This window comes from Plectropomus leopardus, chromosome 18 (assembly GCF_026936395.1).
Source record: "Plectropomus leopardus strain MGB_pleo_1.0 chromosome 18, ASM2693639v1, whole genome shotgun sequence".
In the NCBI taxonomy this organism is placed as follows: domain Eukaryota; kingdom Metazoa; phylum Chordata; class Actinopteri; order Perciformes; family Serranidae; genus Plectropomus; species Plectropomus leopardus.
This window is the reverse complement of record NC_142193.1, coordinates 29,942,042-30,086,220: the sequence shown is the minus strand read 5'-3', so window position 1 is coordinate 30,086,220 and position 144,179 is coordinate 29,942,042. Positions and strand designations below refer to the sequence as shown.

Genomic DNA, 144,179 nt, shown 5'->3' with positions numbered 1-144,179 from the left:
AATCTGAGCGTGCGGCAGGTCAGACAGATAGACGAGCTAAAGCTTCATCAGAACCTCGGAGGCCAAAGCCTGTTGGGTCTGCAGCCGATTTTAATGAAACCGATAGAGACCCTCCTGCCGCCTGTTTGCACACCAGACGGCAGCCATGACAACATCAAACACTGTTTGGTTATCTAATCAAACCGCAGACATTTATCAGCTGCAACAGTGTACCTGGGAATATGCAAAGTCAAATCCAAAGAGTGGATGTGCTGCAGGAATAGGACTCTGAGGCTGGTATTTAGACGCGCTGGCAGCAGGGTGACCCCTGTGGTGGCACCAGATCGTACACAGGGGACGAGCTGAATCACTCCCTGAACACGACAGTTTCTAAAACGGCGTGCAGGGACTGTGAGATCGAGTCTGTGCAAAAAAATGTAGGTTATGTTTTAGTTTTAAGTCCTACAGATGAACTGTAACAGAAAGTGCTTTAGCCAAGAAAACCAAAACTTACCCGCCCCACCCCCCAATACACACACACACACACACACACACACACACACACAAACAGGAACTGAAGAAACACTACTACAAGTGCGGAAACACCAGAGGCACGATAAAACCAATCGATAAAAAATAAAAATTAATAAATATAATATTAATTAATAAAATATTAAATATTAATATCAAAATTAATGAATAAATGAGTAAAATACTCTTAATAGTCAATAACATTTAAATTTAAAATTAATGTGTAAAAATAAAAGGATGACATAACAGATAATAGATACAAATGTTAAAAATATTTACAAAAAAAAGGAATCTCGTAGAACAGACTAAAATGTATAAATAAGCAGTCAATAAATAAACAATTAAAAGCCAAATTAAAAAGGCGTTTGTTATTTTCATCTTCACTGTAAATGCAAATAGGTTCTAAAAATCGGTTATCAGTCTCATAAAGTACTAATAATTGGTATCAACCCTACAAACAATATCCGTCGACCCCTAATTTTGGTACCGAAGAATCTTTCTCCTGACATCCACGCTGGACTGATGAATTCGGAGCGGCAGATTTAAAATCCCAGCGTCTTTGGGGCGAGAGGTGAGGAGTCACACTCGTCCACTTTTTGCTTTGTTTAACAAAACAGCTTTAGAAAAAAAAAAACAAAAAACAAAAGCCGTCAAAATGAGTTTGACCTCTTTTGCTCCCAGCGGGGAGGCGATGAACGCCACCGCCACGCAGAAAGACACAGAGAAAAGAGATTATACTGGATTCCAGTAAATTAAAGCTTGTGACACTCGTGTAATTAAAATAATGCCTGAGGACATCACCACACGGGGAGCCTCCCTCATGAGCGGTAACTGTAGGTTTAAAGCACAACACACCTCTGGGGAACTCAGTGTTCGTGGATGCCAGGCAGAGGACATGGCTTTGCTTATATATTATATATATATATATATACACATTAAACCTCTCACACAGAAGTTGTTCTCAAACTTGAGGCAATAAAAGTAACAACACCCCCACTGCTGTAGGTGTAAACACACTTATCAAAATAGCTACAGGACATCAACAAAACAGGTAAAGCTGGAAAGAGTGGACTGCAATAATAAATAAAAAAAAAATAAAAGCGCTGTATAAAGTCACCATCTTTTAGACTATTGCGTCCATTTTTTCAGTCCAAATCAAAAATATCATATATTCATTAATTTTCAGAATTTTAACCATTGAAATGCCAGCTCTTTTTTATGATGCCACTATGTTTTTAAATGAAAAAACAACAACAAAAAACAAAAAATGAATTATTTTCAATATATTATATTATTATCATGTATACATTACATATATAACGTAGATTTTTTTTGCTGATGATCTCATTTGCCTGAGATATGTCAGCGATTAGCAGCAACATTGACTGTGACAGTGCAGCTCGTGGAAATAGCATGTATTTTCTCCATATGATAAATATAGTAAAAAAAAAAAGATCTAATTGGTGGAAAATAGTAAAAATGACAAATTCCAAATCAAAAGTCCAGAATGACACCCAGAAATAATACAAGTCCTGTTTTTCTGCTCTGATGGCTGTGGGATCAAAAATGTCAGTTTGAATGGGTTTCAATGGAGCATTTTTTGACCTGAACAGTCTGAATGTAACTATTTAGTTTCCACAGTGTATTTTAGACTTATTGTAGGAGCTGAGCTGCAAATTCCAAAATTTAACAAAAATACACACACAAAATATATGCCATATGCATGAACACAGCCAAAATTATCAAAACATGATCACTTAAACTTAATACTTAAAATTCAGTCTTACGCTGTGGATGAAGCTTTATTTTGGCACTCTGCCTTTGTGTAAAAAGGTTTTTTTTCTGGAGTCTACACATTAAAATACATCATCAACATACACTGATTAATGTGGTACAATTAATGTTTTCAAAGCCATATCTTAGTTTCTCGTTTTTAAAATCTATATTGTCCCACTGCATCATGTAGCAAACTATAGATCCAGCATTGAACTAAAATACACAACATTGCCACAGTTTATGCCATATGCATGAACACGGCCAAAAGAAGAATGAAAAGCACGTAAAATGCACCACACAGTCCATAACGTTTACAAAAAAAAAGTCATAACGCCTGAAAAAATGAAGCCACCAGCCACAGCAGATGGGTGGTAAACTCCAATTAACGGCCTCAGTGTGATAACTGAAACAGAATGATAATTTTGGCCACACACTCCACTTCTCCTTTCTCCTCTTGACATCAATTTGACTCGGGCAGCTCGAGGGGGGGAGGAGGATCCTCACTAACATCATGTTGTTTGCCACAGCTTGAGCCCTCAGTGCAGTTTATTTTGGCAATGCCCTCTAATGACTTCAGCTTTTAATAAAAAAAAAAAAGCGAGAAAATCTGTAGTGCAGTTAACAGATGTGACAGCTTAGACAAGAGTGTGCATTTAAGGACAACTGTTGCAGTTATAGAGCGTTTAGATTGTTGCTGTCTGATGCTAATGCACGGCTTTACCAGCTGTTGTTGAAGAGATTAACCAAACACACACGCGTGGCACACAACAACACGGCAGCGTTAGCCAAAAGTTGACGACCCGTCACCTTCTCGGTTAAACATAATGTTGGTTTGGTTTCTTTGGTAAACATGAAGGAAAAAAGCAAGAGATGTCACAAAAAATGTATGAAATTACATTTTTTAAATTAAATTAAAAAGTGACAAGATAATACTTACACATGACAGCACTGAACTCTTTTTTAAACTCTTATTTATATGTCCTGCTTGTTTTGCAATGTCATTCTATACGTACGTATGCCGCTACCACTTATAATGCTTTTAAAATTTTTATATTCCTTTCTTTTAAAAACAAAATTGCATGTCATCTTAATTTTTTGTCTGATTATTTGTTTTTTTCGGCATCTTGCTGTTGTGTTTAGATAAATATTTCAAACTTTGAAAACCTATTTCTTTGTTCTTTTGATTTGTTGTATTTTCGGGAGCAATCTGTAAAATTCTGGCCAAGGGACTACAGATGAAAAATATCTTCGTCTTTTTACCTTGTGTATTTATTAATTTGCACTGTCCCTTCTTAAATAAACTAAACCTTAATGACCTGAATTTTTTTTTTTTTAAATTATGGAAAATATCCAGAAAATTATATGTATAACTATTAATACCACATATTTAAAATTAGATGAAAAAATTTTTTATCTTTTTTTTTGGTTTGTTTTTTGGGGGGTTTATTTTGTTTCGTTTTCACTTTTTTTCACCCTCTATTTTCAGGTAATTCACTTGTTACTTTTTTTAAAAAATAATTTCCTGTGCTTCCCATGTTTTCCAAAAGAAGTCAAACCAATCCCCTTAGATTTTAAAGAGTTAAACATTCAGTTTCTGGGCAATTTTTTTCACTCATATCCAGTTCAGATTGCAAACTAGAGCTGAGCAAAAAGTTAAAAAGAGAGAGAGAGAGGGAGAATGATAACTTTTGGTTTAAATACAGCCGTCGGTGACTTGATGGCACATCAGGAGGGAGTGATGTGGAGATGAGAAGCAGTGAGATCTAATTACAGCTCTCTGACTCAACACTGCTGCAGAGAGGAAGAGCAGCGAGAGACGAAGAGCGAAACACGAGGCACAAACAAGCCAAAGAGGACTGATCGAGAAAGAGATGGATGGTGCGAGAGAGCGACAGAAGCTGTGAGAAAAAGAGAGAAAGAGGAAGACAGAGGAGCACTTTGAAGAATCACACTCCTTGTGATCAGCTTAGGAAAACTCCTCAGGGGCAAATCACAAAAAAATGAGGGCATGTCTTTTTCAGAGCAGCCAAGCTAGCTATGTTTTATTCTGTGCACTGAGCTCCATCTGCGGTCGCTGGCTAGCTAAACGCCTTTTAGTGATGCCCCGTCGATGCACTGACAGAGAGCGTTGGCTTTTCATTCCCACGCTGCACTGCAGGTTTGATTTTTTTTAGATGCAACATCTAACCTGCATGTAGTGCAGATATTCTCTCTCCCTCCTCTTTTTAGTGGTAAATGCTAAGCAGACTTGCAGTGGCGCCTTTTTAGTCTTCCCAAACCACTCAAATCGCTTTCGCAGCCGCGGCTACCTAACAAGGTGCCACCTGCTACTCGGTTAACCCTTTTAAACCCGACGCAACATCACTTCTTGTGGTACTTTCAGATGCATTTCACAAGAATTTAAACCTGTAAGCAAGTTGTTGGCCAAATTGGTAAGAACTGTTCCACAAATTGCAAGAAAATAGTAGATTTTAAAATTATTTTAACAATATTTATAATGTTTTAGAATTATTATAATTCATAAGCACTTTTTCCAGGTAATTTCTTTGTTGTTTTTTGTAGGTTTTGTTTCATTTTTTCTTTCCAATTAAAAAAAATTCTTTTGAGATGTCAGAAATAATGCGAAAGTTGTTTAAGAAAGTTTAGTGGTAACACTGACATCTGCTGAGATGTTGATGTCCAGCCACTGTGTTTAAAAACATCGGAGTCGTCCTAATTCCTGCTTTTGAGGGTTTGGTTTAGGTTTTAAAAAGATAAAGAAGTTCAAAAACCCACCTGGGTAATATAAAAAATGACAAAACCACTACCAATACCAGTACAGTTAGAGGACCACATATTTTAGTGCCCTGTTTAGCTGTTATAAAGAGAGTATGCAAACAGGAAGTGGGCTCCTTATCACTTCCTGCTCAGTGAAAACAGACAAGTCGAAATCACAGAGATCGAACAGTAAAACTATGCAGCTCTGATCAAATATAAACCCTATTCTGTTACTGTGTTGCATATTTTTCACCTAAAATGTTTCCGAGACATGTTTTATCTTACATTTAGCACCAGTCGGCCACTTTTTTTGTGTCAAACAGACACTTTTGCATTACGTCACCCACCAGGAGGAGCATTTTTTGGTCCGGTTCGGCACAATGCACTGTGAAAGTTATAGGTTTTTAACCTCTTGAGCTAAAAGCGTCCATTATCTTGGTTTTCTTTGGTCATGTATCACCAAATTTTAAAAGTATTTGCATCTTTCTACTGCAGAGATGGTGCAGTTTTATGAAAATACCATCTTATCTGAAGTGAAATACTTCTTTAAAGTCAATTTTTTTCTTTCTTTATTTGATATCCATCATGTGAATGTGAGCTATCGGTAACATGCCACAAGACAACACATGCAGGTAGCAGAACAACACTTTCAATGTTTTGGTGACATCTCAGCAAATGCACCGTGTTCGGCTTCTCTTCACCGCAGACTGTAAAGTTTCGAGCTGCTGCAGCCGTGGGCCGACCACATCGCATCAAAACCCTCATTAGTAGTTTTTTTTTCAGATGTCGGTAAAAAAACAAGTTTTGATTTTACTTGATACTGGATATTATCGATACTCTGCCCCAGTTTTCCCCCAGTAAAATGAAACAACTGCATGCATCACCTCTTTGATCAATGAGTCAACAGGAAGTGTCTGACTTTCAACCTGGTTACGAAAACGTCATCCTAGCGCCACCTTTTCGCAGATTATGTACAGTATGCTTTACCGCGCCATACGAAAACTTCCCCGCCCTCCTCAGCTCGTCTTTGCTTTGTAATAAGCTATAAGGTTGCTTTTGGGCTTAATACCAAGAGGTTCTTTGAGTCCAGATGGGAAAGATTTATATAATCATGTGCCTTAACCACAGAGACGTACAAACACTGAAATCTCTGTATGTTTACTGTCTGTGACCAACACTGAGTATACAATTAATGCACTTTTAGTGCTCTCCTAAACTTAAACGACAAAACAAAAAAGTCATAGTGTATCTATGTGTGCAACTGCTTGCTAACAACTCCACACTGCAGTTAACCGTATTTTATAAACATGAAAATTACGGTCATAAAACCTGGCACCAAATCATTATTAGTTTCTGCAAATGCCAACTCGCTGCTCATAATACAGCAACTTTCTATTATAAAGGGAGTCATGAGAGAGTGAAAGACAAAGTGATTTCTGACACAGCTCGGTCAAGTGCCTTAACCCTTTAAAACCTGGAGCGACATAACTTTTCTCTTCTCTTTTGTACGACTTTTACAAGTATTTAAACATTATAAAACCTGAGCAAACTGGTGCAATTTCATTGGGAAAAAAGGATGTAGGCGACAAATTATCTACAAATTACAAGAAATTTATAGATTTTGAAAATCTTTTTTAAAAAGCTAGGGAAAAATGTCTTTGAAAAAACAACAAAGCAAGGGAAAACTATATTTATCATTATCATAATTAATTTTTTTAAATTATGTTATAAAATTATTCTCTATTTTTTTGTTTTTATTTTTGTGTGATTTGTTTAGGTTTTTAAAAATAATAATTTTAGTTATTTAAATTGTATGGCTATTTTAAATATGAAACAAAAATAACATATAGATCACTTTTTTCAATACATGGAAAAAAATAGGCAATGAGCAACTTAATTATAAATATTTATAGTAAATCTAGAGAATTACAATATTAAATAGAATACTAAAATACTAAATAGGGAAAAACTATATGTATCATAATCATATTTACAATTTTACAATTATGTTACAAAATTATTATAGATTTTTCAAACACTTTTCTGGTAATTTGTTTGTTTTTTAACTGTTTTTTAAGCTAATTTCAGGTAACTGTCTTGTACTTTTCTCTAATTTTTTGCTTTTTTTAGTTTATTATTTCTTCTTTTGTTGTTCATCGCTTTATTTCCATGTTTCAAAGGGTTAATATCACCTGTACTGAAGGAGAGAGAATCAATTTAAGAGAGCCGGTTTCGACTTCAGCATCAGCAGCAGCGTGCTGACATGTTAAACCTCGCCCAGTTGGGCAGCTATAAGGTCAAAGCGGGAAGTCGCTGGGACAAATAAAAATAGTAAACTGCTGGACCTGCTGCTGTATGTTGACTTGGAGCTGATGCCTCAAACACACTGAACATGCAGAAAGGCAGGAAAAGGTTCATGCAAACACACTTTCCTCCATTACTAAGATAAGGCAGTATTTGTTTTCACATCTCCTTCCATCGGGCTCGTGAACAGCAGCATGCTGGCAGTGGTGTCACCAGCAGAGAGCTGTTGCTGTTTGTGCTATTTTGAGGCCCAGACACGCCAAACTGACGTCAGAGAAGAAGTGGTGATGAAGGAGGACCGTTGCATCCCTTTATCTTGTCTATCTCGGCCAAAAGACTACAGCCAATGACCAGCTGCTTAAAAAACAAAATATCTCTCCGTGGCATCAGGTGGTGTGAGTCTGTACTTCACAGGCGGAAACCAAAAGCCCAACACCCAAAGTCAAGACATTAGTCAGCCAGTTTGCACGTTAATAACACAACCAGATGTTGAAAAAGCAATATTTACAAGCAAACAAAAGCACGTGCAATTACAAACTGTTTCTGCTAAAAAGCTCAATGGCTACAAATATAATTAGGGACGCACATTAGTGTTTGTTTTTACTCCTTTGGCCAATAACTGATAGACATATCCACTTTTCTCCCTAACTAATTTCCGTGCAGAAGTCTCTTGTTTAGTTAAATTAACATCATATTCTTATTGTGATGGTTCACCGGCAGATGGAGACATAAAATACCACATATATAGTGCATATATACTTATTTTGGCAGTCTGCAACAAATTAAAACATCTACCGCCATGTATACATTTTCTATCTTTTAAGATGGATCGTTTATTAGGAGAGGTGTGGAAATATATACAATACGGTTACTGATTTAACACTCTCACTCTCGGAGAGTGAGCGTAGCAGAGTGCACTCTGGGCACAGATGGAGCTGCAGCTTTCTGTCCAATGAACTGCCAATCTGAGGGATTTCTCCCATTTCGACATGCGCCGCTCCCAGTTTAACGGGCAGGTCCTTCTGTGTTCTTTTTCATGTTTTTCAAATAGAAACACTCAACAGTTATCAATAACTGGTGACATCGGTTTCAGTGCTGTTTCCTTCAAAGGAGTCTGGTAGCTGTGGACAAAGCATATTCTAGCCCCCAAAAAAGGAAGCATCTTAAAAAAAAAAAAAATCAACATTAATTTAAGTGTACACTATATTAAGAATAGTTTTCCTATTTTACATTGCTGTTGCTACAAATGATATAAAAACTTAAAAAATAAAGAAATAAACTGAAACTGCAACTGATGGCTTCTCGTTGACCGACAGCCGACCTTTGGCGTGGCGTTTCAGGGCCCTGAAAATACACTCCTATGTTTTCTCTCCTGGCTCTCATCTTTTTGGCTACGACTGCTTTACTAATGAAAATCCTAATCCAATCCTAATCCAGGTTACGAACACGACAAAAGCAACCCCAGCGGCAGTGTGTTGCAGCATTGGTTGACTAAAACGCTGTATCACTACTGATAATATCTTTGTCTTTTGTGTGTTTTTGTGCTAAATACTTCCTTTAATACCTGCATTCCTTATGGGCCAAATGTCCTGCAGCTATACGTCGCAGAGCCTTTAAAAATGTTCTTACATTAACAAGGTCACGCTGTGTGAATTAATCAGAGAAATAACTGAGTCAGAGAAATGTACTTATCTAAGCTTTCTCTCCAGAGATCCAGCACTTAATTAGAAAATAGTCTGCTCCTATATGCAAATGTGAAGTGAGCACACAGAGTCTTGGACTCCGGAGGGATCCTGCAGGGCCTCTGGCAGAGTAAGTAGGGTGAATCTCTGCTGTAACAAAAACTGCACAATGAGCAACATAGCAGCGATTTATTGACCCTTCAGATCTGAGACTCGCTGCTGCTTTAGACGGCCAAGGAATCTGCACAAAACCACTGCTGACTTTAACCCTTTGAAATATCAGCAAATTGGCTGGGTTTCTTTTCAAAAACATGGAAACCAAAAAAAAGCCAAAAAAAAAAAAATTACAAGAAAATGACCTGAATTTAACAGAAAAAAAGAAAGAAAAGAAAATCTAATCTAAACAAAATAAAATTAATAAATATATAGAAATATTAATATATAATTCATCTGTAACCTATCTTTTAATACATCATTTTAATAATTATAAATACATTCTTCTCAAAAAAGTGCTAAAATAAATAAATATATATAAATATTCTTATCTATATTTTCCTGTCACCTATCTTTTAATACATAATTGTAATAATTATAAATATTGTTTTCTTGATACAATATTGTTTGTGAAAAAAATCCCAACAATTTTCTCACATTTAAATGCTTGTTAAAGGCGTCTGAACATAGTAGCAGAAAACCAACGTGGATCCAGGTTTTTAAAGGGTTAACTCAGAGAGGAAAGGAAAAATCTAACAGTGGGATTTGGATCTGGGGTCGCAGCTTTAATGATGTCTCTTTCAAGTGAGGTTTGGATTTTTTTTTTTAGACATTCAGGCATCGCAAAGCAGCGCTGATACAACTCTTCCTCTGTTCAGCGGTCAAGTGGACGAGGAGGGGAAATCAATACCGAAGCACTAATAGGCGATGAGGGAGCCATTAATCAGGGGAGGGGTGGATGGCATTAAGACAAAGTGTCGAAGCAAGCGGCTAAAAGCACCATTTTCCTCCACGTTTTAACCCCTGAAGAGGGACGACAAAATGTCTGTCACAGGGCGAGGGCGAATCGTTTTAATGCGATTTTATTGCGATTCAGTTCTGACTGTGAGAGTAAAAGAGGGCCGGGTTCCTGTGTGAGCTCAGTGCTGCAGCGTGCACGCTGTCGAGCTGCTGGAGTTCGCTGTGGAGACACAGGAAGTTGCTGGGGGTGGGAAGACACATCAAACAGGATGTGAAAACAGCTAAGCTGTGGCATTAACGTAAGCACATGCAGATACAGAGGACACACTGATGTTGGGACAGACTAGACAACTTTACCACAGAGTCAACTTTGACTCTGGGCTGCAAATAAAAAGTTTGGGGAAGCAGGATGAGTGGGTGGAGGTGGTTACAATCCTGTCTTTCTGTGGGAAAACACTTTTTTTTTTAACCCTTAAAGCCCACTTTGATACTACACACACTCATATCGATATGTGCACAAAATGCATTTTTTTTTAAAAGTGTTAAAAATATTATGCATTAATATGATTTTCTACTTTCATTGAGCTTATTTTTTTTAACCATAATGACTCCTAATAATAAATATCAAATATTGACTATTTTTCAGATTTTTAACCCTTTAAATGTCATGATGTTACTATATCTTTGGATGAAATAAAACTCAAAAATTAAATTATTTTCAGCATACGACATGCAAAGTAGATTTTTTAAAAATTATTATCACAGCCTGTGATGTGCCAGTGATTAGGAGCAACATTCATGTTAATACCACTTTGTACACAAATGCACTTTTCAAACTTGGGCTACAAAAACATTATACATTGATATATTTTTTTGACTTTCATTGAGTTTAATTTTTTAACCCACATCAAGGCCTAATCATTAAAATCAAATATTCATTAATTTTTGGAATTTTTACCTTTTAAATGCCAGGTTTTTGTCATGATGTCACTATGTTTTTAGAGTTTAAAAAAATCACAAAAAAATAAATCATTTTTAACATACTACATACAAGCTTTATGTTTCTTTTTGCAATTTCTGTGACTGATTATTTAATTTCTTAATACTGTCATAAATTAAATATTTCATCTCTTGTGAGCTGACATTTACCTCTTGTACTGACCGAGTGTCTTAATATTCTACCTCGGCTCTATTGGTAATCCATTGGCAAGCTCTCATTGAGTTCCTGGAGTGACTTTAAATTGGAGTTTTATGGCGCAGTATTTCATTAATGGCTGGTATAAAATATTGCCAGAGCCGTGTGTCTCAAACTGAGCTCAAATAACAAATGATCTTTAACTGTCAACAGCAGTTTGAAGAAGAAAAAGAAGAAGAAGAAACGAGGTGGAAAGGCAGATCTGTGGCTATATGGGCACAGTTCAAAGATCTGTTGATGGGAGCTAATTCTGTCAGCGCGCAGGGCTGTTAATCTTTATTTATTTAAGGAGGAAATGAGAACAAGTGTACAGTGCTTTAGGGCAATGGCCAGACTCTGTGTCCTCCTCATGTCTGCTGCTTCGCCTCCAGACACAGAAAAAGAGCAGAAAAGACTCAGATAAGCATTAAAAACAGCTGATTTGATTATGAAGGTGGTCAAACATATCAATGCAGATCATGATAAGACCAGGTACTATGCACTGATCTGTTTAAATTATGCTTATGCGACATGTGCATCCATATAGAGCTCTTTTCACACTGCACTTAGCTCAAAGCTAGGGGAGCTGTTAAGGGACGTCCTCACCAAAAAAAAAAAAAAAACTATACTACTATTAACTCACGTAGATGTCAGAGTCCAGGCCACAGCTGTAACGACAGTGGCAAACTGTACTGCTGGGATCGCTTTTCAATATAGATTTGCGCATAACTTGAGGGATATTTTCAAAATATCAATAAAGCACAATTGCGAGATCACTGCATTCCCATCGAGTGATGCTATACGGCCTCTCCGCTCACAGTAACATTTCAAGAAGCATGGTGATGGATGTTCAAAACATCAGCAGCTTTATTTCTATTGCAGCCACCAAACTAGCCGTCATTATTTACAATCCAAGGCCACGCAGGCCCGTTATGGAGCCATAATGGAAAGGCGAGCCCCTTATACGTGGGAGTGGCCACGTATGAGAGATTACTGGAAGCTGATAGTCCACGATTTCAGAGAGGAAGTGTGGATTCAAAACTTTCTCAGAGTTATGTGATGCAATAACAGCTCTTGTAGCTCCTGCTGCATCATGAGGGAGCCAGTTCCTACTGAAGAGCTCATAGACACAGCATCATGTGACCTAGAAAAGACTAAAAAAGTGTTTCCAATGCAGTTTTGTGAAATATGGCTTTTTTTGAATCGCCTGATGTACCACCTAATGCAGGTATAAAAACATTTTTGCAATAAATGGTAGTTTTTTGGGAAATTGACAGCCCTGCACCAGAGCAGAGATTTGTTGGGTTATCCCTGAAAATACACTAAACACACGGATAAAAGCTGCAACAACATATCATCAGCGCACGTTTCTTTTGTCTACGTAACAACAGTAACTAGTATTAACCAAAAAGGGCTAACTTTTTAAACTAAAAAAACATATAGTTTTCAGAAAATATTTACACAACAACCATTAACATTTAGCACAAAACAAAACAGCAAAACAGCAAAGTCTCCACTGTTTACAACAGGTGAAAAAGGTAAAATAAGGCGACATCTCAGCACCGTTCACACATTAAATCCTGCTCATGGCGACATGTAACCATTGCTGCTTGCAGTCTGAAAGCAGTTACACATGTTCTAACAGACATTTAACCCGGGGCTATAGGAAGGACAGAGTGAATCACACAGCCCTGGGATCAGGTAAAGCCCGGGTTTAAAGTGTGTGTGTGTGTGTGTGTGTGTGTGTGTGTGTGTGTGTGTGTGTGTGTGTGTGTGTGTGTGTGTGAGAGAGAAAAGGGGCTAAATTGGCCTAAGAATACCCTGGGCCCTGGGCTAAGAATAAACAGTGTGATTATGATTTTAAAGTGTCCTACCGCTCTTTTTTTAAATGCTTTGGTAAAAGTCACATGACCTTTCGAAACCTGAGCATATTGGTTTGATTTCTTTCAAAAACATAAGGAGAAGGCAATGAGGAACTGAACAAGGCGTGGCCCAAAAATGTGCAAAATATTAGTAAAATTTTTTTGAAGGAAATTACCTGAAAATAAGCAAAAAAACCCCAACAAAAAAAACAAAAACAAGAAAATGAACTAAAAACAGCTAAAATAAAATACTATATATATACACATATATACGTACATATACACATACACACACACTCACGTATGTATATGTAAGTATATTTTAATTTTAGTACCTTTTTTTTAGTTCATTTTCTTGTGGGTTTTTTTCTTACACACACACATACATATATCTATCCATATTTATTTATTTATTTATTTATTTAACCCCCCCCCCCCGAAACATAACTTTAAATCTAAAAGTATTATAATTATAAATATAGTTTCTGCACAGTCATATTTTTCTAATAATCCTTTTTTCTTTTTAGAACAAATTTTTGGATGTTTTTCTCGTCACACATCTAAAACTATTCCACTAACAACTAATTTTCCCTGAAATAAATCGTGTTAGTACAATATTAGTAGTGAGGGGGAAAACGTGATTTTCCCCTGCTGTTGCACCTCTAAAACACTCTCTAACTCTCAGTACATAAGGCTGTAATGTTAAAAAGTGTGTGTAGTCCTCATCGTCGCACAAACCAACCGAGACCAAGCCCACGAGTAAAAAAAGAAAAAGTCACAAAAAGTCCAAATCTTACAGTGTACAGTTAAATTTACTGACAGATCTTCCACACGCCAGCAACAATTTCCCCTTTTTTGTCCACGCATGATGGAAGATCACGTTGTGAAACGGAACCAGTCTGCATTATGCAAATATGTAATGTAAGACACTTTAGACAGAAGCCCACGCTTCAATGCTTTCTTTCTTTTTCTTTTTTTAACAATCTTGTATCCAAAACTTAAGACTGCAAATCCAGCTCTGCGTTCAGATTAAGTGAAAACAGTTAAACAACTTGAAACTGTCTGTAAAGATAAAACAGGAAGGTAGTTGCAACAGCTCGGTATGACATTTACTGATAAAAACGAGCAAAAGAAATATGTAAAGTGGAAGGAGACACACTTAACTATAAGAGAGGGGACTTTTTATGAAACATTTCATGCGTCTGACTTGGTGAAAAGGGTTGGAGTCGCTGTTAAATTGTGACAGTTTGCTTCATGAGCTGGCAGATGACAGAAGTTGATGCTGGTGTGTGACTCAAGGAGGCAGGTTCGAGGGGAGCCTGGTCTGGTGAAGCAGCTGTGAGTCACAGTGACACAGAGCAGTCGTGGAACCTGATTACTACATATCTTAAAACTACTGGACGATATGGGCCGCCTTTCTTCTATTTAATGCTCTCTGCTGAGCTGTTTTTACAATATCACTGAGCAAAGGACTTAATAATATTGTTGTTGAAAACAGGAGTAGCTAAAGAAGAAAAATATACAACATATAAAGGAAGAACTGTCTTGGACATTTGAGAAAAGATAACTCTAACTGTTCATAGATTTGTTTTTTTTTTAAATTATTTCTACTACTACTACTACTACTACTACTACTACTACTACTACTATTTATATATTTTTTAAATTTAATCTAATTTATTTATTTAATTTAATTGTATTTAATTTGATTTAATGTATTTTAATTGTTTTTTTCTAATCTGTGTGTGTGCCGCTAAAAATACTACAGGATCTGTGACAAACATGCATATCTCCCGTATGCATACAATGCATGTTTAAATTACAAAAAAAATAAACCCCAAAAAAACAGGAGGCACTGAACGCTAGAAAAGGTGTTTGAAAAAATATAATAATTTGATTAAAAAATACTGGAAAATAGTAAGATAAATAAGTAAAAAAAAAACAAAACAGGTAACTGAAAACTTAAAAAAAAAACAAAACAAAAAAAAAAAAACAAACATGCACAAAGGCATTAACAAAAATGACCTGAAAAATGCTTCAAAATTCTAATAATTCTGCAAGAAAATACATACGTAATTTTGATATATAGTTCTGTGGACAAGGTTACTTGCAAAAGGCATCTGAATGCAACGCAAGAAAAAATGTGTCAGTCTAGGTTTCAAAGGGTTAATTGGATTTCTGGTTTTAAGGGAAATTCTCATAAAGAATTTGCTATTTTTCCTATCGTGTGTATTTTGACATGTGATAACAGTCAGCATTCGGGATGATTAAATAGTTTGACACGACAGGATTTCATGTCCCCAAAACCACCTCTTGATCCCCTCGGTGGCAGACCGTTAGATAAATGCTTACGTAAAAGGTCTTTTCTAAAAGCTACTGAAACGAGGAGGAAAACCTCTGTGTGGCTGGGTGGCATTGAGCCAGAGCTGGAGCTGCCTAATATTTTGGGCTTCAGCTTTGGTGAGTCACTCAGACTGGACCCAACTGTGGTGGTGGAGATCAGACTTGATAGCCGAAAATAGCGATGGGCGATATGACCAATATCTTCTGTGACAGTGTGTGTACTTATATATCATGGCAACAGTAAAAATATCATGACACTGCAGCTGTGCTGTAAAGTTATAAAGAAATGGTTTAAAATAGCCGTACTGCACTTCATCACATTGTATTATTTCCATCTTTTAACTGGAACAAACAAACAAACTTGCCTCAGATGAGACAAAACTGCAGAACAATAATTTCATGCAATACAGGTTTCTGTATTTACGGCTTGACTCTGTATTGTACATTTTTGGATACATTGCATTTGTGCATGAAATGCACAAAATATCATTTTTAAAGTGACGTAGAATATAAGGTGACTGTCATCGGGAGGTGGAGAGGATGGTGTGACACCTGCTGAGCTGCAGACCACTGTGTGAGATCAAAAACAGCAGAACTGGTTTTTTTTTTTTGTTTTCTTTTAAGAGAAATCACTGTGTTTCCTATTGGGATAGTGCCACAAAAATTGGGACTTTTATTTTTATTTTTTATGATTGTTTGTTGTAACTGATTGTTATTGAGACATCACTGTGTTTCCTGCTGTGATAGTGTTTTTTTTTTTTTTTTTTTACAAAGACATCGCTGTGCTTTCTGTATTGATGATGCCACAAAAAGTTTTGATTTTTTTTGTTTTGTTTTTTGTATTTGTTTGTTTACCGAGACGCCACTGTGTTTCCTGCTGGTATAATGTCGTTCTTAACCATAGCTGTGTGTCATCGTAACTCCACATCAACACCTTAACCACAGCATTTTGTAAACATAGAGAAATACAGTTTAAATGTATCTGCTACATAACAACGTTTAAATGTAACTTAAGTTGTTTGCTGCAACATAAAATGCAAACAATTATTCTGGTGATTGGGTTACAGTGTCTGCACAAATGACGTTACTTTGTGAGGTAGCAGCATTCACAAAACCACATTAAAAATAACAAACTCACACAAGAATCCAGCTTTGCATAGCCTGCCACTAACAGCTCTGGCAGTTTAAGCACTAGTGCAAATCTGTGGACACATTTCGACTGTCACGTGGTACATAACCGTCATATCGCCCGACCAGAGCCTGCATCTACAATATCAAACCGCACGGACTTCCTTTCATCTTTTTAAACTGAATGTAATGTTGATAACGACACACTATAGTGCCTATTTTTACAACAATTTATCACAGCACAAAACGTGTGGTGAGAGGTAGTGATACTGTGAATGAAAGCAGGACAGAAAGTGAAAACACATCTTCCGCTGTGCCAACGTGACCTCCGGAGACAGCCGCCACCTCCCAGTGATACTGAAAACGGTTTACTGACAGTTTAGACTCGAGCGAAGCCTTAACGCGGGCTCGTTCGCTCATGAGAGGGACCCTTTGTCCCGAGAGCGGAGCTGCTTAGTATTAGTATCAGCAGACAGATAGCGCTGCTGATGGAAGCAAAGGAGCCACTATGAACACAGACAACCTCAGAGGACTTTTCTTTTAGATCCACGACTCAAAATGCGTCTGCGAGCAACACGCAGGTCTGAAGCGAACTGTAATAAAGAGCTGTTACTCTGTATGTGACTGCCGATCTGTTTCTCCAGTGTGTTCTTTAATTATGTTGTCGATTGAGAGAGGAATTTAGTGCTATTGATGTTTAAACAGCTGTTGCATAACCAAAAGGTCCAACTGGCCGACAAAGCAGGATGCAAAGAGCAAAGTGAGATAGTGAGCGAGGCAGACAAACTTGTGTGGTTTTATTAACCCCTTTGAAACCTGGATCGACACGGTTTTCTTGTTCAGTGTTCAGACGCTTTTTACGAGCATTTAAATCTTTGAAACACCTGCAAACTGGTTTGACTTATTTTGAAAAACAGGAGAAAAAACAACTTGAAATGTCCTACAATTGCTAGAAATTAGTAAAAGGTGATAAAAACATTACCTAAAAAAGGTAAAAATGTCCAACAAAACATTATAACATTATATATAATAATAATTTTTTTATGAAAAAATATGTAACAGAAAAAAATATAACGAAAAATATAAAATTTCTTTTTTTTGGGTTTATTTTTAGGTAATTTTCTTGTAACTTGAGAGAGAGAGAAATATGAGAAAACTGTCAAAAAACTAGGGTAAAATATCCAGAAATATTTTTTTTCTTCTTTTTTCGTTAATTGTCTCATAACTTGCACTAATTCATTGCTAATCTCAGGGTCATCTGCTGCTAAGCTGCATATGTTTTATAAAAAAATTGGGCCACTTGGCTCCGGTTGTGTAGGTTTATATGTTTATGTCATTGAAGTAACTAACTAATGCAACAAAAAAAAAGGTGCAGCCACAAAGATAGCAAACACACCACAAACACCTATGCAATGACTAATCTTTGGAGCACTTTGGAGACCTGCCAATTAAAATTTTAGAATAATTTATCACAAAACAGTAAAAATTACTACTTTGTGCCACAATATGTACAAAAAAACTAATGGGATATGAAAACTACTTTAAAAATCAAAAATGAGTCACAATAGATTGCCAAAATGGCTTTCACCTGCAACCTGAAAGTTAAATAAAATATGTTAAAATATGCAAAATAAGGCGTAGCTTGGGTCAGCCTGCATATGAGTGTGTTTCGGTGAACGACAGGAGCTTGTCCCATCCTGTCTCTCACGAGTTACCTGAGGGGAAACATTCAGACTTGAGACTAATGTATGAGCACTGCGAGGAGGAACAAAAACAGGATAAAAGAAGATGAAAGAAACGGAGAGGGGGATGGAATCTGACAAACATCGCGCCAATTCATTCGGTCTCTCTAAAAAAAAAAAAAAAAAAGCACAGGTCCTGTGGGCAAAGCAGCCCGACAATTGCTTCAGATGAAATGTGGCCGGTGCTGGAGGCAACATTCGTGCAGGCTCTCCTTCCCCATTTCAGATTCAGTCTCAGTCCAGAAATAACCTGTGAGGCTTTTTCTGTAGCTCCTCTGGCTGAGCACTTACAGTATGTTAGCTGCTCGCTGGGTCAAATATGTGAGGCCAGGATGTATGAATATATTTTTATTTTGCAGCCACTCTGTGCAGCACTGCTGGGCACCAAAGTCTGTTTCTATATGTTAACCCTTGTTTGTCTTCTACATCCCTAAATAAATCTATTAATCATAGTCATTTTTTTTCTTGACTTCACATGTATGAATAGTATGTCTGGTGTGGTTGGCTACATGATACAGTGTGACAATGTAGATTTTAAACATCAAAAACTAAGATGTGGCTTTGTCTATTATGGAGAAAATAATGGTATCACATCTGTCGGTGTGTGCTGTTTATGTGTTTTAGGCTCCAGAAAAAAAACTCCTTTTTCACCAAGGCAGAGTGCCAAAATAAAGCTTCCTCCACTGAATCTTAAGTATTAAGTTATAGTGATAATTTTGTCTGTGTTCATGCATGTGTCCTAAATGTAGTCCAGATTGTGTATTTGAGTGTAATCAGTGAATTTGCAGCTCAGCTCCTACAATAAGTCTAAAATACACTGTGGAAACTAAATAGTTACATTCAGACTGTTCAGGTCAAAAAATGCCCCATTGAAACCAATTCAAACTGACATTTTTGATCAGAAAAAACATGACTTGTATTATTTCTGGGTGTCATTCAGGGCTTTTGACTTGTAATTTGTCATTTTGACTATTTTCCACCTGATGAGGTCATTTTGACCATATTTGGCATATGGAGAAATTACATGCTATTTCCACAGTGTACACTGTCACAGTCAATGTCACTGCTAATCATTGACATTGCGCAACGTTGTGATGATAGAAAAAATCTACTCTGCATGTAGTATAATGAATAAAGCATTATTTTGTGTGCATGTGTGTTTTCATCTAAAAACATAAAGTCATCATGACAAAAACCTGGCATTTAAAGGCTTAAAATTCAGAAAATTAATTAATATTTGATATAATTCCATCTAGTGTTGGTTAAAATATTATTGAATTAAAAGTAGAAAATCATATTAGTGTAGAATATTTTTTATAGCTGGATTATGAATGGTGCATTTTGTGCGCAGAGCGCTATGAGTGTGTGTGACATTAAATCTAGCCCTAAAGGGTTAACGTAAAAAGGCCAGACTTTCAGGAGCACAGTGACTTCTGCAGAGAAGTTATAAGATGCCATAAAAAGCATTGACGTGCTAAACAGAAGGGGAACTGAGAAGGTACATTTTAGGCTTTGAAATATTTGAGCAAAACACTTAAAATCTAAAACACACTTCACAGATTAATATTTAGTTTAATCTTAATTACACAGGCACTGATGCGCACATCTTTGATGATGTCAAATACTGGGAAAAATATGTGGTATTTTCCATTAACATCTTGGCTGAAACTCTGCCATCTGGTTTAAAAAGCTTTGAGATTTTCCACTAGATGTCAAAATTAAAAGAAAAGTACACTGCTTTCTCTTCTCCTATGCAAATTTAATAAGAGCTCATATTTAGCCCAGTGTTTCCTGAGTTGACTCCCTCTCCCTCCCCCTCGAGGCCCCCCGGTGAGATAAGAAATCTTCTCAAAAACTCCCCACTCAAATCTCCAATTCAGAGAACAAACAAACTCGTCCAACTCGCCCAAGACAGCTGGCTTTTCTACTATAAATACACACAGTATATTACATGATAGTACAAAAACAAGGTACTTCAAGCTGCTGTGAAGAAGTCCTGCATGCTACTGATTCATTAGCACATGCACCGAAAAGCAGAAGACAGTTGAGATTAAGATTCTGTTAGAGAAATACAACTTTTAAAGATATCTGAAGGTGTTAATTCCTTATTATTAGCCACAGCTGTGCTATTGAGGCTTCTCTGCAGCGAAAAAAAAAAAAATAAATTATGATGATAAAAATGAAATGTGTACGTTAAATTGTGTGGTGCCCAATTTTGTGATAATTTCCTGAGAATGTGATTAAATTCACACCTGATGGAAAATGTAATAAAACCCAATATTGTAATAAATTGGCAAATAATATAAAAAAAATAATATCCTGATGTTGTTATAACTGTTCAATCCATAACGCAATAACTTTCAGCTGCGAGTTTTTTCCTTCTGAAGTGATAACTGGAATTATTTTTGATGAGCCATGATCATGTAAAAAAATATGCTTTTCCCCCTCAGAAACAGAAAATTTGCAAGTATAATATTTATCGAAAAAAAATTATGTCATGCCACCCTACTTAAAACACCATCATCCAACACTGATTTTATGTTTGGAAATTTAAACTCTTTCATGTATTAAGAACCGATGGCGAGTGGTAGCGCTGTCAAAAAATACTATTTATCCATGATTCTGAATATCTGAAATGGTTTTAATTCTACTGAGCAAGAAGAGAAAAGTTGTTGTAATGTTATTACCACCTTATATTTCTAAAAAATAAAAGTGTATGCCCTCAGTATCAAGTTTTCAGTTTACTGTATTTAAGTTAGTGATTTCTGTATTGCAGCGACGCTACAAAGCGGTACGTCGACATTAGGCAAAGAAGCGTTTAACTAAAAATCCGTCAGTGGGGAACTGACCGATCCATATCCAGGCCTTGACCTTAAAACTTTCCCGACCAAAGAGTTTGAGAATCACTGCTTTAACTCAAGTTTAATTCCTGGAAACTTTTTCCACCCTTAGTGATTTATTTCTTACCAAAGTCAAAGTTGGCATCACTTTGCACTTAAAGAGATATTGTTAAATAACAACTGTGGCGCGCGTGATGAGAAAATGAGCCCGATTAAAAAAACTATGCTGCCTACTGCTGCAGAACAGTTATAGCCTGTACCACAATTGATATCTCAAAGGTCCAGTGTGTTGGATTTACAAACAAACTAAAGCTTCTCCGGAGTGTAAAGTGTCTACAAGAACAAAGTGGGAGACGTGAAAATGGCCTTAAACAGATCCAGCATCAGTTCTGGTCTCTTGTGAAAACAACATGGCAGAAAACCAAATGATTGTTATTTTCAGGTGGTTACAAACTAATGAAAACATAGATATGAATTATTATGTTCCATTTCTGCCAATAGATGCCCCTTAAGTGCAATTTTTATTAAATCTTCATAAAGTAATTACATTTTTGGGTGGTACAAGTTGCATCACACCAATTTTCCATCTACCTGCATGTCTGGCAAAGCAAATGTTGCCCGTGAAAACAATTAATGTTATGATCAAAACAGCGTGACAGTTTGCACAGAGCTGCGTGGTCCTTTACAAATGTGTCTTTTACAAAAGGGACTATTCACCCTGTTGTCAGCACAAAGCTTAAGAGCAGTGTTTTTGAGAACTCTCTTCACCGTGGGCGCTCCTTTTTTTAGTAAAAAATAAGGACAGACCTTTGAGCCAAGTGGGAAAAAAGCGAACTTTAAACGTCACGCATTATCAAAAGGATGTTTCAAATTATCTCGCTGCACACATTTTTTTTAAAATTCAAGAAAATACAAAGGTTTATCTGATTTTTCTGCACCGTCGCCTCTGCGTGCTGCTGGTCATCATCACTATGACTCCTAACAGAGGGATTATGATGATTGCACTTAAATCCAAAGAGAATCATTGTGTAGGAAAATTGCAGTATGTACTTTCTAATATCTTGGCCGTCTCATCAAGGTCAGAGAATGACATAAACGCTTTTCAGGCAACCAGAAAGCAGGAGGCTTTGAATAAGCTTCTCATGCCTGAGGATCTGGACGAGCCTGAGGTTTCACACTGAGCACTTTACATGCTTCATAATGGATCCAAAAAAAAAACACTGCCATCTTTCGCCTCTTTAATCACTCGCCCTTTTTGCAGCGAAACAAAAGCATTGCTCCTTTAGAATACTTTCCTGACACACAATGAGCCACAGCATCGAGGCCCTGAAATTTTGTTGTTTTGTAGCCACATGTAATTACCATGTGCACCATCACATGACGCAGCAGTGTTTTGGATTTTAGGCCACAGCCGAGGCCTTCTGAGCTTTTGCTTTTTTTTTTTAAATGCAGGTTTAAGTTTGGCGGGTACATCTGTTAATTGTATGACCGTGTAAAATATGACTCAAAAATAACACGATTTTGATTCTATTAGTATTTCAACATTGGAGCCCTGAGCAAATTTGAGTGATTTCTTTCAAATACGTGGGAAAAAGGCAACAAGCATTTTAATCATAAATATTTAATAAACTGCAAGATATTGGTAAATTTAGAAAATATTTTTAAAAAGATAGGGAAAACTATATTTATATTTATCATAATTATTATTATGTAAAATTATGTTACAAAGTTATTATAATTGTTAACGTTTTTTTCAGGTGTTTTTTTTCCTTCTTTTGTTTTTATTTTTTGTGTTTTGTTTGTTTGTTCAATAATTTAATTTTTTGTACTTTTCACTAATTTCTTGCCCTTTTTTAATCATTTTTTCTTCCATGGTTCTATGCCCTCTCCCCATTATTTTAAATGAAATCAACCCACTTTGCTCAGTTTTAAAATTATATGTACTATATATTTTTCAGGTCTTTTCGGTTTTTCTGTTCTCTCTATTCTAAAAACTAATTTTCAGGAAATTTTCATGTACTTTTGAGTAATTTCTTTCAGACTTTTGGCTTATTTATTCTTTTGTTGCTCGTGCCTTTTTCTCATGTTTTTAAAGAAATCAAGCCAAACTCCTCAGGTTTCAAAGGGTTAATCCTACAGATCTTCTTTATGTGTTTATTAAAAATAGTAAAATTACTGCCTGACACTCTTTGACTACCACTGATGGCACTTTCATTTCACACAGGATAGATATGATTAACTGCACAGGAAATCAACCCACAGCAAAAAAAAAAAAACATTTGCCAGGATTTCATAATTATGAGTAATGCAGACAAGCCTTCACATTTAAATGATCTAATATTTCTCACTTACCTTAAGGACTTCTCCACGCTTGAAACTAAGCTCATCATCAGCAGTAGCTTTGAAATCGTATTTGGCAATGGCCTCCATGGTTGTTGTTGGGAAACTGCTTGGCTGTAGTTGCGTTTCAGGGGGTTGAATAAAAAATAAAAACACGTATCCAGGCTTCCGTAGCCAGATGCTTTCCTCCGAGTCTCTCCTCCCGTCTATGACCCGCTCCTTTAGGGCTTAGACCTCACATAAAGGTCACAGTACGGTTCCTGCAAACAAGACACAACGTGGGACACAGTCAGACTCAAATGTAAACGTAATGTCGAGAAACAACTGCACAGGAAAGGATATTTTCCTTTTTTAAGAAAAAATGTTGACAGTAAGGCGTATGTTTTAGGGGTCGACAGATAATGTTTTTTAGGGCCGATAGCTATACTGATTATTAGGACTTAATGAGACCAATAACTGATATCTGGAACAGATATGCAATCACAATATTTGTCCAAATTTAGATTTTGGAATATGACAAAATCCAACAAAAACTTTGTTAAAATACCTTTAGAAAATGTTTAATCAAAACTGACACATTTTTTGAGTAATTTTAGCTGCAATTACTAAAATAAAATATCGGCTCTGATAACCGGTCAGGCCGATAATCTGTCGACCCCTAATATGTTTTCTCTCATACAATAAGATTCTCATTTAAAACATAAAATCAGATTAAGGTGGCCTGAATATAAACTAAAGATGAATTTGATTTTGTCGTGATATATCGATATTGACAATAACCGTGGTATCTGATGCTGATAATAAATATGATATTGTTTTGTAAATGTAAGTGTATGTTAATTTTAAGGTTGGGTGACATGGAGAAAAGTGACTGATTGAAATGAAATGAAAAAGTTTGGTTTACTAAATTAAAATGAGCTGAATAAATAAGTTAAAAAGTTGAACTTTGCATAAAAAATTGTGGAAGCTCTTTGGGCCCCTCTCAAAACTTAAAGCCCCCCCCAAAAAAATGGGAAATCATGGCTCAAAAAAAGAAAATAAAAATAGAAAGGAAAGGGAGAGATCACACTGATTTTTTCAAAAACAAATACAAAAACAGAGGAAGAGCAGGGGCCTACATGCAAAATTCTGCACAGGTCCCAGAATTTGGTGCTACGCCCCTGCACACTGGTACTAATGGTCACCTCCGAGAGTGAACCTCTTTGAAAAGGGGTTAATGCCCACATGTTTTGCTGCCGTTACTCAGGGCAACAGGAGGATTACTGAAGCCAAATTCACTTTAATCAATAGCAATCCCAGCCACCTGGCTCAGACAGATAAGTCAGTAGCCCACTTAAACAGAGCTGACAGTGATGCGCTGGCTAAACCTACAGTTGCTGAGTTAAATGGATAAAGCTGCTTTATCTCATTAAGTTGTTTGCTAATATGCCACCATGCAGATCTGATGGCTTTACACTAATTAAGCCTCGAATCGAGTAAGGCCATTAAATCTGTCAGCCAGATGACAAAAAAAAGAAAAAGTTATGGCAAATTATCTGCAAATACAAACCTGTGCATTTAATTGCTTTAAAAAACTATGTTAGGGAGTGTTCTTTATTTATCAGAGATGGGAGGTGACTGGGGAAAATGCATGACCCTCCTCCACCATAAATTAATTATTAGATTTTAAATTACATTAGCTGGCTAACGTCTGCAAATCAATCATTGAACATGTGTCCGAGGACTGACGGAAATTGAAAGATCCATTGATAATTCCAGTTGTTCCAGTTTCTGGTTATGATAAAAGGTGCAATTTGGGAGATTTTTAAAGTTATATGCTCCTCCCCTAAGCCAAAACAAAAGACATGAAGATAAAACCATTTAAAGTAGGAGTCAACTGATATTGTTTTTTCAGGGCGGATACTGACACAGATTATTAATTGTTAGTGAGCCAAATTATCGATATTTGGAACCGATATACATTAACAATATAAATGAAAATCTCTGTCACTATTTTGAATTTGGAATATGACAATCTCCAAATCAAAACTTTGTTTAAATGTCCTTGGCAAATATTTAATCAAACTGAAACTTTCAACATCATATAAAGCATGTTCCTGGCAACTTTTCTTTTATAAAGTCAATTTCAATTTAAAAATAAATAAATAAATGGAAGTAGCTCCCTGAGGTTTTACAAAGTAAAAGTTCCTCCCATGATGACACTTTTTTTTCACAGTTTCTGATTAATTAATTTTATTGGTGAGCATTAAAACAACAATACATACAGATAATTGGAAAATGGCACTAGTTTAAAGTTGTATGCGTCCCCTCAATGTTTAGCATTTTTTTGACATCTTTTCCCCTTTTTTTGCACCACCCCCTCCCCTCTCATAAATAACGAACAGCCCCTTATTTCGTGGTAGCTCATCAGTGAATAGGTTAGCTCCACAGTGCAGAAGATGCAGGACACTTTTAGAGAACAGTCATCTGACTGAACCGATTAAAGTCCTAAAATATGACTACAGCCTTTGTTTACAGTAAACGTCAACAAGTCGACCCTGTGACCCCCGTGAAGACAACAAAGCACTCCAGTGACAGAAGCAACGTTAAAGTCCTGAAAAGGGAAGCTGGAGTCCGAAGGGGAGCAGCCTCCTGAAACCCTCTACAATTTAAAATCACCCCATGACCGTTTACAGTCAAATCTATGTCCGTTTTAAACGCGTATAAAATGTTACATCGTGAGGAAAATAACGTGGTTTTTTTTGTTTGTTTTTTTTAAAAGAACGTTTTTCCTCACGCGCGTTCGAATCGATTCCGTTCCATCAGCCTGCGCCCAGCGTTCTAGAACGCTACAGCTAGCATGCCGGCTAACGGTCGGACAACAATAACTGCGATGCGGTGCGATTACCAAACTTAACCCCATTAATTTATCGCAACGTCCACATTGTGACCGACACGACTCCGGACTCCGCGTTCAGCTCAGAACAAACGTGATGTCTCATTAACGCTCGAGGCCTACGAGGCAGCTTCACGTTTGTGGAAAAGGAAGAAAACACCTCTTTTTTTTTCATTAGCGCGAGCTGTTGTTGCTAGCTCAGTGGCACAGTTAGCCCCAGCTACTGAACTTGACTAGCCTGCGTCGCGAAAGGAAAGAGTAACACGCCAACTTTTAGGGACGCAGAAAGCGTCGGGAAAACTCACCGCTCGAGATATTCCGTTTCGACGCTGCCACCGTGACAAACGCAAACCCCGTCGTGTGGTTATCCGCTCCCTGCTTCCTCTTGAGAGGCAACAAACGGTGTGTGTGTGATGTCGCTGCTTACACCCCGTCCTCCGAGTCTAAATGTAGCTACTAGCATAAGGTTTGCGACGTTTATTTCCGCTTCCTTCCACAGCGCCGCTGGGAGGGTCCGCTGCCTGCTGCTGTGACTGGAGCTCCTCCCCGTCAGTCTGCGCTCAGGGCGGACAAACCCACCGACGACTGTCACTGCCGCCTACCAGCGACTGTAATTATCCGCTGTCATTATTACAGCCACACTCATATAATAATGACTGTTATCAGTGTGCACTCATCCATCCATCCATCTATCTATCTGTCTATCTATCTATCTATCTATCTATCTATCTATCTATCTATCGATCTGTCTATTATTAATATTATTATTTAAATTTACATCTAGGCTATTATCCCCTTTTAATGGACTACTTTTGTTATTATTTTTTATTATTATTCTACGTTTAGTATTATTATTAACATTTTTTAGCAGTTAATAATAAAAGGCTAACAACAACAATCATAATATAACAAGAACACACAACTGTCACTGACGCCTACTACTGACTGTAATTATCCCGTCATTATTACAACCAGCCTCATATTATAATAACTATTATTAGTGTGTACTCATCTATCTATAGTTATCTTATTTTACACAATTTTTAGTTCTTTCATTTATTTCAGTTTACATTATTATCATCTTTTATTAGTCTATTTTGTATTATTATTGTATTTATTCTTAACTTTTTACTTTTTATCAGCTAATAATAATAGATCAATGATGATAATAAAACAATAACAACAACAACAATAAAAGTAGTAAGAACACACAACTGTCACTGCCGCCTACTACCGACTTTATTTATCCCCTGTCATTATTACAACCAGCCTGACACACTAATAAATATAATTAATATGTACTCATCTGTCTATCTAATTTTATTCTACATACATCATACATCAACCAATAACTGCTCTCAGTATCACAAGACATAAACATCATAAACATAAACATCATATTTAAATCAATGATATCATCAACAAACAAAACAGCAACACTGGACATAATAACAAATGAAATACATATATAGGATTCTTTTAACAGATCCAATAAATGAATAAATACATTTATGCATCATGTGATACAGCCCTACTATTAAAACAGAGAAAGTATCACATTCACAGAAAGGTGATTTTTTTAATTTATTATACTTATTATCCTCTTTTACTTGTCTACTCTTAGCATAATCATTTAATTTGAACTTTTTAAATCATTTTAATGAATATTAATTATCCTCTTTTAGAAAATCTGCACTGTTCTGATATGTTTGCACACTGATAAATAATGTCCTTTTACATTAATTTTATTAATCGTTGAAACTGTGTTGCTGAAAAAAAATAGCTAAAAAAATAAATCAATCAATAAATAGATAGCTAGATAGATTTAAAAAAATAAGGTTTAAGTGTCTTGACTGCTTCTGCTTTTGGCATATCACATTTTTGACAAATTGAATTCTTTATGCCTGGATACGCCTCACTTAAAGCAAACAAAAATGTGCACACATGCCAAAAAAAGGAATAGCTTATATTACACTTCTTCCTCTTACATGTTGTCAGCGGGGAATGTGTTAGCTCTGATCCCAACTACAGAACCCATTATTTGGCAAATATTTGGTCGTCTGTCTTTGTTTTCATTTTTTGGACATCTGCTTTTAATTCTGACCCATTTGAGACCGCAGAGACATTTAAAGACTTGACGATGCTGACACCTAGTGGAGAGTGAACAGGATTAAAGCAGCGTTACTAATGCTTTATAGAGTACAGCACTTACTGAGCTGTTTAATCACTGCAAAAGTTCCTGCTAGAAAAGGCAAAGGCTTATATTATAAGAGCAGTGTTAATATGATATAATATAATAGTAATCATAATAGTAATAATATAATATAATATCATAATTTTAAATAAATCAATAATAATTTAATATTATATTAATTTAATAATACTAATAATAATTTAATAATTTAATCATAGTATGGAAATGTATCATAGAAATTGGAATAAATACAAGTAAATACATATTTTATATAGGAGAAGTCTGTGGAAATAGGTATATATATATATATATATATATATATATATATATATATAATTTTTTATATATTTTTTCTTTTTTTTTCTTTTTAAACCCCCGCCCCCCTCTCTGACTCGTTTACTGGCCACATAAAGCCAAAGCCAGTCTTTGTCTCTGGGAAAAATCTGCCTCCTTCAGTTCATTTCACACACTATCTGCTGTCGTTAGTTATAGATATTTTCGGACGTGCGTTACGTCGGCCATTGTTTCTCTTTTTAATTGCATGTCAGCTGTCGCGTGCACTTCACCATGAGGTCGTTTGGATGAACCAAAGATGCATTGATTCATCATCACTTTACATCTGCAAACTAACATTATAATCTTATTGTCTTTGTTAAATAAGTCGAATTATGTTTTTAATCCGTTTCCTGCAATTCCTTCTAATCGGACTTAATTTCGCTCGAAAATTGTTATGTGCGCTCAAGTTATAATTTTATATATATATAATTATTCGATAATTATTATTATTTTGGAGAAAGAGCACCAAAAGCTATTTGGGATGGACTTTGCTTACGTTTCCAATTCATCATTCAGTTCTCTTGAGGATCTGGAAGCAGGTAAGATTGTTTCTTCTCCTTTTTTAAGTGTTAGAATCGATTAATTCGACTTTTGTTAGTGATGTGTCATAACTATAAAATGACAGATATGATCATCTGCAGCTGTCATTCATTTATTTTCAAATCTAGTGTCTCAAACGAAATATGGTAACGCTCTAAGAAGACCCCATAATACAACGTGAGGGCATTGACGGTTAAATATTATGCATTAATAATGCGTTATGACTGCACTAATAAACACACATAATGCTTACTGATGCACCATATCAGCATTTATGACACTTCTGAAACATAGATGTGACTTAGAGTCATAGATGTAGATCTCAGGGGGGACATTTCTGCCTCAATAAAAGCATTAAAGTGGCATAGGACTTTTATTTTAACAAATTTTAGGACATTTGCACCATAAAACGATGCAGGGCAGGCACACATTAGTGCATAAAAGTGAACCAGAGTGAGATTAGCCTAAGTGTTAAGTTGACCCCCAAAACTCCCATCGTATATGTGTCCCTCCCTTATACTGAACTGAAACCTACACCCTTACTTACAATTAATTATAAGGTTGAAGTGTCTTTTGAATGCTTTTGGAAGCCTGTAAGAATTACAGGAATAAAAAAATAAATAAAAAAAGCCATTTAAGTGTACTTTATACAATTTGCTTCAATAAAAATGACTAAAGTGAGATGAACAGACTGGAAACTTAATGTTATTAAATAATTCTGATGTTCTTTTAATCTTTGGTGACATAATTTGCAGTTGAAAAAAGGTAATAAATTGCAATATACTGTGATACATGTTGTCACAACTCTTAACATATTGTAACATGCTTAAAATTGCAATAATACTGTATCGAGATAATATCGTATCATGGGGCTTTTGGTGAGTCCAAACCCTAATCATAAATTTTTAATGCCTTCTATACACTATAATACTTAGTCTGACATCCTCTCACATCTACAAAGTGTCAGAGTTTTTAGTCACAAAATAAGATTTTGCAAAGACTAGGGTTCTTGCAGGGTCTCTGTTCTCATTATTACTAACTTAAAAAAGGCACACAAAGTGGATGGAAACTGCTGAAGCCTTCATTCACCAGTGAGTATACTAAAAGATATTCAAGATATTTATACAACATACTAAAAGATATTTATGGAAAATAGCAGGATTTATGCATGCTGTGCTGTTTGTGTAATTGTATACGTAATATGTGTATACACGTCTTGACTGGATCTGTCTGAGGACACAAAATAAATTCCAGTGTAAGTTGACAATAAATTTGTACCGTATTGCATCATATCGTATCATATTGTATTGAATCGTATCGCAATGTATCGTATCATATCGCATTGTATTGTATCGTGTCACGTCGTATCATATCGTATCGCATCGTATCGCATCGTATCTTATCACATTGCATCGGATCGTATCATATTGTATCGTATCGTATCGTATCGTATTGCATCGCACTACGTGGTATCATTTCGTATCACAACGTATCGTATCGTATCGTATTGCATTGTATCATATCGAACCACATTATATTGCATTGTATGGTATCGTATTCTAAAAGATATTTATGGAAAATAATTCCTCTTTGTGTTTTTATATAACTGTAAAATGTTTTATTCTTTTGTTGTTTTGTTTTATTTTCGGAGGGGACTTTAAATAAACCTGTAAGAGTTTTTGCCTCTCCTTGCACTGTATATTTTATTTGTCATTTTGTGAATTTTAAGTTGTGCAAAAACAAAACAAAACAAAAACAAAAACCATAATTAAAAGTATTTACGCATGTTCCAAATGCCTGACTGTATCTGTTTACATGTTGTTTTTGTACCAGCAGATGGGGAGTACAACACAGTGCTCATGCCCAGCATCTTTGGCGTCATCTGTTTCTTTGGGATCCTCGGAAACTGTATCGTAATCTACACCATCGTGAAGAAAACCAAGTTCTGCTCCCAGCAAACAGTACCAGACATATTCATCTTCAGCTTGTCCATCGCAGACCTCCTCTTCCTCCTCGGCATGCCGTTCCTCATCCATCAGCTCGTGGGCAACGGCTCCTGGTGCTTCGGCGCCACCATGTGCACCGTCATCACCGCCCTTGACTCCAACAGCCAGATTGTGAGCACGTACATCCTGACTGTCATGACTCTGGATCGCTACCTGGCCACGGTGCACCCAATCCGCTTCAAACACGTCCGGACCCCCTTTGTGGCGGGGGCGGCGGTGGCTTTGGTGTGGGTGTTTTCTCTGGTGTCCATCACGCCAGTGTGGATGTACACGGGACTCATGCATCTGAAGAACGGCTCAGTGGGCTGCGCCCTCCTGCTGCCCAACCCGGCCACAGACACATACTGGTTCACTCTGTACCAGTTCTTCTTAGCTTTTGCTCTGCCTTGGGTGGTCATGTGTGCCGTCTTCTTCAAGATTCTCCAAAACATGTCAGCTACAGTTGCTCCGTTGCCTCAGCGCAGCCTGCGGGTGCGCACCAGAAAGGTGACCCGTATGGCGGTGGCCATATGTCTGGCCTTCTTCATCTGCTGGGCGCCGTACTACATCCTGCAGCTGGCTCACCTCGGCGTGCAGCAGCCCACCTTCGCCTTTCTGTACGCCTACAATATTGCGATCAGCATGGGCTACGCCAACAGCTGCATCAACCCGTTTATCTACATCGTGTTGAGCGACACGTTTAAGAGGCAGTTCATCGTGGCGATAAAGCCGTCCCACAGGGTTTTCAGAGTGGCACCGGCTCTGGCTGATGGCAGCATGAGTCTGAGGATGGCACCAGACAGCTTTCAGCAGTCGCACTCATCAAGGGAACTGTTTCAAAACATGCTGCCCGTCACTGTGGCTGTGCACTGAGACGGACACCTGACTGGCCATGCGTGACCGTCGCCAACAAACCGCCACCTGCCACAACTGACCGCTCCCACTCTCTCAGCAAACACGTGTGTTTACATGAAGACAAAATGGGACTCTGCTGGATGACATGAACGTGGTGATACGATCTGTGACATTTCAAAGCATGTGAGAAGTTATACATTTAGACATCGCTGTGGTTCCTGGTAGGATAGTGCCAAAAAAGAGAGCTTTTACATAGACATTGCTGTGATAGTGTCCAGAGATGGTTGTTATTTATGAAGGCAACGCAGCATTTCCTGTCAGGATAGTGCAATGAAAAGCAATTGTCTGTTAAAGAGAACTTGCTGCATTTTCAGCTGAGAAAGTGCCACAAAAAGCAGTTGTTTAGTTTCCACCGGGAATAACGCCACATAAAGTGTTTGCCTTTTGTTTGCTGCTCGGATAGTGCCAGAAAAAGTGGTTGTTTTTTAACTGAGACATTGCTGCATTTTTTGTCGTGATAGTACATCAACGAGCATTTAATTTTACCGAGCCATTGCTGAGTTTCCACTTAGGATAATGCCATGAAAAGTGACATTTTTTTACAGACATCACTGCATTTTCTGCCAGAATAATACTATGAAAAGCAGTTATTTTAAACCTTTCCAGCCCGTTCTCACTCCAATATTGTGAAACTGTGCTGCTCTGTGAGTGCTTTCGGCGTTGGAGTGTGATGCCAAAAGCGACCCTCAGCATCCAACCAGAACGCAGCTGGATGGCATCAGATGAGAACGCGCTCAGACAGACCTGGTGGTGTTGTTATTATGCACTGGTGGACAACAGGATGATACCAGACTTTCGTGTGGGAGTGCAGAGTTTGCTTCCCATGTGGATGTGTGTGAGTGATTTTTGAACCTAACCATCTGTGATTATGTTGCCTAATCCCAACCATCCTGACAGTCCACGCTGTACCTCTGCTGAAATCATGAATCTGCAACCCGGAGCATAAAAGCTGACGCAGACGGCTTTTCCTGGCAGAATGGCCCCTTAAAAAGGGGTGAGGTTTTACTAAGACATCGCTGCGTTTCCGGCTAACATTGTGCCTCCCAAAACTGGATATTTTTAGCCAAAACATGATCTTTTCCTAACCATAACCAGGTGTTTTTTTGTTAGTTAAAAGTTAAAGTTAAGTTAAAATTCAATTGTATCTGCAACAAAAGAACGCACAAACATTACACATCTGTGATCTGCAGATTTTTTTTTCATGCAGTCTCAGTCATTTCAAAATTGAGCTAAAGGGAGATTTGTTTTTGCACCATTTACAACCAAATGAAGGGTTACAAAGAATAAGAATACATTTTACTCCACTCTGTAATTTTACCGCCTTGCAAAGTGGCATTAATCACATGGTCCTTCAAATCTCAACAAAATTCATCATTTATAAATAGTTTTTTGAAAATATATTTAATGAGCTGTTTGATGTTGTTCAGTATGTGTTTGTGTCTACAGTTTGTGACTTTAATCCAAATACCCAAGGCACTTATAGCTGTTCATCCTCTGAACATAAAGCACATTACCTGTGGATGATGTATTTCATAGTAAATAAAAAAAATATATAAAATGCATCTGTATATGCATCTAATTTACACTCATAGTGATGCAAAAGCTGCAGCTATTTAAAGGTTGTAATTGTCTTTGCTGTGGCAATGTCTTTTAACCCGGTGTTTTCCGGGTCACTGCATGCATATTTCACACATCTGAAATGTCAAAACAATTGTATTCAGCGGCGCAGCACCATTAGAACGAGAACAAACAGCTAGAGGCATTAATTAGACGGCGTGTGAAAGCCCAGCAAGTGGTCCTCGGAGGATGTGCTGCGCTCTGAACCACATCACTGACTCACGGAGGACAGATTGCACGGTCTTGTTAGTGAGGATAAAATGTGTGCATTATACAGCTCTGTTATGTTACAAGCCTCTGTAGATAACAAAGCCGGCCTCATTACTCAGTGTATCGACGTGACTGTTGAGCTCGTGATGCTGTGATTTGTCTGTGTGCTTTGGTGTGTGGGCTACCTTTACTATGATGTGAAAAATACTTAAGCATGTCTAATGTTGCCTTCTGTAAGTTTTAGCTGTCAAATTTAACTGCAGGAGACGAAGAAGACCGTGTTAAAAATGTGCCAGGGCCTGTCTCAGTGGGAGGTCAGATGTTGTATTTTCAGTGTATTTTTGACTTCAGTCGTCAGTCTCTGTCTTTATGAGGCTTTGTTCGATTTGTTGGATTAAAACGGAAATATCTGCTGCTTTTGTAATGTTTTTTGCAAAAAATATTCTTGTAATTACTGAAAGAAAAGTGTCAATAAATTGTTAAATTATTAATGATTTAAAGTGAAACTGGTATTTTTCAACATGCACCCTATCTTTCCATGTTTCGGTGTTGACGTGACTCGTTGGGAAAACAGCTTTTTAAATTGTTCCAGTATTTCGAGAGCAAAGCAGGCTGTAATATAACCACTCTGGGCAGGTGCGACTACTTAACCCTTTGAAACTCGAGCAAGTTGGCTTCATCTCTTTAAAAAACATAGAAAGAAGGCATTGAGTAACTTAATGAAAAAAAAGACCCAAAGCTAGATAAAGATATTAGTGAAAAATTACAAAAAAAGTGAAAATTAACACAAAAAAGGACCCCAAAAAAGGAGAAATTAGCTAAAAAAAGCACTTTTTTTCTTAATTATAGTTGGGCTTTTTTTTGGCAGTTTTTAAAAAAGTATTTATGAGGTACTTATGTTGTACCTTTTTTGTGTAAATAACCATCTGTAAAACATATCAGGCTGTTGAAGAAAATATTAAACATAATAATTGAAATTAATTAAATTAATAAAAATAATAAGTCCTAAAAAATCATCTCCATTCAACGCTGCTCTGCAGGGTTATATATCAAGCTGAAAGCATTCAAGCTGAAATATCAGTTTCCTCAGTCTTTAAGAGGGTGAAAGCGACAGTCTCTTTGTGTCTGCTTCAGTTTTTCACGGCGGGGCGACTCAGCAGCATCACTGCTTATCCAAATGTCAGATGGCAGGAATCAAAAGTACCATTATCTTGAAAGGAACAGAGAAGTGGAATTAAGGCAGGATTACACAGCATATACACCATAATTCACTCATCAAACAGAAAGCTAATCTAACCCAAAATAATGAAAATAGCTGGCAGTTATTGACTCTCAGTCCTGGTGTGAGATTCATTTTGAGTAAGGATGATAAAAGTGCATAACATCAATAACAACATTGATGTTTCCTCTTGTTCAAATTGCTCATCTTGTATTTTGCAAATGGTCATATTGTGTGCATATGGTTACTGTGTGTTATTTTCTAAACTAGTGAAATAACAAACAGACAAAAATATGCAAAATGACCAAAATGGGAATTAAAATGACTAACAAGGGATGCAAAACAGCTAGAAGGACCATAAAGAGATGGAAACTGATCTGAGAGAGATGCAAAATGACCACAAAGAGACATAAACTAACCACAACTACATATAAAATATCCACAAAGACCAAAAAGAAATGCAAAATGACCACAAAGAGAAACAAAAGACACAAGAGGATTCAAAACAACCACAAAGAGATGCAAAATGACCACAAAGAGACACAAAAATACTAAAGACACACAAAACAATAAGAAAGAGACTGCAAAGTACAAAAAAATCAAACCTCTACTTTATTTCTATTCAATGTTACTTTCAGCTTTTCCCTGAGTTATGCTGGTGATGTGATGTTGCTGTAAAAGTTTTTAATCAAAGAAACTTAAGAGCAAAATATCTTTTCAACACTTACGTGCCACAGAATGTATGGTGTGATATAAACAAAGCGTAAAGTTTCAGAAGGCCCATGGTGAAGAATAACTGTCCTTGAAATAAAACTTTAATCTTTCGCAGCACACAGTGTCCATATTATGAATGCAGGATTCTGATAGTCATTCGGCAGATGAATATCAGCCGCTTCTGCTCTGAAATGTGCTCGGGTCTCTAAGTCATGAAATATCCTTGAATCTGGCTTTCGTGTTCATGGCACCTGAAAAGTCCTAATAAAAGTGTTAAAAGATTAAACAGCTAAGGCTCTGATGCAGAGGCGTTCCCATGGATGAATTACTGAGCAAAGCCTTTGTTTGAATTAATGTGTAATATTTCTTGTTGGACTGTTGATCAAATGACTAAGAAGAGATGCAAAAATAGACACAAGAAGACAGAAAAGATAGAAAACAATAACAGAGATACAAAACGATGCCAATGAGATGCAAACAAGACAGGCAAAAATGACAATTAATGGGCAAAATGACTATGAAGAGATGCAAAAGCAACCACAGACACAAAATAACTGAAGATATGCCAAACAGCCACAAAAAGATGTAAACTAACACACAGAGGCTACCAGGAGAACAAACACAATAACAGAAAAAGGAAGTAAAATGATGCAAAACGACCACAAAGAGACGCAACAAGGAGATGTACAATGACCATACAGAGGTGCAAAGCAACCATAAAGACACACAAAAAGATGAAAACCACAAAGAAACACAAAGGAACTACAAAAAATGCAAATCAACCACAAACAGATGCAAAACAACCACAAAGAAATGCAAAATGACGGCACAGAGATGCAAAACAACCATACAGAGATGCATAATTACTGCAAAGGGACGGCAAAAACAATAAAGACATGCAAAATTACCACAAAAAGACAAAAAATAACCTAAATGGGATGAAAAAGGACCACAAAGACACACAAAACAATCTCCCTTAGTTATGTAAAACAGCCAAAATGGGATGCAAACCAACCACAAAAAGACACTAAATAGTCGCAAAGAGATGTAAAACTACCAAAAAGAGATGCAAAATTAACACAAGGAGATAACAAAACAACAACCACAAATAAACACCAAGTAGCTACAAAAAAGCCAGTAAAGCGGCCACAAAGACACACAAAACAAACTCACAGTTATGTTAAACAGCCACAAAAACATGCAAATGACCACAATGATTTGCAAAATCCCTAAAAAGAGACACAAAACATCCCTAAACACACACAAAACTGCATGTAGTTCTGTGTGTCTGTGGATGTTTTGGATAAACCTTTAGTTTATGTACTGGGTTGGACGCCTGCAGAACTTGCATGGTGAAATATATGTGAAAACATAACTTAAAGGCCCTAATGGGAGACACAAGCAGTTGTCCGCCCTCCGTTGATTTTCAATGATGGCACCGTTTACTGACGGTGAAAACAGCAGTAATGACCTCAGCACTGCAAAACACCAGCAGTCATCACACCAATCTCTGCATGAGCAACCTCAGCAATTACTCCCGCTGTAATGAGTTTGGTCCAAAGGCAGGGACCGACCTCCAGTCCTCACAAACACCCACTTGTCTGTCATACCAACTATGATAATCAGCCTGTGTCTGCGTAGTCATTTGGAAATGGATGTCACACCATATTATTTAGTCCAGAAAATGATGTGTGGATGTCAAAGAGATGAGGAAATGATGAGCTCCAATCTGTGATCCCCAACAGACGGACCATCAATAAAGACCTGCAACAATAACACTCTTATTGTCAGAGCTGTGTTTTGATGTCATGGGGCTTTTTTTCATTTAGAGAACATTTTCACTCCTCACAACATGCACAAAAAGACTTAAAGTCCAAATAGACGAAATCCATGAGTAGATGAAAAATGACTATTGCATGAACAAACAAATTTAAAGGAATCATTTGACAATTTGGGAAATATTCATACAGCTGGAATAATTTTCAGCTAGTGAGTTTGTATGTGTGTGTGTGTGTTTACTTGTATTTGGTGCATAGTGAGGACTGGCACACATTTTTAACCAACAGAGGACAGTTTTGAAAAGTGAGGACGTTTTGGTCGGTCCTCATTTCCTCAAGGGTCTGTTTTTGGCTTGGTTTTAAGGTTTAGGTCAGAAGTTCGTTACTTGTGTGTGTGTGTGTCATCATGGCAAAATGTTGTCCTGGACACCTAATTTATCAGAAAATACCCAAAGCATATGTTGCTGTCTTGGCCAGGTCTCCATGGAAAAGAGATTGTCGATCTCAGCGTGTTTTTGTGTCAGAATGTGTCAGTAACTGGCTGCCTTTCTCAAGAAAGACCTTTTTAGATTAGAGCCGAATGAATTTGACTGATTAAAACTTATTACATTAGATCAAATTTAAATGAGCCTGTGGGAACATTGAGTTATTTCAGCGTTGAAAGTTTGGGCCATAAATAGTAATTTCACTACAACAGCGCACATTTAAAGTAATCTAATAATCCTTTCGGTCTAATAATAGAAGAATGAAGAGTCCAGACAGCCAGTCAGCTCCAATGATAACAGACACTCTGGACGTTGTGCTTCCTATAGTGTTTGCACCTGCAGAAATGTATTTTGCCAAGTAAAATATGAGAAATATACATTCATTAAAGTATGTGAAGATAATCGCAAAATATGTCCAATAAGATTCATGTCAGATGCACCTGCAGCAAAGAATAGAGGGACATATAATAACATGAATGTTTATTCATGGACTCTGCAACAAAGGGTGCTGCTGTAGACCAGTGATACGGGGGCCAGATCTGACCCTGATAGATGACCCCCCAACCATTTTCTAATTCACAATAAAAATAAAGTGAATCACACTGGGAATTGTTTTTGTACTTTTATAATAAATAAGGTGCCAGAGTGCACAAAACAGTGTTAAAATAGAGTTGTCTATTAAAAAAGTTCCCATGGCGGATGCCCCACACTGCTTACAGAGGTCCTGGCTGGGCCCCTATAATGTCCTAAAATTCTAGAAATGTCCTAAATTTCTAGCAATGTGCCAAATTACTAGAAACATCTTGAAATCCTAAAAATGTCTTAAAATCCAAGAAATGTCCTAAAATCCTAGAAATGTCCTAAAATCCTAGAAACATGCTTTTTGCAAAAGTGGCCCCTAAGCAAAGCAAGCTGAGTACTCCTGATCTAAAACCTGAAAATGGAGCCAAAAGGAGGTGCAGAAGTTTTCTCTCAGTTCACTTGAGTTACATTAAGCTCTAGGTTTATCATGTGATTTTTGCCCAATGGACGGCAGAATAAAATCGCCTACCCCAGCTTTAATGTTGAACTCTGATAAGACGCGTACATAGTTAGGGTTGAGGCATTTCACCCTCGGCCCATCTAGATAGAAATCACACTGCATTACTGTTCAAGAACACGTGTCTCCAGAGATAAATCAAGATTATTATTCTGTACATGTTAGCAGTCGGCGCCATCGGCCTCATCCAGGCTGATTAATAACATGTAGGAATCCTTCAATTCCTCTGAAAGCTTAGCTTAACACGAGGGGCAATTTCAAGAAGAGAATTCCTTCAATTACAGAAACAAAAAGCCAGCATTGACAGCAGACAGTCGACTGAGAGTCACGGGAACTTTTCATCCAGCCCATCCATCATGTCAGATGAATGAGACGGACATTGCAGTGCAGAGGATGAAAGGGAAAACAGCGAGCACGGCTGCAGTACTGAGATATGTGCTTTCAGAAATTAAATAATGCATGCTTTGAAGTCAAATTTTACACTGTTAAATGAAAGTGTTGCCTGCTCTGCATCCCTTTGAGGCTCAGATGTCCAGCGTCTCACCAGCACACATTCAAATAAACAGCATCATTGTTTTTTGCTATAGTGAAAAAAAAAAAGATATTAATTAAAGCTGCAAGCAGTAATGAACGGAGCCTCACACTCTGTGATCATCTGGATTACTGGATGAATGTAAATATGCATGCTCATGACTGCTGGACACCACGCAAGAGAACAAGCGCTAAATAGCAAACTGAACACTGAAAACTGAAAACTGTTACTGAGCCAGTTTCTTCACACTATAAGCGACAATGCAACAGCGTGATCCGTCAAATAATTACGAGTCGCTGTTGAAATGTTGCTCTCGTGCTCAATAATGTAGTTACATCCTTATGGGCTTGTGTGTGTTTGCTACTTGCCATGAAGCACCTTGAATGCAGCCGAATGCCTAATTTCCGGTTTAGTGCTCTGCTAACTTGAATGGGGATAAAATGAATGTATCTTGCAGCTCTTCCCTTTACAAATGATATTGCACCAAATGGATCAAATTCAGACAGTGAAACAAGTATTTTTTTGTTAATTGTGATGCTAAAAAAATGTATCCACTTATTTAGAGACGTCTCTTCTACAATGAAAAGCCTCATTCCTACTGCACAAAAAACCTGCTAACGTACTAACATCTGGCTTTTTAATGCAATGGGAATGAGTACGATTGGCTTTCACATGGCTCAAATGACTCTGCAGTAGACGCGGGTTTTTACTGCCTCCGGCTCTGATAGACATTGATGGCAACAAAACAACCGGGTGAACGCAGTAATTTCAGCTCCTTAACCGGTGAGATGCAATGATGGGCAGCCACTAATTACCCTCCAACTCCTCCTAAGCGGCGCTAAAACATTATTCCAAGTTAGTCTGCACCGAGTTTGAAAGAGAGACTGAATAAGTCAGAGATATATAAAAAGGAGAAATCACTGAAAAGTTTTCAAAGGCCTCTGATCCTATTGGTTTCTATTGTTTACCTGTTCTCCTGCCTATCTGTGATGTCACACGGACACACCAACAAAACAACCACAGAAAGGCAGACTTGCCCTCCAGCAGTTAGTTCAGTAACAGTGGGAATACAGCTGATCGCTCGTTTAAAAGACTCACGTGCACATGCTAATTTTAGTAGGAAAGGGGTATAAGTCAATAGAAAACGTTTTTGGGCCACACGGCACCACATGACGAACTTGAAAAGTGTAATTCCACTTTTTGGACACAACGTGAAATTGGCTTCAAAGCCTGACACTCAGTACTTTTATATAATGTTTGAAAAAAACCCAATATTGTGTGCGACTAAAACTGGACTTTTATATTACATGTAAAGATGTTACTCTGAATGAAATCAGACTAAATCAAATTATTTATATCGAACTAACACTCAGATAATGTGATTAGAAGTCGAGCTATTCTGTCATATAAACACCTCAGTCCGACTTTAATTGGAGTAGGTGTTTATGGACAGGGACTGTTTGTTATTTATGAAGGGGAAAGAGGTGCTGCAAAATGGTTAAGGATTAGTGAGAGACATTCAGCTTGAAAAGGTACTATTTTATATTAATTTTAAATAAAAAAAGTCAGACTCCAGCCACCCCCCTCCTCTGATAAATAAAGTACAGTCCCACAACGCCAGCACGTAAGCTAAATATTAAAATTTCCACTAGTTTTGATGTGTGCACAAAAGTTTTGTGAGTTTTCAAACAAGCCCCTCACTCACAGACTGCAAATACAAATGATAAATAATAATCACAGTGATTTTAATCCAGCCTCCGGCACCTCCTGCTGCTGGTGCTCAGGCCGTAATTAATATTTCAGCAACAAATCAGATACAGACGAGTTTTTTTCTCTGACATCAAAGAAAGCATTAAACAGTCCTGATGTGGTGATTATTTTATCGCTCAGCACACCTCCTCTCTGTTGACTTCAATTATTCTGAAAGGTCCTGTGGAAAAGAGAAGTTTTTCTTTTACTTTTCATAAGCAATCACAGTCCTGCTGGGAGTCTGAACCTCTTATAACTTACTAAACCAAATATTTGGTCATGCAACCACAATTTTTAAAATAAAGAAATGGACAAATTTTTTAGAGAAATAAAAATCAAGAGTTTAAAAGAAAATAAACTGCCAACAATGTTAAAAAAAAAAAAAGTTTATTTAAACGATTTATTTTCCTACAGATGTCTGCGCTGAGTCCCCAATGTCCTCAGATCCTGGTTTTAATTAATTGCACGTTTTTTTCCTTGCAATAGTGGTCATTTCTCATATGTGCAGACCTTGAATTAATGTCTAAGACATCAGGATCCAGGAGCTGGACCAGTTGGGAACCACTGGTGTGTATGATAATTAGCAACTGGAAAACAGGTCAGAGCAGAAGCGAGCTGCAGCAGGTCTTATGATGTGATTAGATTTGGAGCAGGTAGCTGCATACATCTACATATTAACAGATGTTTGTTTAAAACACAGACTTCATTTTTTATGATACAAATAAGGAAACAGGTAATTAATAAGTTACTCTGATTGGAGGATCAATCCGCGACGTAACGTCCAACATCGTCGACTTAATAAATAACAGACCGAGCCGCTTACAGGTTACTAATAGTAATAACGGTTTGGCTGGAGAACACTGAACTAATAGCTCAATATGCATTCTGCACAGGAGCTGCTGATTACCTCCAGAATATCATTTACATTAAATGTCAGAAACAACATACAGATCATCACTCGCTCTGAGTTCAGCAATTACATAAATGAGTGAGAATCTATAAGCACCTCACAAGTCTGATTCAGAAAGCTACGATGTGATTCTAAAACAGATTTTTAAGCATTAAAAATGTTGATTTCTTTAACTTTTTTCCACTGTGTTACTGTTTGCTACTTCTAAAACAGCATGTTTGTATCAGTCCATAATAGAAATAAGCAATTTACTTTCATTATTGTTTATTAAAGGTTACGTTCGGACGCCTTACACAAGCATTTAACCTTTGAAACCGGAGAAAACTGGTTTGATTTCTTTTGAAAATATGGCTCAAAGGCCAACAAGAAGCTTGATTTGTCCCACAAATTGCAAGAAATGAATTGAAAATTAGTTTTAGAAAAAAAGACAGAAAAAATAAAAAGAGAGACTGTGAGAGAAAAATATTAGAAATTAATTTAGAAAATAAATACTTAATTATAATTATTTAAAGATAATTACACTGACATTTTAACACTTTTTCAAGATAATTCCCTCTTTATTTATTTATTTTTTTAAACAAATTTCCTTTTGTTTTTTGTGTGCTAATTTTCATGTTTCTTGTAACGTTTTACAAAAATAAAAAACGTTAACGTTAACAAAAAAAGTAGAATCTAAACATGACGCGCATGTTAACGTCTGTTACATTTACTTTTAGTTTATTTGTTTTGCACAATAATGCTAAGATACAAAATACAACAGAAGACATTACTCATTAAAATAAAAAAACTAAATAAGCAACAAACATTTAAGGAACATTTCACCAACTTATTGGTTCAGTCATGAGGTCCGTACAGCCCGCTCTTACGAGATTTTTAAAAGTGATGATAAAGTTGAGAGTTAAATTTCAGATTTTTTAGTTTTTCGCTTTGAAGCATGATGGATGTAACCCCATCACAGAAGAGAACAGACCAACAGTCACTTCACTGCAGAGCGCCGGTTTCTGTTTTCTGTCGGTTGGTGCAGTAGCTGCTGATTATTAGCGGGACGTGATTCGACAGTGAGAATCTATTCCTGGAACAATGAATAATTTATCTCCATGGAAATGTTTGACACTCTGACATATTGCGACTGGACAGTTTGTTAATTTATCTCCACTGTGGAGCCCTGTTGTCTGACCCGTGTAATGGAGGGCGTCACTTTGGGTTGGAAAGTGGTGGGAACGAAAGGTCTAGTTTTAATAGAGTCTTTAACATGTAATAAATATGCATTTTAACATGGGGATCTGTGCGAGGTCAGAGGAGATAATTACAGCTGGTTGTGAAAAACAAAAAAAGCTTCATCTCCAATACGACAAAGGGTGTTTGGAGGGCATCTTTTGGTTGTTCCACTTTATTTGCTTTATTCTGGTAATTTTTTTTCCTGTGCTGATGTACTGATTTTATGTCTTCAGGTGCCATGTTTTTTTAATGCTTTGGGAGCATGCTGAGCTACAAATGCTGGATGGTTGTTTTTTTTTTCCAAAGACATGAAAAATGCTCAATGTTGCGTAAAAATGCCGCCATGCTTTTGTTGACATGCTGTCGTCCTTGTCCTGTGCTTGTGGTGCCTAAACATAACCACGAATAACGTAATCAGAGGTGGCATCCGAAACATCAACAGCTGACACAGAAGGATACCAGGGGCGTAATATGCAGACGCATTAGTCCACTGCAAAGTGGCGATATGTGATGACTTTGGATGGGAATATGTTGAAAAATATTTTTTCCATAGACTTACATCGGAAAAGAAAGTGGAGCGTCACAATCCCCATCAAATGACTTTGTTCCCTTAAAGGATTTAATCTATTCTTCTTTTCCAAGAATCTTGGGAAGTCTAGGAGAGACACACAATTTAATTAATCTATTTCCATTCAAGTTAGCAGAGTGCTAAACCGGAAGTAGCCGACTTGGCCGGTGGAAGTCTGAAGTGCATCTGCGTTGTAAATCGAGGGACACCTAAAGCAATATGTAGCTGCAGAAGTCCACTGCAAAGCAGCAACATGTGGATATTTAGGATGAGAACGTGTTAAATTTGTCTTATATTTTATGTAACTTGTGATTTTCTTTTTCATGATGCATTGTGCAAATTGTTTTGCATTTTCAGCTCAGGTAGTCACTTTATCTTGTTTTGTTTCTTGTGGTTTGTATGAAGTGAAGCACTGACCCATGTCTGTGAAAAGTGCTCTTTAAATAAATGTTACAGACTAACTTTAGAATAGTTTGGAAGAGTTTTGGTGAACTCCTCGGCAGTGTGGCCTCACGTCACCCTGATCCACTGAAACACGCCTTCATCAGAGCTGCCTCTCTCACTGATAAGGTGCTAGCCAAGGATCCAATTAACTCAGAGGAGACACACCTGTCTCAAATTAAAAATAAAAAACTCCTGAATTTCTGCACGATGTGAGGCAGAGATGAGAAACACCGGCTGGCACTGTGGTCGTAAATCATTCAGCTCCACTCCATCCACCTGTGAGAAAAGCTGTGTTTAATTTGCAAACCATAAAACTTGCAGTACATTGAGCAGATATTATAGTCAATCCAGTTTGAGGACGTCTGTGTCGTGTCCAATTCAATTTACAGTAATCTGACCTCATACAGTAACCTGAAACATAGTTTTTTTTAAATCTTAAATTACATAATTACACATCAGGTACAAAATGTAGACTTTTAAAAAAGTTAATAATAAAATATAATCTAGCCATTATTTCCCAAATAATGTCTCCTTCATTTACTGTCATTTCATTTTGGTAAAGAGTGTTAGACAGTGATGTTAAATGACACAACATGAACGAAATCTAGTCATTCCCTCATAATTCCCAGTGACATGACGCACGAGACAGACGGTGACTGATGGCTGTGAGTTAAATACACAGGAGCATGAACTGACTATCTGTGGTGGCTACTTAATCATAGTTTATGTGAATGTGACAAAGCATGATAACTCAGTGCATCGCTGTGGCTGCAGAGAGAGAATTAGTATGTGTGTGTGGGTGTGTGTGTGTGTGTGTGTGTGTGTGTGTGTGTGTGTGTGTGTGTGCACAGTGTGAGACCTCGGTTCAGTCTCGAATGAGAGAGCAGAGCCTTGCTTTTGAACCCGGTCCTGTTCGTGTTGGCATTTTACCAGTAAAAAATTCAAATGAATTCAGTCAGAGGCATTTCGCATTCTTGCTCTGCAGGTAGAAACACAAAATCCCTCTTTCACTGCTCTGCAAGCCTGCGGGCCTGTTAATAGATGTTTTTGTTTTCCCACCTGCTATTTTATGATATAACCACAGCTCCTAATCCAGCTGCAGAACAAAGCCAGCAAAAAAACACAAGAAAATGTAATTTCAAGGGGAAAGTTTTTTTTGTAATCAAAGGTGCAATGTGTGAGATATGTCCTGAATTTTCAACCCAGGCATGTTGACTTTCGGGTTGCACCTGTCTGCAAACCATAAATAGGTAACATTTGTATTTAATTTTCATATCTATGCATGACTTGCCTCAGAGGTAGCATATGGAAGGTAAATGAAAGGGGACCCAGTAAAGACCTCTGGGGGACGCCAAATTCTTGTTCTTGGGCAAAGACTATTGAAAAGCAGAGAGGCACACAAAGCATAGACAGGTCAACTAAAACAACAGATGCAATGTTACCTATTTTAGTTTGAAGAACGTGGCCAGGAATTACAAATTGCACCTTTATCATTAACATGTATTATTTAGGAGAATCTCTTTTCTGTTCTGTCTAGCGTACATCCACACACCTCTTCCACTTATTAGTAATCTGTTGGTTGCAAGCATAGACTGTATGTAAAGATGAACAACATGACAGCTGTATCCGGGATATTTCACTTCATATTTCACTTCAGTATAGCGGGGGTAAGTGGGGGCGTGTCATCCATCTTTATTTACAGTCTATGGTTACAAGTTGTAGATTTGTTCTGTCAATTAAATTAAATCTGAAACAGAAAAAAAATAATATATTTTTGCCAATTTGGTGCAGTGTTATTGCCGCTACATTAGCAATGAGCACGTTAGCTCTGGTTATGTTGCAAAATATGGAAAGCAGATCGCTAATTTCACACAAAATGATGGTAAATGCCGAAGCAAATGATGTATGTGTTATAGCAGCCAATTTACAGTGCAGGTGTTAGTACGCTCTGCAGTGTTTAACAAGTTTACATGTTTGAGCCCATATGATGAACGTATAATGGGCAAAAACATGCAAATTCACCAAATCACCTTCCGCTTTTCAAATATTGATCTTAAACTCAAAACTAAAACCATGATTTAACAGTAGACTGCTCTGTAAAATAAAAAAGAATATCACATTACAGCAGTATTTCTCCTCCGTAAATTCAGCTCTGCATAGATTTCGTTTAAGACACACACAGGTAAGAACTTATAACAGTACTATGAAGGGGAGTGAGAATATAGACTTTTTCCAGTGACGTCTCCTGCCGGGAGCCTCCAGGTGCCGAGCGTAGAAATCAGTAGAGAGGTTCTTGTGTTCAACAGGCATTGGCGGCTGTCACAGAGGCACTTTAAAGGAAACACAAAGCAATCAGTCACATGCAGCCATTCACTGAGGTAATAAAAGAGCTTGATACGGCATTCAGAGCAATAATATAGCAGCAAATCACGACTTGCTTTGTAGGGATATAGTGCAATAATGGCGTTCTGGGTGGAGATTGACGTCACGCTCCCTGTGTGAGCGTTGTGATCTGAGCTTGTCTCTTATTTCTTTGGTAGTCCAGTGGATTTTACACTGAACCGATGCCTCACTGTCAGCTGCAGATTTCACGTATTACAGCAGCAGGGCAGCTTCCTAATCAAATCCTGTTTATATCATAATGTTTCTTTGTTTACCAGACTTTAACACACAACTGATGTGCTCTACTTGTGCAGTCATCAGTTCCTATTCATGCAAAATAATAGTTCCTATTCAAGCCAAATCTGGCCCCCGATAAGTGGCACCCCAACCATTTTGTGATGATTTTAATTCACAATTAAAATAAAGTGATTCACACTGGGTATTGTTTTTGTACTTTTAGTGTACATAAGGTGCCAGAGTGCATAAAACAGCATGAAAACAGAGCTTGTTTCTAAAAAAAATGGAAGAGCCCCCCTGTCCCCCACAGAGGTCCTAGCTAAACCAATGTCCTAAAATCCTAGAAATGTCCTAAAATCTAAGAAATATCCTAAAATCCTGGAAACTTCCCAAAATCATAGAAATGGTCTAAAATCCTAGAAAAGTCCTAAAATCCTAGAAACGTCCTAGAGTCCTAGAAACGAAGCAGAGTAACCTAGCTCAGAGACAGACTCGGGGACGGGTCCTACCCAGGGAGGTGGTACTGTATCGTGTCCTCTGCAGGGTGGCGTAGCTCGGCTTGTCCGACAGCAGGATTCGGTGGCCCGGAGGAGCCATTATCTCTCCGTTCCTCTGCAGCGAGGCGCACCTGCGAAACGTCAAATCCAGCCTGTTCTGGATGTTGCTGGAGCTGTGAGCGCGCTTAATGTCCACAGGGTCCTGAATCCCGGCCTTCCCGTTCACCAGTTTGCAGTTATGGGCGTCACAGCTCGGGATGACCTTCCTGTCCTCTGTGGTCAGCGTCCCGTTGGAGAGGGACAGTTTGGCTAAATTACAGTTTGCAAGCCTTCCCAGCTGTCCGTTCAGACGCCGGTCCGGCCCCTTGATTGGTGACCCGGGAATTTCTTTCTTCATGAAACCAGGTTTGAAAAAAGACAGGAGGCTCTCGTGGCTGCGACCCTCGTGTCCCCTCTGTCCCCTCCTGTCCTCGGGATGCATGGACATCTGTAACAAGTCCTTCTGCATCCTGGAGGTCGCCCCTGTCTGGACCTTGGTCCTCCTCAGCGTGGAGTCTCTGCTGGGAGGTGCACTGTGGCTGATATGGTCCAGGAGAAAGGCCCCTCTCTGCAGCGGGAAGTCCTGGGTCCTGCTGTGGTCCTGCCTCGCTCTCTTCGATGACCTCTGACCTCTCAGAGATCCATCATCCCTGGCTTTGCTGCCGTTGGCGACTCCCTGATTCAAACTCCTCTCCAGACCGGCTCTGCTCTGCCCCTCTGGTATTTTGGGGGAGTAACAGGTGTCGGAGGCGGGTCTGTCCGTGTAGCTCAGACTGCTGCCGCTCGGCGAGCTGCAGTCCTGTCCGCCCTCCAAGGCTCTTCCCTGGGCGCTCCTCTGCGGCGGCGTGGCCACCAGCGTTATGATCGGGTCTTTGGTACATCGTGGGCGGCGCCCGGACTCCAGGTACTCCACCAGCTCTCCAGGCTGGGTCTGGGCCGGGTGTCTGATGCGGTCTTTGGAGCCAAACGACCACCGCAGAGGCAGAACTTTGCTCAGAGTCTCCTTGGGCTTCGTTGGTGACCTCATGCTCACGCTCCGGCCTTGGCTCCCGCGGACAAACGGCTTTGCTTCGAATCCATCTAGAAGAGAAAGAAAACGTCAACAAAATCCTGAAAATGCCACCGAGCGTCTGCAGTAATATTAAACTCCACCTGACGAGCCATCTGGAACTAAAGGCACTGAAAAATCATCCAGGACTGAAAGAAATATAAAAACACTCGTGCTTTTTCAAAACAATGCGGAGACCTTGTCCACATGTACACAGGGTTGTTTCCTCCTTTGTCCTCTGTATGAAGTGTCCTTTTCTTTCTTTCCTGATATTTCTACTCTCTCTTACCTGCCGAGGGACTAACGATGTAAAGTAGCAGTCCTGCTTACTGCGGCATATTTACATTTGTATTTCACCCTGATGCTCATTAATATGCCGTCCCCCTTTTAAAAAAACGTTAAAGGAAGTAAATGAAATTGGTGAATTGAAGAGGAAAGCAGTTTTTCTCACATGCATCCATACGGAGAACCCAAAAATGGCAGACGTTCTTCATGAACTAAAGTAAACGAATACCACATTTGGCAAAATTACAACACATCTGTTTACAATCTCTAATGCAAACTGTGCAGTACATATCATTCAAAAATCCTGAAAATGCCCTAAAATCCTAGAAATGTCCCCAAATCCTACAGTGTGCTAAAATCCTAGAAATGTCCTAAATTCCTAGAAACGTTGTAAACCTCAGAAACGTCCCTAAATCCTTGAAATCTGCAAACATTTCTAGAAATACGCTTAAACTAGATTCTAAATCCTAGAAATGTCCTAAAATCTGAGAAATGTCCTTAAATTCCTGAAACATCCCCAAAATCCCAAATATGTCCTAAAATTCAAGAGATGTGCAAAAATCCTAAAAAACGTCCTTAAATCCTGGAAACATCCAAAAATACTAGAAATGTCCTACAACCTGAAACATCCCAAAATCCTAGAAATGTGCTGAAATCCTAGAAACATCCTAAAATCCTAGAGATGTCCTTAAATCCAGTTCCTACTGACAAGCACAGAGCATCATGTGACCTAGAAAAGACTAAAAAGTGTCTCCATTGCAGTTTTGAGAAACATGGCTTTTTTGAATCGCCTTAAATTCCACCTCATGCAAGGTAAAAACTGTTTTTTTTTTGTGATAAATGGGAGTTTGTGTTTGTTTTTTTTGTTTTTTTTAAATATGTGGTTCCATTAGGTTTATTTTATGTTCACAATTTCAAATTGTGCAATTTGAGAGTTAATGGAAACCCTCCTACTGGGAACACAGTTTCTGAATAATGAAGTTTTTAGTGACTGAAAACAGTTCGCATGCGGACAAAAGGACAAAACACAAAAAAGCAACATAAAAAAGGTCGCGTGAATACTGCAGTGTTAAGAGAATTAAAATATGCTCTAAAAGTTACAGAGAGACCTACTTGTTTCTGCTGTTTTGGGGGGTTCCTCTTTGAACACTGGCAGCTCGGGAGACTCAGGGGCCTGTACGGGCCCCAGAGGTCCAGGGATGGGTCCCCCTGACACCACGCTGCCCCTCTTACTGTCCCCCGCCAGCCGGACGAGCCAGTGGTCAGAGGCGGACGAGCTGGTCGAACCTGCAAGAGGCGACAGAGTTTTCTGTCATCACTTTATCCCGAAAGTCATAAACACAGAGACAGAGGGCTTCACACAGCTGTTCTCTCCACAACCGTCTCATCCAGACTGCAAAAATGATCAACGTGATCATCGGTGTTTCCACCCTCCACTCATTATGCCGAATCCATAAAGACGGATGATTCTGTGACCTGCCGGCGGCAGATCCGCTTTCCTCTGCTACCGCCGAGAGCCGCCCGCGTTTCCTGGCTAACAACAGAAATTAGGATCATACTGAAAATTCAAACCAATGCGTCAAACAATTTGGCGGCTGAAATTACAGAGTGAAAAATAACAGTCCAGACTATAAATAATGAGTGTGTTGGATGTGAAAATGATACTCCCACATCCCGTCCATTATTTCTGTGATTTCTCAAAAGGATGTGAAGCGGATTCCACCTGATTGTTCTCGATATAGTAATTAGCCGTGACGGCGGATTTGAAAGGACTAACCGGTGACGGAGGAGCTGGCAGACCAGGGAGGGATGGTGTTTCTTCTCTGGTAGAAGAGGATGTAGGCGCCACGTGTGCACACCTCCGCCTCCGGCACCGGCTCCGCGCTGCTGTCATCGTAACTGTACCACTGCCCGTCCACGGAGTTCCTACAGAAGGCTGCGGACACGACGGAAAAGAAATAAACTGCATGCAACGCTGGATTAATTACAGAAAGTTAACCCTTTGAAATCTGGGCAATGAAGGCAGTGAGCAACAAAAAAAGAAATGACCCAAAAATTAAATTATTAGTATAAAGTACAAGAAAAATACCTGAATTTTTTTTTAAAAAAAGAAGAAAAACAACAAAATGACACAAAATAAAACACTAAAAAGCAATACAAATAGTTGAACTATTGAAAAAGTGCTTAAAATATGAAAATAATTCTGTAACATAATTTCAAATATTTAATTATTATATTATATTATTATATATTAAGTAAAAAAAGATTTTCTTGAGCTTTTTTTTTTAAAAAGTCACTCATTGCCTTTTTTCCCATTTTTTCTTTGAAAACAGTTGAGTCGCTAAAGTTTCCAGTTATTAAACACTTGTGGAAGGCGTCTGAAACCAACACAAGGAAAGTGATATGGCTCCAGATGTCAAAGGGTTAAAACACCTCTGGTTCATGTCGATGTTGCAAGCAGACATGTAAAAACATTTTTTTTCTATGAAATAAATCTTCAGATGGCAAATAAAGCAAACTAAGTAAAGCAAAAATATATAAACATGTAAAGTAAATATAAGTCAACCTTTGAATCTTGAGCAACTTGTCAAGAAATTTGTGAGAAATTAGTAATTATTTAACAGATTATGCCTTTGTTTTTTTCTTTTTTGAATTTTCCCTTTTTTTGCTTGGGTTTTATTTACATATTTTTTGCTCATTTTTAGGTAATATTCTTGTACTTTTTAATTTTAATTTCTTGCTAATTTCTTAGAATTTCTTCTTAAGTTGTTCATCTTGTTATGTTTTTGAAAGAAATAAAGCCAAATTGCCCAGGTTTCAAAAGGTAAAACTGTTTTTTATTTTCATTGTTTTTTCATTGTTGTTACTAAACAGCACTTTTTTTTACTTTTTTAAAGGGGCCAATTAAATAAAATTATAATTATTATTTCGGGCATGTCCTCAGAGTGTGTGTTATTCAGACCTGTGTAATGTCCGCCGTGCATGCCTCCGTGGTGGTTACACACAGCATACAGATCGTACAGGAAGTCTGGAGGGGCCAGGTCAGGTCGTCGGGGTTGTTTCCAGCCGGGCTGCAGAGGGGGCTGATGGGCGCCGTGGTTACGGTTCACCATGTGCGGCGTCATGTCCAGGCCCGCCAGGGGGAAATGCACGAAGGTGGTGAGCTTGTTCCTGCGCTCTCCCACCTGCCTGAAGCGCTTCAGGTGGAGGATGAGGATGTCCGGGAGCGTCCACAGGCTCATCTTCACCATGCCCTGCTGCAGCTGCTTACAGTGGGGACACTTCCAGGCGTCATCGGGGGCAAGCTGGAGGAGACAAGGAGGACATGAAAACACGCAGTGCAGATTTGTTTCTGCCTGCTTATCAACTTTACGGAGCCTCAAAAAGCCTTTTCCACTCTGCCTTATTCAAACAAGTCTGAGCCTCCTTTGAGTTTATCATTTCATTCATTATCATATTCTTGGAAATGACGTATGATTGAACCTTGGAAATTCACAGCCCTAATCAGCTTCACTTGAAACAGGAAGCAATTTGAAGCTGTTGCCATGGATACTACTTTTATTCACTTTTCCTGCCTGCCTGTGATTTCCTTCTTGAGTACTCTGCAGCGATGAGTTGTTGCATTCAGCAAGGTGACTCATTTAGAGTTTTTCACCGCTGTTGGTCACGGCCATTTCTCTGCACAGAGTTCACTTTTTTTGAAAGTTAAAGTATCACCAAAACTCTGACGGACACCTGTTAAATTCAGCAACTCTGAATCTGTGCAGGATGAAAAAGATTCTCGGTCGCTGCTTAAAAACTGAATAAAATAACACTTAGAGACTGTTTGGCACATTTTACGCGCTTTTCATTCTTCATTTTTTGATCATTTTGGCAAGATTGTGAATATTTGTTTAATCAGTGAATTTCCAGCTCAGCTCCTACAATAAGTCTAAAATACACTGTGGAAACTAAATAGTTACATTCAGACTGTTAAGGTCAAAAAATGCTCCATTGAAACCCATTTCCATTAGACGCACTGACAAAATCACTGACATACCTCCGACTGTGATAACAAAAAACTGATTTTTTTCTCTCATTTAAAAACATAGTGGCATCAATGGCTAAAAGTCTGAAAATTAATGAATATTTGATGTTTCTGATTAGGACATATGTTGGAGAAATAAATACAAATAAAAAAAAAGTTAAAGTTAATACTTTTATAAAGTTAATAAAAGTAGAAACTCATATTAATACACAATAGAAGATTTTTCTTAAAGCTTGATCCCGAAAAGCTCATTTTGTGTGCAGAGCTGTATGAGTGAGAGTTTTTGACAATGCACAAAATATTATGTAAAAAATAAAATAAAATAAAATGAACATGTTTAAAAACCAATATTGGTGCCAATGATTGACATATCCCAGCCTGTGATGATTAAAAATAGCATGTAGTATACTGAATTTTTGTGAGTGTGTTTTTTTTAATCTAAAAACATATTGGCATCATGACAAAAACCTGGCATTTAAAGGGTTAAAATTCTGAAAATGAATGAATATTTGATACCTATGATTAGGACTGATGTTTGTTAAAAAATGAAGTCAGTGAAAGTAGAAAATCATTTTAATGTGCACATTTTTTTAAAGCTTGATTTTGAAAAGTGCATTTTGTAAAATTAAAGTGGGTCCAAAGGGGTTAAAGATACTTCATAGTCAGTATTGATACATACTGTATTTATCTGTCGTTTGTGTGTTTTTTATTTTATTTATTTATTTTTTATGACATTGTGTTGAAGCGTTGAATTTCTTTTTCTCGGCGTGTTACCTCAGAGGTGTCAGGTATGAACGGTAAGTGAGATATAAACCCAAAATCCAAAATCCAGTCCAAACATATTTTTAAAGCACATTTAAAAAACAACAAGCGCTGTATAAACCAAAAGAAAGCAAAAAATAAAAAATAAAACAACACGGACAATGGAAAAAAAACCCCCCAAAACCCAACAAAAATACAAAACAGACGACATAAATTATGCAGCAACAACACAAAGACCAGCGTCAAACACAAAAGGACGATAATAATAAAAGCTGCTCACAGTGAGATAAACGCCAGAGAATAAAAACTCGTTTTAAGATGGTTTTTAAAAACAGGCAGCGTTTGGAGAGGCAAATCGATCCAGACGTTGGGGGCTTTAACATATATTATATGGTATTTTATGGTTTATACTCATTCTTTGTATTTAAATTTTGCTTATTTTTCTGTGTTGTTCTTGTTGTTGTTTCTTCAGTCAAACTGTTGAGCACTTTGAATTGCATTCGATTTGTTTAAAAGGTCCCCCCAATTTAGGTGTCGGTTATGAATACGGGCAATTAAAGGCAATTAAAGGCAACTAAAGGCAACTAAAGGCGGCCTGAGCAGCTAATCTGTGCTGATTAGACTGAAATGTTGATATCAGTTGGCCCATTATAGTAAAACTGGCAAACGTGGACAGCAAACCTGTGGCTGCAGCGCCACTGGGTGGTGACAGCAGGTAACAACAGCAGCCAAACCACCAAAACACAACTGAGTGAACTCTATTTCTACTCTCTTTTTATGCTTATTTTATTAATAATGTCAGTGGATTATATTTTACTTTCCATTTTATGTTAAATTTTTATCTGTATTTTATCGTATTTTAATCTTATCATCAAGTAGATTTTTATCAATTTGAAGATGTATTCTACGTATTCTACTCTGATTTTATTTTTAAATGCAGGTTTTATTATGTCTTCTGGTCTTTTATGTGTTTTGATGTTGTGCATTAAGAGCGACTGAGGAGGATCCGTCTTCCAGGATGGACAGATGTGCAACAGATGTCGTTATAACATTTTTTTTACACAGGAAAGAGATTAAGTGATGCACAGCAGCAACTATAGTAACAATAACATAACATACAAAAAAGAACAAAATTATAAATTTAACTTATGATAGCATGTAATATTACATGCAAATATTGCAGTATTGTGATAGTGAAGGTATGAGCAATAATAATAATGGCAGTCGTAGTTGGACCAAAGAAAATAAACAGAAACTTTGCTGCACCGTCGCAATTAAGCAACAAAAGTATGAAACAGTTTTGACTGCAGCAGTGAGACAAATGGACAGTTTGACATGACAACTGTTGGTGTTGAATAAGTAACACTCCACATGCGGACGAGAGCCTCCTAAAACCTGTCCGAGCTCTACGGCTCAGCCTGAAACACTGCGGACACACGCAACTTTTAAAAGCTGTTGTATAAACTGATTTTACCACGTACACGAAGCTCCTGTTGTCTTATCTATTGTCCACGTCTGTACGGACAAAATAAAAAATAAAGAAATGTGTCAATAAATAAATGAAATGCCAATATTTATTTATTTTCCCATTTAATTTATCAATGTATTTATTTTCATATTTATTTGCTTATTTATTTATGTATTTTTTATACTTTGCATATACATTTTCCTATCTATTTCACTTTTACATCATATTTATTCATTTTTAAATGTATTTAAAAGGAAGTTTGGCATGAGATGAGACCTATGTGCAAAGTTTGGTTTATTTTTATGCATGGGAAATTAGATTTTCTTGAAATAATAATAATAATAATAATAATAATAATAATTGAGGAAAGTAAAAGCTGGCGGCAGCTTCACTGACCAGCCCCTAAAAACGATTGTTTTCATTGGTCACTGAGACAAAAACATGGAAAAATAGAGTCCAGGTTAAAAAAACACAGAGGTTACCCTTAAACACGGCTTCAGGTGGGGTGGATGTGGACTCCGGAGGCTCCGTTTTGGGGCACACGGCTCTTACGGAGCCACTGATTTTTGCATTTATCAAAGAATAACAAAGTGACTACCTGTTCCTCTTTGGTGTAGAGATGGAAACACTCGTCTAAGGTGCAGCTGTACTGCTGGACGTGCTGCTGCTGCTGATTCCTCACGCTGTCTGCGTCCTTCACCACCTCCTCCTGAATGTTACCGAACAGGCTGCAGCGCAGGACACGAAGACACGGTCAAACAAAACGTGCACGCAGTGGACTTATGTCACTTTTATAAAACCAAATACCATAAATGATACCCGGCCAGCCAATTATTTTGTTCTAAAAAACGTTCTGAGAATGGTACAATGCGACCAATGCAATGTTTTAGAAACATTTAAAATAAATAAATACATAAATAAAATAAGTTTTCTTTTAGATGCCAAATCGTCAGTTTGGGATCATTCTCTGCAAACATAAATAAATTAGGTGTTTAGTTGTTAAAACATTGATTTAAATTTTATTTTCATATAAATAAATATTCTGTAATCTCAGGCCTCGATAACATGTTTGAATGTTGCTTTGAAAATGTTCTTCCTTTGTTCTCATGTAACGTTGTGAGAACGTTTTTTTTTGTTTTTTTTATTAAATAAAAGAACATCTCCATCTCTCAACATCACCAAATATCCTCAAAATGTTGCAGTTAAAACGTTACGTCACAGGGACGTTATTTAAAACAATAAACATCCTTAAAAACATTATTTTAACTTTAGATTAAAATGTTTTCTTTAAAACATTACTACAACTTGCAGGTAACGTTCGCCAATGTTTTGATTCTGTGCTCCCACTCGATGATTTTTTGGTTAACATATCACTTTAAATTACATTTTTATTTAAATAAATGTTCTGTAGTCTCAGGTCTTAATAACATGTTCTGAATGTACCTTTTTAAATGTTCCTCCTTTGTTCTCATGTAACGTTGTGAGAACGTTTTTTTATAAAGTACATTCTCTGAACTGTCAACATCACCAAACATCCTCAACAATAAACATCCTTAAAAACGTTGTTTAAACATTACATTAAAAGGTTTTACTTAAAACATCATTGCAACTTGTCGCTAACGTTTTGGGAACGTTTTGGGAACGTTCCCTGTTAGCTGAGCAGCTGGAAGCGAAAAAACGTACTGACCAGTCTTTGACTCGGTGCTCCCACTCGATGATGAGCTTGACGTGCGGCGGTCCTCCTGAGCAGCAGAGCTTCAGAGCTCTGAGACACAGAGAGGTCAAAGGTCATCAGAGAACGCAGCATTTCTTACGACTGCTCTAACTTTACCTGTTTTAACATGTTTTCTGAAGCTTACAGTAAATTTACTGCATCAACACCCTAATTAGAGTACTTTGGGTGCACCTGTACTGATGCTTTTTGACCACTAGGTGTCAGTATTACCGCGGCGCTGAACGAAACAGTATGTAATGAATGAGTGTGTAAGTGTGTGTGTTGGGGATTTAGCTGTGGATGTTTGCAGTAAACATTGTATTATAAGCTGGAGAATAATGTAAAGGTGAAAAACAGCCTTTGTTTTTGTCATAGCACTCATAATGAGACACTTCCCACAATTCACAGCTGACCGTGCGTCACAACATGATCACAAAATACAGCGTTCACACACATTTTTACCAATAAATTCATGACTTTGAAAATTTCAAAGACAGAAAATTCTCTGAAATCAACACGCCATATCATTTATTTTTCATTTGCTTTTTAAAAATATATATTATTCAAAAAAACAACAGCAATAATTTCAATATAGGAATAGAACTGAATATTTAAATAGAATTTACTGTTTATTATTTATGAGTGCAAAAGGGGGAGGCATGTCAAAATATTTTTTCAATTTTCTTTTCTTTTTTTTTTTTTTTTAAAAAAAGCTTATATTTTTAAAGTGAGCATAATTTAAAAAAAACATAACATAATAAGAAAGAATGTCATGTTTAATCATAATCACTCCAACAATATTTACAAAATAACATTTATTAAAAACATCAAGAAGCCCAGAATAGTTGATAGAATAACACATTTTATTATTTTATCACAATAACGAAGCTATTCGCTACGATGCTGATAATTAGTCATGTGACTCGTGTATTTATCACGCCTGTGATTTCACGGTGAAGTTCTTCAGTGCGCGGGGGTCGACTTTGTTAAAGTGAAGTGAAAAAATATCATTAAATCTCTGCAAGAACGATGCAAAATGTAAAAATGTATTGATTTGTTTAACGGGTCTAAACTGGATTATGATGAATTACATCTATCAGAATTATTATTAACTATAATCCTAAAAAAGATGCCAGTGAGTGACCCGTGATTATTAAGTGTTATGATGCTCACACAGGTCATTATAAAATGCTCTATAATGTTTAGTCCTTATTACTATAAATATGTTTTTCTGCGTCACAGACGTTGGCGTCATAGAAAGTGTTTCCAAACACTCGGCTGGTGTGTTCTTGGACTGTTAGTTGTGGATTTTAGGACAGAGAATATTTCAGTTATTAGAGCTCAAACACTTTTATTAACCTGCACCGGAGAGGTTATGTTTTTCTTCTGTTTGTTTATCTGTCAGCAGGATTACAGAGAAACACTAGCGGCCTGATTTTCACCAACACTGGTGGCAGGATGTGAAACGAGCCAAAGAATGAGCCACTAAATTATGGAGCTGGGATGAAACACTTTTTTTTCCTTTTTTTAGCATTGTGAGACGGAGCTTTGGCCGTGGCGAAGGTCTGCGCTCTCTCAGTGCCCTTTAGTTACTTTGGTCTCCAGGAAACAGTGAGCTGCACATTTGAGTTTCAAAAGATTTAAAAGCATTTGCCTCCATCAGCACCATTCAGCCACTGAGCGAACTGTTCTTAGCCGCCACACAAATGGAAGTACTTTCAAGAGCTCGCCAAACGCCGCTCTGACAGCGAAACACCTCTGCAGGCGAGAACCATCAGACCGGCGTTTGTGAGAAGGAATTAAACGTCTGCACATTTCAGTCAATTATGTAAAATCAGGTCTAATGATGAGAATTAAAAGAGGATAAAATAATTAAAACTGGCTTCAGATCATCAGTGTAGTCCAGGAATACTGAACTTGCTTTGCTTGGGGGCCCCTTCTGAAAAATGACGGGAGGCCAGGGGCCAATCACAGCAGACCCATACATGTTTCCAGGATTTTAGGACATTTCGAGAATTTTAGGATGTTTCTAGGATTTTAGGACATTTCTAGGATTTTAGTTTGTTTCTATGATTTTAGGACATTTCAATGACTTTAGGACGTTTCTATGATTTTAGGATGTTTCTGGGATTTTAGGAGATTTTTAGGATTTTAGGTTGTTTCTAGGATTTTAGTTTGTTTCTATGATTTTAGGACGTTTCTATGATTTTAGGATGTTTTTAGGATTTTAGGATGTTTCTGGGATTTTAGGATGTTTCTGGGATTTTAGGAGATTTCTAGGATTTTCGGTTGTTTCTAGGATTTTAGTTTGTTTCTATGATTTTAGGACGTTTCTATGATTTTAGGATGTTTCTGGGATTTTAGGACATTTCCTGGATTTTAGAGCATTTCTAGAACTTAAGGTCGTTTCTAGGATTTTAGGACATTTCTAGGATTTCAGTTTTTAGCCCAGAAGCTTCAGAAAAGGATTCAGGCCTCAGCAGGGAGATCAATCAACACCTCAGAAACTGTGATTTTCGAACGCTAAGAAAAGTTAATAAATAAAAACCTTATGTGCACTGAGCACATCCAGAACAGCAACTCTGAAAAAAGAAACCGATCGCCGTGCAAAATGTCAGTACGTAAACATAACTATTATGAGTTTACGTTTGCTTGATATCTAAGTGTTAAGTCTACTTGAACTTTGACTGTATTTACTTCATGTTGTGAAGTTATTGCAACTATCTGTGCAGGGAGCTCTGGTGAAAAATAAAACACGTCCAGAACAGCAGGACGTGTTCGAATGTGTTTGGAGACCGTAAGAGCTCAATGCTGATCAGCTGAGAGTGTGTGTGTGTGTGTGTGTGTGTGTGTGTGTGTGTGTGTGTGTGTGTGTGTGTGTGTGTGTGTGTGTGTGTGTGTGTGAGACTCCCTCACCTGTCGACAGCGGGGTGGTAGAGCGGCCGTCCGTCCTGAGGAGACAGGTAGCTGTAAAACGCCGACCCTCCCACCACGCGGATGTTAAACAGCACTCTGGTGTTCTGGAAGAGAGGCACAACAAAAACACTTTAAAGCCGTCGGGGTGCGTTCATGCTTTACATAACGAGACCATAAACAACAACACATAAACTGTGTTAAAGTCGGGCTGAAGCAACACAAAGGCAGAGGAGAACAAATGTGCCATCATGAAATATAGGCCGAGACCTGCACCTGACGTTTTGAGCTCACAGCAGCTCAGCGTGGATCAACACGTAGCGCCTCAACACCGAGTTCAGCGTTTAAAGTCATGTTTGCATTCATTATTTTACTGGCACAAAAATATTAATAAACCTGTAGATTATCTCTCTCACTCCCAACCGGACTGTGAAAGTCCAGCTGAGAAGAAAAAGAACAAATATGATCCTAATATCTTTCTGTCCTGCTTTTGAAGCCCGCTTATATTACTCTGAGATCTGCTTAGATTGGAGGCGCTTTAGGAGCGAAAGGAGCGCTTTGCAGAAATGAAATTGATTTTCTCTTGTTCCAGTGAAACTCGGTGCGTAGCTGCCGGCCGAGCTCAAACACAAACACCCACTCTGAGTCCTGTGAGGAGAGCTGCATCCAGCAGGATCTGTCTGACGACAAGGAGCGCGCCGTCGAGAAGAGCTCATTCCTGGAAAATATCGATATGCTGGACACATGAACCCTCAGGGAGAGTTATACAATACTTACAGTACTACAGTACTACAGTACTACACTAAAGTCTGAGGACCTCACTGTTGGAACAATTTACCAAATTATATTAGAAACTAGCATGAATTCATTCAAAAAACAAACTATATCACTAAAATTTGGTTTATTGGTTAATGGTTTCATCAGTAGTGTGCGGACACTAACGTGCATGCAGCCTGTTGCAGTCGCTCCTGCTCATTTTCTTACTTTTTTGTACTTTTAGCTATTTTATTTTATAGTATTTGCTCTATTTTTTAACTCCCCAGTTCCCCCCCTGGGGATCAATAAAGTATTTCTGATTCTGATTATTGCAGCAAAGGTTGTCTTAAGGAACTGGAGAAATATAAAAACCCAGATACTGAACAGTGGCTGTCGGATATATTGGGGATGAAATTTAAATTCAATCTGTTTAATAATACAGTGAGATACCCACAGAGCTGCATAATGCTTTTTTCATCAACTGTATTTAAGAAACTAATACTTGGATACTGGAAATCCAAATATCCTCCAACACTGCACAAAAAAAGGAAACATGTTATTATTTGAACATCGAAAAAAAAAAATGAAAAGAACAAAGTCACTCAGTCTGAAACTATACGGGGACATTTATTACACAAACATTTGACCTAAAAGTTGCACCAGCGCTCGGCTTGAGAGTTTTGGTTTTTATGTGTCTTACATTGTTTTTTCCTGGAAAAAAAAGCTACAAAAGGTAAGTTATGAGGTCAGAATCTGAAGTAATGTTTGTGTGTGTGTGTGTGTGTGTGTGTGTGTGTGTGTGTGTGAAATGAACCTGTTGTAGTTATGTGTTTTTTTGTGTTTGTATGTGCGTATGGTTATTGTTTATGAATGGAAGCCAATTAACCGTTTCAGATTTGAGCAAAGTGACTTCATTTCTTTCAAAAAACACGGGAAGAAGGCTTTGAGAAACTTGATTGGGAAATGGCCCAAAAATTAGTAGGAAATCAGTAAAAAAGTTACAAGAAAATTACCAAAAATAAGCAAAAGAAAAAATAACGTAAAAAAACAACAAGAAAAGAACAAAACATCCTTAAGAAAGCACCGAATGTAAAAAGAAAAGAAAAAAAAATCTATCTAACATCTAATATTCACCCAGTATTTTTGTCACCTTTAACTATTTTTTTTTTGGCAATTTGCAAGATATTTCTTGCAAAGTTGTGCATTGCATTTTCCGCTCATGTTTTTCAAAGAAATCGAACCTTATTTTCTGAAGTGTCAGAGGTTTAAATGCTTGTGAAAGGCGTCTGAAAGTAGCACAAAACTGATGTCGCTCCGGGTTTTAAAGGCTTAGGTTGTATAAATGTGCTCAATCAAGAGATAATGTGCAAATTTTTCACCATCGACCAATCAATGGGATGAAGAGTAGGTATAATTTCAGTTTTTCTTTGGTTGACCAAACCCCCACAATCACTTGAAGTACTGCAGCAGTCAGTACTTATGGCAATAACTACTTCATGTAGTGACAAATTACATTTTTTCTCTCTGAGTACACACGCAGAGGCGTGTAACTAACGCTATATTATCTTCTCCTCAGCGTTTCGGCATCATGTGTTTGTGGACACCGCAGGCGTCAGTCTTCCCTGCCGTGCTTCCTGTCGGCGCCGTGTGTTGCTTTTCCAGAGAATTCATCACCTTTCTCGCGTGTTCACTTTCAATCTGCTGCACGGAAAAAAACTGGCATCCTAGATGACAAGTGTAAACCCCAAAAACACGTTTTCTTTTCATTACAGACTTGCTCGGGCATAGTGTGAGTTCCAGTGACAGGCTTGTGTGTGCATGTGAGGACCACCCAAAGAGTCCTACCAACTTCTCAGGAATAGTTTCTTCCCCCTAAACATGTTTGAAAAACCAGGGGAGAACTCCTCGTCTTTTATTTACAAATGTACTCGCCGCTTCACCGTGAGGATTCACCGCGTCTACGCGTTAGATATTGAATTGACCGTGTGCTAACCTTTTCTCCAAACGCTGATTTTCCAATCACAGCTCCACGAGAAAAGGCCTGTCAAGCTTTGAATCTGTGCACATACTGAAGCTGTGCGCCTGCAGGGCTCAGTGAGAACACTTTAAAGAGTTTGGTTGGTGGTTTCTTTTTTAACCCTCTCTGAAACCAATAACGCACGAAAAAAGCGTAAAGAATGGATTAAACGGGTCGTTCCTGCGTCGCCCGAGGCCTCGTCTAGCCTCCTGTTGAGTTTTCAACATGTGTCTCTTATTGTAAACCAACAGTGTAACGCATTTTGTGGGCTGTCTACGCAGTTTGAATTGCAAAGAAATGAACAGAGATGATTTGTAAAAGTACACAGTGCCACATCGCTGTCAGCTGATTCATTATCAACAAAATCTGGTTCGAATTGCTTCACTTTGTCAAACTTAAAAACTGCTTTCACATGCAAAATAATGGAATTGTATAAGTGATAAAAAATGTGATTAATCACAATTAACTATTGAAATTTTGCGAGCAATCGTGATTAAAAATGACAGAATATAAACCATTTGAAATGTCTTCTTCCTGTGTTGTATTAAGATGATACTGAGCTGGGGAACATGTCCCAGAAACATAGATTTCCTCCTGATTTAAGTGTGTTTGTCTGCTGTAATTTAAATGAGAGTGTAAACATGTCTGGCTAACTAGTTTACTAACTGCAGTACAAACTGAGTGTTACTTCAGAGGCTTTTTATACCACATTAACTCATAAAATCAGAAATTACATTGAAAAAACACCAGTATTTTCCCACCACGTTGAACCGGGTCCTTTTTTTGTTACTTTATCGGAGCTCAGGCTAAAATTAGCAGCTCTGTCTCGCTCTTTATTGGATTTAGGGAAATTTACGATGAATTTGCACATCAATATTTTTTTTGAACTCTTGTTTTTGTCATAAAAAATATAATGCTCTAAAATAATGGCCAGTTGTTAAGGTTCAGATAAAATTACAGCTAAATTTTGTGTATGTGTGAACATGTTTATTTGCCCCTGTGAGGCAGAGGAGGAGGAACATGTGAGAGTAACGCCGTGAACACATTAATGGTTGTGTGTGAAAGATGACAAGTGAGAGTGAGGAGGAAAACGAGCAAGCGAGCCTCTGAGATCTGCTCTGTGCACAGTCACCGCTGTCAGCGTGACTGCTGCGAGGAGGAGGAGGAGGAGGAGGAGGAGGAGGAGGAGAAAAACTGTGAAAATTCATCTCAGCATCCTGTCGGAGGAGTGCAGGAGCGTGAGGGCTCCGCGGACACCGAGGGGACACTCAACCTCTGCAGTGTTTCCCCATGAGAAAATCCTGCCCGACCAAGGTTAATCACTTTTTGTGCTCGGCGAGGAATGTTTGCAGCTTTGTTTGTGCCTGACAAGGCAAAAAGATCTGCAATTACAGCGCATGCAAACAGCACAGTGTTTCATTATGTTGTGGGTCTCTCTCTGTGTGTGTGTGTGTCTATAGAGTGTGTGGAGGTATGTCGCAGTGTGTGGGACGGTGGGGCCTTTCTGTGAGGCGCGCACTCTGTTATCTCCATTACCAAAGTGCTGCGTCTCGATAGTTTACAGTGAGTAGAGGCATCGCTTTAGGGTCTGTAATCCAGCCTGGCTTTAAACGTCATGTGGGTCTGTCTCACGGTGATGAGCTCGTCCAAATATCACTGCTTTACCAGTGTTAGATCCTCATGATACTGCGCTCTCCTCAAAAACATTTAAAGTCTGTTATGATTTTCAGTCGATTTCTTATTCAGTGTTACAATAAAAGATATTAAACATGACCAAAGTTTCAAAAATGTTTCTTTCGAAAACACAAGGAAGGCAATGAGCAGCAAAAGAAGAAATTATCCCTCAGAAAAAAGACAAAGAAATTGTTTTTAAAAAAAACCAAAAAAAGGGAAAGTAAAAAACAAATGCAGAAATTACTAGAAATTTTTTTTTAAAAAACAATAATGCTGAAAAAAAATCCATATAGATAATTATGAAAAAGAAACTTAAAAAATAACAATAACTCTTGAAAAAAATCCATAATAATAATAATAATAATAATAATAATAATAATAATAATAATAATAATAATAATTTATATATATAATTTTCTTTTGCTTATTTATAGATAATTTTCTTCTAACTTTTTTTTTCTACAAACTAATTTCTTACTCATTTTTGGGCCAGTTCTTGTGAAGTTGCACATTGTCTTAGAATTACTGGAATGATATTTTAAAATTTTTTTACTGAAAAATATGTATACATTTTCTTTTTCAGTATTCAGCACTCTTTTGAAACATTTTCGTATTTGTTTTTGTTTTCACTTTTCTTTTTTTGATTTTTTTTTCTCAGATTTAATTTCTGTGCAACTTTTTACTAATTTCTTGCTAATTTTTAGGCCATGTCTTGTTAAGCTGCTCATTGCCTTCTCCTAATGTTTTTGTAATAAATCATAAATAAATCATGTTTCAGAGGGTTAAAGCATAAAATATGTACTAACAGAAGCCTTAGATGCATGTATGAACCTGAAAGTAATTAAAATAGATATTTTTTTAACACGGTTTGATGTCAAGTCTGTATTCTCTGCAGAGGAATTTATCACTTTCGGCTGTGTATTATTTGCTGTACTTGTTTCTTGCGCTGCACATCACTCTGACTGAATCTCATATTAAATCCAAACAGTTCGAGAAAGATGTCATCTTTTTCGAAGTTTGCACCAGAAGTTTTCGAGGAGCTCATGTGTGAGAAAGCTGTTACTATAAGACCTGTGAGCGTGCAGCCATCAGTGCACTGTAGCGAACTATATTGCTAGGTGTGCTTTAGTGAGCTTCACGCCGGGCAGCTGCTGTTAAAACGAAGATGTCAAGAGATGTCAGCGGCAGGAAAAATGGCTGTCAGAGAGGCAGTGTTTTTTTGTTTTTGAATTGCAAAGCTAAAATTAGACAGAAGCGGAAACTCGCGAGTGTAATTCACTGATGCAAGAAAACTACAGATTCTGTTGAGATGAAAGATTTAGAGCAAACAGCTGCTCTGAGCAGTGCTCCTTTCTTGGCAGAGGTAGGCTCCAGCGAGCTGATTATACTGTATGAGCCTGGTTTTAATTAAATGGCTGACGGGAGGGGGGCACAAAGGAGAATACAGATCTCCGACAGAGTTACTGAAAGTGTTGCACCTGACTCTTCTCCGCCTCTCTCTCTCTGCTGGCACGGCTCAAAGAGTAATATGCAGCAAGCTGGTCAACAATTTCCTCGTGCAGGCCCGTGCTCTTTGTGGCTCCTCTCTGCAGCTGTGTGTCGGCGGGCTGCAGAGAAATGTGTTTGGCTACATGGCTAACAGCAAGCTACTGCACACAATCACATGACGAGCACGCACTACAAGCGAGTGAGTGAGTAGAAACAAGCAAGAAAATGGGCTCTTTGGCTTGAGTGGAGTAAATAATTGATTTGACAGTGACATACAGCAGGGTGCATCCAAACAAGCTGCACTGTTTGCATTTCTATTACTACGTCCCGTGTTTTACACCGGCAGCGGCGACGTAAACAAGATAACCACGCTGCTTTTCAGTCGTGCATGGACGACTCAGCCAATCAGGTCTCATTAGCACACGCTGCCCTACAGCCTGTCGCAGCAATATATATGCAAATATATTATAATGTATATTGAGAATTAAATCAGCGTGATACCTTACATAAACAAGAATATTAAGAAAATACCACTGTAATTCTTTGGCTGCATAAATTAAAGGTTTAACAACATACATGATGGAATAATGTAGCAAATGATGGGAATTTTGAGACTTTCTTGACTTGCAAAATTAAGCAACAGCACCCTTTGCTGCATGTCATCCCCTCTCTCTCTCCCTGTCACGCTTAAGCTGTCCTGTCAATACAGGCAAAAAGGCCAAAATAATCTCCAAAAAAAGAAAAGAAAAGAAAAGAAAGAAATTAGTAAGGAGTTACAAGAAAATTACTTGAAAAAGGGGAAAAATAAAAATAAAAAAACCCAAAAACAGAAGAAAATGATCTGACAAAAATGCAGAAAATTAAAAAAATACATTTATTATTATTTTTTTTTTCCTGTGACATAGTTTGAATCATACAATTATAATGATTATAAATGTAGTTGTCTGGACATTTTTCCTTGGTTTTGATAATTTTCTGATAATTTCATCTTATATTATGATTTAATCTTATATTATTTCATATTTAATCTTATGTGATTTCTTATATTATATTTCCTATATTTATTAAATATTATCTAATATTATTTCTTATATTATTTTTATTGCATTTATTCTTATATTTTCTAAAACCTTTTTCATTTCAGTTTACAATAAAAAAAAACATTGGTTACTTTGTTCCTAGTAGCTATCATTTACTTTTAGTAGTTACACATTTTAGTATTTGCATCAATCAGCTGCAGCAAACGAGCAAACTTTGAACTCTAAAGCATGCCTGGAGAGAATATTAACATTGATAATGCTTTTTTATGACCCGAGTTGCTGACTTGACGTCATAAACGCATAAACATGGTGGCAAAAGTCAATGTTTGGTTAATGGTGAGAAAGTTTTTTATTAATTTACGTACTAAATATCAAATTTTGATCAGATGTAAAGTGTCATATGGTATAAATGTCAACTGCTGTCCATGCAGAGTGACCTAGATTATATATAAAAATATATGCAAATATATATATATAAATAAAAATACAAATAAAGTGGAAACAGCTATCAGCCTCTTGTTTAAACGCTCTTAGAGATTAAAATCAACCCTTCTTCTTTGTAGCTTCCATGTTGTTCCCACTTTACGACCCCAAAGCACACGAACACAATAAAGTCGGAAGAACGACTTTCAAACTGCTGCAACAGTAAACATCGCAGCAGACGTACACTTTTGGGATGTTCCTCTCTACGCAATGAGCAAATAAATCCGTTTTGTTTTTGTTTAAACTGGAAGTTGGACGCGTAATCTGTAAGGACGTTTTTTTTCATAAAATATGTAAAAACGAGGTGCAGCTAACTCGACTCTGCTCTGGTGTGCCGGTGGATGCAGTGAGTAGAAACCAATTCCTCTCTGCCTCCAGCTGGCGTTTAAGCTCTCCCACCTGTACCACACAGTGCCACTGTGTGGGCATGCTTTCCCATGTCCTGAGCCAATAAACCTGTCTTGGAACAGGTGCGCCAGCCGGCACGGCAGGAGGGACCCGTGTCCCCTCTCTGCCTTCAGCCAGTGCGCCAAACAAGCTCGCCCACGCTACACGGTTATTAAATATACGTTTTACAAGCATCACAGAACAATTTCCGATGACTTATTACACAGCGGCGCAGTGTGACTTCAGTCCAGGGGTTTGCTGATTGTGATGCAGGAAATAAAAAATGGAATAAATAATAATTACAATAAATTTTCCCACTCTAGCTGGCTGCTGCAGAATGAAACTATCATATAAACACGATTGTCTGTATCCCACTGCATCAACTCGCAGTTCCCTCCAGATGTGTTTCATATCAGTATTTGAAGTTTGTATGTGAGTTAGTGAATGACTTTCCTTAAAGGTCCAGTGTGTAGGATTTAGGGGGATATATTGGCAGAAATTAAATATAATAAGTTTTTAAATTTTATTTATTATTATCAATATTAATTATTATTACCGATAATAATACTACTAATAATAACAATAATAATAATAATTATTAGTATTATTATAATAATTATTATTATTACCTTTCATACATAAAATGGAAATTTAAAGTGCTTTACATGAGAGAGTGCTAAAAATTAAAACCTACCAGTATACAGAAAAATAAATATTTATAATCATAAAAATAAAATAAAATAATTATACAGCACATGGATACTATGGAAACACTGTTCATTCAGTGTTCTTACCAGTTTTAATAACCAGGTCAGTTTGTTTTTTATCAGAAGAAACCTTTGCGGATGATTCGGCTGCCGGTAAAAACCTGCTGATGGATAAACACCTGCGGAAATCTAACCAGATGTTTCAGCTGGTCGCAGTCTGCAATCTCAGTGCTAGATGTCACTAAATCCTCCTAAATCTTACACACTGTACCTTTAATAACAATAAAAATGAGTAATTTCCTCACATTATCCCATTATTATTATTATTATTGTTGTTATTATGTGTCCAGTACCTGCGCCTGAGCTCCATTGATCATCAGGTAATAAAGCTTGCTGAGGATGCTCTGCTGCAGCTGGTCCCAGGAAATAGACCGATCCTCCCTCATCAGGAACGGAGGTCCAAACCTGAAACAGAAAACAGAGAAAGTTTAAAACGACAGCTCACAGCTACATTCGCCCTGGCCGGCTCTGCTCGTCCTATTGTAACGTAAATAATAATTTATTAACATTATCAGCTTTCGAGCAGAATTCTCATTACAGCGTATCTATGGACGGACACAGAGAGATAACGAGGAGAGAAAATAGATGATGAGGAGAGGGACAACCATCCCTCGGAGACGATAGATCACATGACACATTCACCATAATACCCATTTAATTGAGAGCAGCCTTCCATTGTGTGCTTGAGATTTATTAGTGTGAGACCATGTGAGCATGCATGTGCATAAAGAGGCCAACAAAGACACACGGGCACATACACATGATGACGGGATGCTAATATACCGCATTAATCAGCAGGAATAGAAGGAGAATAAATGAAAAGTGATCCGTAAAAAGCACTATTTCAACCTTTATATTATTTTTTTTTAAGATGTGGGAACAAAACTGCAGAAATCAAACACATCCTCCATTAAACAACTTTCCCATTACATCATGCATGGATACCGCGGAGATCGTCAGAGTAATTGAGGTTGGATTACTGTTCAGGATGGGAACCATTAACATTCTGTGGCGGCTGCAGCGACCACGACCCCGGATGAGACAACATACACAGCAAAACTGGAGGGAAAATGACTTAAAGTACAATTAATTCGGTTGGAAACTGCTGTGGAGAAAGACACAAAAACAATGCCATTCTTCTGCTGGGTGGTTTGGTTTGAGGCAAATGGACTTAGTGTCCTAAATTCAAAAGGACTTTAACATTTTGTCAGCAGCTCTCTGGCTCCTTATTCTCACAGTCGATGGTTTAACCTAAACCTTAAATGTGAAGTAAGAACACTTATTTTCGCTCTGAAAGAGACTTTTGATGGGATCAAACAGAAAAATCTATTATCGACTTGTGATCACCTCAGACTGTATACAATAATGGATGTAACCAGCATGACAGTTTTGAGCTCTTGAGTTGATGGATGTATAAAAATAACTGGATACAGAATGGAGAAGGCGCCCTATTCATTGTATGTATGAAGCCAAAAAGTTTAACGATGGACCCATATAGAGAGCGCAACACAATTCCGGTTTAGCACTCTGCTAACTTGAACTGGAATAAAACAATTCAATCGTGTGGCTCTTGAAATGTTATCGGATCAAAATTGTAATTTTCACCGTTTGGCCAGAATTGGTTTCGAGAATTAGTGCACTTCTTGGAGATTTGCTTGAGTTTGATATTTTGCTGTCACCATCCTGTTTATCTGGGAATTAGAGGTGACCGGATTTGAACGAGACGGCTAAATTCCACCGGGTCCGTCAACTCTGCGTTACATGTTTCTCCTGTGAGCGGAGAGGGAGGGAGTCCTGGCGGGCGCCAAGCGGACCGCTTGTGGTTCCACTGGGGGCGGGGCTCCCAGGGGGCACAGTGGCTCTGAGATCCGTCGCTGCCAGAGATCACTGGGCTGCTGATCCGCAAGTTGACCTTCTAGTGCCTGGTAAGAGAAGTTGCTCGGGATTTCGGGACCGGAAATCCACCGGGCGTGCCTCAGAGCGTCTCAGCTGCACCGTAGATGCACCTTGCCGCTCTGCTCCGCGAAAAACCAAAAACTCGCCGAGTCTGTTTTGCCAAAACAAAACGCCTTGCATGGACTCGGGATCAGGTGCTGCATCTTTGCCCAAAAATTGATCTCTCTGACATACTTCTACTGCCTTCTGATGCTTGTTGTCATGTTTCATGTTTTTATCGTTTATTGTAGGTAGTTTCGTTCTTTAAATGTAAGTTACCATTTGTGATGGACTGTTTGTGTCATGTCCTGTGGACTGTTTTTTATTAGGACTACGGATGAAATTCCAACATATTTACACTGATGCTTATTGCTGATATGTTGATTAATGTGCACTGTCCTAACTCAATAAACTGAATAAATTAAATTAATTTTTTATGTCTGTCAGTCTGTGGAAACTGGGAAAACTGAATTGTGCTTCTGGGATAAATAATCTGAAACTGAATTAAATAAAATTTCATCCCTGTACCGTTGTCATGAATGTTGAATTTAGCTATAGAGATCACAACCTTTTTATAAACCGGGCTGTAAACATGTTTATTTCTGCTGTAAAGTCATGCTTTTTAACATGGGGGTCTGATGGGATGGACTTGCGCTGTGGTCCAGCCTCTAGTGGCCATTAGAGGAACTGCAGTTTTTGGCTTTTCCACATTGGCTTCATTTTTCAGCCTCTGAGGTTGCTGCTCGGTGATCTATTTTTATTTTCCACCTGCCTCCACAGACATGAGAATCAGATGTAACACAAGTAAAATATCATGAGTTTGAACTGTTAACTTTCACAAGGATTAATGCAGAAACAGCGAACATTTAGATTTCACACATTTCATGTGAAACTCCTTTTAAATCCTTTCTGCTGCTATCTGTTGGTTTCACAGTTTCCACAGATCAAGGAAAACTGAGAGCTTTCACACCTAGCTGACTCTCAGAAATGTACCTGCGATGCTATTCTGCAGAGAGCGAGGGACAAGTATGTGACTCCAATGTCATTTTCTTGGCGCAGACGAGTCCTCCAGCTGTCATCTGATGAGAGGGAGATAGGTGGGTGGTTTGATCAACGAGGGCGAGGCGTTTGAAGGAGAAAGTGAGAAGCGGATGGGATTGGACTTTCCCACAGAAGCGCTGGTGAGCTCGCCTATATTGATCCCCCTGGACTCTGTCAGGGAGACGGATGTCTGATCTCTGTGTCGTGCCAGATGTCAGATTCCCCGGTTGTTTGGTCTGAAACTCATCTCACAGTGAGATGTGAGTCCTTTCAATAACAGCGAGCTAACGTGACCTTGAGGTGCTTTACCAGAGCAAGGACAGATAGATATAATGTGGACTGAGCTACACACAGACACAGAGCTCTCGTCTGCTGAAATCAACAACAAACTAAATGACAGATTAAATCAAAACTGAGAGGATAAGAATTTACATTTTACTAAGAGTTTCAGTTTGGCCTCATGTCCTTAAAAAACCTTTAAAATGCTTTGTCCTCTGCCTCTTTCCTGTCATTTTTAATCAGTGTTGTCTATATTTAGATTCTCAATATTTTTGGGCAACATCAAATAAAACGTGGGCATTGAAACATTATGTAGCTTTTCCAAATTAAAAACGGCAGTTTCAAAGTCAGTGTAATGTAACTAACTTTCAGCAGAGCTGAGTCTGTGCAGCACGTTCTCACTCCCAACTCGTCAAAACCGGCTGTTTATTCGTGGACTGTTTGTCTGTCCATGTCTCTGTCCTCGGTCCTGACGACTGTGTTGCTATAATGCATAAAATCTGTGGTTGTTGGTGGATTTAACTCATAATTTGCTGGTTAGGTGGAGCAGATTTGGATGAGTGAAACTGAAATGTGGTGTCTTTTATAAATAGGATGCTGTTTGGGTCATATCTTCATGCATGACTAAGGCCCGTTTCACACAGCACGCGTCAGCAGTGCGTGACGGCAGCCTCGCCGAACTGCAGCGTGTTTCCTGCTTGTGGTGTTCACACATGCGGTGTTGTTGCAATGTCGCTGCCTGCTGTTATGAATATTGTATTTCCACATTCATAAGCACAAATTCCACTAATTTAGTAAGTCCTGCAAGCTCCTGCATTGCTGACAACATGGTCCTGCAAATGTTTCAAAATAAAATGTGTCAGCAACTAATAGGATTCTGTGCACGGAGACGCTGTCTGAGGGCTTTTATTTTGATACAGAAGCAGCGAAGTTTGATTCAAACAGGTAGCTTTGTATTTTCTCATCTCTGCGACGGAGAGAGACTTTTAAACCGCAGTAAAAAGTGGTATAGAGTTAACATAACTATCAAACACCATCCTCACTGTCTACTTCTGCTGACAAACGTGCATGTCGCGTAAAAAATCAGCAAACCACCGTTTCTCTAGATGTGCTGCAGCTGACATGCAGCTGAAATGCGCTGGACAAATACTGCTCAGGCAGGCAGTGTGCACGCTCTAACATGGGCGCCGAAATAAAAAACAACAGGTTCGAGGCTGCTCACGCACTGCTGACGCGTGCTGTGTGAATCAGGCCTAAGGACAACGTCACAGCTCTTATTTAACATCTCGTAATAGTTGTATAATTGCAATATTACAGGAAAAGGAGTACTTAAACTCCATTTGAGCATGTCAGTGATGCCGTTGCGCTGAGGTCTGAAAGCGTCACACCCTCTCTTGTAATATTGCTTAATTAAAAAATGATAAGCCAATCAAGTCTTTATCTTCATATCTCTATCTTAATCTTTGTCAAAAGATAAACACTTTCTTTAGCTTGTGCCTCTGATTCACAGTTCACATAACAGCCACGGTGTCACTACTATCTTCCCTTTAGCACCTTCAATGTTTGTTATTAACCGCCCTTTGGCCTCAAATTACTTTTGCACAAGCGTCAACAGGACAAAGCAAGCTGAGTATCCGTGCTGTACAGATCCTGAGTGCCACTGTTATTAGACCCTCATGCACATCGCTGCACCATGAGGAGAAACCCAAACATGCCTGGTTACGGTTGCTAAGCTATGATCGCGAGTTTCATAAAGGGTCACTTGATATAATTACCTAACAGCCTGCTGGCCGCTCCCTGCAGCGTTGCACACCAACAGCAGAATCTTTACAGGGACGCCGTGGTTGAGGAACTCTGATGACAGCGTCCCGGACGAAGGTAACCTCTGACCCTCGGGGCCGGTGGAGTACGGAGACGATGGGAGGCTGTGATGGTAACCTGCCAGAGGAGGAAGCACACAAAAGAGGCGGTGTGAGAATTAACTGGAAAGAGACACTAAAATGAGTCATATGAGGAGGAGAGAGAGAAGAGATAAAAGTTATTTTTTAACAAAGATTAGAATCGCAGTTTCGTGATAAATCCTGCTGATACTGATCACACTGCAATTTCACATTCTTCTGGTAAACGGCTTACTTTGGGAGATTTTACACTGATAGCTGACAGCGTAAAGTACATGACATTTCACATTTTCTCCTTGAAACTGGCTTAATGTCCTGAAAATGTGACCGTTAAAGTTAACACCTCTGACAAGGAGCGAGGAGGAGAATTGAGATACATAAAGTGGCGAGACAGCAGCTTTCTATTTGGGGAACAGTGATTCAGAGGGGAGAACAGATGGACCAATGGCTGCCTGCACCCTCAGCAGGAGGTATTATCTGATGCAGCTTCTGCTCCACATCCCGTCCTGGTGGGGTGCCAAGTAGCACCACTTCTCTCCCGTTTCCCCCCCGACTCTATCGACACAGAGGAGTGTGACTGACTGAGCGAGAAGATTATGAGATCCTCGTGAAATGTGACGTCAGCAGAGCTCCTCGCACAGCTGACAACCTCTGCGCTGAACGCAGCACATCGGCCTCTCACAAGTTCACGGTGATTAATCACGTGGCGAATTAGACTCGCAGACACAGATGAGAAGGTATTGATTGACCGAGGTGGCTGCGCCTTCTCCAAAACGTTTCATTAAACACTGCTGTTTACACCTGACGCCTGATACATCACTGACAAAGCAAATGTCACTGCTGAGCGTCCTGTTACTGAGAGAAGAGAGGCGTCTGTCTCTGCCGGCTCATCCCTCCTCTTACGGAAATAATTGGGGTGTGGCGACGTTAAAGGGAGGGTTCCCTTTTTTGAAGTTTGTATGGATTACTTATGCACAGACGGTTTATTTCCACTGTAGACAGGAATCGGCACGCCCCCAGTTTGGAGAAACGAAGTCCGACATGGATGCTGAGCTGCTGTGGAGGGGTCTGCCACAAAACGAATTCTAGCCACCTAAAAAAATATCAACGTTTTTTTAAATGTTTGCTAGATTAAGTGTATTTTTTTACTGCTTTACCTTAATGTCTGCCTGTGACTTTCAGTGGGAAAATGAAGCCTTTTTTTTGCCTTCTTCATAGCCAAACTCCACTGAGAAAAACAGTGATTCAACACAGGAGCTGCTAAAGTCGGCTGCACCAACTGATCTTAAATAAGCCTGGTCCCTACTGCTAAGTCGGTCTTTGTTGAGACTAGTTTTTAGAAAAAACTTTACATACGTTGCACCGACCAAACTTAAGCTGAGTCTTAATTACGACCAGCCTTGATGCACATTCACATTAATGCTCAGGCTGTTGCTGAGGTGTTGCTAGGACACATTGATATTCTCCAGCTGTCGCGCTTTTATGTAACTTTCTCATTTGTAAGCAACTTTTTAATTTGCTTTTTTGGAGGAAAAAAACAGACATCAACATTTGACGATTAATGGAACTGCACAGGAGAGGTGTGTCTGCGTTTGATTGCTGGTATTGAAAAATAAGGATCACACAAGCATCTGAACGGACCAAAGTGACATTTGCCTTCAAGTTTATTATCTTGAGTGATAATGGACATCAGCAATGCACTTCTCAGTTTTGCAAGGAATCCATCCTGGGTTGCTGTTCAACTTTGTGGCTCTTGATTTTTAGAGACAGTTCAGTTTCTGACTTTACGCCTGCTCCTGACTAGACACAGGATTTACGCATAATCTTACTGAGAAGAAGGCTTAAGCCTAGATGGTGCAACCAGCGTCACTTTGAGGTTAAACTTTAGATGGCAAGTTACTGCTGGTGCAACTGCTCTACCACTGCCTTGAACAGATATTTCAAAGTTTTATTGTGTGACTTTGGTGTCTAAAAGCTTTAGAAGGTAGAAGGTTGATTTATTGGTCATTTTTAAAACCAGGTTTAAAAAACTAAATTACTTTTGTCCTTGATTTGTGTTGTATTTGAAAGTTGAAAGATGAGTTGATTAAAATCAGCAACTACTATGAAAATTCCATCCAGGTGCTTGCTGACGTTGCTGCTGGTGGCATCATTCAATTCCTGCAGTGCACTTTTTGAATTTGCATCCGTCTTGTGTCCAAATGGCTCCTACAAGGTCAGTCCATCCAGCGCAACAGCTTGATCTGGGATGTTAGGGGTTAACCATGTCCTGGTGAAGATGTGTGCAGAGCAGTCTCTGATCTCCCGTTGCTGAATGAGCCTTAATTGCATCTCATCCACTTTATTCTCTTGCGACCGGACATTAACCAGAAGAAGTCTTGGTAGAGGAACAGCTCTCGGTCAGCCTCGCCCTGATGCCGGCTCTCCTCCCTCTCTTTGTCTAGTGCTTTTGGTAAATTACTGTTTTTGTCAATGGAGTCTGGTGACTTTGACAAGAGCAAAGATGGAGTTTTTAACTGCTTTCCCATCAGAACGGGCTGTCTGATGGAAGGTAAAGCAGTATGCAGCTTGCACTTAAACTGATTGATTATTTTTCGTTTGTTTGTTTTTAAATTGGGACTCTTTTAAAGTGGCTAAAATAAGTTTTGTTGCTGACGCCTCCACAGCAGTGCGTTGCTTAGCTTTTGTGCCAAAGTCTGCTTCTCCAAACTGGGGGAATGCTGACTGACATCTAATGTATATAATATACTGACTATGTATAATTACTTTAAAAAATTCCTTTAAGCAGTGTTCTGTATGACTGTTTCCAAACTAATCACAGTCTCTGTATAAACCACTGCAGCTTTAACAGTAACCCTCTGATTGCAGCGTCTTGACCCTGAAAATGAGCGTAATGATGAGTATGCACAGCTTTTCATTTATTAATGTCGCGCTAATGAAGCCAAAGATAAAACACGCTTTAATCGCGTTCTGTAATTTACATGAGCAGCGACCTCTGACAGCTATGGGAATGATTTATGGGCAAAAATCTGCTTTTAAATGGCTGGCGAAACGTGTTCATGAAACAGCAGTAAAATGCAGAGGTCACCTCCCGGCTTGTCCCGCCAAGATTTATACAGGGACTCTGGGGAGGAGACCTGCCTCTCATCGCTTATTAAATCATTTTTTTATAGCTCACTGTCAAAAACTGGACTGTTTCTACTTTTTTTTTGTCAAGGCTACCATCACTGCTCTCCGTTTTATTTTTTACCTTGTTTACAGGATGAATAATGGTGTGAAATGTGTGTGCGTGCTTTAACACTGTTGGATAATTCCCATAGCTGTACTGAAAATGGCACTTCCAGCACAACACATAAGTACGTGAAAATGCACACACACTTACAAACACCACAACAAAAGCTCACTTTGTTTAACCTACATACCTGCTGATCCAAATCTCTTATTACCAAAAAGCCTCACACTAATTCTGGGAAACCGCAGGAAGCCTGTGAACTCATCGTTCCCGTACACTCTGAGGCTTCTTTAGTCAAACAAACACACAGAAAGATGAGCCAGACTAAACACAGACAGATGATGTGAAAGCCCATAATTAAACACCTCTGCCCCTAAAGGGATCCACTCTGCCCACAGCTAAAACACCCTCACCGCCCAAACCCATTAGCTCTCTGCACAGTCATATTCAAGGTCTGAACAAAGAAGCACACGTTATCTGACTTGAAGCTTATTTTGACTGTCTAAATCATAGACTTAAAAAAATAATAGATGCAGCCACTTTGGTGTCACCCATTGGTTTGTGGTCTCCCGTCTTTTGCTTTTCTGATTTCTGCACGAGGAAAGCTTCAAAAACATCAACTGTCTTTACGATGGTTATGTTGGACCTGCTTTTCAAGCCCGTTCGCATTCCAAACTCTTAAAATAGCGCCTCTTTATCAGTGCTTTCGATGTCAACTGGCCATGCTAAGAGGCAAATGTTGCACCTGAGACGTTGCCGAATGGCTGCAGTGTTATTACATGCCTGCAGACAGCCAGAAGGCACCTGCCACATTTAATCGATATGTGCACGGGCAGCGTCACTTAAGACTGGACGGATGTGGCAGATTGAACCTGCCGTATGAATCGTGGCAGGACGGCGTCGTGTTGAAATGCTGGCATTTTGGCTGTTGCCATGTTGGCGTTTTGGTGCGACCATATTTGGACGAGAGGGTGGAGGTAACCCTAATGCTAACTGCTAGCCTGGTTACACAGTGTATTTACAGCTTAACTGTGATAATGTTAATGCTAATTTTTGCTACTGAAAAACTCGGTGAAAGCATTAAAACAATATGTACTTACAAGAAAAATATGACAATCCAACTGTCAACTTTTTGAAGGCCACCAAAATGTTAAAATTTACTTTCATAAACTGAAAACTGACTGAAAGAGTGAAAGCTATGGCAACATCTTCAGTAGGGATGCACAATAATCGGTTGTTGGTACTGATACTGTTGGTATCAGTATATATGTATATATATATATATATATATATATATATATATATATATACACACACATACATACAAAAACATTTTTGATGTAATTTCTGTTTCTTTTGGTCATTTTGTGTGTCTTTGTGGTTGTTTTGCCCCTCTTTTTGGGTTATTTTGTGTCTCTTTGCAGTTTATTTGCATCATTTTGTGGTCATTTTGAGCCTTGTTGTGGTCAGTAACTGTTAATTTGAGTGACAGTTTGCAGATGAAGAACAAGGAGTCCCTGACAGTAGGGGTCCCTGGACCTGTGTGCGGTCAGATTGCTGCAGTATCAACTCGTCAATGGACGGCACCCAGCTGTCACTCAAAGAGGTCACACCCTTAATTATGCATAACTTCAAGTCTTAAAAACATTTAAACAGTTAAGTTATATAAAAATTTAAAACTCGTACAGTTGTCATGAATGTTGAAAGTAGCTATAAAGACCCAAACTGTTTTTGTGCAAGGCTGTTTATTTGGCATTTTAACATGACGGTCTATATGGATTTACTCGCTCTTGGAGCCGGCCTCTAGTGGCCATTAGAGGAACTGCAGTTTTTGGCACTTTTGCATTTGCTTCATTTTTCAGCTGCTTGGTTCATACTGATCAAATAAACTGGACTTTGTGGTCAAACTGTGCTCAGGCCTAAGTCCCTGATTTGAAAGCCTCCTTTGGCTTTAACTGAGGCACAAATGCAGGCAGCAACTGTGTTTTCGGGTTTCTGTGCTGAAGTGTTTCCAGAATCCTTTGTGCTACAGTGGGACTCAGCAGACAGGAACCTGAAGACAAACACTGCACAGCTGCACAGACGTCCACTCCCTCGCAGCCACCACTGAACTCTGGTATATTTATTTAGGGCATCTGAGTTTGACTGACTGTCCGTCTATTAAAAAAACTTAGTGTGAGTCATCAAACAGAATGAAAAGCGGGCGCTGAATTAAGGAGTGAGTCTCTGTTTTCTGTTTGTAACACAGATAAAAGAAAGTAAAATGGATACTAAACCAAAAGCCAATTATCTGTTTCCAAATATAATTTGGCAGGTGATCCCATATTCAAGTCTCGTCCTTGGCAGCAGCACTTTCCAACGATGACACGGTGCTTATTAATTTCTGTCAGCGCATCGCCAAATCCCAAAGAGATTTTCTACATTATTAATTTTTAATGTAAACCTCGATTACTTGATAGCCATATGGTGGGTACATGGAAACGCTGCAATCCAAACACAAAACTGTTTTTTCACTGTTATTCATCAAGGAGACATTTCGGCTCTGTTTTAACCGTCACAGTTCTACAGGAGCAAAAGGCCGGTGGTCTGTTCATCGCCTAAAGCTGCTGTTTTCTTAACCCTTAAAAACCTGGTTCGATAACAGTTTTCTTGTGTGTTCAAACGCCTCTCACAAGCTGTTTAACCATTTGAGACCTTGGGGAAAAAAAAGTCAGTGACCCACATAGCAAGAAATGTTCCATAAAGAAATCTGAATACTCAGAAAATTATTTTTAAAAAGCTCCTCAGAAAACTATATTTAAAATTATAAATTATATAAATATGTAAAATTAATTTACAGAATTCTAATATTTGAAACTGTTTTTCATCTCTTTTTTGTATTTTGACAGGTTTTTTTGTGTGTTTTTTGCAAGAAATAAGCAAAAGGTGAAAATTAATTGTAATGAAGAAAATTATTTAAAAATTAGGATTAAAAAGGAGGAAGAATTATTAAGTTTGATCAAAAACTAGGAAGATAATGTCCAGAATAATATATTTATAATCATTATAATTATATATTTTACAAAAATGTTTTAAAATTTTCTGTGCTTTTTTCGTGTAATTTTTCTTTTTTTTAAACATTTATTCTGGCACTTTGGTTCTACTAGTTACAGGAACACATGATAAAAAAAAATTAAAATAAATTTCTCCACAAGACGGTTTCTGTCACTTAAGGCGGTTTTAATCACCCTGATGCTTTTTTAACAATAATATAATAACCTTTATTTATATAGCACTTTTCTTAACAAGGTCACAAAGTGCTTTACAGACAAGCAGCAGATTAAAAACAAGACAGAAATAAAACATCAATAAAATAAAGTGCAAACAAAACATTAATCATAAAATTAATACTGGAAACATTTTTATGCCAGTAGCGTACAATGACGGTGAGAGGGATGATAAAACGTCGCATATTAAATATTTAAAAATACTATCCTATAAAAGAAAGTCTTAAGAAGGGATTTAAAAGATGATGACGATGTACCGAGTCTGATCTCAGCAAAATTAAGTGAATCAAGTCATCGTTTTTCTAATAAATTTGGTTTTAATGAGTCATTTAATTCTTCAAAAAGGAGCTGTATCCGGGATATTTTGGCATCACTTGCGTATTGTTGGGGTAATCGGGGATGCGACAACATGTTTATATACAGTTTGTTCAAGACTGACACACAACAAAAGCGGTGTAACAGCCCAAAATATACCCCTGGCCAGACTAGTCCAGAGGCTCGTCCAGTTTATACCACCGGTTATTATACCCCCCAAATTCAGATACACAAAATAATCAAGGATATAGTGCTCAATTTTGATTTATTTCTTTAACTTTGAGCTCAAATAACTACACCGTGGGGCGCCCAGTGGCTAGGTGGATAGAGCAGGCATGCCATGTATAGAGCCTGTGTCAATGCTGCAGCAGCCGTGGGTTCGATTCCGGCCTCGGCCCTTTGCTGCATGCCCCCCCACAAGAAAAGCATCTTCAAAATAAATGAATAAATAAATAAAAAATAACCACAAGCTCTCCTAACTGCAGTGCCGAGATCTACCAAACGCTAACAAGTGTTCAGTCTGAAAATAACACCGGCGAGTGGCCCCTGGTGCCAAACCAAGCAGCCGAAAAAAACATCAGAAATGACAGCAAAAACCTTGTTTTGATCTACCAATCTGATAACTAGAAGTTACACAGAAATAGAGAGATGTCCACTCACCATGCTTGCTGAAAGCCCTGAAAGTCAAAATGAAGATGAGTCGTACACCCCGGAGTCTACTTTAGCTGGGCCAGACTACATCCTGGGAACAGTCTGACGGGGTTAATCTGGCCTGCTGCCATGTTTTTTGTCATCGCTGCATTTCTAGCTGCTTTTTAGCCCCCAAACGTGCGTGTTCTGTCGCCGTGTTTTCACTGAGGATAGTGCCACAAACATTGACCAAAGATTGCAAACTGGCTGGATCTCGGGCACCTTTAGCAGGTATCTGTGCACGTCCCTGGTGAGGAGTTTGGGAGTCAGTGGAAAGGTCACGTCATCACTGATTTTTCCTTTCGGCTCAATCCAAAAGTACTTTCTTCACTCACAGCAGACACTTAACAACTCTTTACTGAGTGACTCACGCTGCCTCTAACAGCCCTCCACTTCAGGAGGTTTTAAATCTGTGTGAGTATTTTACCTTAAAATCTACTGAATGGATGCCAGTAAAATGTAATCAATCAAGTGTGTTACGACTAACAAGGAAACTGGCCACGAATGCGTGCGGTGATAAAACCCTCAGATTTCACCGCACATTTTGCTTTAATGGCCCCAAAAATGCATCGGCTCTGCATTAACCGCCGAATCAAAAACCCGAGGACATAATCCACATCGATAACTGCTCCTCAACATTACCACAGCACAAAAAAATACTTAGATTATTTATAGTTTTAGTGAGAGCTCTGATTGCTGTTTTCAGACTCTTAAATTTGGATCTTGACTTTCTTTTAACCCTTTAAAACATGAGCAAACTGACTTGATTTCTTTCAAAAACGTGGGAAGAACGTGGTGAGCAACTTAACAACACACGACCCAAACATTGGCAAGATATAAGTAAAAAGTTACAAGAAAATAACCAGAAAATAAGCAAAAAAAATTGTAAATAAAATGAAGACAGACAGAAAGAAAGAAAATAAAACAACTACAACAAAGCAACAAGACATTTATTTATTTTTAATTATTTTTCTGTAACATCTTTTTTTTAAATTATAAGAATTATAAATATAGTTTTCTGGGCGTTTTTTTTCTTATATATTAATTTTTTAAAGTATCTAATATCACCAATTTTCTCCATTTCAGAGATTTAAATGCTTTTTGAAAAGAGTCTAAATGTAGTACAAGAAAACCGAGGTGGATTCAGGTGTTAAAGGGTTAAGTGTTTATGGAAAACTGATTGGGGGTCTTTCTGGGATCAGACCTTTTTGATTTAATAAATGCTAAAGGGGCATAAAGATCCCATTTTTATGGCGCCAGACGGCCGAAAAGCATTCCAGATCACCGCTGTGACTGGAGAGAAAAAATATGTAATTAAGGTGCATTTTGTACATTAACATGAGATTTTAATGGCATCTACTCATATGCTATTATGATTTTATAGCTTTGATTAATTGCAAACAGCGAGGCTGAAAATACTTATGAGCTGTAAAATTAAGTAACTTAATTTTTCCTTTACGGCCTGTGCAGCGTGGACCCGCCTCTCGCCAGAGTCAGCCGGGCTCGACTACAGACCCCCGCGACCCGTAAAGCGAAACTTTGCTAGTTTCAACGACTCTGACTCCAGAACAGCTGAGTGTTTCACAGAAAAATGTAAGAAATAAATAAAAGAGATTCTGTCACTGAGCTGCACATTTCTCAACTCAAATGTTTTTAGAAACATATTTCAGCGTACTGTTTACCTGGAACACCAGATCACCTGCAACACATAAACATTTATTATATTGAGAAAAGGCATTTATTAAATGATTCAACATATATTATTATTATTAGTAGTAGTAGTTATTTTGAGATTTTACAATGCAATGTTAGAAAACAAAATAATTTTAAAAATCCTACTTACTATGTCAAGCATTTTTAAGACCTTTGAAAAATTAATTTAGGTCAATTTAAAATGAAATAAAGTCTTATTTTTAGATTAATGAATTCAATGCGTTTTTAGACTTCTTGAACCCTGCTCGTAGCGTACGACTCACATCGAATCGTAAAAATACTTCTTTAAAAGCATAAGTGGTGACAGAAAATGGATGGAAAGTCTGCCTAAAGATGCTGATGTTGATGACAATATCTTACATGTATTCTCACGGGGCGAACGTGTCAGAGTGAAAGACGGGACCATCTGCAGCGCACAGAAAAGCGTTGAGTGGTGAAATACAGCAGAGTCTTCATGTCAACCCCTGCAGGCTGAGTCAGTGTTAACCCCGGGGATTCAGACTGTGCCAGCATACAGACCAACCAGTCTGTCGGGGGGGGGGGGGCTCCTTTCAGGCAGCAGTGCTCTGTGCAGCCACTAAGCAATAAAATTACAGCACTGAAAGTCATATTTTTCAGGTGCAACAGCAGCGTTGACACAGAGCTGAGACTGCAGCCCTGTGAGAGAGGACAACACCGCAGAACCGGTTTGTTTACACCACAAAGCAAGAAACGAGGGGATACGCCGCACACCGAGGTACTTCTGAGCTTTTACATCACGGGCTGAAAAACAGATAAAATGAAGACATAAATCTGGTCTGCGCGGTGGGGGGGCTGTAATTCACAGAGCTCTATGTGAAGTTATATTCTGCTTAATGTGCTCTCAGAGGACCCCCTGCAGTATCCCTCAGGGTTTCATTAAGCAGAGTAAATTAATAAAATGGGTTTGTTTTCTTAGAGATATGTGAGCACATCCACATTAAAGTAAAGCAAAACTAGTTCTGCTCAAATATAATGGCAGCTGTGTTGTAACTATGTTGTTTATACCCAAGTGGAAACTTTTGTAACTGAAAAATGAAGCCAACGCAGAAGCAACAAAAACTGCAGTTCCTCTAATGGCCACTAGAGGCAGGCTCCAATACAGAGTCAATCCCCACAGACACTCATGATAAAATGCCCAACTTTAAAGCAGAAATAAACGTGTCTCTATAGTTAATTTCACTATTCATGACAACTGCACAGTTGGTAAATTTTTATGTAAGTCATCTGTTTAAATGTTTTTAAGACTTGAGGTTATGCTTAATTAAGAGTTTGATCTCTTTGAGTTACAGTAACTGACGAGGAAAAGACTCAAAATGACCACAAAAAGATGCATATAAACTGCAAAGACACACAAAATAACTTAAAAAAGGGGGGCAAAACAACAACAAAGACACACAAAATGACCATAGAAATAAAATATATTGTACATTTGTGTGTTTTTAATGATGTATTGTTTTACGTGTTCGTATGTACCTTTGCTGTGTTTGAGTGAAGCCAAAGACAACACTTACTGACTAGGAAAAGACTGAAAATGACCACAAAAAGATGCAAAAAAACTCTGCAAAGAGACACAAAATAACCTACAAAAGAGGCAAAACAACCACAAAGACACACAAAATGACCAAAAAACCCCATAAAACTAATTCAAAGAGATGCAAAACCACCTCAAAATCAAAACCTGGGACATTGCTCTACTCTGTAATGTCTGTGTGGCTGCCTGTGTTTTGATTGTTTCTGGTTTATTTTGTACTCTAATGTGTTTCTGTGTTGCTGAAAAGCAGTTTTTTTACTGAGTGCAGCCGGTTTTAACTGGAGCACACCTAATGTTACGTTTAATTCCTTTCCTGTATAAATAAATAAATAAAAGGTCTGGGTGTCCTGCTCCTAACTAAACGGGCTGTGGGCCAAACAAACCCTGGACTTCTATGCAGATGTTCGCTTCCTGCATAATTGTGAAGCCAAACCATGATTTTTTTTAACTGAACCATCCATGCTTATGTTGCCTAAACATAAGCACATGCTTGTGTTGACATCCTGGCATTTGTTTCAGCATCCCAGACCGTCAAAAACAGACGCAGAGGGATACCTGGAGCGTAATATGCAGACGTGGAAGATTTGGTGACTTTACAAAAGCAATGTCCTTTATTTGTTACTGTCTGTTTATTTTTCCCTACAATATTTATCATTCATACTGATACATTTTTGGCATTGCACCTTACTGTCATCTAACTTTATGTTTTGCACCGACATTTGAGTCTTTCTATCTGCACCCTTCCAACTTTGTTTTGCAACGGCTGCACAGCCATTTTCCTCGTAATACACTCAGTTATATCTTATCTTATTTCATCTTATCTTCATACCTGAGATCCGTGCTGAGCCTCCTCTGATGTAAAGGGGCGGAGCCTGAAAGGCGTAGACGACATCGTTCTCAGCTATGCTGGTCAGATCGTCCTCATCAAAGAAGGAGCGCTGAAACCCTGTGGAGTAAACCTCCGTCAGGATCACCTGGAGACGAAAACACACACAAACACACATTAGTTTCCTTGTTATGTTGCCAAATCTCATAAATCTCATAATGCCGTGAGAGTGAACTTTGAACCCACTTGATTGAGTGCCATTTTTGGCACTTTTATTCCTCCTAATCTCAGATTTAGCTAAACCCCTTTTAAACCGGGGACTTGATTTCTGTCACGGACATGAAAAGGCATCGAGCAACAAGAGAAAATAAAGAAAGAAAGAAAATAACCCAAAAATGAGACAGAAATTAGTAAAAAGTACAATAATCTGAAAATGAGCACAAAAATTGTTAAAGTAAAAAAAGACCCGAAAAAGTGATCAGCAAGTTACAATAATGCTTTAAAATATTATAGTAACAGTACAAGAAAATAATTTGAAAATTAGCACAAAAACACACGTGTTATGTCCACGTTTCCCTAGAAAGTGACACAGCACAAACTAAAACCATGAAAGTGCAAAAAAGAAACAAAAAACCACAAAACTGTTAAAAATATAATAATTATGTAACTTATCTTAAATATCCGAATGTGATAATTATAAAGACATACATTTTCCCCAAACTTTAAAAAAATAAAGTTTTCTGAATCTACAAATTCCTTGCACGTTCAACGCTGAAAGGTTTAAATACTTGTGAACGATGCCTGAATGAAGTACAAGAAAAGTGACATCAATCCTGGATTCAAGGGTTAATGTCGGCCAAGAGAGTGTGGGTAAATTTCAGCCAATGGCGCTCAAGTAAAAGTCACAATACAATAAAAAAAATCATTACAATAACACTTGTGGCAGCCGAGACGAGCTGCTGTGCTGCTCGGTTACAGCAGTTTAAAACAGTAAAAAAAGAGTCCAGGGGTCGACAGATTATCAGGCTGGCTGATAATTAGGGCAGATATTTGGCATTTTGCAGATGATCTGAACCTGCATTTTATTTTTATGTAAATAAAGTGTCAGCACTGGAGGAACTTTGAATTTGCAAAACCTCAGTGAGCCACTTTTTTTTTTTTTAACTTAACTTTTTAAAAAAAGTTACTAGGAACTTGCTGTATTTGATGTTGAAAGTTTCAGTTTTGATTAAACATTTGCTGTTGGAGTTTTTTATATTCCAATTTCTAATTACTGATATTTTTACTGTAAATGTATATCGACCTCAAACATCACAAACGGAGTATTTGTTCCTGGTTTTAGTTACCTGGTCTGGGGAGATTTTCCCCTCGTCAGCCACCATCCTCCTCAGACAGGCCACGGAGCCGAACAGAGGCACAGCCAGCCCGACCCGCAGGTACCGCTGTCCTTTAGTGCTGAACACCAGAATCACACACAGCGACCTGACACACACACACACACACACACACACACACACACACACACACACACACACACACACACACACACACACACACACACACACACACACACACACACACACAATCAGAGACAGTAAGAAATAGAACAGCTTCTATTTTAATTTCTGTGCCATTTCTTCTGCAGCCTCCTCTACGACCAGGAAGGGACAAAAGAAGACTTTCATGAATAAATCAATACATTTTAACATTAATAATAGATCATTAGGACTTATTTTTATGTGTGCCAAATAATGGAATCTCTATTGCATTTTTTAAAACAGAGAGAGCGAGCGCTTGGCTCTGACCTCTCCAGAGGCAGCGCTGACATGAGCGGGGTGCCGCGACATAATGGCTTCTCTGAGTAACAGCACGCCGAGGAGAAACAGAGGAACCTGATCAGGTACCTGTGGGAGTCTGCGGCCTGGAGACCGCAGCTGGTGTTACAGAAACACACAGCCAAGAGATTATTATATGGAAAAATTGATTTTCTTATCCTGGAGTAAATTAAAAAAGACAAAAAATGACGATCTAAAGGCAGGTCATTGCTTCTGAAAGATGACAAAAAAAGCAAGAAAACATCTAAACCAGAAGCTTCTAACATTAAAAAAAAGATTAAAAATTTTGCCACAGTCATCAGAGTTTACAGGTTTTATCACAGGTGAGTGCTGAGGACATCCAGCAGCAGGTGGCAGCTCACAGTCTGCTGCACAAACTCAGAATAATCTCGACTCTGCAGCCAAAGAGACGGTTTTGCATGTTCACGATGTTTGTGCTCTCATGGCGCGTTCACACTGAACACGATGCGAGCATTTTGCACGGCGGGTTTAAAAACAAAGTCGATGCAAAGACACGAATAAACGCAAATTCACGCCAGGCGGGGCAATGGACGTGAAAATGTTGCACAAGTTGAAATTTTTTAACTTGTGCAGGAATTTCATGTGATGCCGTGTTGTGATAATTATGATCTTTGTGTCGATATAGCTGAGATTCTCCGGATGTTTAAATAAAAAAATGAAGGTCAAAGTGTGTCTCTGTCTGTGGACAGACACAGAGACACTCAGCATCAGCAGAGACAGAACAAATACGGACCTGAAGCGTTCGGAGATCAGTGAGCAAAAAGCTCTAAAGTTACACAGTAAGCTCTGAAAATCACCTTTGTCTTGTGTTAGCGATTTTTAATGTCATGTTTAAACGCTGGGCTAAAAACAAATGACTTTTTTTGGCATTCTGACGAATATCTGTGTCAGCATGAGAGAGACAACTCATATATAAAAACTAGGGATGATAACAACTAATCAATGATCGATTAATCGGTCATTAAGAATTTAATCGAACATGTGAAATTTAATTGATTAATCAATCAGGAAATGAAATGCTGTCATAATATATGTGATATGTTGCTGTGAGCTTCGACTGAAGATTAAAAGCAGTTGGTAAAATTAGCAAAGTTCTTATATTTTTTCAAAAAATAATTAATCAATTGTTCATTTTATTGATTAATCGATTAAAGGAACGTGCCTACAATTTGCAACCTTCATAAAAACACAAAACAGTACTAAGTTTACTGTGTTATTTTAGTTTAAGTTTATGTTTAAGTTAGTTTACTACAAGTAAAGTTTAAGTTAATTACCACAAAAATGTCCCATAAAGTTATATAATTGCAGTTACAGTAGGTATAATTGGTCCAGTAGCGAATGCTCAGGGACCCCGTAACGGTCCACAGCCCAGGGGTTTGGAACCTCTGATTTTAGGGACCACCCGGTTTATATTCTTCAAGCATATCATGAGTGTATTTTTGCCCCGAGCCATGCAGAGATTTAAAAACCAGCAGCAGGTTTTAGAAGCAGCTCTGTAATTAACTGGAAGCCAGTTTAAAGATTCAACAACACCAGTATCTCCATAAATCTGCTGCTTCTGTCAGAGTGTTGTTAAATCTGAGCATCTGAGACAAAAAAACCCAAAAAACAAATGAAGCGCCGCGTGTTTGCTCCTGTTTCACAGATTTGGGTGGAAACTTCAAAAGAGAACAGCGAAAAGTGAACAGTAATTGGCTGCGCTCATCAAGCCTCGGCTCAGGGAGGTATCCCCAATTTATGCTAATTTCGTTTTTCGTACCAGCGTGGACAAAACAAAACAGTGTAACCGCCAGAGCGCTCTGCAGGGTGCTGGATTTTATTGTTCACTTACAGCTTTAATTTAAGCAATAATTTGAGACGATGATTACCTTTTTTTTTTTGACAAAACACCCTCTCGTTTTGCTTCCATCTGATGAGACAATTTTCAGTTAAAATGTAAATAAAAACAAATTTTAATGAGATCCACACAAAAGCTCAGCTTTAACCCTTTAACACCTGGAGAGACATCACGTCTCTTGTGCTGCTTCTAAACATCTTCATAAATAATAAATTCATTCATGATTCATACATTTGACATATTCTCTGTCTTTGTGTGTACGTGTGTGTATGTTTATGCATATGTTTCATAATTTTTTTTGGAAATCACGTTGTGCTTTTGCTTGAAAAGTGCTCTACAAATACATTTTATTATTATTATTAATATAATAACTATTTAAACCTTCAACTTTTATTGGGAAAAAAGTAATAAGAAATTTGGCACAAACCGTCCTGCAAATAACAGGAAATTAGCAGGTTTGGAAAATTTTCTTTAAAGAAGCTGGGAAAAATGTCCAAAAAAAATGTCCATTAATAATTAATGTGATTATATATTTAAAATTATTTTACAGAATTTTAAGCACAGACTCAGGTAGTTTCCTTATTTTTTTTTTTTTAATTTCATTTAATTTTCTTTAGGTTTTTCTCAATTTTTTCATCTTTTTTAGAAATATTTTGCATAATTTTGGGGTAATTTCTCCCTAAATTACCCAGAAAACTATATATTTATTTATAAAGTCTTTTTTTCAACTTATTTTCTGGTATTTTTCTTGTACCTATGTTACTAAATTCTTTCTTTTTTGAGCCATTTCTTGTAAAGTTGCTCATCGCCTTTTTTGAATGTTTTCAAAAGAAATCAAGCCAATTTGCTCAAATGTTGAAATAAAGAGTAAACAAAATCATCTAACATGCAAAGAGCACATGATTGCAGAGGGATGGAGCCCCGTGTTTGGAGAGCTGGGCACAGAAAACGTCGGTTTGCTAACAAACAGACGCACAGACGTGATCTGGCTGGGAGGAGCTGAACTCTTCACACGCACAAGAAAAATATTTTAGGAGACGATCCTTCTGTTTTCTCCTCAGTTTATCCCTCAGAAGCGTTTTCTCTCACCCTGTCTGCCGCGCAGGAAAAACACAGGAAGGTAACTGAATGCTTTCAACTTGGCTCGCCGGCAGAGCGAAGCTCTTAAAAACAATTTCCCAAATTAGAAGGGATGCTGGATGAACTCGCGTGCACTATTTCCAAGATTAAAAAATAAAAGGAAGGAAATAACCAGCGAGAAGAAACCCTGGCGAACGTTAAAATAGTGATCAACACGTCTGTGTGTCAAACACACGAAAGACTCAAAATCAAAATACAGACGATTTAAAGTGACATTTTTGACAAAAAGATATATTGATTCGTTGAATGTGTAGCTGGAGAATATGAATATGAACTTATATTATATAATATATATAAATATATATAAAATCCCTTTTTTTAAAAAATCCCTTTGTACCCACCACCCTATTTAACCCTTTAAAACCTGGACTGACATCACTTCTCCTGCACTTATTTAAATGCCTCTCACATGTATCTCTGAACCTTTGAGCAAATTCTGTTTTTAAAAAATGTTTTTTTAAAATTTTTTTAAAACATGGGGTAAAAAAAAGAAAATGAGCATCTTGGAAAGAAATGTCCAGCATTTTGCAAGATTTAGAAAATTATCAAAAATAAGCTTAAGAAATACGTCCAGAAAACTCTTGTATTAACATTATTATAAATACATTTTTTTAAATTATAGTTATTATTAGTTATTTTCATTTTTTATTATTATTTTAAGCACTTTTTTGTAAATTTTTAGGCAATCTTTTTTTATTTTATTTATTTTTGCAATTTGTGATAAATTTCCTGCCAAGTTGCTGATTTAATTTTCTCTTTTTTTTTGACAGAAATCAAACCAATTTATTCATATTTCAAAGGTTTAAATATTTGTGAAATGTGTCTGAACACAGCACACGAAAACTAATGCCGATCCAGGTTTTAAAGGGTTCAAACAAAAAGCCCAGTCTTTGCGTGAGGAATTTTGTTTTTTTGTGTTTGACAAAGAGACATGAATAAAGTGCGAGAGCGAGCAGCTGTGAAAGGAGTGAATGGGGTCTCCCTGGGTGAAAATGTCAGGATTTCCTGAGCAGGCTGAACCTGGTCGACCTGACACGGAGGCTGCGGCTCTGTTGTGATGTAAAGTTGAATACGACATTGTTCCTCGATGTGGAGAGGGTTTTCCACCAGCTTTTCCTTTTCGGTACCGGCCCTCCAGCTTCACAATTACTTGTGTTCCTACTGTATGTGGTGCGTGAACAAAGCTGGGTGAAGTCCAGCAGCAGCTCTTATTGTTACCCTGCTTTTAAAAAGAAATATTTCCACGTTTTTCTGTCTCACAGGGAGTTCGATGATTGATGCTGCGCTCGTGTCTGTACTGTGAATATGAATTTAGGGACAGATGTAGGAGAGAAAATGTTGGGAGTGCGGCTTCGTCCTAAAGTAACAAAATCTATAACTCTCGACGAATCATTGTCATATGTTTTATTTAATTTGTACAAAAAGTGTAAAAATAGGTAAACAGGATCAGTTCTTCAATTAGATTGTTTCAAACCATATTATGACCCTTTCACAGAGATATTGGAGCATATCGGCGTAAATATAGATATTTTTTTTATTTAACTTCATAATTTATTTAACATTACAACAGAAATGTATGAAACTTTAATTTCACAGTAGTTTATGTATCTTTATTTAATGAGCTGCTTTATATGCAACCGTAGTTCATTTAATCATTTTGCATTTTAGGTCTTTACAGTAGTTTAGAGGAGATTTCAAAATATCAAGATTTTTATTATGTATAGCCTAAAAATATTGTGATATTATTTCAGAGCCATGTCGCCCAGCTCAACATTAACAACACAATCTAATGCTGAAAGAACGAAGCATTTATAGCAACAACACAAACATCAGCAAACGTTTCTGCTAAAGAGAAATAAACTGTCAGGAGCTACTGTATCTGTAACTGTACTTCATTATTAGTAGTTTACAGTAGTTCACAGGAGATTTTAAATTATTGAGATATATATTGTGTAATAAGTTATAGCCTTAAAATATTGTGATACTGTCGTAACCCTTTAAAACCTGAGCAAATTGGGTTGATTTCTTTCAAAAACATTAGAGGAACTTGACAAGAAATGGCCCAAAAATTTAAAGTATTCTGTAACATATTTTGAATATATAATTATAATAATCATAAATATTGTTTTTGGACATTTTCCCCCTTTTGCATTTTATTTTTAATTTTTTAAAATTATTTCTCTGTCTCTATTTTTTTTTACATTAATTTCCAGGTTGTTTTTTCTTGTCACCTTTTACCTTTTCTTGTGCTGCATTCAGACCCCTTTTTGAGAAAACTGATTTAATTTCAACTGCAATAAATGAATAAATGTAGAAAATTATTTGTTTTAAAGGCTTGGGGAAAATGTTGAGAAAACCATATTCAGAATTATCATAATTATTTAAAAATATTTATTTTATATAGTTATTATAATTTGTTGAGCTATTTTTCAGGTCTTTTTTTTTAAAAAAACCTATTGTATTTAATTTATTTATTTAATTCCTGCAAATTGTAAGAAATTGGTAAAAGGTGGCAAGAAAACAACCTGTTTTTTGGTCCATCCAGGTTTCATGTGGCTCAGCCCTGAGGGAGGCATCACAGAAACACTCTGATAAAACGCCATAATATTGTTTTTGAGACCTCGTATGATGGACTGCGGTGTGGATAAACTCACCTGGTCTGTCGCAGAGGAATGGGCAGTGAGATGCAGAGGAAGGGGTCGAAGGTGTTGCTCTGTTTCATACAGTGGGGGCACGTCAGTGAAGATCTGAGGCGAGAGAAAGCACACGGCTACGTTAGTCTCCGAAAAACCCACCGACTTCCACGCTAATCTGGAAGTCCTCCTGATTAAGTCTGGCAGGAGAGGAGATGGCTTAATCTCGTTACAAGTGAACAACACGGTCAGGATGAACACGGCGTTCCACTCTTCATCTGATTGTGAGAACGGAAAAGATGAGTGATGTAACCGGTGAGAACGAGAGAGACGAGGAGCTGGCTTTGGGAGGAGGGGGGCTAAAGTAGTAAAAGAAGCCCCCGGGGCCGATGGGGGCTATAAAGGGGAACCGGCAGAAGTGGTTTCCATCTTGTTGCATCACTCTCACCAGTGCTACTAACGCCGACGTGATGCCATTACGGGATCCCGCGCGGAGAGACGCGGGGAGCTTTCCTAAGCGACGGTCCTTCCTCCTCTGCATCTAAACACTCGGACACGGATCACCGAAATGTCCAGCAGTGTTTTTCTGTTCCAACAGTTTTCCGTTGAGCCTCTTTTTGTTGATGAATCACAGGAGGAACTCATTCAGGTTAGCTCATTGTCTCAACAATGAGTCAGAGAGCCCGCTGATGTTAATGGACCGATGGCTGGAAGTGATTTTGTAAACCGTCCGGCGACTAAATTTAATCTTTTTGTCCAGGATTTAGAGTTAATCTGTGCGGGATTTCCTGGATTACACTTTGTGTAAATACACGATAATTAAGTGAATCTTGAATAGGTGCTTTGATTAGGAGCATCTGTACATGTGTACAGGCTAAAAACCAAAAACTTTACACAAGCGGATTCGACATCAACCTGTTAGATGCAAAAATCAAATTTAGCATTAAAATAGAAATTCGTCATTTGTCATCTTCATCTTTGTGTGATCTGATGACAGAAACTTCATATCCATATTGATTCAGCTCTAACATGTGACCACTGGCTGCTTGATGCAACGCAATCTGCATTAAATATAGTTTGCAAATGAGGAAAAAACTTTAAACACTAGCTTAAAGTAATGGATAAATCACAAAAAATAGAAGAAACTAAAAAAAGATAGACAAAATAAAAAAAAAAAATAATAGTGAGCTAAAGTAGCAGAAAAACATGTTGAAATAGTTAACGTGCTAAAGTAGTGAGCTCAAAGTAATGAATAAGTGGGTGAAACAGTTAACTAAAGGTAATGGATAAACAGTGTTTAGAGTGTCGTGGCGGAGCACTTCATGAGATCTTTTTAGCAGTTTGTGATTCACACGGTGGATAATTGATCCGTTGATCCGATCCGATCAGATTGATGGATGTGAGGAGCAGCTGCTGCAAGTGGATGCAAACTTTTAGACTCAGCAGAGATACGGTTAATTTTAAAGAGCGCCTGAAGTTCTGCTGCTCCCTCTGTACCCAGAGTACACTCTGCGGTCTGAGTATACAGTGTATATATATATATATATATATATGTGTGTCTACACACACACACACACACACACATATATGAGAGTTGGAACCAAATATTCAGCGATTTGGGTATTGGTTAATTGGATAAGTATTCGGCTTTCAAACATTCTTTTTGGAAAAATGCCATTTCAGTGTTTGTGAAACTGCTGCTGTGCCTGACACACACACACACACACACACACACACACACACACACACACACACACACACACACACACACACACACACACACAGTGACAGGAATGATCATTTTACCCAAAAGTTATTAACGGGCGAATTGACTGTGCTGTGTCATTTTGGTGTCACTGTGTGCAGCACCTCAACACCGAGTGGATCTCTGTTTCTGCAGCACAGAGCGAGTGAATTTCAATATCTTCCATTATTCGGACACTTGAATGAAAACGATCAAAAAAAAATATTGTACTGAGTGACTGTCAGATTTTTTGTTTCTTTTAAAAAACCCTGTACAACTAACCCAGCATCAACACATTAAGGGGAAAATCTTAATTTTTTATGCCATAATTTACCGGGTTACAGTGCTAGGGTCATTATTCTGAATTACTTTTTCATTTTGTTCTTTTATTATCGGCATGATGGGTATAAATCTGCAGTTATGTGCAGAGAAATAACTTTATCAGTGACAGGTTTGTGGCTGTATATGGAAACCACTGTGCTGCACATAAATTCATAATAGACTTGTGCGCAGAATAACCCCAGAAGCAATAAAGTACACAGACTGTGAGTACTCTGGGACACTTAAATCTCATATGAAAAGAAGAAAAATCATATATTCTACTTTTTGATGAAAATATAAGGATAATATTTAAATGAAATCAAGAGTAAATTCCCTTATTGGTATCATAAATCTCGCCAAAAATTCTCCCAGCTCATATATGTTGAACTTTTACGGCCTTCATGACATCCAGCCGCCGGAAATGAAGTCACAGATGAACTGTTCGAATGTGTTTTCCTTATAGGAGGGCACCTGACAGACCCTGTGGGGAGGAGAGACGGGGCAGTGAATAAAGCTTTATTCAAGCAAGCCCAGCTGACACTGGCTCTGAGTGGATCTCTCCCTCTTGGCAGAGCAGAAAGGCCGCCCTACGGATGTCTTATTCTCGCCAGGAAACAGTGAGGGTAACTGCACTTCGTGCATACAAATCACACTCGGCCGCCACTAAAACATAGATGTGCCCCACGCTGCTCCGAAACACTTAAAAAGAGAAAAGGAGTGAAAGAAGAGGTGATATTCTGGTGATGCTCTAATGGAGGCAGCGTGCAGAGGTTGAGAGGCATGTATCCGCTGTCTGGGGTGCAGTCGAGCTGAAGAGACTCTGAGCTGGATGCTTTGCAGGACCACACACACTAGGTGGGTTTCCGTTACAGATTTGTGCAAAACTTAAGCGATATTTTCAATAATTTTGATAAGACAGATTGTAATTGAGTGATATTATGGGACTTTCCTCTCACGATAACATTCCAAGAAGTGTAACATAGCAAATATAACATTACATAAAGTGCATATACTACGTTACTCAATATAAAACCGGATGTTCCTAAGCCTGATATCTTCTTCCACTTTCATTTATATAAATGCATATGCATATCCATGCAAGTATGCATCTACTCACGTATGTACATGTACACATGTACACACACACACACACACACACATATACTACAGCTGTAAAGAGCTGGACAATACAATCGATATGGGCAAAATTACCGTAGTTCGCTGCTCAAAATGTCGGTTTTAATTCATTTTCGATTAATTTTCCAGCACTATATGCATGGAAAAAAGTGAGAAATAAAAATAATAATAATAATAATAACAATAACAATAAAAGGACGATGAAAAAATTAAATGCTAAAGCCAGTCTAATGTCGCCGTAATGTCTTTATCTTGCATAAGAGTTAAGAAGATTTCTGCCTCTTCTTCCCTCCACATATACCGCGTTATGTTTCGTGTCTTTGTTGCACTTTTTCACTTCTTTGGGTTTATTAGTGGTCGTTATCCATAAAGTCACTATAGCGCGAGCTAGAAAAGTGAAAAAAGTGTCTCCATTGGAGTTTGGCGAAATATGACTTTTCCAAATCGCCTGAAATACCAATAATACCAATGCCGAATGCAAGCGTAAAAACTTTTTTGCAATAATGGGAGTTGACTTTTCAAAACTAATTTGTTTTAAAAAGTCAACTGTCAAGTGTTTTTTGTATTCACAATTTTAATTTGTGCAATTTGAGGGTTAATGGAAGCCCACCTAGTGATAGAGAGTAACACAGGTGGCTTTTAGGCTCCTATAGCTTAAAGGAATAGTTCACCAAAAATGAAAATTCTGTCATTAGATTAAAAGAGGATTCCTGCAGATCCTTAAAGTCTTACAAGGCATAATAGCGCCTTAATTGGAATTAAAAATGTCTTAAATGAATCTTTTAAAAGTCTTTTAAATGATAAAACATGAAATTAGAATTGTATTAGTTGTTTTTTTGGTTGTTTGTTTGTTTAAGGACATTGCTTTGTAAAATCTCAAAATAAACATTTTTTTTTTAATAATATATTTTTTTTTAATAATTTACCAGACTTCTTCTTTTCAACACATCATAATGCGATTTAAGTGGAATCCCACATTGCAGATGGATAAAAAAAAACAAAATCCAAAGAAAACTCAACAATAAATGGCAGGTATTTCCCATTTTAAACGCGATCTGACTTTTGCACTGGACAGAAATGTTTTATGTTACCATAGAAATTTAAGCAAAACTTTTCCTAACATTAATTAAAATAAAGACCAATTTTACAATAACCAAACCTGGAGGGAAAACCCCCCAAAACATAAACCAACATTTTTAAATTTAGGTTAGAGACAATTTTGCCCATTTTTTTATGGATACAGAAAAAGTTTTGGTCCAGTGAAAAAGTTAGACCTGCTGAGAAAAGGGAAATACCTGACATTTGTTTTTGAGTTATCTTGGAGATTTTGCTGAATTCTCTCTCTGCGTGTGAGAATCCACTGCCCGAAGACAGATTTGGTTGATTATTTGAAAAAAAGAGAAAAAAAAGCTACCATTTATTTTTTAGTTTTACAAAACAACTTAAAGAAAATCTAATTACCATGCCTGAGCAGTTGTTAAACTTTTAAAAGATTAATTGAAGACATTTTAATACTAATTAAAGCCTTATTAAGCCTCCTAAGACTTTTTAAGGATCTGCGGGAACCCGGTCTTTATCTAATTGATTTTCTTTCCTGCAAGAGGCAATTAAAACAACAGAAAGTCTCAACAGCTTCAGATTAAATAGACTGGCAGCTAATTCTTCTCACTAAGCCTGGCAGCGATCCTCTGCACTCGTTTATTCACCTCACTGTCGCTCTGAAATGGAAAACTTTAAACTTTAATGTTTGCCTCATTATAATTCGCTAATTGAAATGATTACGCACATCACAAACAGACTCGTCACTGGACCTGAAGTTAAGCATAACCAGACTGATTTCCACAGCTCTGCGTCAGCGCGACAGAAAGCTCACATCATCAAAACGCTCTGGCTTCGTTTATCTTTAACCCTTTGAAACCAGGAGCGACATCACTTTTCTTTCTGCTGCATTCAGACTCCTTTAACAAGTATACCAGGTTACGCTTTATATGTGATCAAAAATTGATATTTAATCTGTGAATTAATAAAAAAAAACATCCTTACCAATGACCAAACATTGACTTTTGCCCGCCATTTTAATACATTTGTCACGTCAAGTTGGCAAAACTTTAAACTTTAGAGTTTAAAGTTTGTTTGCTTGCTACCGATAATAGATGCAGATACTAAAATGTGCAACAAGTAAAAGTAAATGATAGCTACTAGGTACAAAAGATATTGTTTTTATCAACACTTTTGACATTTCCACTGCCCTGAAACATCATGCAAAACTTGGTAACTTGGGTTTTTTTTGTCCAAATTTCCCAGTTTTCCACTCGTAATTAAGACTTTGGAGGGCCGTACACGAGCTCTTCACTCCTAAATACGGTAAATACGATATTTCTGTGTTGATGACGTTCTGTAGTCTCATTTCCTGATATATCTTATGTCGCAGAACAACACATGAAAATCTCTTCAGCTCGTGTTAACCGCAGATCTTATTTCAAGCTTCCAAACAAAAACACACTCGAAAAACCCGCTGACTTCGAGCTGAGGGAACCCGAGTACAGAGATGCTAAGTTAACCCCCGCAGCACTCTGTGGCAGGTCTGTCGCCACAGTCTACATGTGGTGAGTCGCAGTATTCGGCCTGTAGCAGTTACCCAATCCTTCCAATCATAACAAATCAATCATGTGATCAAAACAAAAGATCCCGCAGTCCGACTGACTCGGACATGCGAGCGTCTCTCGGAGAAAGTGCCGCCGCAGTAAGACGAGCCGCGCTGAAACCGCTCCTCAGTTTGTAATCTGAGACGCTCGGCTGCCCGTCACTCGGCTTCACTGTAATGAACGACGCTTGACAGACAGACAGTTTGATTGCAGCGACTGCAGCCTGTGACTCATACAGACACAGATCTTTGATCTGCTTTAAGATTTACCTACTTCATCAGAGGGGGCGGAGAGCAGTAGATGTAAAAGCAGAGGTGAGAGCGCTGGAAACGACAGCTCCGACTGCGATCGGCTCCAGCTTGTGACGACAGGTAACATAAATTAAGATCAAATAACTTCGTGCTCCACTTGGACGGTGATTTAACGTGTTTGAACACGGATAATGGCCGTGATGATTGCACAGTGACAAACCGTGCTATTACAGGGATAATTCTCCGGTCTGTCAGCTCTGGATGTTGGATCACATCGGACACTGCGTTGTGAAGTGTTGCACAGGCAGCGCTGAGGCCTCGGAGCTCAGAGGAGATAGAGGGACGGGAGTCAGGAAATATTTGTTCTGAGTCAAATCCCAGCAGTGAAAATGCATTCGAAAAGCATTCATCTCCATTTAAAACCTCACAGCCTTGTGATGCATGCTTTTCTGCTTCGTTAAAATAGACTCAGACAGTACACGTACTGTATAAGTTAGAGTTACTCTGTAAAGCACTGATACTCAACTTACAGCCAGCGGGCCAAATCTGGCCCCCGAAATGATGCCAAGTGGCCCCCGACCATTTACCGATTCCCAGTAAAACTAAAGTGATTCACACTAGCAGTTGTTTTTGTACTTTCAGTATACATGAGGTCCCAGAGAGCATAAACAGCATCAAAATAGAGCTTGTTTATCAAAAAAAGGGCCAGTGTAGGATCCCCTGCACCCCTTCAAAGAGGTCTCAGCTAAGACCCTAATGTCCTAAAATCTGAGAGACATATTGAAATTCAAGAAATATCCTGCATACCTAGAAATGTCCTAAAATTCAAGAAACATCTTTGAACCTTAGAAATGTCCTGAAATTGTAGAAATATCCTATAGTCCTACAAATGTCCCAACATCCTAGAATTGTACTAAAATTTGAGAGACGTCCTAAAATTCAAGAAATGTCCTAAAATCCAAGAATAAAATCCTAGAAAGTTTCTGAAATCAATGAGATGTCCTAAAATCCTAGAAACTTCCTAAGATCCTAGAAGCATCCTAAATTCCTAAAAAAGGCCTAAAATCCAAGAAATGTCCCACAGGTATGTCCTGAAATCTTAGAAATGTCCTAAAATCCTAGAAATGTCCTCAAATTCTAGAAACGTGTGAGGCTGCTGCAACTGGCCCCCTATCATTTTTCAAAAGTGGCCCTCAAGCAAAACGAGTTGAGTCTCCCTGCTGTTAAGTTTGTGCTTCGCCAGCCCAGTCAATCATATATATACATATATATATATATGAATATATAAATATATAAATATTCTCCCTCTGTACCCCCTCACTCCCTCTCCCTGGCTGGCTCAGTGTTTGAGAGGAACAAATTTCGCCTGCCAGGCTGCTGCTTCCTGTCTAGACACACCCAAGGTGTCACAGCTGAAACATTTGACAGAGAGGGTAGCAATTAAGAGATGCGCTCTGACAGATGTATTACCGGCAGTCGCGCACAGCTGCCAATTTTCAGAGGAATTGGCAGATGGAGGATGGGACTGACGGAGACGATATCAGCAGTTCAGTCTGCAGGGGACGACTTTTAAAGAAATGATTAATCAAACAAAGATCGGACTCCGGTGTCGGAGCTGAGGCCTCGGTAATCGGTCGGTGTGGTCAAAGGTTCGTGGACGGAGCGCAGACGGTGTCGAGGTTTTGCACGAGGAGCTGGATACAGAAGTGACGGAGGAAGTGATCAGAGATTGGCAGCTACGTGGGTGACAAGACAAGATTGTGACGCATTAAAGTCAAACTCAGAGGATGAATGCAAACCCAGAGGGAGTGGCCTCCACATTTTAAAGCCCAGTTTATTTTAGCACTTTTATATTTCATATCCTCCTGAGTCATGTCCTCACAGTGTTAATTAGCCACTGTTTGCCAAATCTTTTTGGCAAAAACTTTTTGTGCTCCAAGTTTGTTGATAAATTGAAAGGACGAGAATATAAGAACATAGCCGAAATACATGGGGTATGGACAGATGCATCCAATCCAAATTTATTGTTTTATGATATTACATGTCCGACAGTCCGCGGACATGTCCAATAGCCCGCTCCAGTGTAGACATGTCCAACAGCCAGCTCCACCATGGACATGTCCAACAGTCTGCTCCTTCACAGACATGTCCAATAGCCCGCTGCAGCGTGGACATGTCCAACAGCCCGCTTTAGCGTGGACATGTCCAACAGCCCGCTAAAGCGCGTGGACATATCCTACAGTCTGCTCCAGTGCGGACATGTCCAATAGCCCGCTTTTAAAAACTGTCTTGCTCCTGCAAGGTTTTCCAACAAAACAACTCTCATTGCGTGTGACTAATACACACAGAGGTCAGAGGTGGCTATTAACAGCGTCCATACCACTGATTCATCACATGTACCTTTGTAAACCCAACTCTGGACCAAAACTTCGTCCCATCCGGACCCGTGGCCAAGTTGTAATAAAATGTAAGAATGACAACAATATCTTTAAGGAGTATTGCTCTGCAATCAATCTGCCGTTCATCTCACGCTTTTGGACTCTGTCTCACGCTTTGATGACACTGAGGAAAATCTGTTGAACAACCAGTAAAAATAAATAAATTTGTGCACCCCTTGATAAAAAAGTAATGGATTTCATAGGTCAAAGTGCAATGCCCCCAAAAAAGTCAGTGCAAAAAGCTGAGCGATTGACCGCAGCGTCAATATCTTTTTTTAAAATGACAAAGACCACAATAAATCTTCTGTGCCAACTTCCTGTTTTCTTCAACCAGACCGAAACTTGGAAATGGCACATTGATGAGTTGGCTGAATGAGTCCCAGTGGGCCACAGCTGACAGATGCACACATGATGTAAAAACTGCCTCTTTGTCTCCTGGATGACTGATTGATGGGAGTCATGAGGACATCCAGCTGCATCAGAAATGTTGATTATACAGTGGAGTGACAAGAAGTTATTTCTGCAAATCACCAGAAACCACTTTAATAAAGACAAAAATCTGATTGAAAATAAACCAGACAGATTCACGGGGTGTTACAGTGCTGAAAACTGCTTACGGCTGAAAGCCCCAATTACTATATTTCAGCCGGCTCAAATAGGTGAGCGCTCTAAATAAGCACTTGTACTAAAGGGATTTAGTTATAGTGTAGGGTACCGGGGGCAGTTTTTCAACCCACCTTTTATTATTACTACTCCTGCCTGCTTGGTAATTACTGCAGAGGCTGTGCAGATTTACTGAGCTTCCAGCCAGGCGTCCATGTCTCGGAGGACGTCCGTGTAAAAGACATAATGACATCTCCATTACATCAGCTGTATCTAGCAATTACATTATAATCTGATCAATGAAGCCTGAAACACCACATAAGCATGATGTGATGTGTGGACGTAATTACGCAATTATATTTCAGACACTTATACAGAGCAATACTGTGTGTGTGTGTGTGTGTGTGTGTGTGTGAGAGAGAGACAAAACACAGAGCTGATGTTAGACAGATGTGTGTGCAGTGGCTGTTGAAGCTGTGACCTTTCTCTTGTAGTGCATTCTGACATTTAGACCACCTGACAACAGTGGAGCCGTTGTACAGTAAACAAAAGTCACAAGATATTTAACCCTTAGGGTCTGTTTGGCACATTTTACTTATTTTTATTGTTCATTATTTGATCATATGGCACACATTTTTGGCAAGATTGTGTGTTTTTGTTTAATGTTGGAATTTCCAGCTCAGCTCCCACAGTAAGTCTAAAATACACTGTGGAAACTAAATAGTTACATTCAGACTGTTCAGTGCACAAAAATGTGTCATTGAGACCCATTCAAATGGCGATTTTTGATCACACAGCCATCAAAGCATAAAAACATGACTTGTATCGTTTCTGGGTGTCAGTCTGGGCTTTTGCGTTGGAATTTGTCATTTTTACTTTTTTTTTCTTTTTGACCATATTTGTCATATTGAGAAAATACATGCTATTTCCACGAGGTACACTGTCATAATCAATTTTGCTGACATATCCTAAGCTGTGATCATCAAAATAATCTACTTTGCATATAGTATATTGAAAATAATTCTTTTTTTGTGTGTTTTTTATTCCCATCTAAAAACAAACAAAACGGGCATTTAAAAAGTAATATTAAAGCGAACGTTTAATAATCAATATGATAGTTGCCTTTATCCCATTCTGCATCTTGCATATGACAGTGACAGTATTCTCCACTGAACAGTCTCACTGGTCACCTGGACATAAGAGGCCTTCTGATTTGTTGTGGATGTATTTGTGTTTTTCATTTGTGACAGGTGTGTGTGTGTGTGTGTGTGTGTGTGTGTGTGTGTGTGTGTGTGTGTTAACGTTCGACTCACTTGTACTGAGCCTGGAAATGTTCCTGGACGAAGCTGTGCTGGACTCTGGGCTGCTGGCTCTGAGTCGGGTCAGGAGACGTCACCTCCTCGGCTCCGGCGGGGCCCTGCAGCACAGAGGAGGCCACTCATAAACACGACGCTGTCACACTCTCACACTCCCCAGAGATCCATCACGGGCGGCCGTCGCCCAGAGGAGACTCGTACTGTACACAGTGACAGCGCAACAATAAATCTGGACATCTCGCCGAGCCTCCCGCAGAATGCAGCTTTTGCACATTCTTGCTTTTGCTTGGCAATAAAGTGATAAATTAAAGTAGCGTAAAGCTCTGACCTAAACACAACCCCCCCGGGAAGGCCCCTCGTCTTTACGCTTTCATCTGTTCACTTACAGCAGAGAGGAGGCTGGCCTTGGATGGAGATAAAAGACGAAGAGGAAAAGATAAAAACTAACATCAGTGAAAGGAGAGGTCACAAAGTAAATGTGTGGGATGGAACGGGGGGGGGGGCGTCTGACAAACACCGCTGTGCATTAACGACAAAAAACTCACTGAATAAACTTCTGCAGCACCTTAACGGCACATTTAATACTTCCTTGTTTCACAACTTCCATGATACTGTTTTACAAGTAATTATATTTGTTACACTTAGTAATTATGATGCACAAATGTTTTGAGCTTTCTAACTGGATATATTTCATAGATTCAGGAGGAAATTTAATATGTAAATGGACTGAAAATGTATATTGTTGTTAAAAAGCTACGCAATAGACTCATTAAAGGAATAATTTGACTTTTTGGGAAATAGCCCACACAGACACAGGTGTTTTTCCCTTCCTCATAAAAAAAAATCCCATCCACACAATCACTGTTAGAAAAAACAACCCACAAACGAAGAGCTGTCAGGAGCACGCAATAACCATTATAGACGAGGAAGAAGAAGAGCAAGGGGAACAAGAGGAAGAAGAAGAAGAAGACAAAGACGAAGAAAACTAGGAAGAAGAGGTAGACAATGATGAAGACAATGACAACAATGAAGAGGAAGAAGACAAGACGAAGACAAAGAAGCAGGGAGGAAGATAAAAAAGACAAAGCTAAAAACAACAAAGAAGATGAAGGAGATGACAAAGAAGATGATGAAAAAGACGAAGAAGACAAAGAGGACAAAGATGAAGAAGACAAAGACAAAAAAGACAAAGAAGAAGACGAAGAAGACAAAGAGGATGAAGACAAGATGAAGAAGAAGGCCGAATCCAATTGTCCCCCCTCCACATTTGTGGACGGAGCCCTTGCAGACGTCAGTCACACGTCCTGACGTCTTCTCTGCCGTAAAGTCTGCGAGGACAAAGAGCAGCTGACTGACAGACCTCGAGTCTGTTTCGCTCGTTTGTTCGCGGCTTCAAACTCAACAGCAGGAAGTGACGTCAGTATCAATTTCCTCATTTAACTCTGCAAGAAAGTGAAGACGCATATTCTGCAGAGTCAAAGTACTTCATTGAGTGGTGAAAAGGTTGTGCGGAGGACATAAATCTAAAAGTTATAACGGGCAGTGAGATATTATCAGCCTGGATATCTGCTCTGTGTTCACTCCATCTCACACCTCAGCAGGAAAAACATCCTAAAAACGTTCCTCGAGCCACCAAGAGCTTCAGCTTAAAAGGCCATCGTGTGGCATTCAAGCACCTCGTTAGCGTTTCTCTGCTCGCACGCCATCAGCCCCACAATGCCCGGTGTAAAAGTCAGCTACTTGAGAATGCATTAAGTCATCATATCGTTTCAGCTGTGCTTTTACACCGCGCTGGCACCGCCAAACGGAAACGCACTCCCCGATCCCTCTGTGTTGACACACGCGCTCGCTCGCTCTCTGTTTACTCTTCCTCTGGTTTCCAGCTCCCGGTCCCAAACTGTTCCCAGGCTGGCAGCTCGACCGTGACCTCCGCTCACAAAACGGAGCTGAAAGGAGGTTTAGAATTTCTAAAGGGGAGAGGGGAAGCGGAGGGCGTGTGCGGGTGTCTGAGGAATCAGTGTGAGACGGGGACAGACAGAGAGACAGGAGGGTCCTTTACAGTTCAGCACCGTTTCAAATCCAGAGTCCATTCTTCTGAGAGCATTTCAGCTTTGCAAAGAAGGAGCGCGAGACTGAAACCCGACCTTCCTGCTGCACCGTGCTTCGACAGGCACGCACAATGACGAACCTCCGCCCCCTCCCTCGCCCTCTCCTCCGTGCATGAGTGTCAGGGCTTCTCTGTCGCTGTCATTTTCTCCAACAAAACGCCGGGACTGCTTCACCGGAGCTGATCCTTTTGTTACAGGTTCAGGTAAAACATGCAATGCGGTGGGTTAGAAATGACGTGGGAGGGGTCAAGAGTGCAAACCAACTAACCAACCAACCGACTTTTAAACATGAAAATAACTCTGGGACCATTTATGACAGAGACGAGCTTTAAATTGTGCCTGAACACTGAGATTTTGGGGGTTTTGGGGCAATTATGGTGCATGACTAACTGTTGGCCATCTCAAGTCGAAATCTTCACTCACACAGACTTCATTATGTGAAAAAAGAGACTATTTCCTGCTGACTTACACAGAGAAACACACATCTGTATGTAAGTGTGTGAAATTTCAGAATACAAGATCACAGAGCAGCTTTTCCCACATGTGAACATGACTTGAATTTTTTTTTAACTTTTCAAAACAGGTAGAATTTAATAACGTACAGTTGTGTGCAGCATATTGCTTCACTCTCTCGTAATACTTTTAAATATTACTTCTGTTACGTGAGTGTGACCTCCGTACCTGGGAGCAGGAAGTGAGAGTCCGTGACAAAGTGTTGGTTTTTTATGACCCAGGGTTGAGAACAGGCTGAATAAGACCACGTTTAGACAAGAACAGCCCAACTGAAAACGGAAAAGTCTTTCCTTTGCGTTTTTTAAAAAAGTTTAACGTTTCATGCAAGAACCTTTGCCGTGTAAACGGGCCCGAAATGTCTGTAACTCACTGAGGAAACGGTGTATTAGCACCAAACTCACATGGAGCTCCATAACACCCAAATGCAACTGTTCACATAAAAGCGAATAGAGGTGCAGTAGTAGTATGTGAAAAAACATGTACAAAAAAAAGACAATCATATAGTAGTAGACAGACATAAAAAATACATCACATTTAAACATTCCTTTTTAAATATATCTATAATTTTTAGACTGCTGAGTTGTTGGCACCTTGAAACCTATGTAAATATTTTTGCACCTGGTTTTTTAATTCAATATTTTTTATATTTGCAATTATTTTTTTACTATTATATTGTTCTTTTGCTGCTTATCCTCATAGCTGCTGTAACACTGCAAATTTCCCCACTGTGGGACTAATAAAGGATTATCTTATCTCAAGAAGACATGAAAAATGTAAACAACACATCACGATCTGATACACATATCTGAAAAGGAGTGGGAAGAAGTACTGACTTATTTAAGCTCAGAGTTATTAAAACAGAGCACAAGTTTTTTTTTTTACTAGGCGTACTTTTGAAATGTCAAATATGGTATGCTCACACAAAGGTTGTGCATGATGACGACTTTACACTGCACCAGAAAGAAAATGAAGGTCTCCCTGAATCATTTAATGTATAACACTCGATACTGACTGAAAGAATAAAGTAAGAAAAGGCAAAAGTATAAAAGTGAGTCCAGGCGTTTGTTGTCTGTGTTGGCTTTAGAGGGTTTTAGTGCTCTGACATCAGGCTCTGCATTTCACTGCCTTTTTTCCTCCACATACTTGGTAATGGATTCCATTGCTATCTTTATGTCGAGATAACGCGGCAGCATTGAGGCCACAGAGTGCAGACACAGTCGGTCTTATCGCTTCTCAGAAACCCATGCCCGGCTCTGCCGAGGTGTCGGCTGCGTGTTGACAGAAGCTGTTGAGGATGTGGACATTAAAGCCCGGTGAGAAAGTGGGGCAGGTTACACACACGCAGACATCTGATAAGAAGTCCGCCATCTAAACGACCACGGTCTGATAGCGAATCCCACGGAGCGAGTAACTGCTGCTGCTGGTCAACAGAAATTGTTTCACCGGTTGTCGAGTGACCCCGGCAGAACAGGGGTCCGTCTCGAGAGGTGCCGCGCGCCCGTTTGAAATTGAGATGCTATCTTTGAAATTGGTTGTCAGAAAAATATGCCAACTTCAAACTGATAAAAAATGCAACTAAACAGGCAGGCAACAGATCTGAGGGGCTATTTTTAGAGTCGGGTCTGACCGGCAGACGGCTACCACGAGGGAGAAGAAAATGGGAAAAGCATAGGGTGTGAAATTTCATTTACACACTCGTATTCTTCTTCTGTACATACTGTACAATACCGACGGTGCACACATGCTGAAACACACACTTTTCAGCTTTGCTGTGTCAGTTTGCAGCCGTCACGCACAGATTTTCTGCAGCACTGATGCAGCTGACCTCCACTCCTTGTGCATCCTCGTTTTTTGTTCTGCATTAACTTTGATGCACTCCTACCACTTTCTATAGCATTAATATTACTACATTATTGCTTAAATATTTCTTGTGCAGTAATAACGGTGAAATTTAAAAGGTAAGCTTCCAAATAAAATATATTTGCTGGCACACTAACTCAGCTCGTCTCCCCTCATTATCACAGACTTTGAGCCACTTTGAGATAAGTGAAAGAGAAATATTTTAGGAGTAAATCAGCCTGTGCTGCTTCCTGCTGCAGCAGACATGGTGGCATCTGATTGGTGCAACTGTAGATTGGGTTGTTGTTTTTGGCACAGACATTTTGGAGCAATTCACCAAACACTTTGGGAGGTGAAAGGGCCTTTTCTGTTTGTGTCACATTTACTTCCCTTTAGGGAAGTTAGTTCGGATCAAATTGCTTCGTCAGAACTAAGTGTTGTATAAATAACAACTGAAAGACGCCTCTTCAGACTCTTGTTTAGTTCTCAGTGGGTTTCCTTTAAAAAACACTCCTGTCAGCTGGTATTCTTTATTGTTTAAACGTCTCTTTTGACGCAGCGGTCTGATTCTCAGCAGCCAGCTGCACAACAATGTGCTCATCACGTCCAGCTCTCTCCATCACGCCGACCTTCTTCTGTAAATCAGCTTAAGGATCCCGGTGTGTGAACTCTGGCCTCCTGCTGACGGTGCTGAGCCAGCAGCCAGGCTGCGGCCCACCACTCAGTTGTGCATACTGTATCTTTGTCATTTATCTAAATCCCAGAAATCAATTATAGAGCGCTAAGGTGCCAGGGTGAGGGATTTGAGTTTTAATTTTCTCCTTGCTCCTCGGGCACTGGCACACGCCCCTCTGCTGGCATCCAGGCGCACGGATTAAGCAGAGGTAGACGATTCTCTGGCTTTACATATCCGATATTAGCAGATGCACATTTTAGTGTTTATATTTTACTTTTTCTGGTAGGAGGTGCTGCAGTTTGACCACCAAATGATGCTTTTAGGATATTTTCTTTGCTCAGCTATTAACTTCAGTCCGAAGTTGTTCCATAAATTAAGATGTTTTTGAAACCTCATGATAGAAAAGCTGATGTTAAATTAAAGTTTATTAGGTTGATGTTTTTAATGTAGACTGTTACACCTCCCTTTCTGCCTTTAGAGTTCAACATATTGTCTTTTTTAGGAGTCGGCAGTCATCGGAGACCAATAGCTTCTGTTAAAGTCTGATTCTGTCTCTTTTTCCCGTACCGGTATGAGTGTAACAATACAAAGTGTATTTTGGACTTATTGATGCCATATGCATGAACTTAGCCAATACTATCAAAAAATGAAGAATGGAAAGTGCATAAACTGCGTCAAACGTCCCTAAAGGTAAACAAACAAAGCTGGCTTTTTATCAAAATATGAGGATATCAAACATTAATATGAACTTAAATACAATGTCCACTAATTAAGAGTGATAAAAAGCCATAAAATCACTCCTCGAGGTTTTTGAATTTTCCCACAGTGAGATCGATGTTATAAAAGAAGAGATTTGGCAGCCGTGGAAACAGCTCTGCGTTTACTCATTACCCATCTCGGGATGCAAACACAGACGAGCGGCTCACCACCAAGTCTCTGCTAAACCCAACACTGTTGACTCCCGGTCATCTGTAGTTGGGCATGAAAGCCTGAAATCACACAGATTAACGGCGCACTCTGTCCCATCGGGGACGCTTTCAATTATTCACCCCAAAAAATGTTGCTGCGAGCGATTCATCTCTGTGAGTAGACTCACTGTAAGGGCACTCTCACTTCACTGTGGTAAAAATCCAGGAAATAACCCCCCCCCCCCCGCCTTCATCCTCACAGACCACCTGTCTCATCCTGATGGGTTTTTCAGGGATGGAGGGGAGGAGGGTGGATCGTAAAGGGGGGACGAGTGTTCCCAGTAATGGCCCCGATGTGAATAATTTAAAGAAGCCGTGGAAACACACTGGGATGGACATGTGCTGCTGCTGAAGAAAGCACTATAGCCGAGTGATTGAGAACGAGACCCAACAGCACCTGAATCCCCGCGGTGATCGTAACACACAGAGATGTGGGGCAGGTGTGTGCGTGTGTGCGTGTGTGTCGATACAGACGGATGGAGATAGAGCGAGAGTGTGTTATTGAGTAACTGAAAGTCAAAGTAGTCCACGCAGCTGACACACAGAGCGTTGATAAATAATGGACAGTCTCCTTCAACGCTGCCTCCTGTTGCGTGCACACCTCTCTATAAATAGTCCCGATGATAGTGACGATGGAAGCTTTTCTCTCTGACCCTGCGGCCCATTATTCCCCGTGGCCGATCACTCCGGGTGGGGGTGCATCTGTGTGGACATGGACTCAAACTGACCTCTGTAGCCGAATGGCGGCTGCGTGCACAGAAGATGTACAGTATGCCGAGTTCAGTCTGCTCTATTTTTGTATGGCAGGACAGGGCGAAGGTCACACTGCACACCTGTCAGTGCTACCAGCTACAACTCACAGGAGTTATGTGATAAATAAGAGCTGTGAGAACATATATGTATCGATTTTAAGGGTCGGCCGATATTGGTTTTTGAGGGCCAAAAGCGATACTGATTATTTGTACTTAATGACACCGAACGGATATGCACTTTCAATAAAAATAAAAATCTTTCTTGTCAAAATTTTGAATTTTTAGTATAACAAACTCTAACATAAAACTTTGTTTAAATGCCATGAGTAAATGGTTAATCACAAAAAAAGTTTTGCTCATAGACTCCATTAGCAAAGTTTTACTTCGCTGAACATGGGCGCTACTGTTGTCTCCGTCAGTCACTATTTAAGGTAAAGTGGTGAAAATATTCTAAATATAGTGTTCACTCAGAGCAAGTTAATATGGCTTTAAAACAATATTGCCATATTTTATAGTTCAAATATTACTTATATTTCCAAGTGGCTCTGGTACTCCGTGGTAAAATATGCAAAATATGACTAAATATTCACTGTCTGGAGCTCTGCAAAAGCCCTGCTCTGTGTGTGTGTCTGTTAGAGGCAGAGAGCCATAAGAGAGAGCAAGGGAACCAAAACACTGGTAGCTTGTAAAAACAACGTAACAATTTATACTCGACGTAATATAGTCATTTTATATATCTCACATGGAAAAAGCCGCAATACCTCAAGTACATTCGATATGTAGCCCACCTGTACCATAGCTTAGATGTTCAGTTCAACTTTTATCCAGTTTCTCATAAATTCAAAGACTTTTGAATTTCTGACAGAGTTAATCTTTTATCACTTGGGGAAGAGGGTGATATCAGCTAATTGGCGATCATCTTTTTTCCTTTTCTGCTCAAATTATCGTTATTATATCTATCAGCCTTTCCAAATTCACTGTCGACCAATCAAAAGTTTCCACACATATTTCCAATCCAAAAAATATTTTATTTGGTATTGCACTGCTGTCCATAACAATCATCTGTGAGCAGCAGCGTCTGCTCTAATGAAAAGTCTTTAAAGAAAACCCCAAATCCCTCGTGGCTCCGAGGATGCTGCTCTGACCTCCCCGTGCCAAAGTACAAACAACACAATTAATGTCTCCCAAAGTGATCAATAGAGTGTCACAAAGTCAAGTTTGTTTACAGAGCAAAGGTGAGCTGCCAAGCTTTGGATTCACTTTAAGATCGCCCTTGACATGTTTTGCCTCAGTGAAAGTTTTTAGCCATGATGGCGATGTCAGTCTGTTGTTCCACCACCAAAAAATCTCATTGACTGTCGATGCCATGACATTTTGTACAGATATTCACAGTTGCCCAAAGATGAATCCTTCAGACTTTGCTGATCCTCTGTGTTTCCCTCCAGTCACCATGAGGCCTTGTTTAGTCTGTTTGATCTGGCAGACTGTATCAGTTGCAGATAGAGCCTGACCGATATGGGATTTTTGAGACCGATACCGATTTTATAGATTTTATAAAATTCACCGATTACCGATCTGGTGAATTTTTGAGCTGGAATAAAAAATAGATAATTCCTATGTGGATTGTGCCTGAATTTGCACCCATACACTACGCAAAAGTACTCAGAAGGCTGCTTTCTTAAACTTTTATTTAACAATTTCCTTATGGTCTTTGCTGATCATTTAAATAAAGAATAAATACAATAAAATAAATAGCTGAATAAACATCAGTACTTATCAGTATCAGTATCAGTCAACTGCTGACATTTCTAAACAACCCAAGCATTGTTTTTTGCATTATATTTTCTTATCGGTGCATGTAATGCAAAAAATATACGCCAAAATGCTCCGATAAGTCTGCGAAAGGCTCATATCGGCCGATAATATCTGTTGACCAATAAATCAGTCGGGCTGTACTCGCAGAAAAACACACAACAGAAACCATAAACCCAGAGTGACCAAAGTATTGACAACGTGGTCAATAACAGTCTGTGGACAGACGCCTCCTCCATCCCTGCGTTTGTTTGGTGCAATGGAGAAGTTTTGCACCACAACTTGACAGTGATAAGGGGAAATGATGGCTCTCCAGCGTAACTATGTAGCTACTGACGCCTTTGTTGTTACTAAATCTGATCTGCCTGCAGTCTGAATGTAGCCAAATACACCTGAGGTGAAGAGTCAAACCACAAACATCACAAAAGACAATCTGCTCGACCACCTAACAAATCATGGCAATAATTTTTTCATTTGTTCTCAGAGTTGACAGACGTTTACATCTGCTCGGCATCTTTGCATGTAATACACTCAGTAGCTGAAAAAATGTGAGCCAAAACTATTTAAAAAAGGGAACTACTTTTTTAAGAGTTGATGAATTCAATCCAGGCAAAACATGTAATGGAAATATTCTCTGTGATTTCAAAAGATTTGTATACTGGTTGCTTTTGTTAGAGCGACCACAAAAGCAGACCATTGAATCTCCCTCTCTGAAGGCGAGAGATGGAAAGAGAAAGCTTCTGATGAGGCAGCGTGTCTGCTGGCTCTGCTCGCCTGAGAGCAAGAAGCTACTGAGAGGAGGCCTAAAAATGAATTTTTAAGGAAAGAGACAGACGAGGAAAAAACAACAGCGAGTGATCAGACGGTCATGGTGACAAGAACAAAGACAAGAGGAAACAAAGGTTGATATGGTTTAGTATGGTAAAGCATGGTTGCTATGACGACGGCATGTAGATGCAGCAGCCAGTAGCTCCTCAAATCCTTGCTACTTTTTTGCTATATTTTTCTAATTTTTTGGACACTGTGACCCCTTCTTCTGAAGCACGACTTTTCAACGATAGAGAATCACTTATCAATGTCAGAAAAAGATGTGTGGGTTTTGGACTGAACGCAGCAGACCTCGAGAGGATCCCCACCGCTGGCATGTGCCGAGTGGCGGGTGAGGCAAGGCAGAGAGAGCCGGACGAGGAGAGGGAGGAGAGCCGGCATCAGGGCGAGGCTGACCCAACTTGGACTGAGAGCTTCTCCTCTACCAAGCCTTCTCCTGGCTAATGTCCGCTCATAGCAGAGTTGAGTGCATGATGTGATTGGGGCTCGCTAAGTAACGGGAGATTAGAGACTGCTCTGTACACATCTTCACAGAGACATGGTTAACCCCTAACATCCCGGATCAGGCTGTTACACTGGATAGACTGACCTTGAGGGAGCCATTTGGACACAAGACGGATGCAAATTCAAATAATGCACTGCAGGAACTGAATGATGCCACCAGCAGAAATATGCCCAAACAGCTGGATGGAATATTTACAGTAGCTGCTGATTTTAAACAACTCAACCTTCAACTCCAAAGATGAAGCAGGATCAAAGACAACAGTAATTTAATTTTTTAAACTTGGTTTAAAAAATGACCAATGAATCTACCTTCTACCTTCTAAGAAGAAGCAAAGACAAGGAGCTGGTCAGAGGGGAGGCTCTGTTGTTGTGGCCTAAAATGACGACACGCTTTCTGATTGATGGTGTGATGCAGCGTAACATCGATAAAGCCTGTGAAAGCTGCAAATATTTCTTTGTTTCAGACGGGCTGTGAATGAGTCAGATTTTAGAAGCAGGACATGAGCCGAGTGATGACTAAACATGGCGTCCACTTGACCAGAAACCCTTCGCTAACCACCCAAATAATCTGACCTCAGACTGAATCATAAACAGAGGACTCTGACTGAGAGTTTGACTGAGGAAATTGGGAGCTGGTTTCTTGTTCTTTTCATGTTTTTTCATATTTCCCTTTTTCTGAACACATGAGCCTATCCTTAATATTATTATTTTATGGTGGTATATTTTTAGTTGTTGTCATTACGTTTCATTGTTTTAGTTTTCCCCATTTTATGCACTTTCATATACTTTGCACTTTTACCTGTTTTAAATGCAAAAATGTGTTCTTTTATTGGCATTCTACCTGTTTCATATGACATAATTTCCTTTATTAGCATTTTATTTACTTATACATATGGTAATTTCTTTTACTCTTAGTTTTAAACGCATTACATGAGCTTAATTCTCTTATCAACATTTTACTTTAACTGTATTTTTGTACTTGCACCCCCATCTGTTCGTGTCACAGTGCTGTTTAATATTTGTGCTCTAACTTTCTTAATGTTCTTAATTTCAGTTAAGTCAAAGTGGAGCACGGGATGGGCGACGTTCCATGATCGCGGTTGTTTTTTATCAAGACATTACTGCATTTCGAGCTGGGATGGTGCCACAAAAGCAATCTTTTAACCAAGACATCACCATGTCTTCAAGTAAGGATAGTGCCATGAAAAGCAGCTGATTTTTACAGACATCACTTTGTTTTATGGAGGAATAGTGCTACTAAAAGTTGTTTTTTTAACTGAGATACTGCTGTGTTTACTGCTGGGAAAGGGCCTCGAAAAAATGTGTTTTTTAACCGAGACATCACTGCATTTCCTGCTGGGAAAGTGCCATGAAAAGCTGTTATTTATCACTGAGACACTGCAGCGTCTCCAACAGGAATAGTGCCACCAGAAGTGGTTGTTTTTATTTGAGATGTCACTGCCTTTCCTGCAGGGATAGTGCCAACATTACCGGGTCATTTAAGCCAAAATATGATCTGTTTTAACCATAAACAAGTGTTTTTTTTGGTGCATAAACCTAACACATTGTTAAAATGTTGAAAAAAAAACATAAAGTAGAACATACTGGGTTATCAGCCTCTGTACTGCACTCCTGTATAAGACAGACTTTTCCAACTGCGCTGTTTTAAAATCTAAGTTCAAACCTGGCAGAAACGTCACCGGAGACTCGAGCACCGACGGCACATTTAACTGGTGAATACGACTTTGTGAGACGTCTCTTAAGAAGATTTATCCCACCTTTAAGAGAGCGGCAGGAGAAGCTGAGGGGGAAATTAATTCTAATGAAGGCGGGTCGGCCTCCTGAGCTGATGAGCTTTATTATTACCCTCGTGCTCCTGCGGCTGAGGACCGCAGCGACACGGAGGAGGATAAAAACACTACACACATCAATCAACAGAGACACACAGGAGCCTCTGGTACCTGCCATAGACTTTTAATGGCCATCACAGACAGCAATAAATATACAGTGATAGCGTTAATAAGGATTAAAGACAGAATATTGGAGAAAAACAAACTTTGTTTTAGTGTTTAATTAAGGTTCTCTCTCCAAACTGGCTTTTGTTGGTGAGGCTAGATTGATAATTATTGCTTTTTAAAAAATCCATTCATCTTCACAGGCAGATTCAATTTCACTCAAGATAACACATTAAAAGTGGACGTGGCGTGACAGGCACGCCTCCCTGCTTAAATCATTTCTATCAACAACTGTTTAAATCATCGCAGTCAGCCTGGTTTCAGGCAATCGAATCGACACACTCTCTGGAAAGCCTCCACTCAGCAAATCTGAATCACTTAAATTGTCGGGGTCGGTGCCGTCTGCCAATCAGACGCAGCGGGGTTGGGAATAATTTGTGTGTGAAGGGAATTTCTTTATATTAAAAAACGAATCAGTGTGTTGATTTAACTATATTTCTCTGCAAAACAAGATGAAGAGCTTCATTCTTCTCCTCAGGCAGAGCACGTCTGCAGACTAATCTACGAGAGTTCAAACTCTTAAAAAGCTCAGTGTGCCGCTGATTTAAACTTTTAACTGGCGAATATTTAACTCATTAAGTAATTAGACTCGTGTAGCCTCTCTGAAAGTCAACATCCCACAAAGGCAAATGGTAACTTTGTTTCCTTTTATTTCAGAGCTCTCTGCAACTTAATGAGAAAATGTTTTCTGCGCCGGGCTCCCTGCAGAGCAGGAGTGCAGTTTATAGAGATGTCCTTTGACTGCTGCAGACAACACGATGCATCACCGCTGCTTTAAAGAACACTGAGATATAGCTGCAGCTTAATTGTGTCTGTGCCACAGTGAGCAAGCCCGAGCCAACGAAATCAGCTCACTGTTTTACACAGAGCCTCGAATCCAGCCTCCATGTCTGACAGAGAGAGATGATTATGGGTGTAAGGATACGAAGCGTGATACATGATTGGCGATACAATACAAGAACGATATAGGGTCATTTAGGGCAATACAATATGATACGATGCAATGACGAGAAATCGAGATAGTGACTTTTTTTATGCCTGTTTCTATGCAGTGGAAAAGCGTGACACACTGAACTACACAAACATTCAGTGCAAGGCCTCTCTTTAATAAGGGCTGGGCAGAGGGCTTCAAAATAATATTACGATATTTTAAGGCTTTTTTCACATGATATTTATCTCAATATTTTTAGATGTCGTTTAAACTAATGCTAACTACTAAAATTAAAAAAAAATTGAATGAACAGCAGTTACAATGAAGATAAATAAAGTAGCTACTTTCATATAATAATGCTGAATAAAGTACTTTTAAATGAAATTTAAGTATCGTTATGTTTGTTGATATAAATGTCGATAAAACACAATTGCAATATGACTGCTTTTCCACTGAGTGATGCGACGTCTTCTCTGATGATAACATCCCAGTAACCATGGTGATGGATGGTAAAAACGTTAGCAGCTTTATTTCTATTGCAGCCACCGCGCTAGCCGTCATTATTTCCAATCCAAGGCCACGTCGGAGCCATAATGGAAAGGCGAGCCCCTTATGCGTGGAAGCTTTCACGTATGAGGGATTTCTGGGAGCTGATAGTCCACAATTTTAAAGAGGAACTGTGGGTTCAAAACTTCCGAATGATTCGCTCAACTTTCTCAGAGTTATGTGATGCAATAACAGCTCCTGTAGCTCCTGCTGCATCATGGGAGCCAGTTCCTACTGACAAGCACATAGACACAGCATCATGTGACTAAGAAAAGACTAAAAAGTGTTTCCATTGCAGTTTTGCGAAGTATGGCTTTTTCAAATCGCCTGATATACCACTTCATGCGTGTAAAAACTGCTTTGCGATAAATGGGAGTTTTTTTCAGGTTGACGTGTTTCCATAAGACTTATTTTATATTCACAATTTCAATTTGCACAATGTGAGGGTTAATGGAAACAGTGTCTATTGTTGCTGAAACAATGTGCATCACATGGTAACAATAAGCGAGACTCCAGGTGTGCCGCATTGAGCAGCTCTGCTCACATGAGAAGTGCAGCTGCTCTAACACAAGAACCAAAAAACAAAAATACAACAGGTCCTGCGATGCAAACGCAGGCATTTCGGCCTGGGCGTAAGAACGGGATTGGGCCTAAATTTCTCCAAATCTACACACAAACAACTCTCATCCAAGCATCTGTTGAGGGCTCAAGGCTCTTAGCCAATCAACACTGATCTGGGTCGGAGGTGAGCGAGAGCCTCAAACACAGAGTGGTCATATTCGAACCCTCTCCTCCAAGCTGCTTTTCCAGCTGGGTGGCTCTGAGCCACAGGAAGCCATTTCAGCTTTGGCAGGGCAGACAGAATCAAAGGCAGAGCAGAGAGGAAACACACACACACACACACACACAGAGCAGAAAACACACAAGAATCACAACAGAACTGTTCGCATCGAGAGGGGAGCGGCACTGACCACACGCATGCGACTGTGCTGCTCGGCTGCGGCTTTAGAGGTGCTTTTATGTGCAGACTGAGTGAAAAGAAACCACGTTTGAAACCTTGGTACAGTGTCTGGGTCACTGTCTGGGACGTGTGTCTAATTTCAGCACACAACCACCCACATAAATCAGATTTCCGCGCAGGGGACGAGAAGGAGAGCACAGCTGATAAACAAGGAGGGAGCAGCACACTGTGATTGTTGTGCTGCGGGAGGACCGAGCTTATCAGCCCCGATCAAGAATGCGCGGCAGTCTCGAGAGCGAGTTTACTCCACTGTCTGAGCAACCAGTCGTGACTCCTTTAATAAAGTAAAAATCCCAGCGAGTTATCTGACAGCTGCCTGAGGTAGTTAGGCATCCAGAGGCGAAATGCCAAACTAGCAGCTTCAACAGAACAAGCTAACAGCTGCTCGATCACTGCAGGCCGGAAATCTGCAACCCAGACAGCAGAGAGCACGCTAAGATGTTAATGCTGGGCACTTTCAAAAACACCAAAACAATAAGCTTTGTAAGCAACTTTCACTTTTTTTGGGTGTAATCCAATTAAAAGGTGGAGGCAAAATGTTCAGGGACTCCCTGAAAACATCTGTTCAACCTGAGCAGCTGTTTTCAGGTTCTGGACAACGTAATATATGCTTACTGGATAATAGCTATTTAAAGCCCTTTTTGTTGCTACATGAAAATTTGGGTTAGATGATTAATCTTGTAGATCTGCCCAGGAGGTTCAGCCTCAGCAAATTTATGTCCTCAAATAAACCCTGAAAGCTTTATTCAGAGTCGCAGCACCCCGAATTTAAGTGCAACCCAATTGCCAGGATATATGTTTGCAATCTATATTTCTAAAAATCAAAGATATGGTACGATTTTTTATGTAGTGGATATAACTTTCTTTACAGATAAACAAAAATGTGGCTAACGTGTTGGCAGGTTTAGGCACAAAAAACACTTCGGTTAAGGTTAGGAAAGTATCAGGTTTTGGCTTAAAATACACGGTTTTGACGGCACAATGCTCACTGGAAATGCAGCTATATATCCGTAAATAAAAAAAAACAAAAAAACAGCCGCTCTGGTGGCAGGAAATCAAAAAACAGACACTTTCTGTGGAACTTTTTCAGAACCACATTTCAAAACAATATCCCGACAGGAAACTCAGCAACATCCCTTTAAATTTTGACCACTTTTTGTGGCACTATCAACGCAGGGAATGCAGAGATGTCTTGGTAAAAAACAACTGTTTTCATGGCTGGAAATGTAGTTAAATTTAGTTTAAAAAAAACTGCCACTTTTTGTGGCACTATCAAAGCTCCAAATGCAGTGATGCCTTGGTGAAATAAAAAATAAAAATAAGACAAAAAAAATGTGGCAGTATCCATGCAGGAAACACAATACAAGACATGCATTGACACCCCCCCAAACAAAACCCACACTTTTTGTGCACTATTGTTGCTAAAAAAAAAACAACTGTTTTTTGGTCTTGAAGAAATCTCAAAACATCCAAAAATCACTGTATTAAACTGAATATTGATTGTTACAAATAATAATAATAATACATTGGAGAAATTCTATGCAATTCACATCCTTACTCTCAACGTGCAGTATCTGTTTTCTTCAGTCAAGGTGCTGCAAGTAAAACTTTTTAAGTATATGCAGTCGATAACCTGAACATTAAAGCCCAGGCAAAAACTGTCACATGCATCTATCCTGATTATGATGAATTCAGTCTTTTGTTGATCTGTTGTCCATAAAGGCACTGTTTTGTAACAACGCCCTGCATGGCATGACCAGGCTCATTTTTAAATGTGAAACAGCCACATTTTATTGCGTGTACAGCAAGTTCACGAAGAATCAAAAAAGTAACTTCTCTCTCCTGCTGTCACTACTGCTTACTGTTCCTCCACCCGAATCCACGCTGCTGCAGAGCACTCAGTCTCACCTCGCCATCTCTGTACTGAGGCTGCACAACAAGTGTCTCTTTCTTCCTGCGACTCACAAAGAGCCACATTCATATAGGAGAGAGAGAGAGAGAGAGAGGGAGAGAGAGAGAGGGAGAGAGAGAGAGAGAGAGAGAGAGAGAGAGAGAGAGAGGGAGAGAGAGAGATTCAAACTCACACTGTGTTTCCTAAGAGATAAACAATCAACAAACCAGGAGAGAATGTACGCCACATAAGTCAAAGCTACAGGGAGTCGACGGTAAATGTTGGGCTGTGTGTAGTGTTTATCTGTATTTGTCTGTGTGTGTGTGTGTGTGTGTGTGTGTGTGTGTGTGTGTGTGTGTGTGTGTGTGCAGAATGGCGAGCTGTCACCCTCCATTACAAATACAAAACACCTCAGCGCCGAACACTCTGACACTCGGTGGTTGCGTCTACATATCCAGCCCGAGGGGGCCGAGACGGAGAGGGGCAGTAAGGGGGGGGGGCGTCCCTCTTTCAAACTTTTTCTTTGGCTCTCCTGGGCTAAGTGGGAACTAACAGCACATGCTTAAGGACGATTAGCATCGGCCCACAGGCTCTTGAGTTGGCAGCAGAGGAGGACGGAGCTCGCGGACTCCTTGGCTGTGAGAGGAGACGTGCGAGGACTGGTAAACGGGGCTGACGCCTCCCATCAGCCCGACTGTGACCCCACATGACTCCACCGAGCCAGCCAGCACCACCAGAGTGAACCAACAAGCAAACCGTCAAAAACCAAAGATGATCCTTTAAAGTTTTAGAGCGTGATTTCGACCAGTGGTTCTCAAACAGGAGTCCTTGAGGGACTGTCACTCTTTAATTCACTAAACAAGTGAAGCTAATGTAAATAAGAGTTATTAAAGTAAGAATTTTGACCATAAGTTTCACTTTTTCCACGATATATTGTTTCAGGAACAACATTGTGCATGTGCAATGGTCACATCGCAGGACGTGCAGTGTTTTCTAAGGCAAATTAACTCCCAACATATCGTGCTACTTTGCTGCTTGATACAGAAGTAAAACTTGCACTGTTTTAAAAAAAAGCATCCTAAATGCAAAAACATGATGGCTAAAGTCAATGTCAAAAAACACTTTTAATTAATTCACATACATAATATAAATCTTTAAAGATAGCATCCTCATTCACATTGCCTTCTCCTTCTCTATTTCCACGACTCATGTCACCGACCAAGACTTCCCCTTCCCCCCTCAGAAGTAATGAACAGTCCCTATCTCTAACCACCGAGGGAGGCCGGCGCGGCGTCTAGGTGCAGGCACAGGACGCTGAGTCCAGTTAAAGTCCGTCTGAGGTGTTTATGTGACGAAAAAGCTTGACTTCCATTAGCATTATCTAGGTGTGTTAATCCAAATTGAGAAATTCAATTTAGTCCGATTTAAGTCGGACTAACTTGTTAACATGTATAGTGTTTTAGTCGTACTTAAATGATAATGCCACTAAACTTGTATAACTAACATCATGTAAACGTACTGACTGACACAGACTCTTAAGACCTTCTCCTGCCCTCCGTGAGGCCCTCGCTGCCCCTCACTAAGCTCCTCTGTGGGTGGAGCGCAGATATCAGCCCACATACCACATCTTCACTGCACAGTCTCACAGAGGTGCAGTGTGTCGGAGCGACCAGAGGGACGGAGCAGAGAATACGGCGAGGAGTCGACTGTGATTCACAGGGAGGCAGAATTACTGGAATGATTTCCCTCCCATCCCTGATACTGAGCAGCGGCCTATCTGCCCGCATGTTTCCTCACTGATAAAACCGAAATCCATGACAACCTTGGTGTCTGCAAAGAGCCCACACTGGCTGATGGCAGAGGGCCTGGACAAACATAAGAGACAACTGTCACAAGAGATTTTCTGCTCTGGACAGAGGCCACGGTGCTGCTCGCCCCTTCACTCCCTCTCCCTCTCACTGCCAGGGATATTTATTCATATGCAGAATATTCTATTACAGCTGCGTATTCTTCTGAAATGATCCCTAATTAAACACGTCAGAGGTTTTCACAGTCCCACAAAATGGCACAAAGATTAACAAGGGAGTGGACTAATCATAGACTGTACACGGGAGGCTAATGCTGCAGCTGAATCTTTAATACAAAACTGAAGCTCCAGCAAAAACAGACAATCTGTTGCATCAGTGCACTTAAACACTAGTCAAACTTAGGTGAAATACTCTGCATACACTTCTTGTATCTGCAACTTCATTCTTTCGGTTGACAACTTGTGACCACAAAGAAGGTTGAAATGAAGGTTAGTCATTTACTGAGAAATTTGTTTCATAGTTCAGCACTCCACGTTGCTGCAGCGAGTGCACGTAATCAATGATCCTCCACTTTACACCAGAAAAAGAATTCAAATGCATCGTTTCATCCTTGAAGTTATCAGAGGAAGAAACACCTCGACACTAGGGAACTGCGATATGATGAAATATATCATCTGATGATAAAAAAAACGTCTAGCGTTTCATGTTATGCTATATCGTTTAATCCCATGTATGTCATCTGATAAAGTTTTGCGTCCGTCCACATGGTCGAGGGGGCGTCAACACAATGCACAGCACCAAACCAACAAACATAAAGACACCGACCGGCCTAAAAACGAGGGGGAGCTCGTACCCAAAAGTGGGGTTCCTTCTGTCGTTTGGACGTGGTTCAAGTATCAAAAGTCAGAAACAGAACGAGGGGTGGGTGAATATGTAAATATAACTGATGCATCACAGCTTGTCCCACGTGCACTACAAACGGTTTGTGCTGCTGTACTGTTTTTGATATTAACCTCATACAATGAAATCCTCCTTTTTGCGCCCACCACACTACACACACGTGAAAACATATACAACATATTTAGGTATGTGAATACAATATGTCTTTTTTCTCTTTCTAATGCCTTATTAATTAATTCTATGTATATATTTTTATTCTTTATTTTGTCTTTGTACTTCTTCACACCATGGGCATGGAGGGAAACATAATTTAAATTCCTTTATGTCTAACATACATGCCAAAATTGACAATAAAGCTGACTTTGACTCAGTCACGAACATCAAGTATAAACTGTCTCATTTTTTTAGCCACCAGCCTGAGACTCGCTTCTTTGTTTTGTTTTTCCCTCTCTCTCCTACAGCTCTGTGCCTCCCACACACACAAAAAGAAGCAGCAAAAACCTCAACACGTCCTGCCCGAGACGAGACCGATCCTTCAAAATATCAAAGGTGGGCACTATCCCTGCAGAAAAAAACAGCGATGTCTCAGTAAAAAAGCATTTTTCATGCCTTAAAAAGCCACTAGAATAACAGTAATATTGGGTTGCTAAATCACTACTGGTGTTATTGATCAGCTGTCTGCAGCCTCATATACCACGTCGCTTTGGAAACACTGATATGATACGTAAGAAATGTGCAAGTGCAAAGTATAAGTGATTCGCAAAAAACACACATTTTCTGTCTTTGGCGACTGAGCTGCCAAATCTGACCCCACAGGTCAGGTGCAGGTGTTACTTTTGTTATTGATTTACTTGTTTCCATCATTGCGTTCATTATTGCACGTCTCCAAAGTGCCAATAAAGTTTTTCATTTCCACCATTTCATTTTGAGATAGTGGATCTGTTTGACAGGCCCTGTATATTGATTTGATTGCTCGAGCGTGCAGCAGAATTTGGGCAAGAACTGTCAACTCGAGGCGGCGGGCCAAAAGTGGCATTTGGACGCTACTGCCTGCATAGTGGACAATTAAGTCGCCATGGATACAAGACTCACTGAGCCTGTTAAGTTCACACCAAACTCCTGGGCGGTTTATCCTACACAGCATTTGATAACGTGTTTTAGATGCATCCAACACTTCCTCCGCCCTGCCTCCGTCCTGCCTCCGCCCTGCCTCCGCCCTGCCTCCGTCCTGCCTCCGTCCTGCCTCTGTCCTGCCTCCGTCCTGCCTCCTTCCTGCCTCTGTCCTGCCTCCGCCCTGCCTCCACTCCTTAATAAACAAATGGTCACTGTTTGTGTTTCACAGCAGGAGTTCAGCTTTATTTGAGCTGATGTCATCTCCACTGTTGTGTTTACTCCAGCTGGTATTGGCTAGATCAATTTGCTGGATATCAAACATGTTGACTTTCATCCAATCAGAGGCAGGATTTTTTTCTGATATAGTTAAAATTAACTCTCTCTAAAGGAGACATCACACACCCATTTATTTCTCCAGTCAAATGAATCATGATGCTGACACCATCATATCGCTGCTAAAGGGACAGGATTAAGGACCCGTAAACATGCTGCGTATTTTTGCAGCCTAAAACCTGTAGTTTTTCTTGTAGACTCAAATGCGATAATCTACATCATCTCAAAAAATAAAAATAAGGAACAAGTTTAGAACTGAATACCTAAATGTAACTAAGGGACTGTTTGTAATTTGTGAGGGCTGAGCGATAAAACGATATCAATATCAGTCACGAAATAACTTTTCCTCGATTAAAATATGAGATGTCGTCGACAGAATGTCGATAGAACGTATTCAAGCCATGTCCGCTCCGCTCTCATTCTTCGCCGGCTCTGCTCTTGAAAATGACTTTCTCTTACAAAAATGCAATTTTCCCAACTTTTTGTCTGAAATTTTTTTTTCTGAAAATGCACAAATCAAATTTATCTGTAGTCACATCTCAGCCTTTCATAACCTCAGGTAATGAAAAACAAACAAAAGAAATTATCGGTCATCGGTGTCGTATCAGCGACGAGAAGCTGGAAATTATCGGTTTAGCAGTATCGGTTGAAAAAATCATTATTGTGCATCACTGGTTATGATAACTTCATATCTCAGTCACCTTTTAGCTTGACAAAAATTATTGCGATAAGACTTTTTCCATATCACCCAGCCCTAGGTGGAGGTATGTCAAATAATTTTTTAAACACTGTGGAGGAACTTATGAATTTTATTTTGGCTTCAAGGGCGGGGCACACAACTATGAATGGGTGAATTTATATTTATCTTATAGCCATTACAGCCAATTACATTTTTATAGCCATTTTTGGTGATTTTTTTTCTTTTTTGGTGCTTTTTAAAGAAACAATGTTGGCATTTTTCCCCTTTAATTCTTTAAATGATTTTTAAAGAAATAAAATTTGGCCTTTTTTTTTTTTTTTTTTTTTAGAGATTTTTAAAAAAATTTAAAGGTGATTTTTTTCCTTTGAAAATATTTAAAGAGAAAAAACACCAAATATTTTTAAAAGAAAAATATTGACTTTTTTTTTTTTTTTTTTTTTAACAATTTTGGTAATTAGAAAAAAAACATGAAACATGCATGCAAAAGAAACATGCATGTTGTCTTTGTCTGTCTGGAAATTTTGATTTTACAAATTCCATGACTTTTCCAGGTTTCTCATGACCATACAAACCCTGTAAAGAGCAACTCAGCCTGCAGAAACATGGAGGCTCTGCTCTTGTAAGTATATCAGAGTATGAACAACAGAGATGTATGAAACTTGGAGGAGCTGGACGCCTACAGAGGACGAAGGTGAACTGTGTCAGACAGTCGCACACACAGATATTACATCTCTAACTGTCACCGAATTCGTCTCAATGTGTCATTTAATTACTCACATCAACTGCTGGTGAAAAAAGGAGCTAATGCAACACTTAAGCCAGAAAAAAGGAAGTGAGCTTCCTCCCACAGACTCGTCCAACTTTTCAAAATGACCTTGGCTTTGTAATGATATGCTGCGCTGACGGTGCATTTCTGCTCCTTTCAGAAAAAAGCTTTTTCTTCCTTTTAATTGATACGTAATGCAAGAAAAGGGTGCATGTCGGTCACAAGAATTTCACAAAAAAAAAAAGGCGTGTTCTACCTTAAATAATCCGATGTATAGCCTTGGGAGCGCAAGACTTCCTGATCTCGATATCTCTCTATCCAATAATGATGAAACAACAGAATAAATCATCGCAGTTACCGCCTCGGGGAAACAAAGGGCACTGAGTTTGAGTAGATTTATTTGCAATGACTCACCAACAGTAAGTGTAGCGCTTCTCATAAATTATGCCACTGGTTATCACCCCGCTAAAACTACAAAAAAAGGAGGAATGTCTATTTCAGAAGTAAAAACATGCTTTTAATAATACATGAAAATTCTGCCTTAATGGCTCACAGCAGAGGAGTTCAAAGTTCCATTCGAGGAGTATCGGGATGCAGCGCGCCCGCAGGCCTACCTCCAGGAGGAGACGTGCTGAGAGAGAATCGAACACCAAATCGCCACACTCGCCTTCTCCACGGGGCAAAGCATTAGACACAGAGCAAGGTCGCACACCTCAGAGCGCCACACTGGTGTCGGTTGCATGAAAAGTGCACTGCTGAACAAATTTTGAGACCAGGAGGTAACCTCTGGAGAGTTCACTGTGACGATAAAGTCTGTGGAATTATGAGACTTCTGGACGTCTCTCTTATCAGTAACGTACAAAACAAAACCCATTTCTATGCTTTTGCTTTTAGTTAATTCCACCTTCTATTTATTTGTATAGCATTTTATCGTTGTTATGTCTGGTTAACTTGTTTTATGGGCTTTTATTGTTTTTACTGTTGTTGGCTGATATTAAATATTTTTATTTATATTTCTTTTATTTGTCTTCAACCTCTGGCCTGTCTGCAACTTATTTCCACAGTAATGGTATCCATGTGCTGTATAATGATTTTATTTTTATTTTATTTATTTATATTTTTAGATTCTTTTATTTTTAAATGTATATATTTATATATATTATAAGGATTAAATTTTTAGCACTCTGGCATGTAAAGCACTCTGAGCTGCTATTATTAAATGCAGAAAAACTACCAAAAATTAGCGAAAATAGAAAAGGGAAAATTAAAAAAAAAATATATATATATATATATATACATACACACACACACACACACACACACACACACACACACACACACACACACATATATATATATATATATATATATATATATATATATATATATAAAGACAAAATGCTTAAAAGTAACAATAATTCTGTAACACAATTTTCAATAAATGATTATGATATATACAAAGATATGGACATTTTTCCTAATTTCTAAAATATATAATTATCTAAATCTATATATTTGTGGTAATTTGTGTGCATTTTGTTGCCTTTTTCCCATGTTTTTGAAGAAATAAAACCAATATGCTAAATTTGGTGGTAAAGGTGTTACAACATGAGACAATAAGATCCAGGCTGAAAAATACCAAAGTCACCCTTAAACATTCCCAAAATGATGATCCATTAGATGTTGTGTAATCACATGAAATATTAGGGCTTCGGTATCACGCCACAGGAGTTTGTGATATATAATGCATGAATTCATGTGTTTAATCATAATGAGTCATGTATTAGTTATGCATCAATTAAGCATTCAGTGTGAACTTTAATTAGAAAATGTTACTTTGAGGGCGACATGATTCCTGCTCATGTTAACTGTTACTACACGAGCTTCATTCTTACCTTTGCCGGAGCTTTGATCCTGTTGTTGTTATTGTGGGAGGCCAGATCGACGTCTTCGTGGACGCGGTCCAGCAGCCACAGGAGGAACTCCAGGGCGTCATGTTGGGAGTTACCACGAAACTGTGAGCCGTACTTGGACACTATAGTCTAGAGAGGAGAGAAGTGTCATTTTTCAGCACAGTCAACAGAAGAAAAGGTTGGCATTGTACATTTCTGAAAAAACCCCACAAATTTATTACATTCTTATGTTTCATACTAGAGCCCGATTTAGCGAGTCAGTGCTTTGTTTCCAGTGGCTTTTTAGGCACCAAATGTGGGTGTTTTGTAGCAATTCAGCACCGATTTTTCAGCAGGGAGAGCTGAAATCAAAGTGTTTCTTTTTTATGCCTTCGTGCCAGCAGTAGTTGTGGCCGGAGGCTAGGGCTGGGTGATAAGGAAAAAAAAGTCTTATCACGATATTTTTTTTATATCAGTCGATATCAATATATAACGCGATACACATCAAATCACTATTTGTGTCAAGGTTCCCTTTGACTCCTAAGTGAGATATGAAGATATCATAAGGTTAATTTTGGTTTAAATATTTATTTTCTGTCAGACATTGAACATGACAAATATACTGTAGAACAGGCGTCACCAACTGGAGGACCTATTCTACTAAAATTCAAAGAGGTCCAGTTACTAAAATTTACTCACAGCAAAGGTCCGAACCTCATACCTAAAATCAATATCACCATTAACTGAACATTTTTTTTTCATTAAGATTAAAGAACAATTATTCTGCTTCTTTTTGTGGTTTGTTTTTTGCCCTCATCGTTCACTGACCATGGTGTGTTGGAGTGTAATAATTTACCGCCCAGCCCTACCGGAGACACTGTTTTCAGGTTGTCCATCCATCTGTCCCATTCTTGTGATTGCAATTTCTCAAGAACACCTCGAGAAAATGTCTTCAAATTTGCCACAAACGTCCACATGGATGATGAACTGATTTTATTTTGGTGGTCAAAGGTCAAGGTCAAACGTCACTGTGACCTTGCATCAGTCCCATTCTTGTAAACACATTATCTCAGGAATATCTTGAAGGAATTTCTTCAAATTTGGCACAAACGTTCGAGCTGGCTCAAGGATGACCTGAATAGATTTTGGCAGTCAAAGGTCACTGTGACCTTGCATCCGTCTCATTCTTGTGAACCAGATATCTCAAGAACACCTTGGAGGATTTTTTATCAGATTTGGCACCAACGTCCAAGTCAAGAATGAATTGATTCAGATTTTAGGTTAAAGGTCAGCATGACCTCACAAAACATGTTTTTGGCCTTAACTCAAGAATTCATGCTGTCTAAAAAAAGAAATAAAACAATGAAGTGATGTAATTTTATATCCAAAGGGTCAAAGGTCAACCTCAATGTTATATTTTAATATTATGCAAAAACACTTTTTTGGCCATAATTCAATTTCATATCTGAGGATTATAAGGGAAGACATTTGGTCAGATACTGAGCTGGTGACACAAATCTTGAAACAGTGCTGACTGTACAGATTTTTAGATACTGGTTACGATGGATGTGAACCGTAACAGAGCAATTTCACTGGTTCACGGAGGCATACAGCCGAGAGGCGGAAATTCTACTTTTCCAAGACATTAGTGCACTTCCATCTTATATTGTGCCAACAAAACATTAACAAGTTTCAATGTATCCACAACGTAATAATCATTAAAATGTCTGTCTGTAGTTTGCAGAAATGTACAATCACAACATTTTTTTCTGCTTGTTGGGCTACATTAGTCAACAGCAAAGGCGTAGGCTGCAGGGGACATGTATGAAAGAGGATTTGGGGTCCTCTACCAGAAACACTTGAGCATAAAAACATAATGTCCTGCATTGAGGTGAATTTTTAGGCACCTATTGTATAGCCTACAGCTACATAATTACTAAATGACGTTATTTCATAAGCAAGGAAAATGGCTCAGTGCTGTAACAATCCATGAATATATTCATTTCATCTAGAGAGTCCCATTTCTGTCTTCACTGAAAAACAAACACTGTGGTGTTTTAATTGGCTTTTATAATGTGACAGCTCGTTAGAATTAAAGCCGTAGTGGCTACCTGGAGAAGCCAAAAAACACAGCCTTGCAAAAGATTTCTCCAACGAAAAAATGTGAATCTCAAGCACTTCTTGTTTTTTGGTTTTGACAGCTCGGGTGTGCGTGCTGGGCAGCTCTACCCCTTCTCCACAGAACGCTGATCAGAGGAATCCCAGAATTGCAAATCTGCACTAACGCTCTTCACGCTTCCTTCGTCTCCACCTGGCCCACGCTCTGACTGATGCAGAGTCATTTCAGATTTTGGATTTGCAAAATATGCCTTTGTCTCAAAAACATGCTTGTTAATAAAGTTTAACTGTCAGAAAGCATTACCCCTTTCCTTCTCAAGAAAGTAAATATCTGGAGAAATTTGCCTTTATAAAAGAAGTGTGAATAACATTCGTTTTTAAAAGTAGGCTGAAGACTACTTTAGCTCACACTCAGTATAATGTGACTTCAGATGTGAATGGCACCCGACTCAATTAGGCGGGAATTAGCTGCATGAACCACAGCTGGCAGCATGCAGAAGCAAAGGCAGTGATGAGAGATTATAGCAGAGGGAGCAGCAGACTGTAATCATTGCTCCATAATCCACTAATATGTGATATGCCTCTTATAGCTATTACACCACAACGTGATGTAGCATGTCTGATGATGAAGTGAGAGGCCTGTCGCTGAGGAGCTGCTGGTCGATTCTCAAAAAGACGGGCAGAGATATTGAATTTAAAAAACTCTTTCACTAGAATTGCCGCCTTCCGGTTGCATGCCTCTGTGAACCAGTCAAGATGCACTAAGAGTTTATATCGATGTCTGTAAAAACACGGATGCTGCACACACATCTTTAAACCTGTAGCACCAAAGATCTACAAAATCAGCACAGTTTCAACATGGACAACCAAGATTAGTGTCACCATTTCAGTATCTGACCAAATGTCTCCCCTTCTGTCCCTGGGATATGACGTTGAGTAATAAAAGTGTTTTTGCAGATCATTATGACATCACAGTGAATTTAACCTTTGACCTTTTGGATGTAAAACATCAACACTTCATTATTTATTTCATTTATCCTGTGCTAACCTTGTGTACAATTTTGTCACAATTAACCAATGGCATCTAAAGTTATGGTCAAAAATATGTTGTGTGAGGTCACAGCGACCTCAGACCTCAAAATTTTCACTGTTGAGTCCAAGTGGACGTTTGTGCCAAATGTAAAGAATTTCCCTCAAACCACTAACAAGAAATCACATTCACAAGACTGAGATAGACGAAAGGTTTCAGTGACCATGACCTCTGACCTCCAAACTTTAATCAGTTCATCACTGAGTCCAAGTGGACGTTTGTGCCATATTTGAAGAAATTCCCTCACAGCGTTATTAAGATATCACTATAAAAAGAGTAGGATGGCCACAAGATCCCAGTGATTTTTACATTTGACATCCAAACTTTAATCAGTCCATCATTAAGTCAGCAGATGTTTGTGCCAAATTTTTGGGAACTCCCTAAAGGTGTCACTGAGATAAAACATTCACAAGGATGAGATGGACACAAGGTCACAGTGACCTTTGACCTCCAAGTTTTTAATTAGTTGAGTCAGATTTGAGGAAACTCCCCAAAATGGTTTGAGATATCGCTTAGATGGACACAAGGTCACACTGACCTTGACCTCTGACCTCCAAATTTTAATCAATTCATTGTTGACTCCAAGTGAATGTTTGCGCCAATTTGGAGAAATTCCCTAGTGGCATTATTGAAGTATCACATTCACAAGAGTGTGATGGACGCAAGGTCAGTGACCTTTACCTCTGAACTTTAACCAATTCATTGTCAAGTCCAAGCAGATGTTTGTGCCAAATTTTTGGGAACTCCCTAAAGGTTTCATTGAGATATAACATTCACGAGGATGAGATGGACACAAGGTCACAGTGACCTTTAACCTCTAAGTTTTTATGAATTCATTGTGGAGTCCAAGTGCCAAATTTGAAGAAACGTCCTAAAGGAGTTCTTGAAAAATTGCATTTACAAAAATGAAACAGATGCAAGGTCAGACTGGTTTGACCTTTGAACTCCAAATTTTGATCAGTTTATTGTTGAGAACGAGAAGTGGGTGTTTGTGCCAAATTTGGGTAACTCCCTCAAGGAGTTCTTGACATATTTTGTTCACAAAATAAGATGGACGCAAGGTCAATTTGATCTTGACCTTTGACCAAATTTGTTGAGTCCAAGTGGACATTTGTGGCAAATGTAAAACAAATTTCCTTAAATTATTTATATCACATTCGAGAGTGGGACAGAAGAGTTCACAGTGACCTTGACCTTTAAGAGGTTACAGTGACACTGTCACATTTTAATCAGTTCATCATTGAGTCAGAGTGGATGTTTTTACCAAATTTGAAGAAATTCCTTCAAGGCGTTCTTAAGATATCACGTTTGCAAGAAAAGGACAAATGGATGAACAACCTTAAAGTATAATGCCTCCGGCCACGTCTATCCCAAACCCAGAGGCATAACAAAAAGCACTGAAGAGTCCCAGAGCAAAATGAAGCTAAGTGTTTCTCCAGTGCAGCACAATATAAAGCTGCAGGTGATTAAACACAAGATAGAGCAGACAAGTCTACTCAGATCAACTCTTGTTTCAAATCGAGCTAAAACAGGGCTGTTCAGTAAGAGCAGGGTAATATAATAATGAGTAATCGTTGGCAGTGGAGCCAGCACTGCGTCTTCAAAGTCGTTCTTCTGAGATGTAGTTACTGACAAGTGCAAAAAGTGAACATAAAAATTCATAAACAGAGAAAAACTGCTGGTGGAGTCTTGGCAGAGCGATAAGGTTCTCTAATCTTCTCCTCTGATCTCGTCTTGAAAGTGAAAGTGAAGCTTCCTTTGCCTCTTCGATCTCAAAGTCAAAAAGTGATGAGTGTTGCAATCCGACTACAGATCTCTGCAATCATTTTAAGAGAGGTCGACTGCAAAATACGACAGGAAATATAGAGCTGCTTGTTTGATACAACTGGACAGCTGCCTGTCTCTGCTGAGCAACGTGAACCTAAGAGCCAGATGTACTGTGAGACATATTTTTAATATGTAATATTTTCACTTTAATATTCGATCTGAAAGATTTTCCCCCCTCCTTAGAAAAATAAAATAAAATAATGATGAGACATAGATTTGTGTTGTGACAAAATAGTTACCTGAAAATAAAGGGAAAAAATGTTTTAAAAAAAGTAAAAAATAAATAATAAAATAAATTTACAGATGAAATTATTATTATTATTATTATGAATATGGTTATACGAATACATTTTTTCATGTTTTATCCCTCCTTTAGCAGAAAAAAATTTGCACATTTACAAGAAATTGCCTAAAAATATAAAAAGTTTAAAAACAAACAAGAAAGTGACTGCTGCTGAAAAAAGTATCTATTTTCTTCTGTAACATAATTTTACATGTATGAAAAGACAAGAGAGCTGCAGGAGAAGGTTGCATTTTTACATTATGCCGTTTGTTTTGGTTTTTTCTTGCCTTCTCTTGATCTCTGACAGCTTTAAACATGTATTCTCTGGAAGTTTTCCATGTATTTTCACACACATACATACAGTTTATATTCTGTCATACTCGACATTACAGCAGATGTTTCTCAGTCAGACTGACTGGTGGAGTCTCAGTGCAGTCGGCTACAGCAGATCCTTTTCAAATTAATGCCCCCGAATCCTTCAGGGTTGCTATTAACCGTGAGCACGACGGACACACACTAACCTAAAGCTGTTGTGCAGCAAAGTAATAACAGTAATTACCTTCAGAGGCTTTTGAAGGTGGCAATTGTCTCAGTGATATAATTGAGGTTTTTTATTGCTCTCTGTGGCATAATGGCCACTGGCCAGTTTGTAATGTGTGTAATCATCGAACTAAGAGATAAAGACGAAAGAGGAAAACACTCTTTCCTCTACATCATTTAGCTAATGGTATATATTTTAACAGCTGAACTACTAATTTTTAGCTCAGTGTTTCAGCTGTTCACTCATTATTTTAGATGACTTACTGTTAAATTAGTGATTTGTTTTAACCATATCCAACACTTTTATCTATTTATATGTTACTGTTTTCTTACTATTTTAACTTTCACTCATTCATTTAAGTAATTTTAAGTTTTTTGACTTCTTTTTCTCTTTTTTGCATGCTCATTGTTTCTTTAGGACACGAGCAAATCGATGATAGACTGCATACAAATACTGGACGTAGCCATCATCCACTGGCTGGTGTTGTGGGACTGTTCTTTATTTATCAGAGGAGGGGGGCGGCTGGATTGTGACTTTTTTATTTAAATTAAATATAACATACTACCTTTTTAAGTTGTATGACCCTCACCTAAGCCAAAATTACAAAACTCAAGTCTCTCTTTAGTGCTTACATTTTTTAAGTCCTGACCCTTTTTGCAGCACCCCTCCCCCTCATAAATAACAAACAGTCCCTATCTGAGGGAGGCCGGCGCCGCGACTAGAAGCACGCACAGAACGCCAAATCCAGTTAAAGTCTGACTGAGACGTTTACGTGATGGAAAAGCTCGACTTCCAATCAGATTATCTGGGTGCGTCAGTCTGATTTTGAGAAATTTGATTTAGTGCAATTTCAGTGGGACTAACACGTTTACATGTATTTTAAAAGCCCAGTTTTAGTCAGAAAAACACAATAATTCGACTTTTTCTTAAATTGTGTAAATGTACAGACTAGACCAATAAAACCAAAGACAGGAGTGGGGTCGAGGCAGTTGGTAACAAAAAAATTAAGCCCCTCTAATCTTTGAGATTTCTGTACACTAACTACTGTAACAACATCTGTTTATCACCTCTGCCTTCATTTTTTGTTATTTTATTTAATTATTTTTTGTGTGTTTATTTAAATTTTTGTTTGGTTTGATCTCCCTTTTGATTTTGTGGTATACCATCTTTGTTTTACCATATAAGACTATTAAATTTATATGTAATATCTGTTATAACTGAAAACCCCTATAGACACTGTTAAAAAAACAAACAAAAAAACATCATGACTGCTGTACTATACATCTAATCTGACTCACTGCAACCAGCAACATAGATAATCATTAAAAATCAACAAGGAGTCGGCAAATATTGACACATACCTGTGAGCTGACCCACTGTCGTCACATCACACACTCACTTTCCTAAATCAGTATCCACTGCCGGGAGGATGACATTCCTGCCCGGCTACTCCCTTCTTTCTCAGGCCTCTCATGTTATGGAAACCGATAAATTGGCTGTTGAGTAACTGTTTGAGTTTCAGGCTTCGTCCCCCGTGCAGGCCTCTCTGTGCAAACACCAAACACGCCGCCCTGCCAGGGGGGATGCAGAGAAACGCACAGGAACTGTCCAGATCAAAAAGCACACATCTGCTCCCAGGTTGAAGAAACTCAACCCTTCGACTGCAGCGTCAGGGACGCATCTGTGAGAGGGGGAGCTCAGGACGCGCCGAGCGGCGCAGAGACACGACGATAGAAAAAGCACCTCTCTGCTCCGACAGGACAGGTGGTGCTGGTATGTGGCAGAGCGCCAGGTACGCGCCAGGACTTTGTTGTTTTGTTTTTTCTCCTGACTGGGACTCTGCAGCCAGCTGACCCGCGAGGAGGCCACTGCTGACTCATTAACTTTGAAGAACTTTTGATCAAAGAGGATGATCCCACATTTGCAGAGGACATGTACATGAACAGCATAATTCATTTACAATAAAATAAAAAAAAATGCAAAGTGTTCGTCCTGTTGGAAGGGTAATCGTCAAAAAAAGAGATCCCTTTCAACACTTGTCCTTTTATCGTTTCTTATCAAAATTCATGTGCGGGTGCTATAGGTAGTCCTTTTATCCGGCCGCTTTAGCTGAACCTTCCCGATGCCCTTCTGACAAAAACACCTGACGTTCGGAGGCCTGTGAAGACTGCTAATCAACTAAAGGCAGCGATAGATTAATTGAGCATTTAAATTAAGGGCTGATGCTTTCAGGGGGACTGTTTATGAGCGGTGTGTGCTGTCTGCAGTTCCCGCAACTGGGAGCTAATTTTGCCTCTCAGACACAAGCCTCGGAGCGATCTGATTATTTTATAAAGCCTCCCTCCAGGCAGCTGTGGTATTACTCAACAGGCAATTTCAGAAGGCCTGAGCTGCATGAACTCTGGACCTCCTACGGTCACAAACCGCAGCCAAGAGGCACAGCGGTGTGTGTTTGTGTGTGTGTGTGTGTGTGTGGGTGCTCTAACACAGGAAACATCTAATCACACACAAGGGGGAGTGTTTAGTGTTTTTTTTCTTTGAACCTATCTTTAAATCTTGGCAAGTTGTTTCCATGCTGCTCTCTCTGATTGCTGTCCTGAAAATATCTGAGTCTCGTGAGATAAGAGGAGAATAAAAGTGTAGAACTGGGGGAGTAAAGATGCATGATATTGTTGGGTTTTTTTTGTTGCTGATATTCAATATGCTGATATTCTTGGACTCATTTTGGCTGGTACCAATATATGCACACGTTTTTCCACCTAATTGCGGAGAACATTGATCTTTCCTGTTGTGGAATAAACATATTACGTCTACTCTTATCACGATGGTGGAAAGTCTTTGTTTACCCTTTGAATCCTGAGCATATTGGCTTGATTTATGTTACAAGCATCTAAAAAGGAAATAGACCAATAAACAAACAAAAAAGACCTCAAGACAGTGCTATTTTTTAATGTAGCATAATTTTAAATATGTAATTAAGAGAATTATGAATATAGTTTTGGGGACATTTTTCTCTAATAACTAATAATCCCCGTCAGCTCATTTTGTTATCATTTTCTTGTCACCTTTTTCTATTTTTTGCAATACGCAGGACATTTCTTTGCAAGTTTCTAATCATGTTTTTCCAATATTTTGAAAGAAATCTCCACAATTAGGGTTAGATACTTGTGAAAGGCTTTTAAATGCAGAACAAGAAAAGTGATGTCACTCCAGGATTGAAGGGGTTAAAGCATCATCTGCGTGTCAGATCGGCAGAAAAGTTCACTTGATGCTGATATCTAATGTTTATCTGCCAATATCGATTACGTGCCAATATATTCCTTATTCCTATGGCGAGGTATTGGTAGTACGGATTCTGGTTGACCCGGGTGGTCGAGTCCTTCAGAGACCACAACAGAATAAAAAAGAGAAAGAATCAATAGGCAAGTTTCCATTACAGATTTGTGCAAAACTTGAGCGATATTTTCTAAATGTCGATAAAACACAATTGTGAGTTGACTGCATTTCCACCGAGGGATGTACTGCGACTTCTCCTCTCACAAAAAAAACTAAGAAGCATGGCGATGTCCAAAACATTAGCAGCTTTATTTCTATTGCAGCCACCGCACTAGCGTCATTATTTCCAATCCAAGGCCACGTAGGCGTGTTTTATAAGAAATAATGCAAAGGTGAGCCTCTTATTTGTTGGAGCAGCCACGTTTGAGTGATTTCTGGGAGCTGATAGTCCACGATTTCACAGAGGAAGTGTGGATTCAAAACTTTCTCAGAGTTATGTGATGCAATAACAGCTCTTGTAGCTCCTGCTGCATCATGGGAGCCAGTTCCTACTGACAAGCACATAGACATCATGTGACCTAGAAAAGACTAAAATTTCCATTGCAGTTTTGCCAAATATGGTTTTTCACCTGAAATACCACCTCATGTGAGCATAAAAACTTTTTTTGCAATAAATGGACATGTTTCCATTAGGCATATTTTATATTCGCAAAGTTTAATTTACGCAACTTGAGGGTTAATGGAAACCCACCTACTGTTAAAATTGTTTTGGACTGTGACGGCTGAGTTTTCTACACAGCAAATCTCAGGTTCCTCATTACGACATATTCAAGTGTGAGGAAAGTGCCAGTACAGTAGGGGGTCAGGATGGTTCCTGTCGCCACACTTGTACCCTTTTCTTACAGCCTAATTAGCATTTCCAAGAATAGATCCATTGTGGAGTTTTTTTGTTCCCAGCTCCATATTATCTACTTCTTGCCTTGAACTATGGCTCAAAGAAATGCAGAGCAAAGAGCTGCAGGCAGATAAAGTACAGTTGCTTTTTTTTCTCACTCTATCTCCAGCGTGGGCAGAAAAGGAAAGCCTGAGGGTCTCCTGATAGGGCTGTGTCGCAGCCCTGATCCTCCGGGAGAGGAGATCCTTTCGTGCAAAGTGTTATAAGTAAATCATCTCCTCCCTGAGTTACAGTACTTTGCATCACAACTTCTTAATAAACTGAATGTACAGTTGAGCAGTCACCCGTGCTTCTAATAAAACAGCAGTTGGTGCTGCAAAGGACGTGATGATTTAGTTAAACCTTTTCATACCTGGATCGTTATCAGTTTTCTTGCGCTGTGTTCAGACGCCTTTCACAAGTGTCTAAACCTCTGAAACCTCAGAAAAATGCTCCAATTCATTTTTTTTATTTGGAGAAAAGGCAATGAGCAGCTAGAAAAGATATGTGAATTTGTCAAAAAAAAAAAAAGAAACATTGGGAAAAAAAGGTATAAGGTGAACAAAATCATAGCAATATTTCAATTATAAATCTAATCATCATACATGTATTTAGTTATTCTACAAAAAAAGTATTATTTCAATATCTTTTTTCTTTTCTTTTTAAAGTCCTTTCTCAAGGTCATTTTCTTTTTTTCTGGCTTATTTTCAGTTCATTATCTTGTAACTTTCTGTAAATTTCCTGCTGATGTTTTGGGCCATTGTTCCCTTCTTCCACCAATGTCTTTGACAGAGATAAAGCCAATTTGCTCGGGTGTTGAAGAGTTAAAGTCATCACGCATCTATGGGCGATGTTCAGTCTGGAGCTCGTTGTCGTAATTACGGAGTCACCTGCTGACCCCGCGCCCTCAGACCGCAGTGACAGCAGCCTCGTTATCACCTCGCAGGAAAACACCGAGGTGACAGGGTGAAGCGGTGCACGCTTGTTATTGCATGTGGGAGAGAACGGCAGCTATTCTGCTGGCAATTAGAGCAAACGATGTAAAACATGACACATCGTCCTTTGTCCGAACATTACATTCAGACCGTGCATATCACAGTGGTGTCTACAGCAGTCAGTGTGCACAACATGTGATTACTAAACAGTAAGCCGACTCTGCACTTTAAAGACGTAGTTTAAGAGTATTTAATGTTAACAAATGATTCTGTAAGACTGCCCTTAACTTTATAACATCACCATTACTTTTCATCATAAAGCCGCTTTCTGTTATTAAAGGGTAACTTCAGCATTTTTCAACCTGGACCCTATTTTTCATGTTTTTGTATCTGAGGGACTACAAGGAACAACAGTTTTTTAACACTTTGCAACCTGAGCAAACTGGCTTGATTTCTGGGAAGAAAAAAAATCATGGGAAGAAGGCAGCAAGCAACTCAAGAAGAAACTACCCCAAAATTATCAGGAAATTAGGAAAAAGTGCAGGAAAATTACCTAAAAATAGAAAAAAATAACAAGAATTAGAGTTGTTAAAACAGTAGAAAAATGGCGCAAGACAGCTTCTGTGAGTTTTATGTTGTTGACTTTAAATGAAGTGCGTGTTATGATGATTAAATTGTTTTTACATGGAGTCTGGTGGGTTTGGTGAAAGGAATTTCGGAGCTGTTTCTGGTCAAACAAAAAGGATCTCACTCTTTGTCAAAAGGTAAATCTCTGTAGGGATCCTTAAATAATGTTACCAGGCACTTATAATAATAACTTGAGCCTGTCAGTGACAACAACAAGCGCTTTTTGTTGTTTAGCAAACAGCCCCAAAATTGCTATCCAAAACCCTCCAAACTCCATTTAAGAAAACAGCATTTTTAGCATGTACAGAGGCGGCATATTTGCATCTAACTGGGTTAATTAGGAGTTTATTTCAAGTAAACCAGAGTTAGTAACTGTTGGAACAGTGGAAAAACAAACAAAGATGATTTTTATTAATGATATATTTCTGATACTTTTGAATAAAGTGTTCTTTATGATGATAAAATTTATATTTATTAATATAAGCTGTTTCTGGTTAAACAAAAATGATCCTACTCTTTTTAGAAGCTTTGTCTCTGTCGGGATCCTTCCCATAATATTGTCAAACACTTAAAAGAACAATGTTATCCTGTCAGTGACAAGAACAGGCAACTTTTGTTTTTCTGTTTGACTAAAAACAGCCTCGATATCGCCATCTCAAATCCACAAAACTTCATTTAAAAAAATAGTAATTTATCACGAACAGAGCAGCGTATTTTCACATCTAACCGGATAAATTGAGGGTTTATTTTAGCCAAACCAGAGATAGTGATCATTTAAGTGTTATTTTGTTTCTTTTGACTTTGAATTGTGTGTGTTTTATGATAAAAAAATACAGTTTATTTAAATGGAGTCTGTCGGGTTTTGTGATGGTGATTTCAAGGCTGTTTCTAGTTAAACAAAAAGGATCCTAATCTTTGTCGGAAGGTCTCTCTGTTGAGATCCTTCCCTTAATATTGTCAGACACTTAAAAGAACAATGTGATCCTGTCAGTGGCAAAAACAAGCACTTTCAGTGGATGTAAATTGACGCTGCACATTTGCCCCTAGTGGTTACACTGCAGCCCGTTTTGCAGGAGCTCTCTGCATGATATTGGATAAATTAAAAAAAAAATGTTGCTCCTATTACTCACTTAGACACAAAAACATGGGGAAATGGACCCAAGTTGACAAATACCAAAGTTACCCTTTAAGCACTGAGCTCATGTGCACCTGTAGACTGGTGTTTTTGGGTGATGTGTTGCACTTTGGGTACCTTAAAGTCCACAGACAGCTGCGGGGTGTACTCCAGAGTCCACAGAGCCCTGACAAGTGACGCCAACTGCTCCGTGACTTCTCCCTTGGCGAGCCGCGTCTCATCACTTTTCACCACCCCGTTAATCCTGGTGTGACTCAGGTCCAGCTTGTACCGCTCCAGCCCCAGGTACTCCGCCAGCAGGTCGGTGTTGCTCAAACACTGGACCACGGCGTTCATGAAACAGGTGTTCCCGTGGTTCTTCAGCCCCAGGACGCCCGGGATTTTGTCCGCGTATTGGTAAAGTAGTTTCTCTCTGCCGGTGCACAGAGACGAGGACGTACTCGAGGTGTTTTTCACCACGCGGTCCCAAGTCACCTGTGCGTCCTCCTTGATCATTCCCGAGCCGGCGCTCAGGGTGCAAGGTGCGCCATTCCGGAACCCCCCGTCGTCGTCCTCCGCGTCCTGCGCGTCAGCGTCTCCAAAGTGGGTCAAAGTACCCAAAGTTTTGATGATTCTGTTCATAAAACTCCCCACAGACTTCAACGATTTCCTCCTGAAAAGCTTCCCAGATTTCGGCTTTTTCTCTTTGCGCTTCTCCTCCTTCGATGTCGGCATTTCCTCCTTGACTCTGCTGTGTTTCTCCATGACGGCGCCTCTACTCCCTCGCCCGTCTATTCTCAGACTGATAATTGCGTAAATTCCGACGCCGGTGTGTCACTTCTCCGCCAGTGTCCCCTGTCCGGATAGCAGAGGGAAAAGCGCACAGAGGTGACACCATCGCGGAGCCAGGAGACACAACAGCTCACTGTTATTCCGCCCTGCGCTGACGGTAAACCTTCCTCATCCATCGCAGCACTTACTGAAGGCGTTCATTATCGCTCCGACGCCGCTGTCACCAGCGGCATCTCGTCATGCCCCGCGCAGCACGAGCCGCTCCGCCGTCCAGCTGCAGCACTGAGCGCTCCCCTCCCATCGCTCCCAACTTCTCCTGGAAAAAAGGCTGCTGATTGTGTGGCTGCTCCCTCCCACTTTCCTGCACATGCACGAGATAAGAGAGCAGTGCGCGCTGTGTGGGCTCGTGTGGTCAGCGTCTCAAACCAGTCTGACACTGAAATGGGTTTTAGTTTACTTTCTATCAGCGGTGGGAAAGTACTCAGATCATTTACTTAACTAAAAGTAACAATGCCAAAGTGTAAAATAGCCTACTCCATATCAGTACTTTAAGTCTTATCTAAAATCTCATCTGAGTACAAGCACAGAAACATTATTAGCACTGTAAAGGTTCTTAGAGTATCAAATGTGTGAGTTTTGCTTTGGTTTTTTTGTTTTTTGGGGTTTTTTTTGGCAGAAATATTCCCCCATGACCCCAGTTTTATTATATTCCATTATCAGTTTCTGATGTTGATACTGATACATGTATCAAAGCATACCATTTTACTGTTATATGATTGAAGCACATGGAGGACGAAAATAAACTAAATAAATGTATAAATAATTGAATGAATATGGAAATAAATAAATATGAGAATAAATAAATGTTGAAATAAAGGCAAAAATAAATAAAGAATAAATTGATGAATAGATAAATCTTAAAATAAAACAGTAAAATACAGTAGATACATGCATAAATGTATAAAGTTGATAATTAAGCAGTACATAAAATTGATTTACTCTAATAATATTGTATGTGTCTGTATGTTAATGAAGTAGGATAACCTAATCTTTGCATTTATTACTTTATTATGTATTAAATTTTGTATTTATTCCAACATTTATTATTTATTTATGTCTTATTATTTCCATATTTTGTTTTTTTTTGATTGATACTTATGTCAAAAACAAGTCATTTATATACATTCTATCTATTTACACACACACACACGCACACACACACACGCACACTTTTGCATATATATATATATATATATATATATATATATATATATATATATATATATATATATATAAAAGTAACTACTGGCTATAACTGTCAAATAAATATATTAGGGTAAAAAGGACGGAGCATGTCTTGTATGAATGTGTGTGACCCGGGCAGCCTGCAGAGTAAAATTCATTAGCTAAGCCTTGGAAGGCATTTATCACAGGTTACAGTGTCCTGGATTATTACTATCATTCCTGAGCAATGAAGTACAGAGGAGCGGCACTGCTTATCTCTTTTACTCAGTGCATAGATTCGTTTAATCACACAGGCCTGTCTTACTAACGCTAAAAAAACTGCAGATTTATTGCAGCAGTGAGCACAAGCATTATGACTGACTCTCCTCCTCACTGCTAATGCAACATGAAGAGGGAGTCTGGGCCAAGAAGGGGAGCCTCCTACTCTGCTCCCCCTCAGAGTGCTGCTGGTGGGGGTACAGAGTACCAGCAGCAGGCTCAATTTCAAGAGAGAAAACAGCCTCATGTCACTGTACTGTCGACCCCGTGTTAACCCACGTATGACGAATAGAGCAAAACTGAAACTAAAATACTCTGTGCTGAGAGAAAAGCCATGAGTGCACACAGTCTGCCTGCACTCAGAGTACTATGAATTTGAAGGCCGGTCAACAACCAAGCAAAGATTCTCCTTTTCCGAAATCATCGGCCTCAAAGATGAGAAGGCAATAATAATCTTCTCTCTCAATGCCGTGCACCAAACAGGCCACATGATCATGTGAGCCAACACTGCAGATGCAAACTCCGATCAAATCAATCTATTTTTAACTTGCATGAAATAGGTTTCACATTAATCCGATTGTGCCGATGGCGAGCAACAAGCTGTGCGATATCTGCAGGACCCGGAGGACTTCAGTAGTCAGTATCCTGCATGTAGGTACCTCCAGCATTTGATACAATAACCCAAAACAAAATGTAAGGCTCGACCCAGCCAGCAGGAGTCATCATACTTCCCTGACGTGTGTTAGGTTTACTCTTTTATCGCCAAAAATGACATCTAACAAACTCAATGTCTCCTTTCAGATATCATGACCTGGTTAGAGAATCCAAAGACCATCCTGTGAGCAGTTTCATGTATTTTCTTTTTATCAGCCCAGCTGGCACCAGATGTCAATATGATGTCAAAAAGACATTTGACCCCTATGACGGACAGACGTTAAATAAAGGTTGAAGTGAAAACGGGGTTGGCGATATTTTAAATGTCCGATGATGTGAGAATTTCACATTGTGTGGACGTTGATGTTAAGTTTTGCAGATGTTGGGTTTTGCTGTTGCATTTTAAGCTAAATCACTGTGACATCAGCATGAGATTAGATGGGATTTTTATTGGAGCTGATGTTTTTTGCTGATTATCTGTATCTGCGTTTTATTTTAATGATCGCTGAGAAAAATGAATTAATTTAAAAAATGCAAACAAAGTATCAGCATGGGAGTTTTTTATATTCCAAATTCTAAATACTGAAAAAAAGATTTTCATTTTTATTGTTAGTGCATATCAGTTCAAAATATAGGTTATCACTCTAGACAACTAAAAGCCCTGAAAAGCCAATATCGTCTGAGACCTCATATCCATATTCCAACACCACATGACCCAGATGTGACAAAATAACACGTAAAAATAACCATAAATATTATAATCTTGCACCTACGCCCTCAACCACAAATCATACACAGTGTCAGTTTTGATATCATACATATGAAACTTATTTAACATATTTGAAGTTTGCAGAAACGTATAACGCCATCAGTTTCTTCTGCTGACCAGGCTGAAGCGCCACAGGCTGAGTGCCATCTGGTTCCATTATATTTCCCAGAAGACAGAAATCTGATATCTTCAAAACTCTGCAACTCACACCAAAACAATCTAGACTGATAAACAGCATGACAGTTTAGAGGAAAAATATGTGTCTTGATTTTGGGGTGAACTGTCTCTTTAAATCCACATTTTGGATGACTTCTCAGCTACAACAAACTGAAGTTATATAAATGTGCCGGTGGTATTTTTCACAGTCATTGACAGCAGAGGGGAGATGTGATGAAACTAGCAAAAAGC

At 38.9% G+C, this 144,179-nt stretch overlaps 3 protein-coding genes across 4 annotated transcripts in view; 1 reads left to right on the top strand and 2 right to left on the bottom strand.

Annotated features, from left to right (window-relative positions):
* The window catches only part of grb2b (growth factor receptor-bound protein 2b), a 52,995-nt gene extending 26,220 nt beyond the window's left edge, over window positions 1-26,775 (bottom strand). The window contains exons 1-2 of the mRNA XM_042504299.2: window positions 26,593-26,775; window positions 23,425-23,672 (exon numbers count right to left, since the gene is read on the bottom strand). Coding sequence (XP_042360233.1) covers window positions 23,425-23,502 — 78 coding nt within the window. The 5' untranslated portion in view covers window positions 23,503-23,672; window positions 26,593-26,775. The remainder of the gene's footprint in view (window positions 1-23,424; window positions 23,673-26,592) is intronic.
* A 2,140-nt stretch (window positions 26,776-28,915) lies between these two features.
* Window positions 28,916-34,575, top strand: mchr1b (melanin-concentrating hormone receptor 1b). Of its 2 annotated transcripts, XM_042504172.2 has the most exons (2): window positions 28,916-29,356; window positions 31,191-34,575. In XM_042504172.2, exons 1-2 carry the CDS (start codon window positions 29,212-29,214, stop codon window positions 32,213-32,215), a joined length of 1,170 nt encoding a protein of 389 aa, XP_042360106.2. In that variant the 5' UTR covers window positions 28,916-29,211; the 3' UTR covers window positions 32,216-34,575. The 2 variants fall into 2 exon arrangements, with proteins under 2 accessions (XP_042360106.2, XP_087947459.1); XM_088091333.1 differs by lacking the exon at window positions 28,916-29,356 and having other exon boundaries at window positions 31,207-34,575.
* Window positions 34,576-45,017: 10,442 nt separating this feature from the next.
* On the bottom strand, window positions 45,018-141,178 carry usp43b (ubiquitin specific peptidase 43b). The gene is made up of 16 exons (XM_042504290.2): window positions 140,192-141,178; window positions 127,312-127,458; window positions 103,390-103,493; window positions 92,959-93,051; window positions 86,818-86,953; window positions 85,475-85,619; window positions 73,755-73,917; window positions 69,018-69,129; window positions 60,116-60,219; window positions 57,173-57,250; window positions 56,084-56,213; window positions 52,191-52,533; window positions 51,006-51,164; window positions 50,342-50,515; window positions 47,869-48,975; window positions 45,018-47,070 (listed from the first exon to the last, which is right to left on the bottom strand). The coding sequence occupies exons 1-16, from the start codon at window positions 140,816-140,818 to the stop codon at window positions 47,060-47,062; spliced, it is 3,633 nt and encodes a 1,210-aa protein (XP_042360224.2). The 5' UTR covers window positions 140,819-141,178; the 3' UTR covers window positions 45,018-47,059.
* Window positions 141,179-144,179: the final 3,001 nt, after the last annotated feature.

Excerpts from the sequence above, each read along its gene's own strand:
- mchr1b (XM_042504172.2), top strand. The coding sequence starts at position 29,212 with ATGTGCGCTCAAGTTATAATTTTATATATATATAATTATTCGATAATT. Across the intron at positions 29,357-31,190 it reads TCTTGAGGATCTGGAAGCAG|CAGATGGGGAGTACAACACA; the intron begins GTAAGATTGTTT and ends TTTTTGTACCAG.
- usp43b (XM_042504290.2), bottom strand. The coding sequence starts at position 140,818 with ATGGAGAAACACAGCAGAGTCAAGGAGGAAATGCCGACATCGAAGGAG. Across the intron at positions 93,052-103,389 it reads CATTTCCAGGCTCAGTACAA|ATCTTCACTGACGTGCCCCC; the intron begins GTGAGTCGAACG and ends CTCTCGCCTCAG. Across the intron at positions 85,620-86,817 it reads GGAAAATCTCCCCAGACCAG|GTGATCCTGACGGAGGTTTA; the intron begins GTAACTAAAACC and ends TTTCGTCTCCAG.